The 139,574-nt window shown below is 47.0% G+C and overlaps 7 protein-coding genes across 11 annotated transcripts in view; 5 read left to right on the top strand and 2 right to left on the bottom strand.

Moving 5' to 3' along the window:
* TAL1 (TAL bHLH transcription factor 1, erythroid differentiation factor) overlaps positions 1-1,953 on the top strand; it is an 11,903-nt gene extending 9,950 nt beyond the window's left edge. For all 3 annotated transcript variants that reach the window (XM_054384602.1, XM_054384600.1, XM_054384601.1), the window contains one exon: positions 1-1,953. This exon is cut by the window's left edge and continues 1,165 nt beyond it. The gene's annotated coding sequence lies outside the window, so the exon portion shown is untranslated.
* A 16,282-nt stretch (positions 1,954-18,235) lies between these two features.
* PDZK1IP1 (PDZK1 interacting protein 1) lies at positions 18,236-24,504 on the top strand. The gene is made up of 4 exons (XM_054384586.1): positions 18,236-18,308; positions 21,877-21,985; positions 23,801-23,899; positions 24,432-24,504. The coding sequence occupies exons 1-4, from the start codon at positions 18,236-18,238 to the stop codon at positions 24,502-24,504; spliced, it is 354 nt and encodes a 117-aa protein (XP_054240561.1).
* Positions 24,505-31,843: 7,339 nt separating this feature from the next.
* Positions 31,844-42,093, bottom strand: LOC128969554 (cytochrome P450 4B1-like). Its single transcript, XM_054384426.1, has 12 exons — positions 41,908-42,093; positions 40,875-41,016; positions 40,142-40,186; positions 39,339-39,466; positions 38,800-38,924; positions 38,551-38,702; positions 38,266-38,372; positions 37,260-37,450; positions 36,478-36,611; positions 35,509-35,573; positions 34,246-34,328; positions 31,844-33,526 (listed from the first exon to the last, which is right to left on the bottom strand). The coding sequence occupies exons 1-12, from the start codon at positions 42,091-42,093 to the stop codon at positions 33,358-33,360; spliced, it is 1,527 nt and encodes a 508-aa protein (XP_054240401.1). The 3' UTR covers positions 31,844-33,357.
* An 11,467-nt stretch (positions 42,094-53,560) lies between these two features.
* On the bottom strand, positions 53,561-66,848 carry LOC128969586 (cytochrome P450 4B1-like). The gene is made up of 12 exons (XM_054384460.1): positions 66,669-66,848; positions 61,266-61,410; positions 60,606-60,650; positions 59,939-60,066; positions 58,283-58,407; positions 58,014-58,165; positions 57,295-57,401; positions 56,346-56,536; positions 55,661-55,794; positions 54,976-55,040; positions 54,401-54,483; positions 53,561-53,729 (listed from the first exon to the last, which is right to left on the bottom strand). Exons 1-12 carry the CDS (start codon positions 66,846-66,848, stop codon positions 53,561-53,563), a joined length of 1,524 nt encoding a protein of 507 aa, XP_054240435.1.
* A 1,440-nt stretch (positions 66,849-68,288) lies between these two features.
* Positions 68,289-86,659, top strand: EFCAB14 (EF-hand calcium binding domain 14). Of its 2 annotated transcripts, none has more exons than XM_054384459.1 (11): positions 68,289-68,464; positions 69,336-69,484; positions 72,734-72,879; positions 74,756-74,854; positions 77,368-77,478; positions 78,347-78,427; positions 79,268-79,459; positions 80,158-80,238; positions 81,413-81,524; positions 82,670-82,798; positions 83,764-86,659. In XM_054384459.1, exons 1-11 carry the CDS (start codon positions 68,289-68,291, stop codon positions 83,937-83,939), a joined length of 1,452 nt encoding a protein of 483 aa, XP_054240434.1. In that variant the 3' UTR covers positions 83,940-86,659. The 2 variants fall into 2 exon arrangements, with proteins under 2 accessions (XP_054240434.1, XP_054240433.1); XM_054384458.1 differs by having other exon boundaries at positions 82,667-82,798.
* A 107-nt stretch (positions 86,660-86,766) lies between these two features.
* Positions 86,767-96,972, top strand: ATPAF1 (ATP synthase mitochondrial F1 complex assembly factor 1). Its single transcript, XM_054384226.1, has 9 exons — positions 86,767-86,969; positions 87,322-87,430; positions 87,982-88,032; positions 88,787-88,849; positions 90,245-90,295; positions 92,156-92,203; positions 94,453-94,548; positions 95,100-95,207; positions 96,168-96,972. Exons 1-9 carry the CDS (start codon positions 86,767-86,769, stop codon positions 96,360-96,362), a joined length of 924 nt encoding a protein of 307 aa, XP_054240201.1. The 3' UTR covers positions 96,363-96,972.
* A 15,590-nt stretch (positions 96,973-112,562) lies between these two features.
* Positions 112,563-127,732, top strand: MOB3C (MOB kinase activator 3C). 2 transcript variants are annotated; one of them, XM_054384234.1, is made up of 4 exons: positions 112,563-112,980; positions 123,579-123,781; positions 125,836-125,965; positions 127,686-127,732. In XM_054384234.1, exons 1-4 carry the CDS (start codon positions 112,563-112,565, stop codon positions 127,730-127,732), a joined length of 798 nt encoding a protein of 265 aa, XP_054240209.1. The 2 variants fall into 2 exon arrangements, with proteins under 2 accessions (XP_054240209.1, XP_054240210.1); XM_054384235.1 differs by lacking the exon at positions 125,836-125,965.
* Positions 127,733-139,574: the final 11,842 nt, after the last annotated feature.

The raw sequence follows: 139,574 nt of genomic DNA, 5'->3' as shown, positions 1-139,574 counted from the left end.
GATTCTTCTGCAGGTAACACTCCCTGGGTGAGCTCCAAACCTGTTGTGGTCTCCTAGAGTTTTTCCAGCAGTGTCTGTAGGGCTGGAGCTTCTCTCAAGGAAGATGAATTTCAGAATTGGTAAGGGAAAAAAAAATTTACTAGTGAAGCATCCCTTTGGACTGGATGATTTTTCAATTCCAAAAGCAACAAAAAAGCAAAAGGAGTTGATGATGCATCAACAGTGTGTGTGTGTACATAGGGTTATAAAAAAGGTTTTAATGGTATGCTTTGAATTTTTTGGTTTTATTGTGTGAAAATGGTGGTGGTTCAGATGTGCCAGTGCCAGAAGGCTGGACTACAGGGCTGGATGTAATCCAGGGTTAGGAGAGTCCTTGTCTGCTTGGGGCTGGTAGGAGCCCACAACCTCTCCAAATCTTCTGGGGAGGCGCTAAAAGCAGTGGTGAGATTAGCCTCTGTTCCTGAGTGCTCAGATTGGTGCAAAATTCGATAATCTACCACTAAGATGATCCTCTGATCCCTGCTGCCCCCAAAGGAGGGCATTTGGAAAACAGGACTGGGTAGCAGGAGGCTGCTGCTGCAATAGCTGGGAGCTGATGACCACGTCATGCCGTCATTGCTGCACCAGGCCCATCTCTCACCCCAACACCTGAGGCCTGATGGAGCAGTTTCCCCAAGCTCATCGTCTCCCTCTGCAGAGATGTCAAGGCTCAGAAATCTTTGCCATTCTACAATAAAAAAACCCCAATACCCACAAACATCCTTTGGAAGGGAAAAAGTCCTTTGAGCAGGGACATTTCCACTGCTCTTGTTCTCTTTCAGGGGTGCCGAGGTACAAGGAATCCAAGAGGATTTTGGCAGGTGGTCTGCAAGCCCCTCCTGGCTTAATTCAGAGCCCTGCCATTTCCATTCCCACTTGTTTTAATGCCTCTTTGTAAATAATAAGTGGAAGGCTGGCACATGGGTTGGCACATTAGGTGGAATTAGTTGCCTGGGAGGGGGTCCTGGCCCAAGTGAGGGTTTCTAGCATAGATCCCAAATACTTCTAAAGCATCAGCTGTCCCTATCTTAAATTGGGGAAGAGGACAAAAAGTCCTTCCTGGGTCTGGATCACCTCTTCTTGGGAGTTTTTACAAAGAGGGATTCCCCCCAGGGCTGACCAGGGGAGAGGTGCCAGCAGGTGATGGTGCAATGCTGAGGAAGAGGTTTGGGCTGCTCCAAGTGCCAGGGGTAGGAGAGGTAGGTGGTGGGGGCTGACAGGTAGGAGCCCTCTGGGAAATGAGGGTGATGCTGTCACACAGGTAAAGCCATTCTTGGTTTTCAGCACTTGAAATAAGCCCGGGCTGCGGTGGGTAAGGGTTCTACACCCTTTGTATTAAACTATTGCAAGAAAAAAAGTAAATCACTGGCACTCAGAAATTCTTTATTCCCCACAATGTCATTCTAAAAAATCTTTTTGGTATCTGAACAGTTGGCAAAATGGTACAACCTCGGTGGCACCCCCTAAAGCCCCCCATGTACAGACGTGCCTGCTCGTAGCACTCAGCTGAGTGTGCTGTAGGTATCTGGGGGTATGTACAGTTGTACTTCAATTGTGATTTGAATGGTACATGTCCTCTGCCCACCTCTCCTCTTGCCTGCTTCATCTCTCGCTGTGTGACCCATTGCCTTCTGTTTTCTGTTGGAAACAGTGCTTTGGGGCAACGTCATACCGCGTGAGTGAATTCCTGCCTTACCATTTTGGGGGTTTTCAGCCCCACCCTTTTCTCTGCCACCCGTCTCTTGGATTTCTGCATTTTTTCTGCAGAAATGAAGTAACCCAGACCTGGTACCCTCAGTCTTGACCCACTGTGGATGTGCTATTTAGAAAACACATTTGTTGTAATGTGTGTGTATATATAAATATATATATATAATGAATATATCAAGAATATTTCTAAATAAAGTTTTACAAAGCAGCCTCCACTTTGCTGTCTCCCACCTCGTTGCTCAGATCCAGCACTACTTCAGTATTTCATTCATAGGCACTATGGGGTGAAGATGCCAGCATGTCCCATCCCCAGCCATCAAGAGTCATAAACAGGCAGCAAAAACCTTGCATGAGGATCTGCTGGTTTTTGTCTTCTTGCTTTGCTCACCACCGTCCAGCCTGGGCAGGGCTTTTGCAGTGAGAGCAAGCGGGAGGAAGAACGTGTGGGGCTGGCAGGAAGGAAGATGGGCGGTGAAGCAATCCCCCTGCCACAGGCGAGCGTTACCAGCCACCACGGCCTTACCCCCAGCACACTAATTGCAGGCCCCCTAAAGGCTCCGACTGCCTTTTCCTCTCTTTCAGGGAGGGGGGATGGTGCAGGGGGCAGCGCTGCTTCCGCTTTACACCCTGGCAGCGTTTGGTCCCAATTTAATAGGCAATGGCAGTAATTCCTCTTTTCATTAAAAAAAAAAAAAAAAGGAAAAAGAAAGAAGTTGTTGAGTTGTAGGCACAGCCATGTGCAGAAACACTTTGAAAACCAAGTAAGCTGGGTAACATTAGCTAGGGAGTGTTTACAGGCTAAATGGTCCCTTGGATATCTCTGTGTGTGTGTGTGTGTGTGTGTGTGTGTTTTTATGTGTATTTTAATATATATATATATGGATACACATATATATGTATATATACATATATATAGAATCATAGAATCATAGAATCAGTCAGGGTTGGAAGGGACCACAAGGATCATCCAGTTCCAACCCCCCTGCCATGGGCAGGGACACCTCACACTACAGCAGGCTGGCCAGAGCCTCATCCAGCCTGGCTGCAAACACCTCCAGGGATGGGGCCTCAACCACCTCCCTGCACAACCCATTCCAGGCTCTCACCACTCTCATGGGGAAGAACTTCCTCCTCACGTCCAGCCTGAATCTCCCCACTTCCAGCTTCATTCCATTCCCCCTAGTCCTGTCACTACCTGATATCCTAAAAAGTCCCTCCCCAGCTTTCTTGTAGGCCCCCTTCAGATACTGGAAGGCCACAAGAAGGTCACCTCAGAGCCTTCTCTTCTCTATATATCTATGTATAGATATATAGATATATACATAAATCTATATATACGTAAAACTACAGCATTGTGCTGCTGATGGTGGCCATCACCATACCCATAGCATGGAGGCGGTGAACAGGAGTGGCACTGCAGGTATTTTCTTTAATTCCTGTTTCAGAGTCATTACCTACTCAAACAGGGTCTTATAGAGCAACCCCCACTTTTTTAGATCAGCCCCAAAAAGCGTACCTGCTAAAATCCCACACACTCAGCAGCCCATGAGCTTTTAAAGTTTGTGGGTGATATTTCCCTATGGGTGAAAGAGGGGTCCCCCTCCTAGGTTCCAACTCACATGGTGGAGGGAGCTGCCTGGGACACAGGGAGAACCCCCAAAGCCAGGCAGAGCAAAAGCCCTGGAGCTGGGGATGGGCTGACTTGCATCCTGGATGCTGGGCCAAGGCATGGGATGGGGTGTGTGACTGCTGGGTGTTTATCTGGGTTTGAGCAACCAGGGCTGCACCTCTGCTTTAACCCTCATCCCTTGTCCTGCTGCCAGCCTGGTGAGAGCTGATAGCTCATCCACCGTTTATCTCTCCCTCCCACCTCCCATCCATCTCCCTCCTTCCATCACCAGTACAGTTCTTCTTCCACCTCTCTTCAGCTTTTTTACTTTCTTCAGTTAGAACATCCTTCATGGCCACACAGGTTTTGCCATGCAAAGGGAAGAACATCTTCAGGTGAAGTTTTCAAACCACTCCCTGCACCTATATATATATATATATTTAATACTGAACCATAGAATCATCAAATGTTTGGAAGAGTAATACTGAACCATAGAATAATAAAATGTTTGGAAAAGACCTTTAAAACTCAACTAGTCCAACCTTTCTGTAGTGAGTAAGGGCATTTTCAACTAGGTCAGGTTACTGAGAGCCTCATCCAACCCAAACTTGAATGTTTCCAGGGATGGGACATCTACCACCTCTCCAGGGCAAACTGTTCCACTGTTTCACCACTCTCGTTGCAAAAAATGTATTCCTTATATCTCCTCTTATAGCTTTAAACCATCACCCTTTGTCCTGTTGGAACAGACCTTGCTAAAAAGATCATCCCCATCTTTCCTGTAGGTCTCCTTTAAGTACTGAAAGGTCACTATAAGGTCTGCTTAGAGTCTGCTTAGAGCCTTCTCTTCTCCAGGATGAACAACTTTAACTCTTTCAGCCTTTCTTCATAGGAGAGTTGTTCCAGTCATCTGTTCATTTTTGTGACCCTCCTCTCAACATGCTCCAACCGATTCGTGGTGTGCTACAGATTCCAGAGCTGGAGACAGTACTCCAGATGGAGTCTCATATACAGGATTGGAAGGGTGCTGATGCCACCCACTCCATGGTGGAATGGTCAATGTACATCACTCCTGGTGGACCCTCATGATGGGGAGACACTGGGAGCTGCCATGCTGGAATAGGCTCCAGAGATATGTCCCCAGCTGGGTGCCCTGATGTTGACTGTGCTGAAAGGAGCATCCTCCAAGCAGGACTTTCCTCTCCAGAGTATCTGGACCTCACTGCTGCAAACGTCACAGAAAGTAGCATATATTGTCTGCCTTTTTTTTTTTCCAAATAATTTTTGAAAGCCATTCCTATTCTTGCCATCCAATGGAAAATGTCATTAATTTCCCATTAAATGGTAATTTTTTGTTGCAATAGTTTTGTGTCACAAGTGGTGATGAGCACTGCTCTGGGGATTCAGATATACAGGAAAACACCAACCCAATCCAATCTGTTTTATTCTCTGTTATGCGTAACAGAAGGGAAAGTTGGGAAAAGTCCCTTAGTGTCCTGGCTTTCACTGCACAGAAGTAGGAGGGTGATAGTGTGGGTGATGTTGTCCTTAGCTGGGCCAGGGCTGGGGTTCTGGTCTCACTGATGGACATCACAAGGTGGTGGAAGTTCTGGTCTGTCTCCTACTGCAGAAATTTTTTTGGCAAAGAGTGGTTTCTTCACAAACTTGAAGCAAGTGCATTTAAAGGTATTTTGCTCACCAGGAAACTGGTGACATTCAGGCTCCTGACAACAGAAAATACCCCTTACCATTGCAAAGATGACACTGAGGAGTGAGAACAGAGGGGAAGCGGCAATGAGGTAAAATTGAATTAAAAAAAAAAAAAAAAGAGAGAGAAGGTGGGAGGGACATGTGTGTGTCCAAGACAACAAAACAAGGAACAGCAGAAAACAAAATCGTCCCAAATTTAAGCAGCTTTTATTTCAAGTCTCATTATCTGGTTTTATTTACAGCCTTTGTGGCAAAGCCACATTGAGGGCAGCCTGCACCAGCACCCCTGCCTGGGAACACCGTCAGAGCCAAGAGCAAGGACCTGCTTCATTAAGGGCATTCCCACATTATTGAATTAAATATGCTCACAGAAACGACAGGACCCAAACATTCCCACCCTGGCAGATGATGAGAAAGCTTTGCCTCTTCACTCTTACAGGCTAGTGACAACAGGAGGGAATAATTTATGGCTCCCTGGCACTGCTCGATACGCTGCTCATCCCGGGGCTCATCCTCAATGTTCCCACCGCCACACAAAGGCTGCAGCCGGCCAGTGGTGCCCAGGGGACACCACGCTGTCACACACTACGAGGAGATGAGCAGTGAGCAGGATCCTCTTTCTCCTCCCAGCCCTTTTCTTATCCTCTGGTCCTCCTGCCTTTCCTTTCACTTTTCTTCTTGCTCCCTGTTTTTTTTTTCTTTCTTTCTTTGTTTTCCTCCAGTTTCCACCTGAAAATGGGTACTGGTGTGCTGAGGGAGCTGGGAGAGCTCTGTGGCTCAGTGGGGCTGTGGATGGATGGGAGAAGATGAGGATGCTTGGAGAGCTCCCCCAGAGCTCAGGGGTGGAGATCTGCACTGCTGATGAGGATGCAGGAAACCTCCCATGAGGGTTCCAGCAGACACTTGCAATCCTGCTCCCCGGTAGACATTCCTTTTCCCGTGCTCTTGGAACTATTCTCATCCGCCCTGGTGACCTTTCCGGGGAACAATTTACTATTGTGTTTTGGTGAAGCCCAGCCTCTATTTTTACACTCTGTTTTGCTGATGTGGGCGCAGGGAGCGAGACGGGAATCCAGCAGGAAATGGGAGGGAGTGTCTGGAGTATGGTTCAAACTGCCCCGGCACTTTGATGTGCTGGGCTGAGCCTGACCAGCAGCACGTGGTGGATCCAGGGGCTTCACTCCCTGCCCATCCCTCCGGCACGCATGTCACTAGCTTAGTCCCGCATGGCACTAGCTTAACCCACCCGTGCCAAAGTGGGAACGGGTCCTGTAGAAAAGGGCTTTCTGCAAAGAGGCCAACAAAGCTGCAGAGGCACTGTGCTCCTCAGGGCGTGTACAGTGCAAGCTTTCTGCTGGCATTGTGTTGCTTAAGGGATGCTGGCAATGAGGGGAGGAGGTGACTTGCTGACTGGGCTGGGAAAGGTTTGGGGACTTGCCCAAGGGTGTCCAGGAAAGCCATGGCAGAGTATCCTGGGTTGCATCATGTGAAATGGGCAGTTTGACAGCACACAGAGGCATCAGGTCTTCATGCAAGGTGCTGTTAAGCCACGATCCTTCCTGATGTGGGACCTTGAGCTGGGCTTGCAGGGAGTAAAGTAACTCCAGAAACGTAAAGCATCACAGCCTAGAGTGGCTAGGAGAGTGTGACTCCCTGCATGTCTTGGTCACCCTGTGTTTGTGGCAGATAGCTAACCCCAGAGCTACAGATGGGGAAATGGCCAGTCCCTAGGAAAGGTAATGGGGCCAGCCCTTTCTGGCATCTGTCCAGCTTCCACAACTGTCACCACCCACAGCACAGCCTCTGGGGCAGGAATAGCACCATGCTGCTGCAGGGCTTGCCTAGAGACCACCAAAACCAGAAAAAAGGTCCTCCTGCATGTTTGGAGGCTACAGCCATGGCCTCACCTGCTGCCCATACAATGTTGCCTAGGAAGGCACATGAGCAAGGGGAAACTTTACAGCAGTTGACCCATCTCCAGAGCACTTCACTTGCATCCAACCAGTGATACATCTCTTCATGTGCCACAATAAAAGGTATCACCACTGTCCCAGTCCTGTGTCTTGCAACCATTCAGGAACACAGCATAGATCCTCTGAGCACCCAGTTTGTCCCATCCCTGGGAATGGTGTTGAAATGGAAGGGGGAGGCTGGTGGGGATGGTCTGAGGTGGCTGGAGGTGGTTATCAATGTGCTGCTGCAGGTGCTGCGGGTGGGAAGCTGCTGCTTGGGCTCAGGAGTGCTCTCTTTTTTTGCAGCTGATGAACTGGTGCCCTGCAGATGCCTGGCCTAAAGCAAGAGAGGAAAAAGCCTGACTGTGGCTCCAATGTGGGGCATCACAGGAGGTGTGTTAGTGGTCATCAGCATGGACTCCTGTGTGCACAAGGCATCACCAACATACACCCCACAAACACCTCTTGTGCAGGAGCTCACACACACAGCAGGGAAGCATTCATGCTGCAAATGCAAGGCCCATGTGCTGTCATGGTGCACTATCATGGTCACAAACACACAGGCTCATCTTTGCATGTCCCACATCTTATGACACGGTCCTAAGTACACATAGTGGCTGGATGTGAACACAGACCCCTGCATGTGTCTTCAGGTCATCCAAACCCATGACATGCACACACATGTGTGCCCCTGCCCCTCACATGCTACCCTGCTGGTTGTCACCATCCTTTATAAGAGACACCAGGGTGGTTTTGCCCTTGGTTGCATCAGCAGGAATCACTCCCCAAATGCTCCCTGCCTCATCCTAGAAAGCTCTGAGCTGCCTTTCCCCTTTTTCTAAGGTCAGGCAGCATCAAATCGTTACAAACAGGTACCAGATGCTTTCCCCCGGGTGTTCTTTGGGGTGGCAGGAACGGCTGGGCTCGCCCAGTGTGCCAGAGGTGACAGCCGTTGCCCCTATCTCGGCTGGCACTGGGTGGGAGGGCTGTCTGCCTGGTCTCCGAGGGCCACCATGCAGCCGTCTCTCTCCCTGTTCTGAGCTGCTGCCCCTCTGTCTTGCTGCGTGCAGACATTGGGGTGCAGGGGAGTAGCCAAACATCCCGCAGCCCTCTGGGCAGACAGCGCGAGGGGCATGTGAGCAGAGGCATGTTTTGTTCCCTCCATGGGGTCAAAGCACGGTCCCAAGCACGGTGACATCGACCCAAGGATGGTGACATCCATCGCCACCACCCTGTACGCTTAGGTCTGCTCTCCAGCAGGAGCTCGCCGTCGATGTCCTCGCAGTGCTACCGCCCGGCGGGCGTCTCGTTCTCACCCCATCTCTGAGCCAAGGCGGCCGCTGGCACTCCCCTCAGGCAGCCGCCGCCTTTGAACAGCTCTCGGGGAACCCTTTGTCGCAGATAAACGGCAGATCAAAGGCGACCGCAGCATCAGCGCTTCCTGTCAGCGCTGAGCAGCCAGAGCCAGAGCCGGAGCTGCAGCCGGAGCCGGTGGGGTCGCTCCTCCCTGCCCGCCGCCACCGCCGCCACCGCCGCCACTGCCGCGGACCTGGCCACCGCCCCTGCCGGCCGCTGGCCCGCAAACTGCCGCGTCGCCCTTGTCCGCCAGGCGGCGCCGTCCCGCTGCCCCACCACGCCCGACTCCACCCCGTGCGGCCTCACTCCGCGGCTGAGCAGAGGCGGGTGAGGGAGAGCGCCGGGCTGAGGCGCTGGGAAAGCTGGGTCTGTCAAGAGGACTTTCCAAATAAAGTGTGTTAAAGGCTATCCTTTCCCTTCGTCCTCTTCGTCCTCCCCTTTTCCTTTTCCTTTTCCTTTTCCTTTTCCTTTTCCTTTTCCTTTTCCTTTTCCTTTTCCTTTTCCTTTTCCTTTTCCTTTTCCTTTTCCTTTTCCTTTTCCTTTTCCTTTTCCTTTTCCTTTTCCTTTTCCTTTTCCTTTTCCTTTTCCTTTTCCCTCTCCTTTTCCCTCTCCTTTTCCTTTTCCTTTTCCCTCTCCTTTTCCTTTTCCCTCTCCTCTGCTCTCTTTTCCCTTACCAGGTTTCCATGAGATTACCATAGACCAACAATTACAGAATCATTTAGGTTGGAAAAAATCTTTAAGATGATCTAGAAGGGCATGTAGTGATAGGACAAGTGGCAATGGTTTCAAACTAGAGCAGGGTAAATCTAGGTTAGACATAAGGAGGAAATTCTTTACCATAAAGTAAGGGGAAATAGTGGAACAGGTTGCCCAGAGGTGTAGTGGAGGCACCACCCCTGGAGACATTCAAAGTAAAACTTGATGGGCTCCTGAGCAACCTATTTAGTTAAAGATGTCTCTGCTCACTGCAGAAAAGTTGGACAAGATGACCATTGGGGGTCTCTTCCAACCCAATGCATTATATGATTCTATGATCATCAAGTCCAACAATTACCACAACACTGCCAATCCACCAGTAAAAGCTGGCCCGTTCCATTATACTAAAACTACTCTATATGAACACTGAAGCTACTTTCCTGAAGAGTTTGGTACTTTGGAGCAGGAAGGCATAGATGAAGCTTAGGATAGCTGTTCCCTCCAGCTCATCCAGGTCCTGGAGGTCTCAGTGTTGCCCTGCAGGTTCTTGCTCCCTGGGATGTGGGGATGATGGGCTCTGTGCCTATGATCACTGGCTCTCCATTGGCTCTATAAAGGGGGCACAGGCTGGCGAGTCCCCTGGGATCTTGGCAGGGACAAGGTGATGCTGTGAAGGCTTGCACTTCCTGCTGGGAATACTGTTGGTTGTGCCAATGCCCTCCTATTTTTTTTTTTTTTCAATTAATAGCCTGCCCAGTCCTGGAAACAGCCTTTCTGCCTCAGTCCCAGGCAAAAGCATCTCTCCAGGGTCTTCACATTTTGTCCTCAAAACCTATTCAGGGCTGAATTTGAGGGCAGCTTTTTATCAGCCACCATGACACAACAGCATGGCTCAGCATTGTTCAGCCTTTTCTTATGCATCCTGTCCTTCCCGTGGGAGTTCTGCCTTCTTGTCCCCATCTCATGGTACTCAGTTCAGCAGTGAGAGGATCCCACCATGGCTGGCAGCCTCCAAGGATCCAGGAATGGGTCAAGGCTCCAGGAATGGGTCAAGGCTCCAGGGATGGGTCAAGGCTCCTAAAAAGGCTCTCCAACTGCCATGCACCCTGAGAAATGCCTCTTTTGCCTCTTGGACTCACATGAAACCTGTCTGGCCTTTGTATGTCCCTCCCACTCCCTTACCCAGCAACAGAAGCTGTTGATCAGAGCAGAAAATGAAACAATTTTCCCCATCTTCTCTGCTACCTGCATCTGTTTGTTTGGGTGGCAGCCAGAAAAGTGACTTCATACCTTCTTTTTTTTTGTTTGTTTGTTTGTTTGCTTGTTCTTTTCTCCCCTTTATTTTTTATTTTATTTTCCAACCAGCCTAACACTCTTGCCTGTTGCAGAACTGAGGGTGAAGCATCCAGACCAAAACCCTGCCCCTGTGTTATGGTAATCACGGTTGCCACCCAGCAGATGCAGCTGGCTGAAATAATAAGACTGTTTAACAGGCACGGAGGAGGAGAGGGGAGCTTTTGTTTGGCACTTGCTGGGGTTGGAGTACACTTGTAAAGCAACAACTGGAGCTTGTTGAAAAGAAGTGGAGGTTATTCGATGCTTCTTGCTCGCTGCCGATGGCCCCATTATTTTTTTTTTTCCCTTTGGATGCCACATAAAAGCTCCAGCACTAAGAAGGAAGAGGAGAGAGATGACACCTGAAAACATGATGGTTTTGCTGATGAGTGTGGAAATAAATAGGGTTGCTAGCAAGGCTCTGGCAGGTTGAACCCCTTGTTTCAAGGATGCTCAGGATAATGTCCTGTTTTGGAAATGCTTCTCACTCTGCCCTGGGCCTGTCCTTTGCCCCAGTAAGGCTGTGGGGGCTGTAGCACCTTCCTCAGATAGTGCTGAGCAAGGGTATGCTATGGAAATCAGGCTTTTCTCTACCCTGTGGGGTCCCAGAGGGTCATGCAGGGGTGTCCTCATGGGATGTGCTTTTCTGCTTTCCAGGAGGCAAGGTCCTGCCTGCTGTGAGACAGAAAAGCCAAGGACTCAAAGGTGCACTTAATCATGCTTGGAGCTGTTGAAACACAGGGCTTGTCACCAGCAAAGGTGGCCCAGACTTTGACAGGAATTGAAGGGCAGTGAGCTGCTGCTGAAGGTGAGAGAAATTCAAGTGATTGAAGGAGCAGGGGTGACCAGACAACTTTATCCTTGGGAGTTACAATCCCATTTTGAAATGTTGCAGTTTTAGATGGGAGGATGGCAGATGGTAGATCTGTGTGCCATGGGTTTTTTATCTTTGCTCAAATAAGTGGAGACAAGAAAATAATTAGATGAGTTGGGTTTCTATCCATCCATCCCACTACTTACCCATCTACCCCTCTGTTTTCATGCATCTCTCTTCAGCCTTATCTTTGCTCTTTAAAAAAACAGACCAAAACACACACATGCACACAAAAATCCCCTTCACAAGTCAGGAATGAAATCAATATATTCTCCCTCCAATTCAGGTAGCTCCCCATAAATCTTCCTAGCTTCAGTTTGGTCTCCTAGGACTCCTGGATCTGTTGGGAACCTATTTAATCAGCTGAAATGATCAGCAGTGTTTGTTGCCTAAAGGCCCTTTGAACTCTTTGTCTCTCTGTTGAATGATGTCCTCATCCCCTGAGGATTTAGCCAGATTGGCCCCTTCTGTGTGACAGCTCACAGGTTAATGACACCAGGCACTGGCAGCACCCACTGAAGTCTGGCTGGCAAGCCCAGAGTGCTGGGATGCCCTCTGCCAAGCCCTTATCACTCCATCTCCCTTGTCTGGCTGCAGGCTCCATAAGCCCACACCAAATTGCAAGCCCAACATGAAGAATATCTAGACTGGTGCCAGGGTACGAGAATTATAGCTCTTTTTGGGGAGGCTCAGCCAGGGCTGGAGGAGAGGTGTGAAATCACAGTCTTCCCCCATCCTGGGTTGTGCAGGCTGGGTTGTAGCATATTTTAGTGCATTTAAAGTTTTAGTTGGTTGAGAATGGTCCTACACTGGTACCTTTGCTGAGGGATGATTGCTTCTGGAAGAGTTTGCTCATGTCTAGTGTGAGGTGTCTCTGCCCATGGCAGGGGGGTTGGAACTAGATGATCCTTGTGGTCCCTTCCAACCCTGACTGATTCTATGATTCTATTGGTTTAGCCCTTGGGAGTAGGGGGCTCAGGATTGCTCAAGTTCTATCCTCCAGGGAGTAAATTCAGAGCTGTCCAAATCAGCAGCAATTCTTCCACTGTCTTGGACAAGTTCTCCAGGGAAATGCTGAAGTGTTACCCTGGATAGCCAGGTTTCTCTTCCAGGTTGTGTTGAAGTGGTACTGGGAGGTGACAGCTACCTACCTCCCTAACAGCCTCTGAGCAACCCAACCTTTTGAGAAGCAGCTGGATCCTCACCTTGCCTCCATCCAGCTCTGGCCCAAGGGGCTGATGTTCCTCTTTCCAAAAGCTGCTGCTCACCATAAACCACAACTTAGCACAGACCACCACCAAGATAGGCAAAGCAACCTAATCTAGGAACGCATTAGGGTGTTGGAAAACAATAATCCGAGAAGGAAACACATTATCTGGCCTTGTTACTTTACAAAGTAATTTAAATTAATTTTTCCCTAGAGTGGTTAGGGAGCACTGCAACTTGCCCTTGTCTATTCTCTCCAGCTAATGAAGCTTTACCAGCGACTGCTCGTGAATTCCTATTAAGACCTCATCTTAGAGGTTACAGGGCAAAGCAATTTCTGCTCCTGGGAAAGATGCCTATGAATTTGTAATTGTAAGTCCATGTTTGATAGGGATTAGCATCTGAAAGGGGTAGAGTGGTGGGTAGCAGAGAAAACATTATTTCAATTAGCAGAAGAAAAGCAACTTAACATCTGATTATAGTTTACACTTTTAATTTTCTCCTATTTTGGCATCTGGGATAATAATTTCCTACTACTATCCACCCTTACGACTCTTTCCTTCTCTTCCTCCTGGCCATCTTGGTTGATATTCAGATGGAAATGTTTGATGAGTTGGGTTTTTTCCTTCCCTTTCTTCTCCCAGGCAATAATCAGACTCACTGAATTTGGGGCCAGAGAGGAGGATGCTGTACCAAGCCAGACTGAAATGAGACATACTGCTTCTCTTCACATTGAATAGCTGCAGGATGAGGAGGATGGAGCTTTGCTCCACAGCCAGAGTCATGGTCAGACCGTGCTGGTTCCTGACTCCCCCAGGCAGAGCCCTGATTCCTAAAGCTTCACTCTGTGTTCAAAAATTACTTCCAATCCCCCTCATGTCCTCCCACCCCATAAAGGCAGGTGCCATTCACTCTGCAGGGCCTTAGCCCTTATGCTAACCTGTGCTCCAACTATTTTTTCTGGCTTCTTGGCCTTCAGTTTCCTAATGATGATGCAATCAGTTTTCAGGTGGGAGATTCCTCAGGAGAAGGCTTGTTATTTAAGGAAGATCATGAAATCCATCCTTAATGAAAGGACAGGAGAAAACCCTTCCACCAAGTTACACTGAAGCCTGAGATTATCATTTTAATGGGCTTCCAATCTTTCTTGCCTCATGTCTTATCAGTGAATGCAGCTGGAGGCTTCAAAAACCCTCCCAGCTTGCTGCTTGATTTTATGAGACGAAGATTAGAGATGATCGGATAGTAAATTATTCATTCCATTCGATATTGCTGGGCAGGAGAGAATATCCAGAGCAAAGTCAGCTCCCTTCTCCCTTTCTGAGCATCAGGTATTGGGATCCCAGCTATCTGCCACTCAGTGGCATATTCCCCTGCCTCAGCAATGGTTAGGGGTGCAATGTGTTGTCTGAGCAGGTGGGAAAGCCAAGGAGCAATCACGGAGGCAGGCTCATCCCCCCAGCAATAAGGCAGGCCTGAGGCAGGTGGATTTTCTTTTTATTTCAGGGATTTTTAGTTTGATTCCTCCCAGTCCATGAGAAGGTGGAACAGATGAAGTGTTTTCTCAGCCTAGTTTTCCAAGGCTGCAGGGCCTGAGGCTGATGTGAACACACTGTCAGACCCCTGGCAGCTATTGATTCCAGGGACAGAGGAGCAGGGAGCTGAAAGAGGACAAATCCTGGCAGCTGTGTGCAAACAGGCAGGTGGGTAGAGGAGAGAGCCCATTGCTGGCCTTATGTATGTGAAGCATCAGCACAGCCGCTGGTTGGTGTGAATGCTGCAAAGAGGAGCATGCCAAAAATCAACTGAGGTAAAAAATGTCATCCAGAGGGCCTCATGAAATACACACGGGCCGTGGTGATGATGCTACAACGAAGATCTCAAGGAGGGGCATATCTGGTGCCAGACACTGGTGCCATGTCTGGGCAAATGACTGCTGGGTTCTAGCTCCAAGTGAGTGTCTGGCCAGGAGTGGTCCGGGCTGTCTGAGGCTATCTGGAAGGAGAAGGGGGAAACCCATATCCTCTCCAAACAAAGGTCCAGGAGGGATCATGGTCACCACCATGCCACCACCTTCTCCCTGATGATTATTCAATGCTTACAATTAGCATCAGCCCTAGGGGACTCAGGAATAATCTAAATAAAAATGTCTAATAAAATGCCCAGAGTTGTTTGGGTTATTTTCTTGGCTCTGTGTGTGTGCAGGAGGGGAGCAAATGGCCCAGCTGAACCCCAGGCTGGAGCAGGGAGGATGGGGCCAGTGTGGGACAGTGCCTCGTTGCCACACCATTGACACTGAGGTTTTCAGCAGCACCTAAATGAGAAAATATCTTAAAGGCATATTTAAAGATTGAAAGTGGGGGCACAGAACTATGATGGACAAAAAGCTTTTTCTGCTGCCATTTATCCATGTTGGCACACTGGGCCAAGAAAATGCTCTTTTCATAGAGGTTGTAGCTCCTGGCTCTCCCTTGGAAGCATCCATCCCAGGAAGGATTTGAAAGCCAGTATCCATGGGAAATGAGAGAATTCTGGGACAAGTAAGGAATATTTGGTTTTAATGGCAAATGTCAAAAGAAACAAGCAATTAAAAATTTAGGGGTTGGGTTTCATAGTTTTTTTATTATTTTCTTTTTGGAGCAGCTATTTAAATGTAGCAAATTAATAATTACTTCCCCCCGCCCCCCCTTACGGAAAAATACAATCTCTTCTTTAGGGAATGATCAGCCTTGCTCTCATATGTTGTCTTTATTTTTATGGCTCTTTCTGAGACAGCAGAAGTAGATAGAGAGGGTGAAGGATGGAGGAAAGGAGGAAGGAAGGAAGGAAGGAAGGAAATGAAAGAGAAAGAAAAATAACCTCCATCAAAACACAGTTCCACAACGTTTTTCAAAGAGGAACTGGCAGCTGTGCTTTGAGCCATATCACCCAGGAACACATTTTAGGCTCAGGAATGTTGCTTTGAGCAAGTGATGATGTTGGTTACAACCTACATATTTCTTGGAGGGGAAAAAAATGCTGATTTTTGGAGGATATCAGCATAAATCTTGAAATCCCAAGACCTGCTTCGTGTGACCTGTTTGTAGGGGCAACTGCTCACATGAGTTACTGCAAGAGAACTGAGCTGGGTCTTGGTTTAACTAAATGCTGCCAAGGTGATTTGCCCCTTCTGTGCCTCAATTTCCCTCCTGGCTGGGTGATGCAGAAGGCTAAGATGAGAGAGAAACCAAGATTTCCATTGTGCTGCAGCAGGAACGCCCAGCTTCTCATCTCTGCAGCACCCAAGCCATGTCCAGAATGGCAAAAGGAGAAGCTGGATGGCAAATTATTTGCTGAAATTTCAGTCTTTGTCCTTGCAACAAGACTGCTGCCATTTACAGTCAGATGGTATTTCCCATCCCCCTAGGCTGGACCCAGTGACATGCAACCAAGCAGGTGCCACAGAGGCTTTAGGCTGCAAGAGCACATACCTTCCTAATAGCTGTGGTGGGCTAAAGAAGATGCACAGGGAAGGCTTGAGATAAGCAAATGAACAATTCTCTGGCCTCATAAGCAAGGCCAGAACAGTTAAACAACTAAATTTCCTCACATTTTCTATAAATCTGGGAATGTGTAATGGTAAAGTGTTATTTGCTCCTCAGGAGGGAGCTGACTGCCAAGATCTCTGTCTGGAAGGTATAGTAACCCTACCTTCATCTTAGGGTCTGGTTTGTCATGTTCTGTTCCCCCAACACACCCTAGAATTCAGGTGGATCCTTGAGATGTCACTGTTCTTCTAAAATCAGCCCCAGGGTACCTGGATCTGGGCTGGGCAGAGGGCCCTGGGGTAAGACGACAAGCTGGAGTATGCATGGAGAAGGACCAGAAGGAATCCTGTGAGCAACCTGCTGCAGCCCAAGGCGTGACTTGGGGATGGATAGCAATAGCAGAGAGTTATCTCAAACCTTGAATTTCCAAGGGACCTTGAATTTCCAAGGGTAACAGCAGGACCAGCTTCTCTAGGTCTTCTGATCTGCTGATAAAGTCTTTTGCTCTAAACAGTTAGGGTTTTGGGGATTTTTTCTTTTTTTTTTTTGCCAGGCTTTTGCAAAGATCTCAAGTTCTGCATGCCTTCCCAGATAGATAATGTGGAAGCAAGCCACCAGGAACCCAAAGTTCACTCTCATTTTTATTTCTTCACAAGTTATTAATTTTACTCCATAACATAATTAGATTGCTTTTAGAGGACCTTATTATGGGCAGGTCCCTGCTGTGGCACTTCCTTGCTTGGTGCAGCAGGAGAGTCTCTGCCCCATGGAGTTTATAAACAAAAACTCTCAGGGTTGGAATTGGGATTGTGATTATCCCACATTGCAGGTAGAGATTTTGACCATTCCTTTGGAAAGGAGTTAGGGAGAGAGATGGAAACTGGTCTTTGGTTTTATACAGCTCAAGTAATCTCTTACTTGCTTTTAGGGTAAATGACACAATGCTAGACACAGGGGAAAGAGGAAGGATGGAGAAGGGCAATCCTTCACTGATGGGAATGCATTCCTGAGGATGCTACATGTTCCTGAGCATGGCTACCTTGTGGCTGCCCATATTGGGACCTGGCACTGAGGTGGGATCCCTGGGAAGGGAACGCCAGACCCAGAGGCCAGGAGCTCAGATGCTGCCGAGAGGAATGATCAGAGGAATGGTGCTTGGGCTTTACAGAGATGTTATGACACACCATGAGAAAAAGTGACAATGAAACCACTGGCTCACAACTTTAAGGAGTAACTTCATGCATCTGTGAAGCTTTTATTTTTCCTGCAGGGTGGGTTTGTCATCCATCCAAACCTGGCGTGGGCTGGGAAGCTGCTCAAGTGGGGACCTGCAACCTTCCCTGACCCATAGCATATGCACAGTTGACGTGAAGGGCCAGCTTTGCTATCTGCTGCAGGTATTTGGGTGATTCTCCTTCTTCTAGTGTCAAAGAAATTTTAGAAACAGCCCTGAAGGCTCAATAAAATGAATGCTGTGTTTGCTCTGGCAGGAGGGTTGGACCTGATGATCTCTTGAGGTTCCTTCCAACCTCTGATATACTGTGATACTGTAACATTCTCTCTATTGAACAGTGTGGGAGGTGGGAGGCAGTAGTAGGCTTCGAGTCTGGTTTATGAAACAGATGGGTTTAAGCCACAGATGTATTTTGCTGGATTGTTAATAGCACTTACTGAAAAGCAAAAAGCAAGGAAAGGAGTTGGGGCTGTGCTGGGCAGCTCCCGGTATCCCCAGGACCCAGCAGCAAGGGAAGGGATGTCAGAGCTGAGGCATCGTCGGACTCCCTGGCTCCTCTGCTGCGGAGGGGGAATCTGAGGGACACCCAGGTCCTGTTCAGCCACATTCCCTAACCGCGGAAAGAGAGATTTACCCAGCTGGGCGTCGTTTCTTCATCCTGGGCCTATGCAAATGCTTTGCGGCTGTCACACCCTAAGGGGACTGTCACGTTCAAGTCACCGTGCCCCATATTCCCAGCCAGCCTCTGCAGGAGGGGAAAAAAAAAAAAAAAAAAAAAAAAAAAGAGGCGCCTTCTTCCACCCCTTCCCGCAGCAGGATTTGAATAACCAGGTGTGAGCATCAGCCTCCCTCGTTAATGCGTTTGATAATTGACCAAGCGCTCATTCCTGCGGGAGGGCGGCGTGCCCAGGCGCAGCGTCCTGCGAGGAGGGGCCCCGCTCGGCTGCTCCTCCGCACCCCGAGAGCCTGCGGGCCCTGCCTGCCGCCATGCCTGCCCACTGCCTCCTCTTCCTCCTCCTGGGACTGCTCCTGGCGCCGGAGCCTGCCTGCTGCCAGGAAGGTAAGTGACTTCCCGGGGAAACTGAGGCGGGGAGGGGGGGGGGGGGCGGGCAGGAAGGTGCGCTGAGACCCAGGCAGGCAGGATCTGCTCAGCGGGGTGGCTTGGGGAACAACGGACAACTGTGAAAGAGCCTTTTGGGAAGAGAAAAAAATCCCAGCTTCTGCCTAAGCTCCAGTCCCAGCTTCACATCAGTGGGAGATGGGGATGGGTGGGTACCCAGTGAGCTGGGAGGTCTTGCTGGAGCCAGAGCATGGAGACCTTCTACCTGTTTTGCTGTAGACTGAAACTGCTGTCCGAGGATATCTTCCCTACTTACATGGGGATAAAGTAGTTGTCATTCTCCTCTGGCAGGACTGTGCACTGAGATGAGTAATCTTTTCTTAAAGGCTTGTTTTGTTGTTTTGGTTTGGTTTGGTTTTTTTTTAATCTTTCCTTCTTCTCTCTCATCCCTCCATGAGTGTTATGTTGGGTTGTTCCCTGAACTCCCAGGTTTTCCTGTTAATCTGTAATTTTGATCATTGCTGGGGTGAGAGAGCAAATATTTTTTTCCTGCAGATTGCCCTCCCGTCCCCTTCCTGAAGACTTAACAGAGAAACTTCCTATGGCTAGCACATTATTTTTAGGAAATTCGTGGAAGGACTTGTCTAATGCTAGAAATAATGAGGAGTAATTAAAACTCATCTGATGCTGCCAAAGTCCTGGAAAATTCCCTCCCCTTTTCTCCTTCTGATGCCCTAGCCCTGACCGCTCTTCCTGTATTTGTTTACCAACTTGTTGAGGATTTAACAGTCTGGGGTCTCTACTGTCAGCAGGATTGAAAGTTTTGCTGTTGCCTGAGGGAAAAAAAAAAAAAAAAAAAAAAGAAAAAAGGCAGCCTTTAATGGGAATTCAGAGCCTGGCACAGCCTCCTCAGAGAGGAGAAAAGACAGGGGCCAGCCAGTGCTTTCCAAGCATTCAGGGAAGATATATCAAAAGGTAGGTCTGTGTCTTCAAACCAGGCATTGAATATGGGAGGTAAAAACTCATCACTGCCATGGGGTGAAATGGAAAGGACATGGTAGAACCCGAAGGCCATGCTGTTCCAGGAGGGACATCCGTCGTAGAGCATTTTTCCAGAAATACAGTCCCACTTCCTCAGGTGAGACTCATATTTTTTGGCCATCCATCCTGGCAGGGCAGCAAGGCGTGCTCCAGTGGGGCGTCAGCCAGGTAGTGACCCCATGGCTGCCATCTACATACTCATTCCATGAGAAGATGCTATCAAGGTCCTGCCTTCACCTGGTTCCCATTCCTCCTTTCTTATGCCCATGTGCCCACATGGGCTTTTCAGCCCAATGTGGAGGCAGTTGTCATTCTCCCTGCCATCCTCATCTCCCCTTGCAGTCAGGTTTTACATGGTCTTTCAAAGCCTGATCTGCTTGATTTTAGTCTGATTTTTTTGGTTTTGTCTTTGGATGCTTTGAAAGCTGGTGAAAACTTCTGTCTGAGTGAAGTTTCTCTTCTGAAAATATGCAGTACCTCCTGAGCATGGCTGCTTGGAGGAGGTTTCCTACCACTTATCTTCTCACCTCCTTTACTTGAAGGTCACAAGATGCAAATTTGGCAATTTCAGTCATTGCTGACTTCATTCCCTGGTTGACCTTGAACTCCCTTAACCCCAGCAGAAACTTCACTGAAGGCTGGATCTGACTAGGCTTAGGCTGGAAACCCTGGCCTCTGCAGGAAAAATAAACCACAGCTATTAAATAATTGTGGCTGAGATAATAGCCAAGGGCAGAGTGAGGAAGCAAAGCAGCCAAAGCTCAGCCTGGAGGCAGTAAGTGTGTTCAGGGCTGCACCCATAGGAGTGGTGGGCATCATGGGCAAGAGGTGATCAAGCTCTGCTCTTCTTTGCTGCCAACACACCCCCAGTAGCCACTCCCCCCCAAGAAATCTGCTGATAGGATGGGATCTCAGCTGAAACACACTGATACAAGAGGGAATTTCCGCCTGAATTCCTCCTTCTTGAGTTTTGGCCACAGAACTTGCAGTAAACACGGAAAGTGTCTCTGGAGGGGTGGGGTGGGGGGAAGGCATTGTTCAGGGCTGGTCTCCCAGCTGCTCACCCAGGAGTGCCACTGCCTTCCAGAACGGCACAGGCAGTCAATCAGTTGGCCAGGTTGACTTCATTTGCAGGAGGGAAAAGGAGTAGCTTTGTTTTGTTTTAAAATAAAAGCCTCTTGCAGTAAGGCTTCAAGGAGCTTGTAGGTCTTACCAAAGGACAGTTCCCTATCCCAAAATCAGAATGAGGAGGGGAGGGCTGTCAGCAGTGGAGCCAGCGTGGCTCTGGATGAGGTGTTTGCATATGCAGAGCACAAATCCCATCTTCATTGCTGCTAGTGAAGATTGTTTCCTGTTGATAGCAGAGATTTGTCTCATGAGAGAGATGAAGTGCATAAAGATCCCAAGTCAGACCAAAGTACCATCCTGGGCAGCTTGGACTCATGGGGTATCGGTGCCAGGGGCTGAGTCTGAGTGATCCAAGGCTGGTGCTGAGGCTGGTAGTGAGCATCCTCCACCTAGCCCATCTCCCCACACACAGAGGCCTCATCTATGTGCAAGGGTTGGTGTTTCCATCACCAGAAGGAGAAAAAGCTGTGCTTGAATGAACAGTAATTTAATCCCAAATGGATATGTCTGTGTGGATAAGGTCTCCTTTTGTGCTGGTGTTACAACACTTAAGGATGGGTTTGACTACTTCTGAAGCTCCGTTGCCCACAAGCTGATGGGAGATGAGGAGCAGCTGTCCTAGAAAGGGCTGAAATGAGGTTTCCTCTTCTCATCCCCCTCCTTGAGTTCCTTTTGAATCCAGGATGCATCCCACAGCCTTCCCACCTGTGTCTGGATCACTGCTTAGGGCTGTCCCACCCTGGGAGTGGGAGGGCTGGGGATGCTGTGGCCAGCTCCAAGCCACCCACCACTGTTCCCCTCACTGCCTGGCCCCCTGCCAGCCCTGCCTGGCCTTTGCGCTGAGGGCTGTTGCTCTGAAAGCTTTAGACTTCAATTTCCCGTCATAAATCAGTTTGCTGCTCTGGAGACTTCTTGAATGGTGCATTTTACTGAAATCCACACCAGCAACTGTTTGCTGTGAGAGGCACAAATGAATTTTACACTCTCCTTGTCACGGGATCCTTGTTTTACTGAGCAATGTTTGGAAAATCACCTGAGAACAATGTCTGTGGCATCTGGGGATGGAAAATAAACAGTTTGTTGAAACACCTCTGCCTTCTTTCCCTGTCAAACATCCTCCCTCCCTGTATGACCCCCAGCCCTTTGCCCCCCATCCCAGAGTCACCTGCACACATGTATGCACACACAGGACCCCCAAAGCTGAAAAGCACCGTGCTCCTTATGGAAATGCAAGCAAAACTTCTGTTATTTGCACTTCATTTCATTGCTGTCACCCACACTGTGCCTGGATTTGCAGCACCAAGCTCTTGGCTGGATCTTGCTGAAGCTGGATGGGAGAAGCTTGGCAGATAAAGCCTGAGGATGTATTTCTAACATCTGTTCTCTTTTCTTTCTGCAGCCCGGGGCAGGCTCCAGCCATGGTCACAGGGTGTCATTGCAGTGGTTGTGTTTCTAGTCCTGGTGGCTATTGTTTTTGTGGTCAACAGGTTTTGGTGTAAGAAGAAAGTGTAAGTGTGGGAGCCCTGGGGGTTGCTTCATGTTGGGTTTAGCTGCCTCTGTGCAGGTCACTTCCATCTGCCTCTGTCCCCATGCCAGGGCTTGGAACACTGTGATCCCTGTGCTGGGAGATGGGTAGGGAGAGCAAAGATTCCCTGTTCTGATCTTCCTGTCCTCTTCTCCCTGTCTTAGTCTTTGCTCCCTGTTACTTATTTGCCAGGTGTAAGCTTGCACCATCCATGCTGTCATGAGAAAGCTCTGCACTGGGGATTGGAGAGCTGCAGCATTGCTGCTGGTTTACATGGGCACATGCCTCGGGGGGCTGGCCTGAGCCTGGTATCCTATGGATTTGGGGGTGCAGTTCCCAGGTGCTTTACATTTGTGGTTCAACAAACCCCAAACAGCTTCATTTGCAAAGCAGACTCAGATCATCAGGAGGTACTGGAAAGAGCAGGGGGAAGAGAGAGGTAGCCAAGATGTGGCAGTACTCTCCACCTGAAGCCCATGGCACAGGCAAAAAAAGTTGCCTTATTTGTCAGGAAAAGGCTCTGTGGGACCAGTTACCTCTTGCCCACTGCCACCAAGCAAAGCCACAGGCTGCTACTCCTGCTCAGCTGACCCAGGCTCACTGACTAAGCCTCAGTAACTTGTTCTTGAACCTGGGCCCAAAGTCAGCCGGGGATGACGATCTAAAGTGCACTGTAGCCTGGCTCCTGGTTCCTTTGCCCCGGCAAGGGCGTTTTCGGCTTTGCACCCAAAGGTGCTTAAGTCCCCTTGTCTCTGCACATCCCTGAGGCCTCTCCAGGCTGAGGAGGCAGGGACTTGGGGTGTAGTCTCATGCTCAGCAGATTGGCATTGAATTTGTAACTGCTGTCTTTGTCTCCCAAAGGGAAACCTTTGCCCTCAAACTGCGGGAGGCAGCAATGGTGTTTCCCACCTGTGCCTGTGTCTGGCTGCCTCTTCCCAGTCCAGAGGTAGAGGATGCTAAGAAGGGCTTGAGAAGGAATGGAGGCTTGTTTTAATTAATCTGGCCTCTGTTCAGAAGAGTAGCAGTGAGGTTCAGCAGCCTGGCATACTGCCAGCCTTGCACTGTCACTGTGACAGCAGTTATCAGCTCAAGATATTGGCTCCTTGGAAAAACCTCTGAAATTGCCCTTGGGTGAGCACTGGAGGAGGCAGGGTGGACTTACACCCACCCTCCACAGCTTAAATCCCCCTAGCACCATTTGATCTGCAGGCTTGCTCCAGAGATGATCTTTTAGACTTCAGTTGAGGTGGAACACCTGGTCCCTGCCTCATGGTCGCTTTTGTGAGCGATCCAGTGTCCCATCTGAGAGAAAGCAGCTCAGCTTTGCAGGTGTGGACGTGCAGGTGCACTCCCCTCCTGAGCCAGGGCTGCAGCACCAGCAGTGCCTCAGTGCTTTTTCTTGGTGTCTGTTGGGACCCATAAGGGACTATTTTGCAACAGATTACACAGAAGAAGACTGGAAAAACCAGTTAGTGGGACAAAACAATGCTATGTGTTGAAAAATGAGTCTTGCTGGCTGCCAGCCTAGCACTGGCAGTACCAGCTGCAGACAGGGGTTGGCACTTGGCATCCAAGCATAGCCACTGCGAACTCCCCATGAGGGTGCCTTTCTGTGTCCTGGGTTGGGAAGGGGGCTGGGATGGGTGTCCAAAGCTAGGATCACATAGGCAGGTCCCTTGTTGTCTCTCTGCAGTGTTGTAACAGTCCCTTCTTCTCTACCATCACCAGTGCAAGCTGCTCCCAGTGCAACACAGCCCCTCTGCTGGTCTGTCTCAACTCTTCTCCTCTTCTCCTCCAGGGAAAATGCTGAGACAGTGGTGAGTGTTGAGGACAAGCCTGAGACTGTCATGTCCAATGGCCACGAAGGGAGATACTTAAGTTCTGCAGCTGATTTCAGGTGAGGGACTTGCTCACATCTCCTCCCTGTGGCTCCCAAGCTCTATTCCATCCCCATGGGGACAGCTCAAACACAAAGTTCTCCCACTCAGGGGTTTCACATGTTCCATGCACCTGCCTTTGGGGCTTTTATCCTCTCCAGGGGCTAAGATGATGGTGAGGGAACATCCCCTTCTCCCTGGTGTCTCCCCATTACAGCAGCTGAGCCCCATGGTCCACCCACCACCTTTCAGCCTGCTACACCACATTTTTCCTACACTACATCACATCTTTTAAACAGAGGATACCACCAAAAGTGGCTGTAGGTCACCACACAGATGCTGAATGTCAAAACAGTCCTTACTAGAAATTAGAGCAATTCCTACCCCACACTTGGCTCTCCTCCTGGCAAGGGGAACCCTTCCCTCCCCACCTCACACTTTGCTCAATGCATGGCAAGCACCAGCAGGGTCAGGCCCCCAGTGGTGAATGTGGGGAGGCTCATCTTGCTGGAGGTGAGCTCACTGCTGTGCTTCTCTCTCTTTTTTTTGCAGGTCCAAAGAGAACCAGCATGCCTATGAGAACACCCTGGAGCCCGAGGAGAAGGTGATCACCACGGCCATGTAGCAGAGGCCCTGGCTGGCTGCCCTCCTTCCTCCTCTCACTTCCCTCTGTGGCAATGGGCATTTTCACATGGCCCTTCTGCACTGGCACCCCCTGTGTGCAGCAGCTCCCCAGTTTCTCCACAGCACCATCATCTCCTGATCTTTTCCCTTCCCACCTGTGGAATGTGCTCTTCTGCCTCGGGAGCTGGAATCTATATGTGGGTATTGGCCCCCAGGAGAGGTCCAGGGGTGCCACCTCTCCTATCCTATCCAACAGTCACCCCATCTGGCTGGTGAGATTGATGTCCCTGTTTCCAGGGGGGTGCTGACCTGCTCCAGAAATGGAAGAGTCCTCACTGAGTGCCTGGGACTTCCCTGCACCCTCTGAGGAGCTGCTAATGGAAACCCCACTCTCTTCTCCCCATTTCACCCTCCTTTTTATGACCTGCACCATGCATTTTAATGTCAGAACAAACCTTCTCCCCTGTATATATCTCCCCTGTGAGCAATAAAGAGAATTGTTGCCCACATGACAGCAAAGAGAATCGTTCTGCTAATAACCCAAAGGACTTTCCTGGCATCTCCCAGCCTTCAGGCAGTGGAAGGTGGTGTAAGAGTGAGGAGGGTGCTTAGACTGAGATATGAACCTGTTGGAGCAGGTTGAGAGGAGGGCCACAGAAATGATCAGATGATTGGAACACCTGTGAAGAAAGGTTGAGAGAGTTTGGCTTACTCAGCCTGGAGAAGAGAAGGCTCTGGGAAGACCTTATGTAGTGGCCTTTCAATACTTAAAGAATACTTACAAGAAAGATGGGGGTGATCTTTTTAACCAGACCTGTTCCAACAGGACAAGGGGTGATGGTTTAAAGCTATGAGAGGGGAGATTTAGACTAGAAGAAATTTTTTACAGTGAGAGGGGTGAAACACTGGAACATGTTGCCCAGAGGGGTGGTAGAAGCCCCACCACAGAATCACAGAATGTTAGGGGTTAGAAGGGACTTCAAAAGATCATCCAGTCCAACCCCAGTGCCAGAGCAGGATCACCTAGAATAGGTCACACAGGAATGCATCCAGGCAGGTTCTGAATGTCTCCAGAGACAGAGATTCCACAACCTGTCTGGGCAGCCTGTTCCAGGGCTCTGTCACCTTCACAGGGGAAAGGTTTTTCTTTATGTTCACGTGGCACCTTGTGTGCTCTAGCTTGCACCTGTTGCCCCTCATCCTATCATTGGCCATCAGTGAGAAGAGCCTGGCTCTGGAAACATTCAAGGTCAGGTTAGATGGGACTCTGTGCAACCTGATCTAATCGAAGATGTCTCTGCTCCCTGCAGTAGGGTTGAACTAGGTAATCTCTAAAGGACACTTCCAACCCAAACCCTTCTATTATTCTGTGATCTCCCCAGTGATCCCTTCTGGGTAGGACCCATCTCGGCCAAGAGTACTTTTGTGTGTGTTTTCGTGGCAGCAGGGAAGAGAAAACATTGAGCTGTTTTTTTCCTCAGCATTTGGACCACCCCAGAGCCACACAGGGCTGTATGTGGAAGCGAGCATCGTTCCCCTGCGTTTGCCAGGAGGGGAGCCTGAGGCAAGGCACCAACCCAACACCTCCCAGCACAGCTTAACCAGTAAAAGGCAGTGCTCTACTGGCCACAGCCAGCGGGAGAGCATTCCCAAGGCTGGAGACTGTGAATGCCAATTACTTCCCAGAGTTGCCAGGATGTGAGTGGACAGTGCTGGGTCTTCTCAGGGCAGCTGGCCAGGGTGCAACCTGCTCCTGCCAGGCTGTTCATTAACCACTCCATTTTCTGCTGTGGTGTGGATAGCGCTGGGTACACCACAGGAGCAGCCATGGGTGCTGCCAAACCACAGCATTTACAGATAAAAAAAAAGAGAGACCTGTAAAACCTTGGCCTTCCCTGGGATGGCTGTTGTATAAGTGGTGTGCAGAGTCCTCCCCTTGACCAGTGAGGAAAGAGTTAAGAGTCAAGAGCAGCCCAGGGGCTGCAAGTGGAGCAGGACTGTGAGGGATGGGATGAAGGGTTTATAAGAAGGGGCATATTTGGCAGCCACTGGGTTTGGAAGGACTGAGGGGATTTTGGGGCTCTGTTTTGCTTAGGTCTGTGTAAATGCAAAGAGAAGGAGGTGTTGGGATGACAAGTAAGGTGCCTGAGCCATCTCTTGCTTCCTGTTGAGCATCAAAGCAAGGGAAAATAGACCTGCTATGAAGGACTTGGATCTGGGAGGAGCCCTGGTCTCTGCTCAGGAGGTCCTTTGGAGGCCCATTTGCAGGCAGCAATGCCAGAAACAGGCAAGGAGGTGTTTGGGCTGAAGCTACCTCTTTGCCTTTCACTAGCAGAGCTCCTGCTCTGTTTTTCAACCTTGACCAAGCTTTCCCACTGCATGAGCTGTCCCCTTCTCCTCTGTGCTTGCCAGTGACCTTAAAAGCTCTTAGCTTTTCCTGGAGAAGGTGCTGCCCAGGCTTTTTCCCCAGGCAGGGGCTTGCAAAACACTCTGTTTTCAAAAACCACCAAAACCTGCTGGATAGCCCCTAAAGCAAAGCTGTAACAGTCCTGCTGGGGAGCTCAGCTGAAAACAGGCTACTTCCCACTGCTGGCAACCCTCCTGGGTAGAGCTGAAGTCTGGAGCTGTGTCCTGGTGCTGCTGCAAGCTGCTGTCATGCTTCTTCCAGGTGAAACTCAGCGGCCTTAGTGGGTGATGACCCAAAAATTCAGGTTTGGAAGTAAAACAGGAGCCTCCCAGTAACAGACCTACCCTGAAAGGCGTGGAGACAAAGGTTTTGAAAATACCCTCAAGACATCTTTGAGAGATCACAGCTCTGGCTGAGAGACTGAATGGGGGTGGAAGAAAGCAGGCAGAAGGGTTGGAGGGGTCAAGCCTCTGGGTGCAGAGGCATGACAGCTGCCATCCCCAGCATCAAGGCAGAGCTGTTTCCATCTACCACCTTTCCTTGGGCAGCCAGAGGTCGAGCAAGCGCCAAGTCTGTGTCCTGGCCCTCTGCACTCATGCCCCTGATGGGTGCTGCTCCCCTGGCTTTTCTCTCACAGGTGCCAGACCTCAGGCTGGTTTGGAAAAAAACAGGCTCCCTGGAGCTGAGCAGTAATGCTTCGCTCAGCAGGGTTTAAGGAGGATTAGTCATTGCCAGCTTCTGCCTTGTCAGCACTCGGGCTGGGGGCTGGAGGTGTGGTGAGAGTAGGTGAGGGGACCCATGGACCCATTAATTTTTACCTCCCTGTTGCAAAAGGAGTTAGAAATGACATCCTTATAATGAGTAACAGCAGGAGTTTATTCCCTGCCCTGTGCACACCCTGATAAACACCTGAGTCATTCCCCCAGCACTGCCTGGGTTTGGACTGCCTGGGTCTCTTCCCCATGGATCCCTCCTGCAGTGGTAGCTCCAAGCAAGCAGAGGGATGGGGCTTTGCTGCTGCACATTTTTAGCTAACCTAGGAACCTTGATGCTTGGTCTTATGCCAGCAAGTTCCCCTTCAGAGTTCACTATCCTGAGGAAAACATCTTTTGCAAGAGCCACAGTGTCAGCTCCCCAGTGGGAGCTCACCTCTGCACAGCTCGGTGATGTCATCCTGCCTCAGTTTCCCTTGTCCATCAAGCATAACTCAAGGCTGGCTGAGCACAGCGAGCTGCCTTCCTGTGAGCTGTGCAGCCAGCTCGTGGCTGCTTCTTGGTGTGATCCTAAAAAAGAACAAAAGGGAGCGAGCATAACTGAAATTTATTGTTGGAAAATCTTAATTAGATTTTAAGCCCCAAAGGGAGAGAAGTGAGGTATTATCTGGCACAGCTAATGAGTGTTAAGGGTCCATTGTTATATTTCTTGTTTACCTTTCTGTGCTGGCTGATACGGCCTGGATCCTCGCCTGTGCTGCCATAATTAGGATATCTCATCTCTTGCTGATAGGGTCGGGGATGCTCTTTAAAGCACAATGATGTCTCATCCCTCCCTAGCAGGATGAGTGTGATCAGGAGGACAACTTCTGTCATACCAGTACTCACAGCCACCATGCTGCTCCTGTGAACTGGGGGATACCCTCCAGAGCCAGGGCTGTATATCTCCAACAGCCTTGGTGGCCTTTCTGAAATGCTCAGAGCCAACCTGATTCAGGGCCAAAAGCTCTCCAGCACCTCTCTCCACAAAGTTTCAGGAGTGATCATGTGCTCCACAAGTCACCCCATGCCCACCTGTAAAGGGGAAGGAGACTCATGGGTTCCCTATCCTAACCCTCACTCATTAATGCCAGTGTCTCTGAAAAGCGGGCTTCAGGAAGACGTTCAGGATTGGGACCTGCTGTGGACTGGATAGTCTCCTTTGGGGCAGAAGACAGAGCAGTATTTTTACATTACCACCTTATTACAAGATGTGGCAGAGCTTTTCTTTGTGGATTGGGAGGGTACAACTCATCTCCTGGTCCCCCAGGTAGCAGGGCATCTTGTAAACCACCTTTACCCTGAGGCTTGAGGTTAGCCAGGCTCTTTATCCACAGAGGCTTATGGTCAAACTTGACGGGATCCTGAGCAACCTGATCTAGTTAAAGATGTCCCTGCTCACTGCAGGGGTGTTGGACAAGATGACCCTTGAGGGTCCCTTCCAACCTGATGCATTCTATGATTCTGTGACGTTTCTACTGTAGCTGTGACCACAGCCCTGGAGCAGCTTGGGCAGATGGACACCTACCTCATTCCTTGGATGTCCATGCACAGACCAATAGGCATAGCTGCACTAAACCACTGGCAAAGGCTGGTTAGCACTGCCTGGCCCTGAGGATACAGGAATTGTTCCAAGGTGGTTTAATTCAAAACTTGCTGTGTGCAAGTAAACTGCTGCTGGAAGGACCACCAGCTCTGGCTCTGTCCCTGAACAACATAGCCTTGGGTTTATGTCCTGACATCAGGTGCATTTACACCAAAACAGTGTAATTTGGACCTCCAGAAGCAAAAAAGAGCCCTTCCCACCACTGCAGTCCTTTAGGCCAGGGAAGGAGTCCAGCCACCCAGGTGGGAGCAGGGAGAAGGGTGTGTAGGGGTGGCTGCGTGTGGGCAAGGGGGCTGCAAAGTTTTTGGTGTGGATTCAAGGCACTGAAAGGCAGAAGTAAAATACCATCCATTGTTGGTTTATACACCCCTAGTAGCCAAACAAACATCCCTGGAGCCCGTCCTTATCGCTTTATTACACCTGCTAGAGCGAATAGATTAAAGAGGGTGGAGGGGGGGGGGGGGAGAAAGCAGAAGAATCCAGCAGAAAAACTGGGTTTGGGGATTGTTAATTATTCTCTGGGGTCTCTAATCTTTAACTGGCAAACAGCATCAGTAACTGTCTTAAAGCCCCTCCTGGAACATCCTGATAATAAGCCATCTGCATGAAGGCACCCCGTTATCTGCCCTCCTCCAGCCGCCTGTGACATGGCTGGAGTGGGAGATAATGAACGTGTGGTGTGTAATAACGACACGTCATTCATGATTATCGGCCTGATACCCAACCTTTTAGCTCCATTGTTTGTGCTTCAGAAAAGGAGGGGGGGTTAAAAAAAAATAAAAAGGAGGAGGGGAAGAAGGGGGGGGGGAAAAAAAGGGGATTTTCGGTGCTACGGGCTGTCCTCGGGTCCCTGAAGTGTCTTCCTGCCAAAGGGGCTGGGTCTTGTAGCATCTCCCAGAGGGTTTGGTGGTACCCTGGAAGGACTTGTGTGTGGATTGGTGGCTGCTGTAGCCATGGTGATGGAGGGAGAGAGCCACGGCAGCACAGAAATGTCACTGCCTGGGAGGGAGACATTTGGGGCAAATGCTCGGGTGATTAGATCTGTGTCACTGGGTGCTGCCTGGATCTTCACGCTGCCTTTTGCTGTTCTTGAAGCTGTTCAGTGGTGGCTTGGCAGAGGAGGTTATCTGGAACATGCTGCTGTCCAGAAACTGCCAGTATTTGAAGGTGGGAGTGTGTGTGAGGGAATGTTTGGGTTACCTGGTTTGACCTGGATAAGGTGAAAAGCAGCAGAATATTTCTTCTGCTTGCCACTACGTTATGGCTCCATCATGTATTGGTGCTGCAAGATCTTCACCCAAAAGCTTTGGTCCTTCAAACTGCAAGCCTGGGTTAAATGTGATTCTTAATGGGGAGAGACTTTATAAAGTGTGTGGCTCAAGTTACATCAATTATTGTCAGAACTGGCTGGAATAATGATCCTGGATTTTTTTTTTTTTTTTGCATTAAAAGTGGCAGTAATTTTTCTTTGCTTTCCTGAGGATATTTCCCAGAGTGGTTTTTCCAGGGGAGGTCTCCACTGGAAGTGGTTGGGGTTTGGCCATTTTTAACAGTCAGGGGGACTCCTGGAAACCCAAGAAGCAGCCTTGGTCATGGCAGTGAATGGGGTGATAGCCTCAAAACACAGGGCTGGGAGAACAAGCAGGGCATTGTATGGAGAGAGGGATAGGCATCAGATCTAACTTCTGCTCTGTGTTCCTTCATGCCCAAACCAGAAGATGCTGTAGGGGCATCTTCAGGTGCCACCTAGTTTCCTTTGCAACCCACCACCAAGGGCAATGGTGGTGGTTCTTTGTGGCCAAATGCTCCCCAGACTTGTTGCTTGGATCACAAGCCAGAGAGTGGATGATCAGAGCTGCAGGGTGCCTTGCTTGTTCCTGGATGGGTGGCTGAAATGTCTGACAAATAGGGGTTGGTAATGAAAAGCTGTATCGAACTGCTGCCCTCCAACGGCCTCACTGTGCTGGAGCAGAGGAAGAGGAGAGCTGTAGTCTGACTTTTGAGACCAGCTTGAGCTCAGCAGTAGTGTAAGGTTGGTGGCATCAGCACCTATGCAACCTGCACGCAGTTTCTTTGTGGAAGGGAGAAAAGGAGGGTCAGGAGAAGAGTAACTCCAGTCTCCAGCTGCCTTGCAAACTAAACTCAAGCTACACCTTGCTGGATATTCACAGCATCCCTGTCCTGTTAGGTACTGAGACAGCCAAAACAAAGGTCTGGATCCAGCCTTAGAGGGACATTGTTTCTCAAACTGAGATGCAGCAGGTGGTGGAGATGAGGAATGGAGGTTTATTCAGATGTGGAGATGCTCGGATTTGGTTGTCCTGGTCTAGCCATCAGCAAAGATGAGCTGCCCAGACAGATTGGACACACCTTTATTGTGTGAGTGCCTGCAGTGATGCTGGTGATGCTATAGCATGGGTGAATACTGGACAAACAGCCTCGTGTCTCACCACGGCATGGTGAGCATGCAGCCCTCCGTGCCTCAGTTTCCCCCCAATACCTGCTGAGCGCTCAGGCACTTGCAGTGCCAAGCTCTGTGCTGTGGGTAACACTACCATTGTGCTGGGCACTGTGATGGAGCAGTGCCAGCTCTGCTGCCCTGCACGGCTGTGGGTGCTTTGTGATGTCAAGGGTGATGGCAATGGGGGTGCCTCTAGGGGTAGAGCCCATCAGCTGTCCCACTGGGGCTTGCCATGCTCCCTGCCAAGCCTAAGGGATTCTGCCAGGGACCAGGGAGAACTCCGGGTTTTTCTGGGCCTCTCACTGCCACCTAGTGATGTATTTCCCACCTCGGACCTGGCAGCTCACCGAGATGGTCCCTCTTAGCCTGTGGTGGGGTGAGGGACTGCAGTGGTCCCTGTGCACCCAAACCAAGTCTGGCCACAGAGCCAGTGCCCACTCACACCCCTTGAGCATCCCAGTCGTGTATTGAGTGGTCAGTTCTCAGCATCAGCAAAAAAAGGACTTGAATTGGACTCATGATCCCTCTTCAGACTTTTTTTTTCCTTTTTTTTTCCCCCAATCTGGTTTTGCTCTTGCCACCAGCACATGCTTTGTTTGACCCCAGACGATTTCAGTTGTTTCTTTACCACAGAAACTCCTGGAGGCAGAGGTGAGTGAATGGTGACCTATGGTGTGGGAAGGGTGGAAACAGGCTCATCAGGCTCATTGGGGGCTGGAGGGAGGTAAAGCTGCTGGACCAGCCCTTGAGGCTTCAGAAAACACTCGAAGGGCTGCACCATCTGCCTTGCCTCTGGGTTGTCAGGACTTATCCTGTATCCCTATGGTCCCCAAATGCAAAGGAAGGTCCAGACATGCCTGGGGAGCATCTCCACAGGGCTTTATTCTCATTTCAGAGAGAAGAGGAGGACAAGGCTGATTACAGACTGTTTTGAGGGCAGTGAATGCTTTCTCCAGGTTAGCTGGTGACATGTCTCTGCGCCTATGCACCCTTAGCTCAAGGAAGTTCATTTCTGGGGCAGAAAAAACCACTGGAATTTGTCTCCATAATGGTGGGCACAGTGCCAGCCCCAGGATGGATTAGGGTAAATAATTTGAGGGTGGTGTGTGAGGATGTCATGTGGCTGCAGGGAGGAGCAAGTCCTCCTGCCCTAGTACACCCAGGCTGGAGGCAAGGGAGGGACATCCTGCTCTGACAGTGTCCAGGCTTTAGACACCCGTGCAAACCACACTGGCATTGTTCATACCTGTGCCTGAGCAGGAAGCTGGCAACACTGAAAATATACAGGCAGGGGACAAAAGTCTTGCCCAGCAGTATTCAAGGGTAGGTTGGAGGCGAGGAGATGAGTAGGACACACAGGATGCCCGTGGAGATGGAGGCTGAGACACAGATGTGTTGCAAAACCCCCTTGGCAGTGTTGTTCCCTGTGCAAAGATGGGACCTAGACCTGCTGAGTTTGGTGTGTGTCTGAGGGAGCTCAGCACACCCCTCTGGCTGGCAGCATGGAGAGAGATTAATGTGAGAGAGGTCCAAGGTGGCCAGGGTGAGTCTGGTGTTACACTCTTAAAATCCTGGGTGAAGCATAGTCCTTGAAAAGTGCTTGCCTCTCACCATGGTACCCCACAGGGTCAGTGAATCTTCTTCAAATGCAGGTGGATCCCATTGCTGGACCTGAGGATCATCTGTGGTATGAGTGTGGGAGGCCTGGATGGGTCAGGGCAGAGCTCAAAGCGGAGCAGAGTCAGGGCCAGAGCCACCTTCATCTCGTTCATGGCAAACTGCTGCCCGATGCAGTTCCTGAGAAAAGGATGACAAAGGATGCTCCTACTGCAGCCTTCCTCCCTGATGGACCCTTAGCTGGGCTCAGCCCATCTGTGAGCTGGGGGACCTCCAGCTGCTGGGACAATGATGCTACATCTTATCTAGGAATCCCCTGATGCCACATCAAAATGCACCCAGCTTTGCAGTAGGCTTTTGCTAGTTTTTGTTAATAAGCATCCAAAAAAGATATGAGATTGAGAGAACTGGGGCTTACTTCACTAAACGTGCTGAATGGATCCAGCTAAAAACCCAGACAGCTCTGAAAGGGTATTTTTGGTTCTGTGTGGAGTATCTCCTCTTGCAAGCTACTGAGACCTGACTATCACACATCTGTCTGTTGATACAGAAGGGAAACTACAAAAACTTGGACTCAGCTGACTTTGAGTTGACCTGGGTATTCATCCCTAAATCAGGGAGCCTGTGTCCCCAGACAGGCAGGCAACAGACAATGTAAACCTCTCCACAAATCTGCAAGAAAGGTGTGTGAAACCTTTCAGTGACCACAAAACTTGGAGTGCAGGAAACACTTCAGAACCGAGAGTGGTGGAGATTGTGCTAGGGAGAGCCTGCTTGGGTTGGACAGGCTGGCTTGGCTCATTGGCACTGAGGAAGGGTTAGCTTCAGGGGCTTGGCTCTGGGCTAGATCTCCCATGCAAGGCAGCATGGGGGAAGGAGGGAGATGAAGAATCTCTCACCTGGATCCAGCAGAGAAAGGCAGGAAAGCATGGGAGTGCCTCTGTGTTGAGTTCTCTGGAGAAAACCTCAGGGGATCATAAACCTGTGTAAGCAATAAAGTCCATTTGGTCAGTGTTTGGTCTGATATGAGCACCATCAAGAAGGACAGGGAACTACTTGAAAGAGTCCAGTGCAGAGTCACAAAGATGATTAAGGGAGTGTAATGGCTGAGGGAGCTGGGGCTCTTGAGCTTGGAGAGGAGGAGACTGAGAGGTGGCCTCATTCATGTTTATAAATATGTGAAGGGTGAATGTCAGGAGGATGGAGCCAGGCTCTGCTCAGAGATGCCCAATGATGAGACAAGGGGCACTGTGTGCAAGCTGGAGCATAGCAGGTTCCATATGAACATAAGGAAAAACTTTTTCAGTGTGAGGGTGACAAAACACTGGAACAGGCTGCCCAGAGAGGTTGTGAAGTCTCCTTCTCTGGAGACACTCAAACCTCACCTGGACACTTTCCTGTGTGACCTGCTCTGCCCTGGCAGGAGGGTTGCACTAGATGATCTTTTGAGGTCCCTTCCAACCTCTAATGCTTTGTGATGCTGTGAGTCCCCAGTCCCCAAGACAGGGCTAGATTTGACCTCTACTGTTACTGGCAGAGCTGCAGCTGACAGGCATCTCTCTACAAAGCCACTGGGTGGGTGAGAAGAAGGCATTGGTTGCTGTGTGGATCTTCACCTTGAGGATACCCAAATTGCTCACTACAGCACCCAATATGCCTTCAGGTGTTTTCTCATTCATGGCAGCAATGGTCAAGTCAGACTCCCTCCAGTTCTGAGATGCCTGATCCTGGCTCTCCAAACAGCCACGGGGGAGAGGCAGATGCACACCCTCCGTCAGGTTTCCCAGATATTTCTTTCTCTGAGGTTCTTTAAGAGAACAGCTTCAAATCACACACTGCCTGGAGGGCTTGAAACTTCTCACACCATGCTGGTCCCTGAGTCTCTCCAGGGCAGATAAAAGCAGTCTGAGTATCCCTGTGTCACCATCCATGTAGACACACTATTCAACACTCTCTCCCAGCACTTTGGAATGTTCAAAGCCTTTGGGATGTTTGGTAACTTCCTTGAACTTTGCATTTAGATATGGACTGTTGGAATAACAGAGATGAAAAACAAAACATGGCAGAGAGACATAGGCTGCCTTGTTCAAAGAGAGTGGATATCTGGGCTCAGAGATTATCTTCCTCTTCTCATTGGAAGTGAATGAATAGAAGTGAATTACCTCAGGGTTCTTCCACACATCCCGGTTCCTGTGAATGCTAAAAATGCTCACGGAAACCTGGCAGCCTGTAAAACAAAAGTGAGAAAAAGCTCATGACACCTCAGAATTAAGATCCAAGAGACATGTCTGTGGGATGCTATCCCTCCCTGGGCTCTACAGGGGCTGTTGCAGGAGATCTGGCAGGATCAATGCCCGGTGTATCCAGGCACGTCACCTCCTGAAACCCTGACATGGAAGAAGGAATGTCCTCAGAGCTGCCCCCATTTTAGTATCAGTGGATGATCTTTCAGTCTTGGCCAGGATCAACAATCATGCTGGAAGGTGTCCAGAGCAGGGTCACCAGGATGAGCAGAAGGCTGGAGCACCTCTCCTATGAGGACAGACTGAAAGAGTTGGGGCTGTTCAGTCTGGAGAAAAGAAGGCTCTGGGGTGACCTTCTTGTGGCCTTCCAGGATCTGAAGGGGGCTACAAGAAAGCTGGGGAGGGACTTTTTAGGCTATCAAGTAGTGACAGGACTAGGGGGAATGGAATGAAGCTGGAAGTGGGGAGATTCAGGCTGGAAGTGAGGAAGAAGTTCTTCCCCATGAGAGTGGTGAGAGCCTGGAATGGGTTGTGTAGGGAGGTGGTTGAGGCCCCATCCCTGGAGGTGTTTAAGGCCAGGCTGGATGAGGCTCTGGCCAGCCTGATCTAGTGTGAGGTGTCCCTGCCCATGGCAGGGGGGTTGGAACTGGATGATCCTTGTGGTCCCTTCCAACCCTGACTGATTCTATGATTCTAACACTCTGCAAGTCCCCTTTGAGGACTGTGAATGCTCTGATGTATGTTCCTGAACTCTTTCCAGCCACCTTCCTGGAAGAGCTGTGAGAGGCCAGAGAAGTTGGAATCCCCAGCAGCCACTCTGCACAGCTCTAGCAAGGATGGCCAGTTTGTCATAGGTAGCAGTGTGAAGGATGAATGAACTCAACAGACCCGCTGGCAAGCTGCGTCCGTCGAAGAACGTGATAGGTTTAGAGAGGTATCGGGACACGGCAGGAACCGGTGGGAACAGGCGCAAGCTCTCTTTGATGCACATTGTGGAGTAAGTCATCTTCCCAAGGTCCTCCCTGGAAGAAAACCATGGCTGTGTTTAGTGGCAGCAATCAGAACACTAGCAATGGGTGGGCTAGACCACAATGTCTTCCGTCTCCTTTTGGGGTTTTTCTTTCTGCTGGTTCCCCCTTTGCTACATGAAAAGCAGAATGCCCCAGTGCAGGTGTGCTGTAAGGTGGATGAATGCAAAGCCTCAAACACAAGCCCTGTGAGGAGAGGCTGAAGGAGCTGGGATTGTTTAGCCTGGAGAAGAGAAGGCTCATTGCTGTCTACAACTACCTGAGGGGAGGTTGTAGCCAGGAGGGGGTTGGTCTCTTCTCCCAGGCAACCAGCAGCAGAACAAGAGGACACAGTCTCAAGTTGTGCCAGGGGAAGTTTAGGCTGGAGGTGAGGAGAAAGTTCTTCACAGAAAGAGTGATCTGCCATTGGAATGTGCTGCCCAGGGAGGTGGTGGAGTCACCATCCCTAGAGGTGTTCAAGAGGGGATTGGACGTGGCACTTGGTGACATGGTTTAGTAGTCATGAGGTCTTGGGTGACAGGTTGGACTTTGATGATCCTTGAGGTCTTTTCCAGCCTTGTTGATTCTGTGATTCTGTGAAGTTTCCTTCCCAGGATGAGTGAGAAGAGTTCAAAGAAAAAAGAATAAGAAGTCTTAGCTTACCACTCAATGGTATCTCGGTTTCCCAAAATCTCCTGGATCTCCTGCCTGCACAGTTGCTGGTGCTCTGGATGTATTGACAGACAATAGAAGAGCCAGGAGATACCACTGGCCGTGGTATCATGACCAGCAAACATGAATGTGTCCACCTCAGCCCGCAGATCCTCATCGGATAGCCCAACTCCATTGGCATCCTACCAAAGAAAAGAGGATTTCATTTTCGAGAGCACATTAATTGGACTTGCTCCATTGGGCATAAAAATAACCCCAGATGCTGGTGAAGAAGGATCCAGTTTGGGATCTCTTGTATCTCCCTGTACGTCAGGAAGCAAGCCAGGGGAAAGCACATCCCATACATGTGAGACCAGTCAAACCCACTGATTGTTGACTTAGGAGTCAGCAGCCCCAGAGTTGGGCTTCTGCGGATGTGGATCCCAGACCTTCAGAGGGACACCCTCTTTGATCCTGTGTTGAGGTTCCTTGTCATGTTTTTCAGTAGTCTGGTTCGAACAACTTTTGGTTTAGATAGAGACACAAAAGAAAGCAGTGGCTCCAGAAAGTGAGAGTGAGCACAGAGTGTGTCTCCTTGCTGGACACCAAATGGCAGCTTCTGGCCAGAGCATCTGAAGGTGTCTGTAAAGGTAAAACTACAGAAGAAACAAAATCTCTCGAGAGGACTACAGCCAAGACACCCCTCTTGTAATATTTCCAAAGATGTTATTCTTCTGTTTTCTGACACTTCACTTATTTTTTACCAGTAATGTGCTCAATTAAAATGAACCTGGAAGACGAAAGTCTGTCCAAGATATTTATATTCAGCCACCACAGCTTACACATTTTTGTATTTCTTTCTCTCTCAATGCACTTTTCCATGATCTGGGAAATCTGGATTGGGGAAGCTATTGCCAGCAACCCTAACCAAGGGTGGTGATCTTCCTGCTGATGCAGGTAGCTTGGAGCCATGCAGGTATGTTCTTTGGCATGTGATAGAGTTATTTCAAACATTCACCTTGGCACAAAGAAGAATGTCCAGAAAATCCAGGTGTCTCTTCTTCTGGATCTTGTCAAGTTCCTTCTCATTGGCGAGCAACATCTTTCTTTCTTTTATTACCTTATCTGCATAGAATAGTGGTCAGTTAGATGCACCCTGCCACACCAGAGACCTCATGTACTTGCAGCTTGGACTTTGTTTAATGTGTAACTCTGTCCAGGGTATGCTGCAGCCCTACTCTGAGCTGCTCCAGATACAAGTGAGGGAGAAGTTCAGCTGGGAGACAGGGCTGGGGAGAAATACCTGTGTGGCTATGGGCCACCTTGCAGGCATCCTGAAACTCATGGCCCTTGCGAGTCAAGTTGTAGAAGACATCCTTGTAAGATAAATTCCGGATTCTCTCACTCACAAGGTAGCTCAGGTCAAAAACAGCTCTGATATAATAGTCTGAGTTGCTGTAAGGAGACCAAGCTGGTATTAGCAATGTAAGTGGGGAAACAGGAGCACTTGCTCCTGAATCTGAAACTAGAATTTGAAAGCTCAGACACTGACCTCTGAGTCTGACAGTTGCTATTATAACTGAAGGCACATTTCATGATGCTGTCCAGTGTCATCAAGCTAATATCTTGAAAGAGCTCTACTGACTTACCCTCTGTGCTCTTCTTTTCCCACTTATCCTAGTGTTGGAAAACAGAGGTAAGGAAAGAGAGTATGAGGTCATATAACCAGGTCATATTTTCCTGTCCCTCTTCCCAGATCTGCACTGCTGATTACTTTCTTTTCACTGTAGGTTCCATGAATGTAATCAAACTCTTCTATGCATTTCTTTTTCTGGATTTGCCATTACTGGCCTAGGAAAGGACATTCTAGCAGTGGTTGATTTTACTGGCAAGCAGATAAAAGAAAGAATAAGTGGAATTGCCAGAGGATGGTGAGGGGAGCAATTTCAGAACTTCAGAACTACCCAAAACATTCAGTGAAACTCTATGAACCATCTAAGTCCAGCATCTTTCCATCAATCATGCCCAGATATGTTTATTTTCACTGGTGCATGGCTGAAAGGTAAAAGTAGCAGGAGAGGTGATCCTTACCAGCATGACTTTGACTGAATCTGACACCATAGGTGCATAAGATTTCAGCACATCATAATGAAAGGCTGGGGTAAGCATCTTCCGGTGCTGGAACCATTTGGCTCCACTCGAGATCAACAGCCCCTTCCCTGGAGACACAAACAGCAAAAGTGCTCTCAGCTCCTCCAGACTCTGATCACAGCTCTGACAGCCTTACTACTGCTTTTGGCCAAGAATGAACAAACATACAGGGTCTAAGAGAAGGAAGAGCTGTTGGTGGAGCCTTTTCTCCAGCCTCTCAGAGGCCTTTCACTTCAGTGTTCTTTGGATGGAGGACAAGCATGGCCACTTCACTGCAACTGACTGTGCTCACCTAATCTACCCTCAAACCAAACCTATTATGGCAAAGACACAGGACTTGCTCTCTCAGATGGGATTTTCTGCCCTAAATTAAATACTTGGGTGCCTTTTGCAGCAATGACAGTTGTTAGCAGGACCCTGGAGGGCCACCTCAAAGCTGTGTGCAAGCCATGAACTTCCCTGTCCTTAGTGTATCTCACTCCAGTTATCCATGATAGTATTCAGTAACTCAGCAAACTGAGAGTTGCTTTGTGAAGGCCAGGGGGTGTGACCCAAGGCAAAGCCACCTGATGTGCTCCACAACTAAGTACTGGTAGCACCACTGGTACTAATGCTGACACTCAAGCTCTCATTTGCAAGCTCTGGTTTTAGACTAGAAGAAAGCAAGCCAAAGGAAGGCAAGAGAGAAGCTGCTGTGAAATGTGCAACACAGCTGAAAGGGATAACAGAAGAGATTGACTTACCAATCCAGGGAACTATGAATTTGTAGGGGACACTGGGCTTGCTATCTGTGGAAGAAAATAGGTACCAGAACAGTATGAATGAAAAATAACGAAAAAGAAAATCTAGGATAAATTGACCTTACAGTTCACCCTCTAAACCCCAACGTAGAATTAGTCACATTTCAAGAGTAACAGCTCTAAAGTAAGTGTTTAAAAGTCACCTTCTACAAATCTGACCTTAGCGAACCTGAGAAAGGTGTAACAAAAGTTGGGTGGAGAGGAGAAGTGGCCACAGAAGATCTTAAAGTTAAGAACAATGGATGGGAATTACTGGAGATGCCTGTGCATTTGCCACTCACAGGCATCATGCTCCACAGAAAGCAGCAGAAGCAAAGACCTGAGATGTCTTCTGAGACCCATTTCCACACCAGCTCACCTACATTATTGCCTTTACTGGGAAACAAAGGTATTGTGGTGGTAGATGCCATAGGAGGCACTAAGACAAGTTGTAATGGAGACTTTAGTGGGAGGAACAGACACATGGTCACTGTTTTGCATGAGAATACAAACAGCTCCATGAAGCCTGAGATGGGCTTGGAGTTTGCAGAGGGGAGTAAAGGAGGAGCTGCACCAGCTGTGAAGGAAGCTGGTAATGGGGATGACTCCAGCAAGTTTCCCCCTTTTTTTTTTTTTGTTTTTTTGGCTAGGGAATTGTCAAGAACATGACTTCCCAAAATGAGCTGTAGACACTTACCTGTTTGTCCAAGTATGGTTTTGGCATATTCAGGATGGTGGACTATTAGAGTGGGCACGACTGGTCCTAACCATCTGGTAAAGGCATAGGGGTATTCTTCTGCCCATGACACAAGCTGATATAATATTTTATCAACAACTATCTGCAATGACAGTAAAGAAGGGACTGAATTCAGACAGAAAAGGAGGGACATGCTGGGGAAGAGCAGAGGTTAAACTTCCCCATGTAAAGCATCCTCCCCTGAGAAACAGGGAGAGAGTGGGTGGACTTGCCCCAGGAGGAATCTCTGTGCTCCAGGTGGAGGAGATGTTGGGCATGCCAAAGGGAGCTTGCACAGGGGGCAAAGCTGCCCAAGCCACCACATCACTGCAGCACAAGGCAGCTCCATGGAGAGTCCCTATCTGGGGCCAGCTGCAGTCAAGCTGCTTTAGGACAACGTGGGCTCAGAGTGGCTTGGTGCTGCTCTCAGGAGCTATGGCTGGCATGGTCAATGCCAAGATGCCTGGTGAATATGCTAGGGGGACCAAGGCTGTTACATGCCTTTCTCCAAATTCTGCAGTGCAAGCTCAGTATGCAACATGGAAGTGAAAACTTCTGCACTATAAAAGGATAGAAATACCTGCAATCAAATGCCCTGCTTTTGTGGCCATGTGGAGGTAGGGGGAGAGACACTTGTTGGTAGAAGGCTTATTTCAGAAAAGAGATATTTTATGGTTGCTCACATTTAAATAACCTTGTGGAAGACCCAGAAACCACCTAACTCCATGTTTAAGCACATGACCCCAAGCAACACGTCTCTTTTTTAAAAATTTTGGGTTTTTTTACCAGAATGATCCCCAGCTCATACCCAAGCACCCTTTCTGCCTGCCTTGCAAAAACCTTGGCACTCCCTATGCAAAGAGGTTATCTCCTATGAAAGGCAACATGAGCAGGAGACATGCACACCCCATCCAATGCCCCCTCAGATCCTGACTGATATCTTGAACATTTGTTGTGACAAACCCACCCTGACTGAGCCCAGCTCCCTTCTTACCAGGTGATTGTGTCCATAGAACCAGTGTTTTGGGGGACCAGGGAACGCCTCCATAGCTTTGGTGAGTTTCTTCCTCTCCTGGTAGAACTGTGCCACCTTCAGGAGCACAAAAATGACACCGAGCACCACAGACAGCTGCAAAGTGACAGCAGAAGGTCTGACTACATTGTCTAGCAGAGAAGACATGCTGGCTGTGTGTCCAGGATGCCTGACACTGCCTTCTCCTGCCTGCTCCTCTTCTGCTGCTCCTGTGCTTGTGCTTAAAGGGGAGCAGGTACAGATAAAAATCCTCTCCCTCCTGCTCTCACTAGAGGTGATCCTGGTGAAGCTCTACTGGCAGCAATTTATAGGAGCAGGAACATCATCTTATGCAACATGTTAGCTTGGGTGGCAACCTGAATGACTCACTGTTTGACCTTGACCAGCAGCTTGTGAACAGAGGTTGCTAGTTAACAAACAACCAGTGTGTATCTGCTGCTTTCTTTCTGGGCCCATAGACCCAGAAAAGAGTGAAAGCATTCACAGTTATCCATGCCCACATGGATGAAGTGATAGAAGGAGCAAGGTGAGAGCTGCCAGGCTTAGGCTCTAGATGAACTCCATGCTGTCCTCTGACAAATTCAGGTCTGGAAGCCATTCATCTGCCTGCATGAAGTGTGGAACAAATAACCCATCTCTGCCCAACACATGGTCTGGACGGATCCACCTGCAAAAGAAATGCTCTGAGTCACTGCAACACACACAGAGCCACTGGACTGCAATCAAGACAAGGCACATAACCCTATCAGCACACAGTGGAGCATGATGCTGTTCTCCAAGAGATCCTACTACAGACAAGTGTGTTGTACCTTTAAATTGTAGTAATGTGGGGCTTAAGTTGCACACTATGGGAATTACTATAGCAAGAACCCTTTGTGCCTGGTCAGGCTAGAATCAAGAGATGTTCAGTGTAATGTTAAACTTTATAATCTGGCCTAAAGGCACCAGGGCTGGAGATTGTAATGGAAATAACCCATGATTTGAGTTGCATGTTATAGAAATTACTATAGTAGCAAGAACTGCCCAAAAGAGTGGAAGACACATCTTACAAGAAGCAGCCATCCAACCTGAACTGGCTTTGGTGCCAGACAAGGAGAGGAAGGGCAGCAGAGAGAGAAAATGAGCAGCAGCAAGATTGAGAGTATCATAGAATCATAGAATCATAGAATCAGTCAGGGTTGCAAGGGACCACAAGGATCATCCAGTTCCAAGCCCCCTGCCATGTATGTTCAACCTGATTGTGAATCATTATGGTAAGGTCATGTTCCCTCTACAGTTCTGATTAGTTTTCCTTCCCCTGTCTATGAGGCATCTCACTATCCTCCAGAGAAGGACCCCACATTTGCATCTTCAGTACAGTACTCAGCTGAACCTCAGGTAGAACCCCTTCTAGCAATCCCTGAACAGATCCTGCTGGTGACCCGGGCTCACATTCTGTGCGTAGAGTCCTGTCATGGTTTGGAGGGAATTGTGGGGTTGGTGGAGGACTTGGACTGGAACTTTGCATATGGATGACTTCCAGGCATAATGTGAGGAACGTGCTAAAATAATTTCCCTTTTGGGTGTTGGGATATTATGAGAATCAGCTGCTGAACATGGTAATCTGAAGGGCCACTACACAGGGGATGTTGAATTATGTGGGCATTTCTCTTCAATTTAACACATCTCTGAGACAAAGGTCTTCTGATGGTTGGGCACTTTCCTTTAGTTTCTAGTCTGCATTATGTTATGGCCAGTTGAAACTCATGTTTTCTGTTAGTAGAACCATTTTACTGACTAAACCTTACTGTTCATTTGATGTTGATTGTCCAGATCTACCCTTTTTATAGCAGCAGAGATATGGAGATTGTTGGCTGAAGTGAATCTGCACAGCTCCAGTGAAAAAAAGTAAGCTTTTTAGACAGAAAAAAAAGAATATATGGAAAAGTCTTAAGAGATGCGCTGTTTGGATATGATGTGATTCCAGGTCTGGAAGTTAGTGAAATCAGTTAACTTTTCCCTCATCTAGCTTGTGACCTATTAGTTAATTAATAATCACAAAGGCAAAGCTGTAGGTACAGAAAGTACCAGTTCTGTTCCAGACTCAAGGAGGCTTCAAGTGTCTGGCTGCTGTGAATTCATGTGAGGGATTATTGCTATTGTCCAGCCACTGTGATATGTTGCCCTGTGTGAACGAGCTGAAGGTCATGACATGTGAGTGTAGCATGGGAAGGTGCTCAGCTGGGACACCTGGACTCACCCTTCACCCAGTGAGAGAAAAATGAACAGATGACAGAGAAGTTTAGGTGTGGCACAGGGCACTCCTCAGGAAGAAGTGTTGATGAAGCAACTCCCCTTTCACCTGAAATCTTTGCACGTGACTCCTCTGAGCTCTTAATCCTTCTTGGAAACTCACAGTGTAATGCCACACACCCAAGGGGCAGTTTTACTTACTGTGTGCAGATTCTCTTACTGGATTTCAGCACAGATTTCAGTCTCTTCATGGATAGGTAAACCAGTGCACAGAGCAGGAAGCCTCAGCCCAACACTCTGTGCAGTACAGACACTGTAATATTACCTGTGGGCTCTTGAAAGGGAGGTGATTTGTCCTCCCTACCACACAGCTAGAGGATTATGAGTGCTGCACAAAGATTGCAATTTGTAGCTGAATGGTTCACAGAGGGAATATGGGTTGTCATGAAGATCAAGTGAGAAGTCAAATTAATACTCAATAGGAAGGGAACATAGGGAATGGCTAACCCCATACTTGTGGGGATTTGGAGCAAGAATCTGAGCTTGGGTGATAGCAAAACTAGATACCTAACCCAGGATCCAGCCTCTGCATTTTCTGTTTCACTGGTAGAGGGGAGAAAAGCACCTTTCTCACATACTTCAGAGATTTCATGGCAAAAGGGGACAGGGACATTTGGTCTGACACTCTTTAGCACAGCCTGGGGAAGGTAATTTACAGGGGTTTGCAAGGGAAGAAACCATGGAAGTTCAAAAGGGAAAGTGAAGTGGCCACAGTGCTGCAAGTGGAGAAGAATGAAAGAGGACAGCACTCATCTGGTCATTACAAGGGACTGGGATCAGCCTCCTTAGCACAAGGAGACCTTACATCCCTGTTGCTCCCAGGCATCCTGTTTGGATGGAGCCTTTGAAAAAAAAGATCTCAGCACAGAAAAAAAAAAGCTACAAGAATCTTTTGATAGACAGAGAGGTCTGGGGAGGTTGGCAAGGTGAACAGAAGCTTGACTTGACTTTCTGGACATCTGAAGCTGGCAAAATGACAGTTATGTGTTAAAGGACACTTGGAAGGTCACCAAGTGTTTGCAAAGAGCCTCTGCATGGTTGGCTGAAAGCTGTGAATGTCCACATGTTGGCAGTGTATGCCATGGTAGGTCAGGCCACAAATGAGAAAACCTGTTACACTGAGTTCCCATCTGTATCACAACCATGGACACAACAGGCTGTGGAAGTTGCTTCAAGGGTCTTGGGAATTTCTCCACTTCATTTAGGCACCTCAACAGAAGAAGGAGAGGATCTTCCTCACTGATTTAACTCTAACTGTTGGCATCCACCACAGAGGAACTACTTTACTGAGCAGGTGAAATTTAGGTGGCAACTTGGTGCTTTGCCCCAGAGAGTGACCCTGCAGCAGCTGCTTTCTCCAGTTGTGCTTATGTTTATTCAGATAGGAAGAAGAGTCCAGGCCCATCTGTCCCTGTGAGTTCCTGCAGTGCTTAGTGCTGACAGATGAAATGTAGCTGTAATGCCAAAAAAACAAAGCAAAACAAACCAAAAGTGTTTCAAGCTTCCAAACACATGATATATGAGGAAATCATGGCAAGAGCCCAGCAAGTGCTGCAGAGTGATGTGAGCTGCCTGGATCTCATCTGACCACACATGTCTTGAGGATGAATTTATATCTGGAAGCATTTAATACAACTGTCTTGCAAATATCTTGCAATACTGATTGAATTTACAGGCAGTTTCCATTGAGAAATCCCTGTGGGTTCTAGATGAAAGTTGCTGGTACCATCTGATAAAGGGTTTGCCTGCAGTGTGATGTGGATCTGCCTGGGGACCACATCTCCCAGTGGAGGGAGCAAGCTTCTCTCACCACTGGTTCTTGTTGCTCCTGTCATGCTTGGCAGTTTGTGGGGCAGTACCACCACCAGGCTGCTGTGGACAGGTGCCCTTCGTGTGACTGGGATGGTGTTGTGCAGCTATTACGTCTGTCTCTGTGGAGGAAGGAAGAACTGCAATAGAGGAGGAAGGAACAACTGTATTAGAGGAGAAAGGAACAACTGCAATAGAGGAGAAAGGAACAACTGCATTAGAGGAGAAAGGAACAACTGCAATAGAGGAGAAAGGAACAACTGCATTAGAGGAGAAAGGAACAACTGCAATAGAGGAGAAAGGAACAACTGCAATAGAGGAGAAAGGAACAACTGCATTAGAGGAGAAAGGAACAACTGCATTAGAGGAGAAAGGAACAACTGCATTAGAGGAGGAAGGAACAACTGCAATAGAGGAGAAAGGAACAACTGCATTAGAGGAGAAAGGAAAAACTGCAATAGAGGAGAAAGGAACAACTGCAATAGAGGAGAAAGGAACAACTGCATTAGAGGAGGAAGGAACAACTGCATTAGAGGAGAAAGGAACAACTGCAACAGAGGAGAAGGAACAACTGCATTAGAGGAGAAAGGAACAACTGCATTAGAGGAGAAGGAACAACTGCATTAGATGGTGTCTTTGCTCTGCCATTCTGAAAAGACTAAGCTGTGGCAATCAGAAAGATCCAAGCCTTACCCTGGTGTGCCCCACATAACTCCTCTCAGGAGTTCATGTTAATTCAGTTATCTGAAAGTCTGAATCAAGCAGTCCAAGGACAGTTCATCATCTCTGCAGTTGCCCTTTCTGCGCACAGTAGGGAAGGATTAAAGACTGAGGCAACCTCTCTGCATCTAGCCATTGACTGTTTTTATTGCTCTGAGTTACACATCCCACGTGACCAGGTGTCTAATATCTAAGGGAAAGATAACTGTGGGAAGGTGCTCTCAGAAATTAGATTTTGTAAAGACCTGGCTTGCTCTGGCACTGGAACACAGTCACCCCAGAAACCCTGTTGTAGCCTCAGCCCAGCTTTCCAGTTCAAAAGCAGAGCAGCCATTGAAGATGAGGGATGAGGAATGTGGGATGATGCAGTATGTTGGAGGCAGGATACAGGATATGACGTATGGGATGCAGGATACAAGATGCGGGATATGGGATAATGCAGGATGTGAGACGCATGATGCAAGACATGGGATATGGGATGCAGGACTTAGGCTGTCTGGCCTGGCATGCAGTGCTGGCCCATGTGGCTCAGGGAGACTGGGAGCTGGGCTACCATGGGTAGTGCTGTTTAGAAGAGTGTGATTTTAGTTCCTGGCCTCAGAGGGTGTTAGCACCAAGGAAAACCTTGTGCGTGGATCTGGTGTTGGCTTTGGGTATGAGACTGAGGGGGAAGCAGGCTCTGCTCCCTTCCTGTGCCAATAAAACCCCAGAGGTACAACACATAGAGAAGGATGGGAATGCTGCAGGACACTTTTCCTCTTTAGGTATGTAGAGGCAGACTTTTAGTGAAACCTAAAAGTCAAGAAGTGGCCAGTGGGTGAGCAGGGTGAAGGCAGAAGCAGACTGGCTGGTCCCAGGACCATTTGTGTATTAGATGATCCAGTTGGGACAGCAGCAGTGCAGCCTTTCTTCTACCCCTGATTCAGTCTGCTCCCAGAAACCAAACCAGAGGCATCCTGCCTTATTTAGGCTTTTGGATTACGCAGGAAAAGTGGTGAACTGCTCTTTAAAGTTCAAATGCAGATACCCCAGGCAACCTATGGTAGGGCTTAAGAAACCTTAGGAAGTGCTTAGTGCTCTGTAATCTGTATCTACCTAAATACAGTTTAGCTGCTGCCATTTGTTTACATGAAGACTGTTATTCCAAGTTCCCCTGGCTCAAGTCCTTTTTACCTACTCCCTTTCAGTGGGCAGACCATGATTTCAGCTTTGAGCTCCTGCTCATCAGTTCATGGCTTTAATCTTTCACATTTGTATGCCAAAGTTCATCCACTCCTTTTTAGGTGGCATTTTTTCCCCCAAGTCTTCTCTTAAAAGAAAATAGAATCTAATATAGAAATGCATGCCATTTGCTTCTAGTGACTTCAGTTATTTGGAGGAAAAATTTTCTCATTTCACACTTTAGAATCTGTAGGCAAGGTACATTTTGGAGTAAATAGTAGTTGCCTTTGTACTCAAATCTCCAAACAGAGTTGAAGGACACTGTCTCATTTCATCTAGTGAAAGGAGATGCAAGTAAAAAGTTCCTGAGAAGTATTGATGTGTATGTATCTGAGTATGATGTTAGCTTTGATGACAACAGCAGGATATTATTAATCTGTATTACCTTTGTCAGTCTCTATATCTACAAAATCCCTTTTGGAGAGACTGCTGCTCTTGGTTTTGTACAGTGGCTGGGCCTACTCTTGTGCATTGTGCTTGTGCTTCTGGACTCTTACCCTGTTCACTTTGGGGTTTTTTCAATTTATCAAGGTAATTTTGGATCCTGGTACCACCCTCCAAAGTGCTTACTGCATCTCAATCTTTCACAACGTTTTACATTTTAACAGGCATGCTCTGTCTGTCTCCGAGGCAGGGACATCTCTGATTTCAACTCAAGAGCTGCACCTTGTGTTCAAAAAGGGGACAAACAGCTGGAGCATGTGGGCATCTGCCTGAGCAGCTGCAGCCCCAGCAAGCATTCCCTGCAAGCCGGTGCTGCCTCATCGTGTCGATGTTCCCAGTTCTTGGAGAGGAGCTGACTCAGCCCAAAATAAATTGGATTAACTCACAAGCAAAAAATAAGTTGAACTGGGATTCAGTTTTTCTGGCATAGGCAGAAAGCCTCTTGCTGAAGGGCAGAAATAGAGAAAAAAAAAAAGCACATAGAAAACTACTTTGCTAAGAAATCTTAATTTCATTTTACTTTCTAGAGTCCTGATTCTTATGTCTATAAATCAGGGCAACCACTAAGACTGTGTGCTGACTGAGCTGCCATTTGACAAGGACTGCTTTTATGCATGAGCTTAAATGTATCTTCAAAATATCCCTTCCTCAAATCCTCAGATTTGTTCTTTTGATGGATTTCATTACAAAGAAGGAGAGTAGCATCATCATTCAGATTATAATATGGGGTTCAGGATGTTCCTGATTTTTTTTCTTCAGAAAACATTTTTCTTCCTGGGAAACTTTACCTCCAAACGGTCCTGGCTTTCAAAGGAAAAAGAAGTTTGGAAAGAGAAATGGTATTTTGAATTGCTTCTGCTTTTGAGCCCAGAAAATAATAATTTGGTAAGACTGAAGTCTGGCCTGATCACTTGCTTTTTACATGTGGTTTTTTTGCTAGAGAGGATGAAGTATAAAAGAATCTGCCATATTCTGAAATCCCTGTTTACCCACCCAGACCAGCTAAAGGAATGGGATAACGTCCAAAGCTCAGCCTAGCTCCCCACTTTCCCAAGCACTATTCCATGAGAACTTGCTGTAAGCTTTATTAAAAAAAAAATTTAAATCTTTGCTATTATTAATTATTTATTTTTACATTGTTATTTTTAAAAATTATCAATTCAATATCACAGATTTCCAAGCTTTTTGCCTGAAGATCCTTTCTGGGTGGCCTTCCAGACTCTTTCCAGCAGCATTTAAATAATGAGTATGGACTTGTGAAGGGGAGACTCATGAAGAAAGGATGAGGCTGGGCCCTCCAGCACTGATGGTGGTTCCTGACACTGAGGGTGCATGAACTGCCTGATCTGGCAGCTGCTGCCTGGCTGCTCTCTCAAACTGATGATATCAGCAAAAGGTTGTCCTCTTGCCTAGATGCCTTCTACTCTGCACAGCCCTGCATAGCAAACTTTGACACCAAATCCAGGTGTCGTGTGCCATTCCTCTCTTCAGCTCTTAAGTCCCCTGCTCTTTGCAAAATCTAAGTGTGACTTTCAAACTGTACTTTAATTTGCCTCTCTTCCCACTGGTGGGATGTCTCTGTGTTTTCACAGCCATGAAAAATAGTTCCTGTAGGTACATTTTCCATGGGCATAAGGAGCAAAGCAGTTTCTAGTGGGCTACAGCCCAGGGTTGGCTTTGTTTGCAGACATTTTGGTTCATTCTCTGGCATGATGGTCTGATCACAAACTGCCTCAGGTCTCAGTACAGGAGGAGAGAGGAAAAGGGTTTGACTGGCATCTCACCTTTCCTGGAGGTTCTGTACTGTCTGAGCTAACTGGGTGGCAATCTATAGCTCAGGTCTCACTTGAAATGCTAAGTTAAGGGGTTACAGTCCATTAAAGGCAGGGAGAGAAAAGGCAGGTGAGATAACCTTGATCCATCATCTTACAATCAGAGCACAGGTCTCTTGCTGGTGAGCCATCTGCGGTATGGCCTTCTCGGCATGGGGCCACGTGCCTTGAGATAAACAACACTTCTCAGTTTTACTGCTGCCACTTCTCAGTTTTACTGCTGCCACTTGTGTCCTTGGTCATTGATACAGGCTGTTTTTTCAGTCTTTGTTTTGTGTTATTCCTTCTAGTGCTTTCCTACAGAGCTGTTTCCAGCTGTGCTTCATGTGGAGCACTCCTGCTCTGGCTGTGACAGCTCTCTGCAGGGCTCTGCTACGCTGAGCTCCATGGCACTGGGTCTCTTCAGCATAGAGGTGTGGGTGGGGATCTGCATGGGAACATTGGCATCACCCCTGATATGTTTCATAACCGAGGTGAGAGGAGTTTGCATCTTTTCCCCAATGACTTTTTACCCAGTGACCCTGAAATACGATTGAAAATAACTGAAGAGATTAGCTTTTATCCAGCTTATTACTTACCACAGCACTAGAGACTGGGACTGAGCAACTTAGAGCCAGGTGCATCTGCTGCTTTATTCCTGGAGATAAATCATTGTTTTCCTTTAACTTATTCTGGGATACAGTGTGACCCAAGCTTTTCTCATCACAAGCTATGGATACAAATCCATGGCAGGACAGAAAAAAAAATTGGTGTTTTTTATGTACTCATGCTTGTCAAAGTTGTAACTCATTTCAGAGTGCAGCTGGATGATGCAGTTGTGCCCCATGCATGCAGGTTATTGCTTTCTTTTGCCATTCTAAAATTGGATGTTCCTGAATCATAAGTTTCTTCAGGGCAGCCTGGAGGTTTTGCTTGTGTGAGGAACTGATTTGTGGCTTGGGTGCCTGGAGCACCATGAGGTATGGAGATTGGAGGTGAAGCTGGCTCATAGATGTGTCTTCTCAAGGCTGCTTGGCTAAATGAGCACCCCGTGGCAGGCAGGTTTTATTGATGGCAGCTGGATGTGCTGGCACAGTGGAGAGGACACAGGAGAGGGTTGTAAGGGGCTTGGTGGTAGCTGTGGGTACAGCTGTAGTTAGAGGAGGTGTGAGTGATCGTGGGAATTGAAGAGAAAGAGTTAATTGCTTTTACCTCAGAACCTGTAACACAGTTTGCTGATGACAAAGCACATACCCTAATTACCAAAAGGCCTTGGGAGGAACTGGGGTAGAAGACAGAGCTATAATGGGCAGCTGGTATTTTCATGTTCTCTTCAGCTTGCATTAGTAGATTAGAAGCTTTGAATTGCTTAGTTAATCACTGTTCAGATAAGTTTGGTTTTGCTGACATGGAAATGTACTGCTAGACTCATGCTTGCACTGTGCTGCAGTAGAAATACATATAAACCCTGTGTTCTCACAATAAAGTTGAATCCTGCTCTTTCTCTGAGCTATCCTTGGTGTCAAGCCTCTCCCCCTAAGACACTGCAGGGATCTGTGCCTCAGTATGCTACCTGAAAGGATGTTGTAGAGAGGCTGGTGCTGCTCTCTTCTCACAGGTAGTTAGTGATAGAACAAGAGGGAATGGCCTCAAGCTACAACTGGGTAGCTTTAGACTGGGCATTAGGAAAAAATTTTTCAGAGAAAGAGTGGTCAGGCATTGGGATGGGCTGCCCAGGGACGTGGTTGAGTCACCAACCCTGCATGTGTTTAAAGATGGTTTGGATGTGGTGCTTGGGAATATGGTTTAGGGGTGAACTTTGCAGAGTAGGGCTGTTGGTTGGACTTGGTGATCCTGAGAATCTTTTCCAACCTGACTGTTTCTGTGATTCTGTGAAGTGATGTGGTACAGGAGGTGCCTGGAGAACCCTATTGGCACAATGTACTGGCCTGGTTTGGGTATTTTTTGTAGCTTCTCAGTCACAGCTGTTCTGAGGACACCATTGGTGTGACATTTGCAGTGGGTTGGTAATCTGCTCAGAGTGAGAGATGACACAAGTTGTTTGTATTACCTGTATGATGAGGCTATGATTTCATTTATCATGGGCACCCTTCATGACAAAACCTTGTGTTTGATATAACCTTCTGTTAATGGGGCTCACTGGTGACTGGGCTCGTAGCACAGTGCATCCCACAAAAAAGTGCTCCTGCTCCCCCCACTGCTTTCCATCTGCAGCTGACAGCTGTAAGAAGTCAGCTGCTCTCTTACCACAGCAGCCTGCTCACAATGCCAGAACTGCAGGTGACATCACTGTGACACTAATTGCTGCAGAAGCATTTGGGATTTCACAGTTTGACACTCTCCACCCCAGTAATGATTCCTGCAGAGGCAGAGCTTGCTACTGTCCTCCCGTGCACCTCAGGCATGCAACTCATGATTTTATCAGCTCAGAAAAATTAAAAGAACAAGAACCCCCCAAATCTCCCTTTCTATCAGAACTTCTCCCTCTCAGCTTTAAATGAAGAACTGTGCTTTAAATGAAGACTGTGCATTGGATCCCTGTAAAGGGGTTGGTTAGGAGAGGAAATGCTGCATTGCTGTGGCTAGCTACTGGCAGGCAGGGGCTTGTCCAGACACCTTAAGGGTTGTCTCCTGCTGCTCATAGGTTCCTCTTCATCTCCCATTTCTAAAGTGGTTTCACAGCATATCTGCAAGGAAGCAAGCAAGCACCAGCAATAAAAACCAACGCAGCTGCTGGTACAGCAATAATTATTGGTTTATTAACAGAAAAATTACAGGCTCTTGTGCAATTTAGGCAGAATTTCAGAGCCCAAACTGGAATCAGTGCTTTCAACAAAACAGAGACACACTGAGTGTGAGAAGAGAGACAGAGGTCTGCCACAGGCTGTCCCTATTGCAGGATGGAAGGGCTGACCTCTAGGCACTGAGGAAGGTGCTGATGACAGGGCAAGGCTGGCAACAATCATGGATTCAGCCAGGACATGAGTGTGAAGGCAGGATTTGGTAAGGAGGAAGCTGGTGGGGCCTGCAGGTGTCCCCAGGCCAAGCCAGATCTTAAAACAGGGCAAGCGGACCCCCAGCAAAGAGGCATGGCCATGACCAATGCTTGCTGAGCAGATGGCAATGAGTCCGTGCAATGCCATCCAGGCTACCCGGGCTTTCAGTCGGTGGAAGAAGCACAAGAAATTAGGAATCCTCATCCCCAAACCCTGCCCTGTACCTTTTGCCCCAGAGAAGCATTGTCCTGTCATCTGCTTTGTCCCCCCTCTGGCAAAGGCAGGATGTTTTTTCCAGCATCAGTGGATTTTCTTCAGGTGCAAGTGAATCCCATTTTTGGAGCGAAGGATGATCTGAGGTATTTTGCAGGGAGACTTGCTGGGGTCAGGTGAGAGCTCAAAGCGCAGCAGGGTCAGGGCCAGTGCCACCTTCATCTCGTTCATGGCGAACTGCTGCCCGATGCAGTTCCTGGGGGTAAAACAGAGCAGCTCAGCCACCTGATCTCAGAGCTGGGCACAGGAAATCTCCACAGCTGGCTCCCAGCCAGCTCGCATCAGCACACAACCCGCCCCCTCTGCAGCTCTCGGGCCTCCAGGCAAAAGCAGGGGCATGGGCTGAGCAGGTGGAATCTGGGGTATGAGCACAGAGAAGGAGGGAAGATGAGGAAGCCAAAGAGTCAGCAGAATCAAGGCTGCAGGTTTCCAAGCAGGAGGATGTCCCTTGGCAGGGTGAGCAGAGGGTGAAGGAAAGGACTGGGAGCAGGGGAGAAGGGGGAATCGAAGGGCAGGGAATGACCGGGGAGGAAAGCAGGTGAGCCCAGGATGCTGCAGCCTCCCCATATGATGCCAGTAGGATGCTCTGCAGATTTGAGACCCAGTTCCCTGTCCCCAGGAAGGTGATGTTTCCTTCCCATTTTGCTTGCTGGTATCAGAACCCCTCTGGGGCACAGTAGTGTGTTATGTGCTCATAAACTTTTCAAGGCCGCAGGGCCAGGGCTTAAGGGAGTGGTTTCTAAAAGAACTCTGTGAGTGCTTCCCTGACAACAGTTATGAAAGCAGCACACACTTCTTGGGCTGAGCAGTTTCCAGGGACATGTATTTTCTCTCCTCCCTGCTCCTTCAGCATTCAACACACTTTACCTCAATCCAGCAGAAAAAGGCAGGAAGGCATGAGAGTGTCTGCTAGAGCTGTTCTCTGGGGAAAACCGAGAAGGGTCAAAAACCTGGAAATGAGGAATATGTGATTATTTAAGGAACACAGTACCTCCAGGAACATGACACTCCACACTTTCTGAAAAACCAGACTGGAGAGAGTACTAATTTTGAGATGGATTGAAACTCAAACACTAAACTGACTTGCTTTACAATGAACCAAGATAAACCAGACACAGATATGATGAAAACTGGGGAGGTGGGATTCAATTCTCCACCTATGTGCTGAGCAAAAAAAAACCAAAATCATCTTTTTAACCTATTCATACAAGCTCTTCAGGAATTTGTTTGGGCAGCACCCAGCCCTAATGCTACCGTCTGGCTGCCCTGTGCCACAGTTGGTTGACACTACCACAGGGCAGTCAATTCCCATGAAAACTCCCATGGGCAAAGGTATTTGGAAGCAAAAGGGGGATGTGCTCTCTTGCAAACAGGTGAATGGAACATTGGAAGAGGCATAACATAAAGCAGAAAAAATACTGGAAGGGCAAAAAAGAACTCACCAAAGGGTCTTTCCATATTTCAGGGTTTCTGTGAATGAGATAAATGCTTATTGCAATGCTGCTGCCTGTGAAGAAATCAAGCAGAAGAAAAAGGGCTCAGTGACAAAGAAACTAAAGGGAAGGCAGCAGTGTGCTCATATAAAGGTCTTCCTAAATCATCATCTACCAACTGGAAAACAGTGAGGGTTTTGCTTCAGATGAAACTGAACATTTTCCATTTGCTTAGTTCTAAACAGGCAAAAGGTGGAATTGAGGAAGGCACCAGCACCACAGGCACGTTTTGCCCCCAGCAATGCTGCCTACTTTGCCAAATCGGAGAAGGAATGGAGCAGTGCAGGCCAACTGCCATGCTGCAAGTCAGAATGGGACTGGTTCCCATCTCCCTTCGCCTGCAGTCTGCCAAAATGAGTGAACCATGAGCTTGTGCTTGGCCAGGATGACAAGAGGCTTTTGGCACAGGCACAGCTGCCCTGTAGTAGTGGTGGCAGGAAGGATGTCACAGGGATGCCACCATCCAGCCCAGACCTCAGTTTATCAGTGGGATGTCAATACGTGCAAGATCCTCTCTGACAGTCTCTGCTGGCAAGAAGCAAGTCACAGAAGCAGGGCTGTTGCCTTTGCTCTGCAGCAGGCAGCAAGATGACTAAGAGTACAACCTTGTAAAGTGGGAATGGGGCTTACAGACCTTCTGGCAGGGTGCGTCCATCAGGGAAGGTGATTGGTTTGCTGAGCTGCCGGGACACGCCAGGCACTGGTGGGTAAAGGCGAAGGCTCTCCTTGATGCACATGGTGCTGTAAGTCATCTTGCCCAGGTCCTCCCTGCCAGGACAGAGGCTGGCTGAGTTCCAAGCTCCCCACACTGTCCTGTGCTAGGGAAGCCCCTTGTCCCATGACCATCAGCCCCCTGGGCAGACTCCCTTGCACAGATGGGATATACACAGGGACCCACGACATCAAGCACAGGCAGCTGCAAGCTGGGGACCCCGGGGCATCTCTGAACAAACTTAACAATATTTGAACAAGATCAAATGCAAAGTGACAGCAAAAGGGGAAAAACTGTGACTGCAATGTCCTGTGATGAGAAAACAGGAGAGACCAAAAAGGCAACATTTGGCCCAGATCTTGGCATAGTATCCAGCATGCCCTTCTGGTCTGAGGTGGTTTTCTCTTGTGTTTGTCCTGGCAACAGGAACCCTGAAGCCCTGAAGGGCAGGGAGGCAGATTTAGCAGAAAGATGAAATACGAAGTCCCCCATGCATGCAGCAATCAGTCCTTCAGCAGCTCAGCTTTTGAGCCTTGAGGATGTTGCTCACTTAGAAATTCCAGCAACGAGAAAAAAAGTTACCAGTTGAGGAAATGTGCAACTTTACCACTGAAGTGTCTTCCGGTCCCCCAGGATCCCCTGGATCTCCTCCCGGCACCGTGCCTGGTGCTCTGGGTATGACGCCAGGCAGTAGAAGAGCCAGGAGATCCCACTGGCTGTTGTGTCATGGCCCTCAAACATGAATGTGTCCACCTCAGCACGCAGGTCCTCATCAGACAGTCCAGCTCCGTTCTCATCCTAACAGTCCAGAAACATTTTCAGTGGCCCACATATATACAAATAAACCACACTTTATACAGAAAAATATAGATAATATACCTCATGCAGGTAATATCAATTACCTATATATTATAATTAGATTATATATACTATATATTAGTTTATATTATAAATATTATAATATGTATTTTATATATATTGTATTTTATGTATCTCTTGTAGATAGTATATTATATATATTATAATGGTCCATAGATAGATAGATGATAGACAGATAGATAAAAATATATAATATCCCATAGATATGATAGATAGATAGATAGATAGATAGATAGATAGATAGATAGATAGATAGATAGATAGATAGACAGGTAGATAGATAGATAGATAAAAAATATATAATATTCTTTCAGCTGTTGCAGAGTAGGGTGGTGATGCCCCTAGAATATCAATAAACAAAATCAGTCTCTGTTCAGACTGAATTCAAGGCCACTTTTCCTTCACTTATAAAGCCCTTTATGCACCCCACTCCCCCATATTAAACCACCAGGACTATGAAATCCCTCAGCACATTGTATTCCCCAACAGATGCTACCAACATTTTGTTGATGGAAAAGTGGATCACCTTGGCCCCTCCTCAACTGGGCAGGACTGGGCTAACTTTGTCAATGCCTTCTGCAGTCCTGAGGGTCTCTGGTGGTTTGAGGCAGCCCTGAAAACACTGACTGTTTTTTGCACTCAGCTGTCCTGCCACACACTTGCTCCTCAGCACTCACTTTGGCACACAGTAGAATGTCCAGGAAGTCCAAATGTCTCTTCTTCTGGATCTTTTCAAACTCCTGTTCATCTTTAAGGGACTTCTTTCGCTCTTGGATCACCTTGTCTGGGGAAGAAAGAGTTAGGGGTTCAGTAGGAACAGGAGATGATGAGCTGCAGAATGGTCCTGGCAAAGCAAAGCTCATTAAAGCAGAGGGACCACTTCTCAGTTTACCATGCACTGACACCTAATTCTGCATCCCAGACAGTTTGGCTTTTTCAGCACCACAGCAACAAATGCCATGCACATTGCCATCCTCTTCTGCAAACTTCTTTGTCCAGGACAAAGACTTCTCAGCCTATTCTGCCCAATCCTCCAGCATAAAAGTCATACCAACACTGAAAAGAAAAGTCATACCAACACTGAAAAGAAAAGTCATCCATCATGTTGGTGTTGCATGCAGCACACATCTCTTTTCTCATCAGTCCCTGGTCATTTAACAGCAGGGTACCCAGAAGGGAACTTCTCTGTTAGTCCAGTTTAATAATCCAGGAGCTGTGAGACCCCCTTGCTTCATGCCTAGATTGGACCATTGCTGCAAGCTGACACTCTGCTTGGAGCCTGGCTCCAAGCCTCCAGGCAGCATCACTGCACTGACAAGAGGTAACTCAATTGCCTCTGGTCAGCCAGCACCCAACCTACTCAAAAGCTTTGGGAGAGGATTAAGGCAGGCAATACCTGTGTGGTCATGAGCGAGCTGGCAGACCTTCCTGAACCGATATCCCTGGGGGCTGAGCCAGTAGATGATGTCATTGTGGTACGGGAAGATGCGGAGGCGCTGGTGCACCATGAGGCAGAGGTCATAGACAGCCTGGATGTAGGTGTTTTGCCTGGGGAGTAGGGAATGGTGAAAGTTTGTAACTTTGGGAGTACCCTGACAAACCATTTGCCTGCTTCCCTTCGGAGCAGCAAACTTTCTGCCAGGGTTTGGAGCAGCCAGCACTGACCTGTTGGTCTGGCAGTTGCTGTGACAACTAAAGGCACATTTCATGATGCTATCAAGAGTCATCAAGCTAACATGCTCAAAGAGCTCCACTGGTTTCCCCTCTGTAACCAGCTGCTCCCACTTGTCCTAGGGTGCAAAGGAAACAGAAATGAGAAGGCAAGGAACAGTTTTCCGTGATCTGTGTTCACCTTCTAGTTAGTGAGTGCTCAGCTCAGAGAAATGTAAAAAAGGAAAGGACCTCTTAGTTGCTGTTAAAATCTGGAGGAGGGATACCAAGAGAGGTATACAAGATTTGCCTCAGCAACTGCTGCTCTCAAATCCTGGCAGTGGTGATCCCTGGTACAACCTATCCTGGGACAAATGCATGCCAGAAAAGCCCAGGATTGGTGTGTTGCTGGGGAAGGAGGCATGCTACCAAAGCATTTCTTAGGGTGCAGTGTGTTTCCTGCAAAAGAGCAGCTTCACTAACTCTGTTTGCTGTCTGTCTCTCACAAGCAAGTATAGCACACTGTGATACTCTGATAATTCTGTGCCTTTGGTGTCTAAGATGCAAGCTTCCACCATGTTTTTCCAGAATACAATACCAGAGCTCTTGCTCAGCATTTTCCATAAGGGATCCCTAGAGAAGCTATAGTGTCTTTCTTGCCTAGAAGACATATTGAATCCTCTGTCCCTTTATAGCTGTAAGGAACCAGAGGGCTCAAAAGCTGAGAAAGGGAGGAGATGGAGGAACACAGTCACATCTGAGCTCTCACAACAAGAAAACAAGCTGGACAACGGGGCTTATATGGACAGACTTATGCCCTTAGTGTGTACAATGGTCGCCACTTGGTGGCATGGGTTACTGCAATAGGCACTCTGCATTGCCTGCAAGGAACTGTGAGCTGCCAGGCACTAGTATGCATTGCAAAAGCTCTCCTGGCTCTCCAGCCCCCAGCTCCTGGCTGCTTTCTGGGATGGTGGGAGGGAAGACAGCCAGGATCCATGCCATGTCAAGCTGCTGGGGAAATTCGATGGAAGGAGGCAAAGGAGAAGGAATAGATCTGACACCCAGGCTCCTGCTGGTCCATGTGCACAAAGGCCAGTGCCTCTCACCTGTAACTTGCACTGGTTTCCATCAATCCCAGCACTGATGGATGGGAGAACAGTGTAGTTTCACTGGGTATTAGGCAAGGAAGGTATTGCAATCCACTCAGGGGTATGCTGACAGCAAATGATACCCTTTAATCTTAGGCCAGAGCATAGCTCTGCTCAAATCTATGTATTTCCAGTATTTATCATGAACCGTTATTTCCTTCAGTTCTTCACTACCAAAAACACTCTAGAAGATGCTGCAGCTGGGACTGCCGTTATGCACAGTCTGGGGACAGCATAATCCTCAAGTCTTAGCCACAGAGCCCAAAGCATTATCAGGGACACAGTCCCTGTGGGGAGACTCAACCTGCTCATTCCTTCCAGCCTGTGTGCAGGGATTTGTGGTGGCTCAAAAACCTTGACCACCAAGACACAGCCTGTTCTTAAAATTACCAGGTTGTGAGTAAGGGCACTGCAAAAAAAAAAAAAAAAAAAAAAAAAAATCCCTGGTCTAGGGTTTAATTACTAACCAGTCAGGATCAGGGAAAAGAAGACAGGACAGAGAAAGGAGCATCAGTCCTACCAGCATCACGTTAGTTGACTCTGCCATCAGGTCCACGTATGGTTTCAAGACGTCGTAGTGAAACCCTGGAGTCAGGAGTTTGCGATGTTGGTGCCATTTTGGCCCATGTAAGATCAGCAACCCTCTCCCTGGGGAAACACAGGCAAGGCAAGTTATCCTGGGCACAAGCAGCCTCCTGCTTTCCCCTGCCTGCAGATGTAGTCTCTGCCTGCAAGGAGCATGATTGAATCTGCTGTCTGAGCTTCTGTGAGAGACTGTTTCCAGGTGCTGCTATCAGCTTCAGGGTTCCCAGGGCTGAGCAGAGCCCTGCTCATCAAAGTGACACAGCACTGCCTTCAGAAACAGCAGCAATGCTGGAGCCAAGGAGTTCAGCTCAGCAGACACAGTTTTCACCACTCCTCCACTGAATTTGAGCTTCTCCATCATCACTCTTTGCTATATATGGACATGTAAGTGGCTCTCATTTGTATGTATGACTATGTCTGAATTTTCTTTCCTTGAATCACAAAACTAGCATTACTGGGTACATTTTTCAATAAACATAATCCTTTCAGGAAGCTTTTAGCTCTAACTGCATCAAGGAACAAGCACAATGATGTTTATTTATAGCACGTTCTTGGCTAACTTTAGAATCATTCTTGGTAGGCAAAGCCCTGCAAATACATACCAATCCATGGGACAAGGTGGTTATAGCTCACACTATCCTTGGGATCTGTAAAAAATCATAAATAAAGAGAAAATAAAATGGTAAATGGTTCATTAGCATCAAATCCCTAGTTCGTACCTGAAAGCTCCCTCTGGGCTCTCACTTTTGGTGGGAAATGAAGCAGAACTGGTGGCATCCCTAAAAGATTCATCAGTATTTCACAAGACAGCAACATTGCTTGGCCCAGGTGCAAGAAACACATATAAAAGCAGGTGCCCAGACTGGAATGAACTGATAGTCCAAAGTCTGTGCTGTGTGATCAATGATTAACCCTTCCAGAGAGCACCATTTACCACCTTTCTGTCTGGGTGCACTGAAGATGCAGCTCAGCAGTAAGAATCAGGGATCTGAGCTGAGAAAATAAAACCTTCCAGCTGTCTTCTCCTTGCTGGGCTCAGGCACTGAGAAGATCACTTTTCAAGTGTGATTTGACGGATTTGGAGGGTCCCCAGTCAGCCCCATAGCCCTGTGCCTGAAGCATGGCATGAAGGAGAGGTATTTCTCCATGCCTTTAGATGATTTCTGCAAGACAGTCCCTCTGTGAAACCCTGCCTTGCTGTGAAATTTTAGGCTGGTGTGGCAAATCTGCAGGCTTCACAGCTGAAAGTATCATCTCCTCACCTCCTCTGGCCAACACAGCCTTGGCATAGTCAGGATGGGTGACAACCAGGAACGCTGAGAAACTCCCAAACCAGAGAGGGTGAGCCTTTTGGTACTTTTGTGCCCAGATCTCCACCTTGTCCAGCATCTCTTCCTCCTTGAGAAACTGTAGTTGGAGGGTGAAGCAAACAGAGAAAGAATACTTAGATTCAAAAGAAAAAATAAATCTTCTCCCAAACTCTCAAAAGCTCAGAGGTCCCTCTGCATCACAAAACCAGGCGACTGCAAACAAGGTGTTGTCCCTCTGTGTTTGCAGAGCATGAGAAGTAGAGGTGCTTGTTACTTTTAAACCTCATATAAAATAGTTCTTCCTTATCAATTGATCTTAGCCATGGAGAACATCCATAGAAACAGTGGTCAAGCCTATCAGTGCATGTATGTTGTCTACGCCTTTTTATGTGGCCACCCCAAAGACATCTTAGATTTGCCCCAGATAGAACCTGCATTTTTTCTGGTATGCAAATTTGTTCTCACTTGCACATGGCTGAGCAACTAGCACCCTGCAGTCATGAGAAAATACAGCAGCACTTTCACTGCAGCCAATGGCATTGCTGCTCTCTCTGCTCCAGTGCAAGGATGCCTCCTGACCAGAAAACCTGGGCCACATGAAGTGTACAGAGGAAGGGACACTGGTTAATATCAATAGACTAAGACTTTGTTGGTTTCCAGGAATTGAATTCAATAGGCAAGGAAGAGCTGGTGCACCCAGCAAGGTTCCTCTCCAGTCCCTGGAAGCTGCATGCTGAGGAGTAATGTGAGCACCATTTCATAGCAGCATCACTGGAAGGTTGACTCTTCAAAAGTGATCACCGTTTTACTGCTTTTATAGCCAGCACTGCTGTATATTAAACAGCCAATAACTCTTAAAGAACAAGTGGAAAGGTCAGTGGAAAGATTCAAAGTCAGAGAGTCACAGGCAGAGTAAAAAAAAAAAAATCATGGAAGCAGAACTGTATAAGAATTCCCTTTTCTTTGAACAGAAACTACTCTGACAGAATATGCAGGAGGAAGGATTTTGGTGAGCTGGGGCTGGCATGGCTGTGGCTGCTTTGACATGAAGCTTGAAGTTCAATGTCATCTGCAGAGATCAGCCACAAAGTCAAAGTCACTCTACTGAATGAATCAACTGAACATCTGCTCAATCACTTTGGTGCTCAGCTCAACCCTTTGGTTGGCTGCTGTTTCTCAACCCAGGAGATGGCTTGTACTCAAATTGTCACCCATGTCAGGTCTGTCTTGGAGAGGATGCTCAGGATCCATGGGGTGTCTGCCAGGGTCTTTGCAGGCTGTGTATGGGCACAGGTGGGCTCTGTGCCACAGGGCTGACCCCCCTTTCCTTGTGAGCCAGAGGGGTATCTGCAGCATGCCCTGTGTGGCACTGAACCACATTCAGTTACCATTTACAACAGAAAGTGATCGTTGAACTTCCCTTGCTCAAGTTCAAGACCTGGACTTATCACAGAGAACCATCGATTCCTCTGGCTGTAGGGATCATGTTTTGGAGTAAAAGCAGGCAGCCCTCTCCAGCAGTCACCTCTTTGGCAATGCCAGCAGAAGTGTGGCTTAGCATAGTGCCTTTAGTGACACTTGAACATGTAGAAGACAGATCTGCTTCTGCTCCCTTCCATCATGAAACCACAGAAAACATAAACGGAAGTAATTGGGAGATGCTGAGCAAGGCTTGCTGGCAGAAGTCCTAACACTAGAAGCCTTTGCATCCAACCTTGTTTTTGGAGTGCCTGGTCTTGTGCTAACAAGAACCAGCCCTGCACTGGGATGGGTTTATCTGAGAAGAGCATCTGTTGTGCTGAGCACTCCTGGGGCACAGGGTGTAAAGTTCTGTGGGCTGTGGAGGAACACAAATAGAAAACTTCTTAACCAAGGCTCTAGCTATCAGCCTCTGCCTGAAAGTCATAGAATCATAGAATGGAAGGGACCTCAAGGATCATCTAGTTCCATCATTTCTACTTCCTCCCTTGGGAGCTTGAAAGAAAAAATATAAGCCCAGCTTGGATATAAGGAAGAAAGGAAATAGTGTGATCTCACCATGAAATGCAAGTTTTGAAACGGATCCAACACTAAAAGCATCTGGGTAGAGGAGCTTAAAGGTGCTTTTGAAGACTACACAATAACAGCAAATGAAACAGAAGACAGAGGGGCTGAAATCTGAGTACAAAGCTGTGCCATGCAGGCTAGCTTCCCTGCACCAGCAGCTACAGGATAGGTGCAGGCAAAGCAGGGGACTGATACCCCCCTGTGTCTGCAGAGCAGGGACCCTGCTGTCCTCAGCTTCCCACTGACCATGGCCATGGGAAGTCAGTTTGGCCAGCTCATGGTCTTAACTAAGCCATGGTACTGCAATGAGACTGAACAGCTTTACACAACTCCTGATATCCTAACGTAATTCTACAAAGTGATTTGAATAAGGAAAGATTAATACCTGAGAATGCTGCAATATAAAGTGACATGTTCCCAAAGCATGACAAATACATTTGAGATATTAAACTGACCTGAATCAAAACTGACAATCTCTCAAAATCAGCAGAACAGGAAATGTCAGTGATCTCCCTGAATACAGCTCTCCTGTCCTCTTTGGAGGTTCAATGAACTTTGTGTTCAGTATGTGCTCAGAGCACTGCCAGTTTGCTCACCAGCTCAACAAACTGCTGGGCTCCCAAGAATTCAGTAAATGATTCAATTGGCAAAACAGGAGTTCTTCAAAAAAATTACTGTCTGAGGTAAAAGGCAAGTTGTGTACAACCTAGCCATGATGGGAGCTAGAGATTGGCACAAATGGTTAAAATACTGTTCCAGGCTAAATTGTCAAAACTGACAAACAGGAAAACATATTTCATTTAATTACAGTTTTAAAGTCTAACTGGCAGCATAACAAAGCCCTGAACTGGCCCATATTCATGCTTGTACTGCCAAAAGACTGCCTGTCCCTTCCACTGCAGCAGAACTGGGGCTGCCATGGTACAGAGACAAGACCTAAGAGGTCCCCTCCAGATTTCCCAGCTACTTTTCAGAGTACTAGCAATTTAATGTGCCACAGATTTGGCCAGAGTAGGGTATCAGCAGAGGCCAGGACAGATCAGGGTGACTTGAAGTAAACTTCCACAGGCACAAAAAAGCCTTTCACATCAGGTAGCTCAGTTATTCCTCATGAAGCTGCTGCTGCAAATCCATTTGCCAAGGCAGCCACGCCTTGGGCGTGGGCATAAGTGTATCTTGGCAAATAATCATCCATGCCACGAGTGCCTAGAACAAGGCTTGCTTATGTACATAGGGCATTGAGTGCACCCTCAGCAAATTTGCTGATGATACAAAACTGGTGGGGGTGGCTGACACCCCTCAGGCTGTGCAGCCACCCAACGTGACCTGGCTGAGAGCTGGGTGCAGACAAACTTCATGGAGTTCAATAAGGACAAGTGCAGGGTCCTACATCTGGGGAGAAATAACAACAGGCACCAGGAGAGGTTAGGGGCTGCCCTGATGGAAAACAGCTCCACAAAGACCTTGGAGTGCTGATGGACAGCAAGTTCTCCATGGAAAAACAATGTGCTCTTGTGGCCAAGAGAGCCAATGGGATCCTGGGATGGATCAAGAAAGCTGTGTCCAGCAGGGCTAGGGAAGTTCTTCTGCCTCTCTACTCTGCCCTGCTGAGACCACACCTGCAATCCTGTGTCCAGTTTTGGGCTCCCCAGTTCAAGAGAGACAGAGACCTGCTGGAAAGAATCCAAGGGAGAGCCACGAGGATGAGTAGGGAACTTGAGCATCTCCCCTATGAAGAGAGACTGAGAGCCCTGGGTCTGTTTAGTCTGGAGAAGAGAAGACTGAGAGGGGATCTCATCAGTGTCTATAAATATGTGAGGGGTGGGTGTCAGGAGGAGGGGGCCAGGCTCTTTTCAGTGGTATACAGTGATAGGACAAGGACCAATGGGTTCAAACTAGAACATAGAAGATTTCAGCTCAGCATGAGGAGAAACTTCTTTACAGTGAGGGTGACAGGGCACTGGAACAGACTCCCAAGGGGGGTTGTGGAGTCTCCTTCTCTGGAGACTTTCAAAACCCACTTGGATGCATTCCTGTGTGGACTACCCTAAGTGATCCTGCTCTGGCAGGGGGGTTGGACCTGATGATCTCTTGAGGTCCCTTCCAACCTCTGATATACTGTGATAGATTCAGGTAGTTGTGGCTTTAATGCAACCTTGAAAAGATCCATGCTGCCTGTGCCAGATGGTATATCTGGGATGCGTTTTGTGGCTTAAACGTGACTCAAAATGATCAGTGTCCTGTCTTGCTCACCTGGCCATGAACTGGTGCAAACTGGTAAGGGAAAGAATCACAGAATGGTTTGGGTTGGAAGAGACCTTAAAGATGATTCAGTTCCAAATACCCTGCCATGGGCAGAGACACCATCCACTAGACCATACTGCTCAAAGACCTGTCCAACCTAGCCTTGAGGGAAGGTGCCTCTAGACGCTGGAAGCAGCATCCATCTACTCAATGTCACAAGGACAGCTGTGGCAGCTGTGCCCTGACTTTCATGGGAGTAGAGAGGTGATGGCAGAGCCTGCGCCAAGACAGAGTAGTGCAGCTCTGTTGCCTTAAACATCAATGCTCAGTTACACCCTAGGACAATCTTGTCCACTCAAAGTTACAGTATTGCTTTCTTGTGAGTAATTTATCACCTCCTTCCACCCTGCATTCTGCAGCAGCCTCTATGTGCTGTTCTCTAGGCATCACAAGAATCAACGAATGTTTTGGGTTGGAAGGGACCTTTAAAGGTCATCTAGTACAATTGCCTTGCAGGGAGTAGAGCTATCTTCAACTAGATCAGGTTGCTCAGAGCTCTATCCAACCTGATCTTTAATGTTTTCAGGGATGAAAACCACCTCTCTGGGCATTCTGTTCTAACGTTTCACAATCTTCATTGTAAAAAATGTCTTCCTTATATCAAGTCTAAATTTCCTCTCCCTTAGTTCAAAACCATTACCCCTTGTTCTGTTGCAATAGGCCCACTTTAAGTACCGAAAAGCTGCAATAAGGTTTCCTTAGAGCCTTCTCCAGGCTAATCAGCCCAAACACTCACTTTCTTCAGAACAGAGGTATTCCAACCCTCTGATCACTCTCGTGGCCCTCCTCTGGATCCACTCCAGCAGGTGCATGTCCTTCTTGTGCAGAAGTCTGCACGGCTGAAGAAAATGATGGCCACCTTTCCCTTTTCTTGGGGATGGGGAGAAGCCATTCTTGTGGACCACATGGACAACTCCCATCAGCATCACTCCCTCAACGCAGGGAAATTGCTTCTCTCAGTCCCTTCTTGCCCCCCAGGCCGGACAGATCCAGCTCTTGCCCTACCTCGTGGACGTGGCCGAAGAGCCAGTGTGTCGGGTGGCCGGGGAAATCGGCCAGCGCCCGGAGCAGCTCCCGCCGCCGGTGGAACAGCTGGATGGCCTTCAGCAGCACGCAGGTCAGGCAGAAGACGGCAGCCAAGTGCAACACTCGGGAAACATCCACGCCCAGCCACGAGAGCTTCATCCCTACCAGTGAAGCAGCGACTGACGGCTGCTGGCGAGCTCAGGCGAGGTCCGTGTGCCTGCCCGGGCGGGCACCGGCGGCGCTCAGCCAATGCAGGGCGGAGAAGCAGGTTCAGAGTCCGAGCGGCTGCCAAATCACGGCAGCGCTTGTTGGGAGTGGAGCATCCCTCGGGGCCTCGGGAAATGTACCGCAAAACGGGCTCGAAGCTGGTGCTTGCCCGTCTTGCCCGCACCGGGTTCCATCGCACCAGAGGCCTCAGGCGCCGCCGGGGATGTGGCTGAGGAGGGGAGAGAAGAGCCATCAGCCCACGGAGAGAGAGCAGCACGGCCCCACCGCCGGTGGAGCGGCACTCGCCAGTTGCCAGCCCCGCGATCCCCTGCCTGCCCCGAACGGCCATGGCACAGATTGGGGCGGGGGGGGGGGGGGGGAAGAGGGTGTGTGTGCGCACATATCCCCCGGCCCGCTGCCACAGTGATCCGGCTTTTAGGGAAAGAAAAATAAGAGTTTGAGTGAGGGTATGTAACGACCGTCCCAGCATCCGTGGGAAGCTGGCATTTGGGAATATCGCTCCTTTACACGCAGCGCTTTAGGCTTCTCGGGCACACAAGCCTGAAGGAGAGAACAGGCATACCCTGGGCTTTTTCACCCTGAGGTCTTTCATCACATATTCCTGCCTCCCAAGGCTTCGCCGCCTTCTCCATCCATTGTCATACCGGCTCACAGCTCCTTTCGTCCTTCCCGTCCCGCTGCCGGCTGTCATTTTAAGCTGCATCTTAAAAACGGCCGGCACAACATCTTCTCAGCAGCGAGGGCGATGACTCCATCGGGCTGGCCGTGTGGTGCCCTGCAACCCCTGAGGCTGGGTAACGCGGCAACTCTGCGGCAGGCAGAGGGAGGGCAACTGCCGTGCGAATTCTTTTCCTTGCTACCGTTATCTCTGGGAGCATCGGCTCTCACTGAGCCTGGTTCTCAAGAGGGGACAGAGGGTAACTGTAGAGGGAGGCACCACTAACAGGCCAGGACCCTCGGCTTGGTAGCCGCTTCTGGCTGTCTTCTTCACCACTCGCCTCACCCGGCCCCAGCAGCACTCGAACCCGATCCCACCGGGTCTTCACAGACCTTCGTGGAGGGCACACCTGGGCCTTTAAGCCCCAAGCGGGGCGGCCCGGCACTGCCCAATGGGAGCGTGTCTTGCTGGCAGGTGGGGGGGGGCGTGCCGCCGCGGGGCCGGCTGCAGCCATGGCGCGGGCGGGGCGGGTGGAGGGAGCGGGGCCGGCCGTGCTGCCGCGGGGCCGGCCGGAGAGCAGCGGCCGCGGCCCCGCGGAGCGCCTGTAGCCGCGGCCGGGCCGCAGGCTGGGAAGCCGGGGCGCGCTGGCGGCGGCAGAGGAAGAGGAGGGAGGCGGGAGCCAGCCGCCGGCCGTGCCGCCGGCCCACAAGAGGATGAAGAAGCGGAAGGAGCTGAACGCGCTCATTGGCTTGGCCGCCGACGGCCGCAGGAAGAAGCCCGCCAAGAAGGGCTCCGGCCACCGGCTGCTGCGGACCGAGCCGCCCGCCTCCGACTCTGAGTCCAGCTCTGAGGAAGACGAGTTCGCTGGGGCGCGGACCCGCTGCGGCAAGTGAGTCCCCGGGACTGCTGCTGAGTCCCCTGCCTAGTCCTACCTGCTTTGGGCTCTGGCCTTGAGTCGCAGCGGGAGCTCGTCGCCTCAGCCCCAGTCTCAGCAACGCAGCTGGAGGCGGCTCCGTTGCCTAGAGCGGGTCAGCTTCGTGGTGGTGGTGGGCTGGTGGGAACTGCCGGGAAAAAGCTGGAGCTGCGCTATGTCTGGTCCAACAGGTCTCCTGGCTAGCGGCAGAAGTAGATCTGAGCCATCCTCTGGCGTTGTTCTTGGTTTGTCTGCTACACCTGCCGAAACTGAAGTGCTTGGAGCAGCTCGAGGGCAGCTGCCTCTGTCTGTGTGTTCAGCACGGCACAGTCCTTTGTCAGTGAGCTGACACGGTACTGGTTTTCTTGTGGACATGATGTGCTGTTGGTAGTAAATAAACTTTAACAGAATTATTAATGTGTCTCTGAGAATTACTAAAAGTAGGCATGCGGCAGAAAAAATAAGACTTGTGCAGTTTAGGATAATCTAAGGTGTTTGTCCTAATGTTATGGTAATGACCTTTCTTGAAGCCTACTTTCTGAGCTACCAAGCAGGTGTTCCTAAGAAGTTATGTGAGCAGAGCAGGAAATTTTAGTAAGCGAAACCTGCCAGCTGCCCTTAAGTATGCTAGATGTGCCTCAGGATGAACTGATCAGAGAGAAATAGCTCTGATATTAATGTATTGCTGTATTTATTCTTTGCAAAGCTTTTTGCTAGCTCTTGTCAGCCAAAGCGTGTGCTGTTCCATCACTGTCCCTCACTTTGATAGAACAGCATTTAAAATAAAACTTTTCTAGGTACTGTTAAATGTTCACAATCTGTTTTTTTGTTTGTTTGTTTTATCCAGGGGAGATTATCTACGATGCTGCAAATTCTGTTACCCCTTATGTGCATTTGTCATTCTGGCTGCCTGTGTGGTGGCATGTGTTGGCTTAGTCTGGATGCAGGTGGCTCTCAAGGAGGATCTCGATGCAATAAAGGAAAAGTTTCGAACTAGTAAGTATAAATATAACTACACTGTTTCATATTTGCTTTGGGTTGTGTGAAGAGCTTCAACTGCCTGTTTATTCAAGGTCTGAAAGTACTGAGCAGACAAACTGCCCCTGAAATGAGGAGTCCCCTGAGCCAAAAACTCTTGGAGGCTGGGTGTGAATCTAAGGCAAATGTTATATATTCTTGCCTGCTCTATGTTTTCTGAGGTGCAAGGACACTGGACTAGGTGTGCCTGTGGTTGCTTGTACATACATTTAGAAAATTGCTGGCTTGGGAGTGCTCTATTCTGAAGGAGGCCCCTGTTTAGAATGAAAAAGATATGATCAGCCCTGTGAAGGCAGTCTAGGGGATTTTGATGCATCCTTTAAAAAAAAAAAAGAATTAAAAACAATATTCTTGTCTTGAGGACTTTCAAAAACATCTAACACTTTCCATAGTGTTACTGCAATTTGTTCCTTCGGTATTATGTCTTCATATCCTCTGAATGTTTATCTTACTTGCAGTGACTTGTTCAACTTCTATGCTGTGTTGCATATGGTGTGGAATTACATCATATTTAATACTTTGAAGTAGGGAGTATGTGAAGCATTTTACTTGTAGGTCTCGGGTTTTTCCTGTCCATGTAACATTTCAGTATTAAAACTTCTGTAGTGCTGAGGTGTAACAAAGGGTGAGGTTATGCTCTTAGTTCTCTGTAGCTCATCTCTGGACAGAAGGTATGTTTTGGTCTCTTTATTTTAGTAGTGTTTAAAATCTTATAAAGTGAAAAAGGCAAGAATAAGCTGAGGAGCTGTGTAAGTGAAGCTTAAGCATTCAGATAGTCTTTAGTTGCTTCAGGAAAGCTAGACAGTTGTGTCTTGCCTGAAAAACACTGCTGTTGACTGCTGGGTTTGTCCCATAGCTTTGATCCTCATCTTAGAATTTCTGTGCCCAAGACATGACAATGACCTTAAAAATAAGGCTAGTGAAACTAGTTCAAAAATTAGGAGGATTTTAGGGATGGAGGTAAGCAGAGGGTTTCATATGCTTGTGGCAAAAGAGATACTGAGGAAATGTGTGCAGATATTCTTTGCTGTTGGTATTCAGGGCTTCCTATTCAGGTGTGTAACTCTTCTGTGAGGTGGTGAATTGTCTGCCAAGATAGAATCTTCTGGCTGTCTGGGAGTCAGTTGCTGTTAGATGTTCTTTTATTTTAACTGATACTGACCTCTGAAAGTTAGCTGTTAACTGATGTCCACTGGTTACAGAGGATAGCCTCAGTTACAGGTGCAGCTCTGAGCATACAGAACAGCTCTGCAGTCGCTGTTCCTGTGTTATGGTCAACTGACTGCTGCTCTTCATGGACTGGTCTGCTTTAAGTATGTACTGACTGTAAAAGCTTTGCATGATGACAACAGTTGCTGGCTTTGGTGCAGTTAAGTTTCATCATTCCTGTTCAACACAGACCTCTTTGTTAAAGCAGTTCTCTTTCAACTTACCGTCTGGGTGTTAAGAGAGTCTCAGATTTCCTTGACACTGTAATAGCATGCCTAGAAGCTGCATGGGAGCCTCATAATGAGGCAGAGCATGAAAAACAAGTCAAAAGCAGACAGCAAGAATAACCTGGTTCCACAAAGTTAACATTGTGCTTCAGTTAGATATGTGGATGAATGGAAGAAAAAAGGCATGGGATCAGTCTGTCCTTGAGCAAGTTTGGAAGAAAAACCTTCCTCCTGATTCTTCATCCAGATTTTTTTTCCTGTAGTGATATTTGTTAATGTTCTGCCATGCTTTGAACAAATGGAGTATGGTATGAGTGCTTTTTGTAAATAAAGACATCTTTTAATCTGAATGTTTGGATAAGGGGAAGTCATTGTGGTGTTTTCCTTCAATTGTTAGCAACTATAAGAATGCATACAGTACATAACTTTTCTAGCACTGTTAAAAACTGACTGGAGTTTCACTGTATGCAGTGGGAGTGGCAGAACGGAAGATAATTTTTCAAAGAGTTTCTGGAACATCAGATTCAGTGTAACGTATCATGTCAAGCACACAACTAACTGTTTTGGCTAAAGTACACCTTTCAGGCTCTTTCTTAACCAAAAGCCATGTTTGGGTCTTTGATGATCAATGCAGATTACTCTGTACCAAGCAATGAGTTCTAGGACTTCAAGAAAAGTGAAGTGGGTTTTGAAGATGCAGGGGCAAGTTCTGTTCATTTGGGCATCCACTCCATAAGCATGAAGCACTCCTGAAGGCTTCCCCATCTGACCAGATGGGTCACACATGGAAATTTTTTCTGGGAGCAGCCAGCTGCGTACCACATAGGTCCTACTGCTCTTGGCAGTCTAGGCTGAATTGTGGCAGTTTGTTATGGAGCATTCCAGTTACAAGGTGGAGGTGCAGGTTTTGGAGAGCTCTCATCTCCATCTCAAAAAAACCTCTGCTTGTTTCTTAGGCCTAGGGATTTTAGGATTGCCTAATGGTGCTTGCAGCTAAACAGCTTAGTCACTGCAGACCTGGTAGAGCTGCATTTCTGAGGCTGACTGGTGTTAGTTTGAGCTGCACATTTCCTCTCCCTGTAGTATTAATGGCAGTAATAACTGACTTGATTTAAAAGGACCTTGTCTACTGATTTGTTTACCAACAGATGTTAGTGTGTAACCTTACACATATTTTTCGGTTGTCTTTCTGTCACATGGAACAACTGTTATCATGTTAATCTCATGGGAATTTATTTTGTTGTCAGCAGCCCCTTTGCAGGCTTGAGAAGGGCACTGAGGTTCATTTCAGGTGCTTCCTTTGCCCTGGTGCTGTTGGCAGCTCTTATTCCCAGTCTCATTACTCTTTAATGTTCCTCTGTGAAAGTAATGCAAAATAACTGCACTAAATAAAGATCTACTGAGCCTTCCCAGAATAACAGTAGTATTGCAAAGTGTTAAATTTAGTATGGTCCCTCTGGGTTCTCTCTGCAGATGTTAATACTCTTAAAACCAAAAAAAGAGCTGTCATTTTAAGCAAACATTTAATTCTGAACTGGCAATAAACCTGCATGTTGCAACTGTTACTGCCTTCTTTCACTACTGTAGGAGATGCTGCTTGCAATTTGTTTTCTGCTTTTCAGTGTTGTTTACCTGGAATTTTGTTGTTTGGTTTTGTGGGGTGGGGTTTTTTTGTTTGTTTTATTTGTGATTTTTTTTGTGATTTGCTTGTTTGTTTTATGGTTTGGTTTTGTTTTTAAAAACAAATTTAATTATCATTCCATTTCTTTAGTGGAATCTAATCAAAAGACATCATTCCAAGAAATTCCTAAACTGAATGAAGATTTGGTGCAGAAGCAAAAGCAACTAGAACAAATTGAGACTGGAGAACTGGGGCTAAGTAAAATTTGGATAAATATCACAGAGATCAATAAACAGGTGAGAAAGATCAGTGCTTGGTTTTGAAAAACAGAAAATGATTCCATTCAGATTTATTTTTGCAAAAATTAATTTCATGTGCAGCGCTGAGCTTTCATCTAAGGACTTCTGTGACCATAAGCTAAACTTTAAAAATGAAAGTTAAAACAGAGTGTAAGCAAAGAAAGATTTGAGCATCTCCAGTTGGACTGGAGGCTGATTGCAAAGAGGAGAAATTATGCAACTGGTGGAAAGACTTCAGGCAGAGCTTTAAAGAACCTGAGAACTGTGCAGTTCTTAATATTCCTGTCAAATAACCCTGATGTTTGTGATGAGAGGCTTGACATTTCAGACTCCTGAGGGCATTTGAAAATATTTCATAAGTGTGGCAAAGAGTCACCTGAATCAGTACAAGTTGATGTAGCTACAACTGAAGTGCTGGTATCTTGTGAATATAAAAATCTGCTAATACACACTTGGAATCTGAGCTGGTGTAAATCTTAGCTCTGTTTACGTGGCTAGAGCTAAGCCACTTAACAGAAAGCTCTTTCCTCAGTTGCTGCATTAACTCATGCTTACAAACAAAGCTTCCAGCAAGGCTCTTACTGAAATTCTTGTCTTGGAGGGCAAAAATGTTCAGAGCTGCTCACAGGCAGTGATACCAAGCTGTGTGTGTGGGGAATCTTCCCTGACACTGGTACTTTGGGTTCCATTTTTAAGAGTACTGAAGTGCCTGCTCATATTGTTTTTTCTTCAGTCCCACACAGTGGTTAAGTGCTTAATATGTCACATAAATATGGTTGGAAATTTGACTTGTCTTTGGCATCTGGCAGTATGCATTATCCACAGGTACTTAGGTGCTTCTTTTAAAATGCTATCATCTGCATCTTGATGTTAAAGCTACTTGCACATGGGTATTGCAAACCCTGGAGTTACTGCAGGGTATAGTTAGAGTCTGAGACAGCTCTTCTGGTGATCAAAGTTTAGTTACTGGTTTGTTTCCATGTATTGTTGGGATATGCTTTTGGGAACTATTTCAGCCAATATTCACAGCTGTGGAACTGAAGATTGCACACCAGCTGATCGGTGGTGTCCTAATGTAAGATCAGTACCTTGCCTATTTCCTCAGCTTGCAAAACAATTTATTTTCTTAGCCAGATGAAAGTGAGTTTTATCCTCTCTATTTTTATATATTCAAATATGAGAATAAATTTATTTTCTTCATTTTGACTATTGATGACTACAAACTGTGCTTAAAGTCATAGTGTTAGCAGTTAATGACTAGCATGTAGTTTAAATTTTTTTTGTTGTTGACAATGTCTTAGCTGGAATGAATAATCTTGAAGACCCTCTGAGTTACTTGCTGTGTGGGTCAAATAGTTGACAGAACTTGAGCTAACCTGCTCTTTTTAGATTGTCACTGTTTCACCTCAGTAGCAGAAGGTTTGGGTGATAGGTGCAACTTCCTGGCCCATCACTCATCTGGAGAAGTTGCATGGCTTTACTAGGTTTTGCCATTCAAGTTTGATTGCTAAATACAGAAGGGGATGACTGTTTTCCTCCATGTAAGTGCTTCTTACACAATTTTTAAAAGTCTTTCTTGGGTAACAGCCTCTCTCTCAAGCATATGAATGTCAGATGGGCAGAGGCTACCTTATTGAAAAGTAGGGGCTTCTATTGCTTTCATTCAGTTAAAAAATAATAATTAAGCCATTGCTTCTCTTGCAAGAGGCAAAATATTTTTAATGCAGCCTAGGCAGGACTTCTAACCTAGAGAGAGGTGTGTTTTCTCTTTGTGTACATGTATAATTTTTGTCTTGCCTTAAGTCGTTGGTGTTAGAGAAGGCCAGAATTAGGATTATGTTGACTAATTGTAAATATTCCTCTTTGGTTTTAGATATCGCTATTGACCTCAACAGTAAATCATCTCAAAAACAACATAAAGTCTGCTTCTGATCTGATTTCTCTTCCTCTTACAGTAGAGAAGCTTCAGAAGGCAAGTACTGTAAATGTGGCTATTGCTAAATGTGTTCTGTGCTGCAGCTGGGCTCTTGGAGACAGCAGTGACAACAGGAGTTGCCTGAATTTTACATGTGAGGAGTAGTTGCTTCTCTTGTTCTTAAATTGGACTTCATATACTTGATATTGTATGGTCCTATGACAGTGTATGGGAGACGAAAGATTGGAAGGTCTTGTTTTGAAGGTCTTGTTTTTCTGGAGATGCCTTTGTATTATGTTGTCACTTCCTTACCTTGGATCTGATCTTTATGGTTAGTTTCCTTCAGATTGCTAATCTTCATATCATTTAAGACACTTGCAAGAAGTCCCATCTATAGTTCTACAAGTTGTGCTTGCAAATAGGTGGTTTGTTTAGCTTTTGTAATGGGAAAAGCAGTTGGATTGCTTTCTGGATAACTTCCTCACCTTGAAAAGGGTATCATTCTACATCTCTACTTACAGTCTTGAGAGTGGTAGGAGTCTTACCTGGGACCAGTGGGCCCAGAAACATTACCATGGGAGCTTTCTTGGTGATCAGTACATGCATGGAAAAATCTGAATTGTACTGGGATGGTTTTCTGACAATCCCTTGAAAGATGAGCTCTACTGGATGGCAGAAACTTCTGAAGTGACTTCTGTTAATACATTGTCTTATTGTGTGCTTTGGCTGAGCAGTCTTTCCTAGACAACTGTCTTGTTTATTTTGCTTAGAGGAATAGCTTGTTGAAACTTCCCTGCCTCTTCCCCAGCAGTTCTGTTTATTTAGCAATGAACACTTACATCAGGCTGACACCTAATGTCAGTCCAGTTTTGTGGCTTTTATGGGTTTCCACTTCTCATTTGCTACCCTACAAAATTAAGGTATAATCACCAAGCTAGTCATATGCAAAGCAATTAGTGTGATTTGGTTGCTCAGATTTCTTTTTCTGGGAGGAGTACAAAGCTATTTGTAATTTACTGTTATTAGCATGCTGGATTTTTACTGTGTCATAGCAGAAGTAAGTCTTAGGGCAATACCTGGTCTGGAACCTGCACCTGCTTTCTTCATGTGTATATATAAAATACAGGAAAATCTTGTCACCTTGCTGCCTTTAGTCTGTCAAGACAAAGTGTTAGGGCCAACAAATTTCAGCTTGCAGCAGCCTGCTGAACACCAAGGCTCCATACTTGATCACAAAAATCAAAGATCTTGGGAACTTTTGACTTCTTTCCAGTCTCTGCTGTTGAATCCAAGTAAGTTAAGCTAGATGTGACGTCTGTTTCCACTACTTTCTCGATGTGATCTTGCTTGGATTTATGTTTTGGAAGGTTGATACACTAAAGCCAGGGAATCATAGAATAGTTTAGGTTAGAAGGGGCCTTACAGATACTTATCCAACCTCCCCACCATTGGCAAGAATGCCTCTCAACTAGACTTGGCTGTTCAAGGCCTCTTTCAACCTGGCCTTGAACACCCCCATGGAGGTGGTGTCCACAACCTCCCTGGATAACCTAAAGGTGTTGTGAGGTCCTCAAGGACAGAGGGATCTTTTACTGAACCTGTGTTCAGACATGGAAAATGAAGAGCTGGAGCAGCATTTGTGTTTGTTTGAATGTAGTCTGGGTAGCAAGAGGGTCATGTCAGTGCCTTCAGAGCTTTTGAGCATAACAGGGTCATGGGAAAAAAGGGGGTTTTTAGGTGGCTTCTGTTTTAGTGATTGAAGAAACTATTAAAAATGGAATGAGAAGCATAGAGCTATTTTCTGTCCTGTTACTGTAATTTCCATGAGTGTTTGAGGACATCCTAGCTGTCAGTCTGACTGATAGGTGCTGTGCTACCAGCTGCTAAAGCACCATTGCAGAAGAGTTCCTTTCTAAAGTTAAGAGTCGCGGACATGGGAAGTTCACACAGGTGAAGGCAAGGAAAGGTTGAGACGAGTAGTCAGGAGCAAAGGTTGCTGTCAGATCACAGTGAGTGCACTTAACAGAATTCCTGGGGGCTTTCTTGATGCTTCAGAGCTGTTCTTTCATTTTAAAAAAGGCAATACTTGCTTGACAATCTAATCTGCAGCCTTTGGGAGGCTAGTTACACAATGTATGTTGTCTGATGGGTAGCCCTGAAAAAGCAGCGAAAGTCAGTGATGTCAGCATCCTTGTATTCAATACAAATGCTCCATGGGGAGAGAAGGTAAGATGTCTTCATATCAGGATTTATTTTTAAATTTAAATTAATGCCAGAACATTTGTATTGTTTAGGGAATGGATATAGCAGACCCATAATTTGGGTTATCTAGCTAGAAGTCTCATCGTGCAGAGTCTGTCTTGGTTTATCAGCCTGGAGATTGCAATGGGTATAATGTGCAGTTTTGTCTGCAAAGGAGGTTCTGAATACTTGAAATTCATGTGCAGATTTTTGTGGCAGTCTGCCTGTAGTTCCACTAACAAAAGGTTATTTAGCAGATTGAGTCTTTGGGAGGGTGCAGTTTGAGGACGACTGAGATTTTTTTTTTTTTGCCATCTTCTTTATTCCAGACTGTAGCAAACATAGGTAGCACGCTTACCAGTGTTTCTCATGATGTTGAAAATATACAGACAGCTATTGAAGAATACAAGAAATCCATACAAATACTCCAGAATGATGTGGTAAGAAAATGTACTGATTTAATGTTGCATTTTAAGAGTGACCTGCATAATACGGAGCAAGTTTAAGAACTGCTTGGAGTTCTGCCTTACGCCTTTAAAACAGTTTTGAAATGTCAGGAATAATCTCATCTTCTAATTCCTGTGGCATCTCCTATATGGTACCAAGTATGTGTTTCTCTGCAGCCAGAACTTTGGGTCCTACTAGACTTCTTATTCTACAGATTTTTGCTTCCTACTACACAGACTTGGAGCTTTGGGAATCTCTGCTTCTGTGTGGTGCAGGTTACTGCTTATGGCTACTGACTGCACTGTCTTAGGACTGCAAATGTGGAAGTGTTGAGATTAGTTTGTTGATTGAATTGAGGATACACATGAGGGTGAAATTACTGACCATCTTTACCAGAAAGCACTCACTGTACTTATACTGACCTCCCACGTGGGGTTAACAAACTGAGACAATAATTAAAGATTTTCAGCTATATAGCAATGCAGCACTACATTAATATGAGTGCTTGCAGATAAAAATCTGTTAGATACATGATAGAACTTGGTTCAGTTAGTGGGTGCTACAAGAACGTTGCAGCTGTGGCAGTGTGTATGGTAGCAGTGAAATGTGTGTCATAATACTTCATTACAGGGAAAAGAGCTAATTAGGAGGGTTTCATTAAAGCAAATTTGGACCTTATGTGTTTGAGAGAGAAAACACTATATTAGCTTAGTTAAAATTCTGCATGCAAAACAGACATGAGTGACTATAATTGTAGCAAAACATCTTCAGCTTTAGCTTGCCAGTTATTAAAAGCTTAGTTTTTTTTTTTTTTTCTTTTTGCAAGCATTTGGTAACATAATTTTCTACTTTTTCCCTTAGAAGGAATTAAAACAGATACCTTCACTTCCCTCCACTGTTGTGCCAAGAACTGAGACAAACCAGACAGAAAATTGCAAAAAGGTATTTCTCTCTCTTGCATAAGAAATATTGGTACAGATATCACTGATAGGTAGCTTTTTTCTGTGTTTTGCAGTACTGTAGTGTACAAAAGAGTATGGCTTTTATAAAGGCAATGTAGATAGCATCCTTCAAAACAAAACAGAAGATAATTTTGCTGTTCCTATGTATGTACAAACAGGAAAACATTGAGGGTGTTTTGTCTTCTGAGTGAAGAGTGAAAAGACTGAAATGAATATCTAGCAAATTCTAGGTGTACTTTGTTTGTGTAAATGGAAATGAGTTAAAGATTATTTATGGAGTGGATTTTACAACAGGTACTTGCCAATCTAAGCAAATCTGGGAGTGGCATGTATTGAGTCACCCTCAGTGTATTGAGGTGTGGAAAGCAGGGATTCAACAACAAAAAAGAGATGGAGTGTATGTGTTCACCTGAGTGGTTGGAATGGAATGACTGCACTTATTTGCATTTGAGATAGTCAGTATCTTTCTACAAAATGAATCTTGTGTATAAATACGACTAGTACACGTTTTCTTGGGAAAAATAATTGCTGTGGTTACTAAGCTTGCCCTGGAAAATGAGATGAATAGGCTTTCTGTGTTTGCTGGCACAGCCAAAGTGACTGCATTAGCAGCAAAAAGGTTAGCCCTGAGGAATAATCTGTTTCAAACTTTGAAAGCTAAAGTAACTTTCTGGAAGCTTCCAGTTGAATGTTTTCAGTGATTTCAGTGGAGAGCCAGACCTGACGTCTGCCCAGTCAAACTGGGTCAGCCACTGTGTTGCTAATAGCAAGAGTGCTGCAAAAGTTAAGTGAACTGACCTGTGTTGGTTTTATATTTCAGGACAACCAGTCATTGCATGCAACTTTGGAAGAGCTAAATAATACTGTAGTGGGGTACCAAAAGTTGAATGACATCAAGCTTCTAAATGTGGATTCAGCCATTGGTAACCTTAGCCGGCGGGTTACACAGTTAGAAAATTCTCCCCTTGCTGGGAATTATCTGGATAAAAGAGAAAATTTGTCTACCAGTGTGGTAAGTATTTTTTTTTTTTTTACCAAGGATGCCTACTCAGGCTAGTAGTTTCAATACTTTATATACAGCACAGGTAGAGCTTTTCAACCATAACTTCAGAAAATGTCAGGATGAAACACGAGACAGTTAAATTTTAGAAGGCTGGAATTTGTTCCATATTTCTGAGCAGATGAGCAGTGTTAAGAGTATCCTGAAGTACTCCTTTATTCCCTGAAGAATCTACAGAAAATAGCCAAATCACTGATAGTTAAGACTTGAGTGACTGCTTAATGAGATGGGATGGGATTCAGAAAACTCTTTAACTTTAGTAAGGCCCTCTGGCATGGGTGTGTTAAGAGCACTGAGGAACCAGGTGGGCCTCTGGATTGTTCAGCAGTACTTATGTGTTAAAAAGAACAAAGAAAAAGGTAAAGGGGAAAAAAAAAAAAGCTAAATATGTTTGTAAAATTTTCCAGTACTTTCTGTATGTCATACTGGGGTGAGTCTGTGAGAACAGGGTCTGTATGTTTAGCAATAAGGACCCTGTTGATGCTGCTGTCATAAATTATGTGAATCCCTGCCTCTACGTTTATTCTAGTTTGTATTTCTTCCATTTATTTTTTTCCTGCTTCATGCCTGCCAAATGTGAAGGAAAGAAGCTATTGTAGAAAATAATAAGCATATGAATAAACTTGGTTCTCCCCCACTTTCTTCTGTAGGGGAATGATGTAACTACCTCTGTAAAAGCAGGAAATGAAGATCAACTGGATAATGAAACTAATCCAAATGAAGAACTGACGGTAAAGGAAACACAAACAAATACTGGTCTACTAGAGCATGTAATTGTCTGTATAAACATGTTGTAAATGAGACTTAATTGAGGAAAGATCTGCAAGCAGGCTTATCTGATTGATTTCTTTCAAAAGTCCAGAGCAGAGCAACAGCTTATCCACCCCATTTTTGGGACAGGAAGTCAAATCAGGATGGAAGGAAAGTTTAGTCTTGCCGTTCTGACTACGTATGGGATAACATAACAGAGTTGCAGTAACATTCTTCCATGCAGCTGAAAGAATCTTAAGAAATTCAGAACATGGTCTGGTGGGACCAAAGGTCATTTGAGTACCCATTGCCATGCTTTAGCAAAGCTAGCCCAACTGGTGTGGATTCACACCACAAATGTGTTATGGTTTTTATCCCGATGGAAGACTTGGGCTGATTTACAGAAACTTTGTGCTGGTGGAGTTAAGGGATTGATGAAAGCTGCCTCTTGGTAATGAGCTGATGAGCAACTGTGAGTGCTTTTAACACTAAATGGCAAATTGTGGGCTGAGGATAGGAGGCAGTGCTGCTGAGGTTAGTTTTCATCTTGTGGAAAGAAAGCAGGTGAATGATGTAGCTACACTGGCACTTCTAGGGTTGGATTGATGTGAATTCAAGCTAGCATCTGGAACCTACTCATAAAAAGAGCAAAGGATCTCATTTAAATATGTGGTGAATTGACTTTGACAGAGATACAGTGACTCCACTAAGGTAGTTGACTGTACTGCAGACAAACATTTGAGACAATGATGCAATTCAATTAATGCATTAATGTTTGCTCCAGGTACGTTTGGTTTATATTATGATTTTTCTGAGTCTTGCTTGTTTGTATAAGAAATAAGGAAATCAGTGTCTGCAAAACAGTTCCTTATTTTTCAGGTTGAGGGACTGATGTTCTTGTTTTCTTACAGACCATGTGAATTTATTCCTTACATCTTTCCATAGATTGATTTGTTGTTTTGTTTTTTTTTTATTTTAATTTATTTTGGTTTTGTGTTTAAAGTTTTTGAACCTTAAAATTTTAAACTTGATCAGCCTGGAGATCTCCCAAGTCACTCAAAAATACTTACATATTTTAAATTACTACTTTTCCTGATTCTTCCATTTATTGAAGGAGTGCTTTTTAAGAATTTGGTTTTTTTTCTACATATGCAGGAAATAGAAACTAGAGATTCTCAGGTATCAAAACTAAGAGAAAAGCTTCAGATGATCAGTGCTCTCTCAGGCAAGCCAGTGAATGACAGACCCACTGAGACATCAAAGAATGGTAAGAATATTGTGTAATAGCAGTCCATGAACCTGAAAGTTCCCTATGTAACTTGAAGAATAACTCATGAAGGTGGAAAATTTAGACTGTTCCTCAAGATTTTGGTGAAAATTATTTGAAGTGGTAGGAAACTGATGGCTCTGAACCAGACCACAAGAGTTTGAAGGCAGCTTTCCATGTGTGTGGCAGGATTCACATGTATCAACAGCTTATGTTTCATAGATTCATAGAATGGTTTGGGTTGGAAGGGACCACAAGGATCATCTAGCTCCAAACCCACTGCCATGGGCAGGGACACCTTGCACTAGACCAGGCTGCTTATGGCCTCATCCAGCCTGGCCTTGAACACCTCCAGGGAGGGGGCCTCCATGAGCTCCCTGGGCAACCTGTTCCAGTGTCTCACCAGTGTCTGTAAAGAATTTCCTCATACTACCCAGTCTAAATCTACCCTCCTCAAGCTTTAATCCATTCCCTATTATATACCTATGAGGCATACATTGAGAAACCTGTAATAATTTATACCCCGTAACATCTATTTTAATTTTTTCTTTCAAAACCAAAGTGTACCATAGAAGAAGGGTCTACATTTCTGGTGACTTGGCTCAGTTCTGCACTTGTGCTCTATATATTCAATTAGTGCTGATGAGAAGATTTGAAATACTTAATTTCAGTAGAACTGAGCTTTTTAATGTGCTAAGCAGCAACTTGGAAGTTTAGACACTGCTGTTGAGGAAGGTAAACTTGACAGAGAAAAAGCAGCTCAGGTGGGCAGATGTAATTAGCTTATTAAAAGCTTGCTCAGCACTCTCCAACCAGGAGGTAGAAAGCAGTTCCAAGGCAGTCTTTATATGGGGTTTACAAATACACCTAGTACAAATACACCCTAGTACAGCATGGAAGAGTAAAGCTGCATGACTGTTTAAAAAAAGAAACAAAAGTTTCCTTCCTTCTGTTCTTGCAGTTATTGGTAAAAGGGGGCAACACTGAAATGATTTTGCAGCATTCTTATCTCATGGCATCTGTGGTGAAAAAAAAACCAAACCCAAAAACCAACACAAAATTTTTTTGGACATTTTTTGGTTGTTTTTGCTAATTGTAATTCTGTTGAACTAGTAAGAGTAATAGAAATTGTTTTGTAACAGTAGAAAGTAGTCTGAGCACTACAGCAAAGCCCACAGACCTTTTAAGATTGACATCAAGGTCAGCTGATGACAACATAGAGAGTAACAGACAGCAGAGACATCTGTCCTTACCAGGAATTTCCAGCATCGAAGGTATGTCCTTTCTAAGCTGACCTTTTCTTTTTCTGAGTAGTTCATGTAAATGCTAAGAAGTATAATCAATTATTATGCTGTTGTTTCTGGGTATTCTGGGAGAAGTGAGGTGAATTTCAAAGGCTTGAGCAGTACAGACTTTAAAAAAAGTAATTAAAAGAAAACAAACGAAAACCCCAAACAGAAACAAACAATAAAAAAGGCAACACAAACAAACAAAACAACCCCCCCCCAAAAAAACCCCAACAAAACAAAACTAAAAGGAGAGAATACCTACCGTGTTATAGGAAAGAAACTGGTATTTAAACAGAAGTGTGCATTATAAATAAACTATACATTTTTTGAATGCTGAAATATTATACTGAGTTCTCCCAGAGATTGTGAGGGAAGTCAAGGGCAGAATTAAGGTGCTGAAGGACTATGAAGTAGGTGTGTGTATGTTTGGGTTTATCTCTTTTTATCCCTTTTCTCCTGTGTTTTATTATCTTGTCTGGGGGTTGGTTTATTTGTTGTTTTTGTTTTTTTTTAAGAGAACACAGCCTGGTCAAGTGAATGTTTCTGGATCCTGCTGTTCAATCTCTTCAGCAACACTTTGCAGCAGGAAGTGAATAGCCACTTTTCCCTTTATAGCATCTGTGCAGTTGGTATAGCAACAGTCATTCAGGGTTTGCTTTTCTGGAGGATAACTACATCTGTATGCAGTTAGTGGTTGTTAGGCTATTAGTCATGGCCAGAAACAGAGAGATTACTCTTTTTCAGATTTAATGTCATTTAATCCAGAAATGTTTGTGCTTTTTTATTCCTAAATGATTACTGATGGCTTGTGACAGCCCAGAAGACAGACTCCACACCTGGGGATGCTTTGCTAGGTAGTGAGACATAGTGCAGTAGAACTGGAAGAGCAGTTTATAGGATATTCCATTGTGCTTAAAGGAGCTATTTTTCAATCCTTGTTCTCTTTGCAGATCTTCAGAATTTGTTTGAAAAAGCAGCTGAAGATGCTGATGGAAAACTATCATATGAGGATCTTCAAAAGCTGCTTGGCTCTACAGCCCCAGAATCACAGAGCTTTAAGAAATTTGACACAGATGGAGATGAGAAATACTCACTGCAAGAACTGAGATTAGCTTTAGGTGTCTAAGATACCTATCTAGGAATGTGATATTGATGGATGTTACTATAGCTAAAGGAAACTATGGGACATGAAAAACTAAGTCTGCACTTTCCCAATGTTTTACTGATCTTTGGAGCTAAATTGCTGTGCACAGGGCCACCTCTGTTTTTTCATTTGCATTTAGTGAAGAGAAATTTACAAATTTATGTCACTAGGACATAATATTGGGACTGTGAAAATCCAGAAAATTCCCAAACTTGGAAACGTTCTCCTCTCATTCTTTCCTTTTCAGAGGAGTTCTTGTTTTTAATTTAAAATGTGTACATACTAAAATAAAACTATGATTTTTATATTTCACTGAAATTTGCCTTAAATTAGAGAGCTGCACTTTACGTACAGCAGAAGGAAATCTGTCTTGTAAAGACAGGCTGCTTCTGCTTGTAAATATTTGAGATACAGTAAATTATGCATATTTAAGGGGAAGATTGTGTCAGGAGCTGTGTTGGTACTAAGCTGTTGCCAATGAGAGGCTGAGCCTAAAGTGGGTGGTTAAGAGGTTCAGCTAAATTTCTGATTTTCACTAAGTATACCCAGAAATTAATTCAGAATCAGTCAGAGGAAAGCAAGAGTGGTAAATCATGGCCATCTATAGCAGGATTTATTTTTAGAGGGAAGAGCTGAAAAGTGTTTTTATGTCATGAGCCTTCAGGAGCAATTATCTACCAGGTGCTTGGGTTTTCACTTCAGCATTCTTTTAGCTTTGCTATATTGCATCCAGATTGCATTTTGTGAGATGAGCCTCTGTTTTTAAAAGAAAAAAATATAAAATTAAGTATTGAATAACTTTAACAGGTGCTTTAAATGTAAAAGTCTGCAATGCAGCCTGCTGAGCAGCACCTGATTGTTTTTTTGCCTTGGATACACTCAGTGGTGTACTGATGGCGTCACTGACTAGTCACTGGAGATCTTTTGAACAGAGCAGCTGATGCTGCCAGTTTCTTTCATCCATGGTTGTTTGGGTCACTCTGAAGTGTTCTGAGTAAAGCTCCTGGTCTGTAGGAGTGTGAGTGGACAGGGAAGGCCCAGAGTAGACCTGTGGGCTATTTTCTGACTAATGGAGTATCACCCCTTGGTACTTGTAGCTTTATTCTCACCCACAGAGGGGTATGAAAAGCAGGATAGGAGTGTGCAGTCACATTTGTCATTTTCTATTGACACATGTGCTCTGTAAGTGAGACTTCCTTACCAGAGAGGCTTTCATTATTCTGGTGGATCTAAACATTGAGTGTGTTTGTAACTTTCTGGAACACAGACAGTGAGTTTATCAAAAGGAAATTCACTTGCAGGCTAGATCAGAGCCAAGTTGGATGATTTTTCTCACAAATACCACTGTTGTTGTTGGGAGTTTTTTGTATGATCAGTGAAAAGTTGCCCACCTTGATGAAACATCAGTTTATGTGGAACTTGGTTCAGAATTGTTGACTTCTGTATCACTTTAGACTGGATGTGAGTATTCTTGAAGTATGAATCAGTGAAGAAATGTACAAAATAGAACCCATTGCCTAGGCTTCTTTCACTGTTGCTCTTCTGTCCTGTTTGGGTAATGCAGCCATAACCCAACATGAAATTGCTTTTGATGTGACGTTTGAAAACGTAGAACTTAAAAACAAAACCAAACCAACCAACCTTGGCTTTCGAGAGGACAAGAAGCCAACATCTGCTTCTTGCCACTTCCCACACCCTTTTATACACTACTGTATAATTCCTTAACCAAATAAAAAAAAAAAAAGAAAAAAAGAGAGCAATAAAATGTAACCATTCTGGTATTTTATTTGTACATACTGTATCATAGCTATATGCCAGAGTTTCCAAAATATTTTTGGAAGTTTAATTTGTATGGAATTTATCTGACCTTAAAATTCAAGGGATGATTGTATTGCCAGGTCACTCGGTTAGTGTTTTGTTTTGTTTTAGTCTGCTTTATTTTCAGAGCGCTCTTCCACAGCAGTAGCAAAACTGTCAGCTAGAAACAGCGTGTACTGCTCCAGCCACCTCTGCCTGTAGCCAGGGAGCCAAGCTGGTCAGGAATTGGCACTGGGGCATGGCTGGCCATTGGTGCTGCTTAATTTGCATGTCCAGAGCATAGTTGACTGGTAATTGCTGTAGCAACTGCTGTCGTAGGATGGGCTTGTGCTGTCAAGTTAACAAAACTAAATCATCCCTGAGCCCAGCAGTTGCTGTTTGGCCAAGGGTAGCTGATAGTGGTGTGTGCCTGCTCTGCTCCTGGTCTCCATCCACATGCTTTCGAAAGCCCTCAGGCTGGTTTTAGGTTTTAATGTAGCAAAGACACCTGCCTGGGCCAGCTCTCTGCTGCAGCTCACACCTGCAGAGTGTGGGTTGCCAGAAGGGTGGTTGGAGGCCGACCTGAGGAGGCTGTGTTACATCGTCTTGTGCCTCTTGGGGTGGTGAGTCTTCGGAGAAACATGTCTGAATTCAGCACACCGTGAAACAGAGTGCCCAGTCTGTTGTGCTGTGATTCTGGGTTTGCTTTCAGCCTGTGTTTGTGGGTTTTTGGGTGATCTCTGGGGGGGACCAGTGTGTGTCTCTCTTCGGTTACTGACCCTTCCAGAGAGCAGAGCCGCACCGTGCTGGTCGTGCATTGTGCTTCGCTGCTCCGCCGGGTTTCAGCTACGGCACTCCACGCTTTTCACCGTGTAACGCGACACCGATCTCAATAAAAGTTCACTCTCCCCACTGCGTCTGCGGCCGTTTCATTGCGGGGGCGGAACGGAGCGGCGGGGCCGGGGCGGCGGGCGGAGCGTTGTGGCGGACGGACCGCGGTGGAGCGGGAGCCATGGCGGGGCCGCTGCTACAGGCCTGGGGGCTGGGGGCAGCTCTGCGGAGCCGTGCTGCCCTCCGCCCGCTGGGGCTGCTGGCTCCGCCGTGCCGGGAGCTGGCCGGGCCGGGGCCGGGGCAGGGGCAGGGCTCGGGGGAGGCGGCGCTGGAGGAGAACCCTTTCTACGGGAAGTACCGGCACAAGATCCAGGAGCTGCGGAGGTGCGGGGAGGGGAGCGCCGCGGCCTGACGGGGTGGAAAGGGACAGGAGGGTGGCCAGTAGTAGGGGGCTGCCTTTTGGGAAGAAGGGGAGCTGGATGCTTTTGGGTATAGGCAGGTAATTTTTAGTTTTGTGCCCTTCGTTTAGACCAAATACTTTCTCGAAATTCGCATGTAGTTGGCACCAAAAAAATGAGAAAGTCCTTTCCCGACTTCATCAGCTTGGTAAAGAGTTTTGCTAATAAAAAAATAGATTTTTTTTTTTTTTTTTTTTTTAAGGAAGCACCGCACCAAACAGTTAAAAGGCAAGGCTGTATTAATCACCCGGTATTGCAAACTCCCTTTTCCAATTCAGATCCAGTCCAGAGGTGTTTGAGTCCCGTATGGAAAAAAGAAGTGAAGTAAAAAAGCAGCCTGTGGGACGTTCCAAACAAGGAGAATTTATCAGATGCATGGAGGAAAAGGCAAGGCAAATTTTGTTTGTTATTCACATATATTAAAGCTGTAATGTCAGTTATGTAGGGTCAGCATAATGCTACAAACATGCAGTGTTCCCATCGATGAAGAGCCCCAGAATTTGGGGCTAAAAGTCTTGTTTGGTATTCTAGTGTAGTATTTTGCCTTTTTTTTCTTTTATATATATATATATATATATATATATACTGCAAACTCTGTACTTGAGGTCTTAAGGCTTTTATTAGTTGCAGATTAGTTTGGCCAGATGGAATGACATATATTGCATTTATAATTTTTTTAGTGCAAGAAATGTGCTTGATAATACAAGATCCAAAATGCATAATAGTTTGCTTTTAACTATAAATTTCAAGGCCAGAAAGCATTAATTTGCATGGTGACTCATCTTGTTTTCATTTCTCAGATAATAATTTATTAAAAATTCACTGCAGCAATCAAGTATCTTGAGGTTTTTGTCAGCAGGCATGTTATATATGGCAAGAAAGGCAAATAAATGGTATGGAAGCATCAGCTATAAAAACTAAAGAATATTTTCCTCTAGGCAGAAGGCTTGGGCACAAGGACATCAAAGGGAGGATTCACAAAGGATAAGGTAAGGGTTATGAATTTAAGTGTTAGGAGAGGATATGCTGGTAAATCAAGGATATAAACCAACTTATATTGCAACTTCAAGTGCTTCAGCCAAGAGCTTCCTGACATAAAATTAATGTTCCTTATGCTACACTTGAGTGTAATGGTTTTATTTACTATCTATTTACTATTACTACTACTACTATTTACTATCATGCTCAGTCTTAAACCTTCTGGCACTCTGGTTTTATTATCCTGCCCTTTCTCTCTTAGACCCTGGAAGTTCCTGCTAGTTAGATCTGTACCAAATGCTCACAGTAATGAATGGAAAGAGTTAAGCAGCCTTTACAGCATGTAAATACATTTCTAAAGATCAGCCAGCAGAGGGACAAGAGAATGTTTCTATTCTCTTTCACAGTCTTGTATTTTGGCAGGCATTCTGTGTAAATCTGCCAACAGAGCATGTGTCAGATGGCTGAAGGTGAAAGGCTACAGCGACTCATGCAGCTTCAGCAGAGTCTGCACAACTGGAGCAAAGGGTGTTCTGTGTCCTGACAGAATCTCCTCTGTTCTGCCTCAGTGTGTTCTCTCTCAGTGTGTTACTGCTTATGATTTACTGGCTTCTTTGGCAATTAAGAGGACTAAGTCACACTGTAAATTGAATTAAGTTCCTCTAGCTTGACTTTGTTCTCCATAATTGCATCCATTCACTCTGGATTCCCACATGAATCACAGAACTGTCATCATGCCAGATTCCTTTTTGCTTTCTCTTGCAGACGCTTGATTCAATTCTTAATGTTGAGATGGTGAAAGAAAAATCAGCAGAGGAGATAAAACAGGTGATGGATTTAAATAGAATGAAGTTTGCTTCACATCCCTGCTTAGTAGTAATCTGCATGTGAGGATGGAGATCTTACTTAGACTGAAAAATCCATGGCTATGGGTGTGTATTTATAGAAAACATATTCCCATGCATATCAGTGGTAGAAGTTAAAGTTTACTCCATACAGTGAAAACCCAGGTTGTACCCACTCAATAAACAATACATCTAGACTCAATTGCTTAGAAACTGTCTCTACTGTAATTCTTATTGTTGACATTTAATGTGTGGCAGTTGAATTTGCATTAGCAAGCTCCTGTCAGGTTTGGAGCCAGGTAAAAGGAAATCCTAGCAGTAGCTCATATGGATTATGCTACATCTGTTTTGCGGGAATAAACCCAAAGCTTTTGCCACCTTGTACCTATGTTTGTGTTACTTGTCATTCAGGTGACTCTGTACTTGTACCAAAGTTGGTTGGGGGAAGAAGGAGGTGGGTGGAACTGTTTGAAGAACAGTGTGAATCAAGCTCCTCACTCTTAATACCTGCTTGGCTTTGCATGGTGTTCCCTTTTATTTAGTTATAAGTCACATCTGTTGCACATTTCTGATGCAGCTGGAGTCAGATCTGGCTGTTTTTTTCTTTATCAGACTGGATGCCGAGAAACAGATTGTTTAATGGGAGTAGCATATCTGAAGGAGCCTTCTGGCACAAATCTAGCTACTTTCCTGATACCTCAAGAATTACAGAAGTGTTTATGTGCTTTGCAGAGGATGATGTGTGACCTGTTGTAGCAGGGTGTTTATTTGGTAACTCAGGAGTTGCCTTTGAGTTCCTCTGTTTCTGCTTCATACTGATAATTCTTATTATTTATGAAGGACTGGGGAAAAACATCCGAAAAAGTCCTGAACTCTGGGCTTTTACCTTTATTTGTCCATTTATTAAGGACTTGGAGTTTTTATGTAGATATTACCCTCCTGCTGTGGTGAATAAAAAGGTTGTGAACACAGAGGAGCATTGCAGAACGTTGCACTGTTGATGTTGCACTGAAGATGTTATGTATGTTCTCTTTAAAAAACCCAAACAAAACAACAGCAAAACCCAACTCAAACCCTCTAGAAATCATTAGCATGATTGTTGGGGAAAAAGTAAGCAGTGCTTCTGATGCCTAGTAAATTTTGAGCCACCTCTGAGCCTGCTGCTTATTTCTGTTACCTAGTTAAAATCTGTCGTTTGGTACAAGTACTTTGGAACCTTAGAAGTGTGATTCATTAGCAGTGAAGCCAATCAGGCTTTACTAAATAATGACTTCTCAAAGTGCTTGTAATTGCTAGTTGACTAATTGTTTTTAAAGCATTTAATATTATTGCTAGGTGCTTGATTTTAACTGTATGTCGTCTCCTTTGTTTCCTACAGATTTGGAATCAATATTTTTCTGCAAAAGATACAGTTTATGCTGTTATTCCTGTAAGTAGCTGTCCTGTAGTTCATGTGCTTGAAAGGCCAGTGTGCAAAGTTTTCCTTTCTAACTGTGGTTCTGTTACTTTTGAAAGCAGTCATTGAAGGAAAATCTGGTTTCAAGAACGAACTTTCCTTCTGGACTGAATGATTTTATTGTCCCAAATAAAAGCTTTTGTTTCCAAAAATACTTATCCCATTTTTCTCACTTACATCAGTCTCAGTAAAGCTAGTACTACTTGTTTTCTGCACACCTGGCTTGAATTCCCAGGCATTCTTTATTAGGAATACTTAGTACTCCTTGCAGGGCCCTAGGATCTATTAAGGAAGCATTTTGTATTTCCACATCACTTTTTTTCTCAGAATTTCTCATTTCTTTCCCCTGTGCCCTGCAGCACAGACTGCTAACTCAAATTTAATGTGGCAGTAGTAGAGCACTTGGCTCATAACTTGCATGTGGCTAATCACTTCTGACTCTCATTCATCTGAAATCATTGGCAGTGCTGTCTTTGATTGAGAGGGGTTGGGGTTGGACCCGATGATCTCTTGAGGTCCCTTCCAACCTCTGATGTGATACTGTGAGAGAGTGCATGGTGCTTCCTGTGATAAATTCATACTTCTCATTCCTGATGGCTTTACCAGATGTTAATTGTTGTTCATCTGTATTAGGCTGAAGTAGTTGCTCTTGCTTTTGGAATTTCTTTCTCTTCTTTGTCTCAGAGTCTCTGTGTGATTGTGATCTCTTAAATCTCTCTTTTCACAGCCGGGCACAAACTGTGTGTTCCTTGAGTTCTTGAAACTTCATTTAGATCCAGGGTCTGATTTGCAATTGTACTTGACCCTTTGGGCTGCAACTGGAGTCAGTGGGAGGCAGTATTGGAAATGTATGAGGTGCTGTATGCTCTGAAAGTGACGACACAGGATTTGAAGTCAAGCAGCTTCACGTTTCAGTTTTCCCAACGTGTGGATGTTGTGAAAATAGTTTGAATTGCACATTTACTGTAGCAGAGGGACCCCCAAGCTGGGGCTTCCAGTTAAAATGATGGAGGTCTTGCATTAGTGGGGCTGGCACTGTTCTTCGGTGCACAGTTTTAAAAGAGCTTTGGAAGATTTTAAGGCTTAAATGTAAACCAGATGCTAAGCACATTAGGAAGTAGTTCATGGTGTCATCAGGGAGAAAAAAAAAACATTATGTCTTTTGCCAGAAGATTTCTTTAACTGGAAGAAGGGCCTCATATAATTCTTGAGTGCTCAGAAGGACACATAGGGGAATTTCATGTTGATGAAGGGCATATGTCTTCTTTCCTGAACAGCTTAGAGTAGGGACTAATAATACGGTGCTGGGAAGAGAAGAGAAGGCAAAAGACTTGGGGGAACATAAGAGAACACATGAAAGAGATTGCCAGGTTTCAGCAGCAATGACCAAATCAGTTTATGGATTTAATATCTAAGTAATCAGTATGTTGTTACAGTAAATATCTAGGCTGCATTTTAATACTGAAGAACGGATGACTGTGATGTAAAATCCAAAGTTTGGGGCCAGAGATACATCATCTTGCTCAACTATTGGCACTACATGATCCAGTGGAGCTATTACTGACAGAGGATTTAATGTAAGCCTGAAATGTTGGGCCTCCAACCTCCAGAGAATAAAGCTTTCAGTCCAGGCAGTTTGCTGCTGCATCTTGGAAACAGCAGTTTTAAAAATAGGACTGGGAAGGAAATACAGCTTTCCATGCACTTGTTAGCTGTCCTCACAGTGAGACCTTCTGTAGATGGAAGTTGTAGCCAGTACTGGTTAATGATTGTGAATAACTGCATCCACAGTTGTGTTATGAAAATTGATTTTCTTTTTCTCCTTCCCCAAAGGCAGAGAAGTTTGATTTAATGTGGAAGAGAGCCCAGAACTGTCCATCGGTATGTATGGCAGAGACTTGCAATGTGTAATGCAGAGCTGTGCTGTATTTCTCCTCTTTAAAGTCTAATTCATGAACTTTTGACCCTCCTGTATTCAGACTTGTTATCAGATAAAAGCAATAACTTTTCATATGGATTAGACAGTCTGACCTAGCTAATTGGATACCTACATACAGGAGATGTAGGGTTCAGAAGTGAGAGCACAGAATCTCCAGGGAATAGGTTTGCTACATGCCTTTGTTTTTCCATTAAGTGATGTCTTGTGGTTAAGTCTGTTCTCTGCAGTGCTGGGATGAGAAGTCTTTTAGGCCAGCTTCAGTGATGTTCCCACAGATCTCTCCTTGTTACTTAAAGCATCCTTGCCTTAATGGTTGCTTGAGTTGCTCCCCTTTCTTTCTGTGTCTTTACTGTCAGTGAAGACAGGCAGCAGTATTTGAAAAGGAAGAAAGCAATCAGGATGTTTGGGATCTGCCCACAGAGAGAGCTGAACCTTGTCATCTCTTAGCCTGCTTTTCCTCATCATAAATGTGCATGGCTGTGCTTTCTTCACCACACTGGTGTGTGGTCTGTGATAGGGGAACACTGGTAAGCTAACATGAGCTATTGGCATGGGAGCCATACTGGGCAGGTACTGTCTGTAAAGGAGTGTGAGCTGTCCAAAAAAGACTCTAGAGCATGCACTGCAAAACTGAGTAGTGTAAGTTCTGTTGCAGAGCATTGTGATTCCACAGCTGTGATAGGATGGAAGGGGCAGTGGGGTGTAGTTAAACCCTTTATTAGAGTTACAGAGTAAATACTTTCTGGGTTGTGTGCACCAGCATGGCAAAGCATAAAATGCTGAGAATGGGTAACATGGTTACTTCAGAAATGAGTGGATTCCCAAGATCAGGGTTTGCTGTTTCTCACATAAGTTGGTGGATATATTGTAAGCCTCAGTTAGAAGGTTACTGTGTGAGTGAGCATGTTGCTTTGAAGAATCACAGATTTCCTGGTTGGAAAAGACCTTAAGATCATCAAGTCCAACCATAACCTAACACCTCCCTATACACCACTGTTAGATCATGTCTTTAAGCACCTCATCCAGACACCTACAGGGATGGTGAATCCACCACTTCGTAGGGCAGCCTGTTCCAGTGCTCAATGACCATCTTTTGGTGAAGATTTTTTTTCCTAATATCCAATCTAAACCTCCCCTGGTGCAACTTGAGACCTTTTGCTATCATCCTGTCACTTGTTTCCTGGGAGAAGAGGCTGGCAGCTCCTTTCAGGTAGCTGTGGGGAGCAATGAGATCTTCCTCAGCCTCCTCTCCTCTATGCTGAACAATCCCAGTTCCCTCAGCCATTCCTCACAGGACTTGTGTTCAAGATCCCTTACCAGCCTTGTTGCCCTACAAAGTCAAACTACAAAAAAGAAGAGCTGACAAGCTGAAGGATATCTTTCTGTAGTGTTGTACCTTGTACTGCTGGACTAGTCTTGTTTTCTGCTGAAAGTAACTTTACAGTAATCTGTCTGCTGAAGCATGGATTTTGTGCAGATTTCACTGTGCTGAGACAGAAGTGAAATGTTTTCAGTTCTTTGTAGAAACAAAGCAGATAGACTTCCCTACAGTTGAGAGGGAGACTTTTTTAGATCTGAATGGGGAGCTTTAAGGAATTGATGGATTGGTCCTGTGTGTTTCTTTTGCTATTGAGGCTACTTGGAGCTTGGATTTATAGCTTTAAGTGGATTTCTGTACAGTCCATTGGCATTTAGTCAGGTGTGCTGCATGCTCTTCTACTCCCATTTTGTCTTTTCCCTCCATGTGGGAAAACAAACAAGTCCCTAGCTTACAGAGCCAAGAGACTGCCAATCTCTAGAGAAAAATTGATGCCTGTTATGGAACAGTTGGTGAAATGAACAGCATTAAACACTCTGAATGCCTCTTACCTTATATTTGACCATTTCTGCTGTTAATTTTCTAGAAGTGAATAAATGTCAGAGTCTGAATGTTCTCTACTGTGCCATCCTTTCCCATTTCTGTCTCATACAATACTGATGTGCCAACATATTTGTTAATGAAATAATACTGATGAAGCAATGCTAGTTTATGATCTGCTTTGAAGTGTGGTTTCTGCTATCCTTGTGGGGCAAAAAAAACTTTTTTTTTTTTTTTTCCTCTCTTGTGGTTTATGCTGCAGGCCACTATGCCATAAGCATCATTGTATTCTGTAAAAGGGAGAATTGCTGTTTTTTTATCATTTTTCTGCAGTTCTTATATGCTTTGCCAAGAAAAGAAGGCTATGAGTTCTTTGTGGGACAATGGTCAGGAACAGAATTGCACTTTACTTCCCTAATAAACATTCAGGTGAGTGGTTAAAATAAGTAAAAAAAAAAAAAAAAAGGCTTAGGATCTAGAAATATAGAATGTCAGCACCTTTCAATATATATTGTTTGCTAGAGAGTTTAACAGCCAGGTTGTCTATCTTAACATGAATTAGCAGGTAGGAACTCTCATTAATTATGGGTAAATGAGTATGTGTAAGTATTGTGTCTCTCCAATGTAAAGGAGAATGAGGTAGAAGTCATCTAGTCATAAAATAAAAGCAAGAGCCAAGCTTTTTAGAACTTTTTCTGGAAAATCCCAGTGCGTACTCTAAGATGAAATGTCTTTCTGAAAATTGTGGGATCTTTCAAATGCAAAGTGGTGTAAAGGAAAAGCCCAGCCTAACCCTCCAAATCCCTTGTTTTCTGTAAATACAAGGAATAATGAACTTTTAATTAGAACTGACCCTTAAGCCCTGAAAAATTACTGCTTCCATAGCAGTTAATACTCAAAGTTTTGTAATCAAGCTTCCAAATCTGCAATAGAGCTGAAATTCTTTATGGGATACTGACAGGTTTCTTTATCTCATTCAGACTCAAGGTGAAACTGCTCCTAGCCAGCTGGTCTTGTACCATTATCCTGAGCTGCAGAAGGAAAAAGGGATAGTACTAATGACAGCAGAAATGGACTCCAAGTTCCTGGTAAGAGAAATCTGCTCATTGCCTTTTTTCATTTTATGCTGCAACTTCTCCTTCAGTTTTGAATTAAAACCAAATTGAAATCTTTAAAAGGCTGTTGCCCAAAGAAGGAGGACTCTTACTAGATTTCTTGAACCTAATCTACTTAGTATTAAGGAAAGCTAGAAGGAAATAATCAGTGTTTGTCTAGCTGGTGATTCCAGCTTGTGCATTCTTGAATTCTTAGTTTTTATTAATTAATTCTTACCTTGGCTACTGTGGTTACCAAATGTAAGAATTAAAGAATATTGTAGTTTGTTGTTGTAAAAGAAAAGGGGAAAAAAAAGGCTTTTTTTTTCTCTTATGAATGGAATCAAATTTAAATGAAAGCTGTTGACACCTGCCAACAAGTTTTGAAGCTTGTTACTACTTGTCAAGTCAGGAGCCCTCCAGAACTGTGTGCTAGGTTTCTGCATGCCTTTGCTCGTTTCTCTGTGTGGGTGTGCTGCTATTTGCATGTCTGTAATAGCACAGTGCTAGAATTAAGAGCACCAGGGATGGTGGAACAAGATAACTAAGCATCCCACCTCTAGCTGACCTACTTAACACCAGTTCTGAAACAGTAATGCATTTGCCCTCTTGTGTCTCAGAGTAAACAATCAATTTTTGCAAATAGGTCAGCCATCAGAAGGGAAAGATGAGACTTTGATGCATCTCCAGTGCCATAGAGTGGGCAGGGATTATGAAAGACCTATTTTACCTATGAGGTGTATGCTCAGCAGGAGGGTAGTCTAACGACATGCTGCTGAAGTGTCTTAAGTGGGTCAGGAAGGAGAGGGAGGTGGGCTAAACTAAGGTGACTTGGAATTGAGTCATTCAGAGAGCAGGACTTGCAGCCTTTCAGCTGCTGAAGAGTCTTTTTTCAGTGGGAAACTCAAATCCAGCCAGAGCTCCCAGCAAGACTGTCTTTGTTTGAACTCACAGGTGGCCCATGAAGCGCAGTGCTTGGCGAATCAGGTGCCCCTCTTCTACGCGACGGATCGCTCCGAGACCTATGAATTAGTGGAGACCTTCAACCACAGATCTAGTGAATTTAAATATATGTCAGTGATAGCAGAGCTTGAGCAAAGTGGGCTTGGAAGAGAGCTGAGACCCAGTCAGGCTTCTGACAAGTCCTAGAGCCTGGCCTGCAGGTGAAGAGAGCCAGCAGAAGGCAGGTGTTTTCCTCGATGGATGGTCCTGTCTCTTGTTTCATGGATGTAGTTTGGCTACAGGAAGGATCTGGAGACATCCTTGCAGTGTGATAGCCAAGCCTGTCTGGCACTGATATAAGATGAGGACTTGGGCCATTTAAACAGTTGTCTAAATGGAGCCCTGTACTTCAGTCTAACTTTATCAGAATGAGCAGTTTTCCCATCCTGTAACTTACTGCTGCATGCTGTATTTATGTATTCTGAAAGAAATTGACAGAAAGAGAGCTATGTAATGGACTGTATTGGCACCAGGAGATGGAGAACAATCAATATTTCTTCTCAGTAAATACTTTTTAAATGCCCTCCACCATTATAATTGCATGGGCCAGTGCTTCTTTTATCTGTGTGGAATTTGTACAGGCTTGTCCATCAAAAAGAAGAATAGGACTGATGGTCATAAACAGACTCCTCTTTGTTATTTTGTGTGAGCTTCCTCATGCAGATGTAGGAACCTGTGGTCTGTGTTTTATTCAGGATTAAAACCCAGAGTGACTTATATTCTGGGAATTTTGTGCATCTTAATGGATTTACTAATTTTGTCTGTTGCTGTGTTTCTGTCTTGGATTACAAACACTGTTTTATTTTTCTATGTTTTTGCTTTATAAAACTGATTCTTTTTTTTTTTTTTCCCCAGACTGGTATCTAGTCAGCCAACTCTACACGTGGTATAGGAAGGGATAGAAAATAGTTCTTGTTCCCATTTCAGGAAAGGCACTATCCATAAGTGCAATAGTAACAGAGGGAGGCACCCACTGGTTTCTCAATTGCTAAGTGACAACTCATGCAAAAAAGGGTTGGTATGATATCCACTGCTGCTTTCACTCAGCAGTGCTGGGAATGTTCTGGCTTTATGAACTGCAGCAGGTGTTGTTTTGTAAACCTGCCTTCAACAGGAGAATCCCAAGGCCTTCATGCCTCAAGCTTCTCTGGTTTTCATTCCCAGCAGAGGCAGCCAGTGTGTCTGTGGACAGGGCAGACTGCAGCAGTGCATGTGGATTACCAGCACAGCACCACTGCACAGGCAGACAAGTAAACAGAGGACAGCAAGGAGCTGCTCAGGAGCAATGCTGAAATGTTTCCCAGATCCACATCAAATCTCTGGCACTAACTAGCCCTTAGTACTTACTATCTGTTAACTTACCATCATCCTGCTGCAGCTGGCAAGCGTTCCCTTCTTTTGCTAAAGAAATGGAGGCAAGAAGGGCACTCAACTTTTCTCTCTGTTAGAGGAAGACCAATCTTTTGGACAGTCCTACTATCAGATTTTCTGTGCTACCCCTAACCATGACCTGATGTGGAGGTTTGATGAGTTATGAAGGGCTCTTACACAGTCTGTTTGTGAGTGTAACTGTAGGGCCCTGTTGCCAGAATGCTCTCTCTCTCCACTTTCTCTGCCTATCCTTTGGACATGAACAGTGTTCAGCTAAGCCCTAATGGTAGATACTAAGGTTTTATTGTTGGGCTCTATTTTAGCAGCCACTAGTGTATGTTGGGTGTGAGCTCCTGCCCATTCAGGGAATGAGAAGATGTTTTTAGAAGAGGCACATCTTCTCCTAGAGCTTTGCTGTAAGGAGATAGCCATGTTCCCTGGTAATGTCATTTTTTTGTTGTTGTTTCCAGTTGGTGTTGGCCCTGTGAGCGTGTGCGTAGCAGTAGAATAATAGGAGATGCAGACAGAGCTGTTAGAATCTGAACAGCAAATCACCTTTATTAAAGAGCCTGTCTCCCTTTCTAGCATTTGTGCTCCATTTATCATTTTCTCTTAGCTGAAATAAGGGTAGTTTTGATGCATTATTTGCTTCCTGCTTCGAAGAAGCCAAAGTTGCCGTATTCATTTTTGATACAGCTATAATATAATGTCCCTGGATGAGTAATGGGCAACAGGAGTGAAATTTGAGGCTTCCAAATCTGCAGCTGAGCCTGTTTCTGAGTTTAAAAGGTCAGAGTTTCTAGAATTATGCTGTAGCAGTCACTACCTGTACTTTTGAGTGTGGCTTTTTCAGTCCATCATGTGATTAATCCCAAGATAAGATCTTTTCCAGGGATTTAAGACAGAAAGAAATGGCAAAGTCAAGGAAAGGGAAATATTCTTGCATGCATTGGAACAACTTCTAAACAAGACTGAGACTGAAAAGTCTACATTGATCATACAGCCTGCAGCCATTTTGGAAAAGACAGCATTTTCTGGCCCTGGCAGAGGTGGAATGGACTGATGAAGGGAGCAAGGGCTCGTTTCTGCAGGTGCAGTCATGGCCTTTGATGCCATAATATGTTAACCCCAGTGTGGGGTGGGATGAGATGACTTGGCACAGAAATGACTGACTTGTGTCAATGATCTGGTGCTGGATTGCATCACCCCAAGGAGCAAAGCACTGGCTACAACTTGTGTGTATGTGTGCAATGGCAGGGAGATAACAGAGGGTTTACAAACCTGAAAGTTCCACACCTGCCTGGGAGGTATTCCCAGATCTGCTGCTGGGATTGGGGTTTGCTGCAGCTCCAGGAGGTGTTACTGCTGTGTTTTCTCCAGGAAGACAGTCTGATGGACTGCCTCACTGAAGTGCTGTTGTGAGCCTGGAAACTTCAGACAGCTATTTCCTGCTGTACTCCTGTGTGCTCTGTATGTATGCCATGTAGGAATACAGATTGTAAGAGCAGCTGGCCTGGTAGCCTGAGATGCTGCATCATCAAACCCAAGCATTTTGGTCATGGAAAGCAGAGTTGTTTCAATATTTTGTGGGCCAGCTGTCAGGTGCAGATTTGACACTGAATAAACTCCCTAATTTGGAAATGGAAAAGTGGAATCTTTGAGCACTTTTTGGAAATATCTAATGTGTGTGCCTGTGCTACAGTTAGGACTTGAACAGCACACTCAGAGCTGCTGCTGTGGTGGTGATCAGGCTGAAACAACAACAAAGACCCTTGATAAAAACGTTCAGGAGAAACTCTAGGCCTGATCTTCCATCCCATTGAACAATTGCTGCCATGGGGAGTCACTCATCTGATTTATTGGCCCTACAAACCATCCTTGCTGCAGAAACAGGCCAGTGGTGGCCCATGGCTGTGTGGCTTCTCCAGTGTTTAGGATGTGCTTGTGCACAAACTGCACTTCTGGCTGCCTGTCATAGCCTCAGCATGGGTTGGCTATGGGGATTGGCACCTAGAAACTGCCACACAGACACAGACCCCTGGGCCTGTCTGTAGTGTTGTGCAAACTGGCAGCTGTGCCAGTTTTAAACCACACACACATTAAAAAAATCACATAGGGGTTGTAAGATTTGGTGCACTTAGGATCTGTGTGGAGCCCAAGGGTTACTGAAAATAACCCTCTTAGTCTTGGCAGGGGAAGAGAAGGTCACTGTGAGACTCTCGTGCCCTGCAGCCACTAGAGGGAAGGTTTGTCTGCTTGTTCTGAGCCAGCAGCATGCACACAGCTTGCGTGAGCCTCTCTGCTCTGCTTTGTGAGCTTGGGATGAGTTTTGTGCTAGAAAAAAACCCTTTAGATGCCCAGGCTGCTCCTACAAGGTTAATCATAGAATCATAGAATCAGTCAGGGTTGGAAGGGACTACAAGGATCACCTAGTTCCAACCCCCCTGCCATGGATAGGGACACCTCACACTACAGCAGGCTGGCCAGAGCCAGATCAGGCTGGCCAGAGCCAATAATAATGTGGCCAGAGCCCATGATAACGTGGTGGGCTGCAGTGACTTAGACCTAGTGTCCAAGATGAGCTGCCTTGGGGAGGGCAAGCATCCTGCAATAGTTTTCCAGGTCACTTTGCTGATTGCCAGTCTGTGGGCCAGGGTCTTCCTCAGCTGGATGCATCTGGCTCTAGTAGCCCTCAAGTGGCCATGTTCATGCAGAAGGCCAAATCTTCCCCGTGGTCCTCTGTAGGCTTCTGCCCCTGCAGCATTCTGCAGCAAGGACTTCATGGCTGAAGCAAGTGCTGTAGGAGCCACTTTCTTCCCTCCATTGTGTCTGTGGTCTGCCTGCAGCTGGAGGAGAGCCCAGGGCCAGGGATGCAGCAGCAGTTCCTGCTAGGAGTGGTGAAACAACTTCTGCAGGCAGAGGTTTTTTTTTTGTCAGTGTCTCAAACCCTTGACTTGCCCACCCACTCCTGTCACCCTGGGGAGATGTACCCCAACATCAGCAGAAAACCCAGAGCCCATCCTGCTCCCCAGGGAGGCAGCCTGGATTGTGAAAGGTGGCTGGCACAGCAATTAAGGAAGTGCAGATTGAAGGATGACGTTCTTACCCTCACTGCAGATGCTGACTCTGGTGCTTTTACTCATCTGTGCCTGGGGTTTTTTTTTTGTTCTGTGCCTTAGAAAATGGTAAGACTCCAGTGTCCATGGCTGAAGAAGTTCTCAGTCCCTGCCTCTGAGCTTGTGCAGGACTTGGTGGAGCAGAGATGGCTGTTCCTGGCACTGAGGCAAACTTCTCTGGGCACGTTTTTTTGCCTCTCTGGGAATAACTAGAGCAAACCCACTGCTCCTTTTGCTGTGTCTTGTGGTCTGCACAGACATGCAGAGCCTTCAGACCCTGCCTGGGCACAAGCATGCCTCTGTCACATGGGGTCTGAAGACCCATGAGGTGTACACTGCACAGGGCATCATGTGGCCAGGAAGAGCCTGGCCCAGTGCTGCAGCTGTCAGGGGGGCTTGCAGGAGGCTCACTGCACCCACCCCCCAGTACAGCTGTATCCTGCCAAGCTACTATGTGAAGCTACATTGCCATGTTTGGCCTCTTTCCATGAACCCTCGTGAGGCCTGATGGAGCCGTCCAGCACTCCGGGCTCACTTCCTTCCCTGTTTCCTTCCCCTTGATAAATTCAGCTGTGCACCTGCCCTCAGAAGTGGAGCCAACCCCCCCTCTTCCTTCCTCCAGAGCAGATAAATGCTGCCTTCACAATAACACATCCCTTCTGCCCTAAACCTGCCCCTTGGACCTCTTCCCTTCTCCCATGTGACTCCTCCCCTCCCTTCCCCCAGCTGGTACCCCAGGCAGCCCTGGCAGCGTGGCCTTTCTGCTCTGGGAGGTGTCCAAAACCTTGTGCAAGGGGTAACTCCCTGACCCTGCTCACTCCAGCAGATTCATGGGGCTACAGCTGATGCAACTTAAGCTCTTGTACTGTTTTCCTGGCCCCTCTCATTTGGCTCCAGACCACTGAGGGTGGGAGGACTCCATCTCTCCTCCAAGTATTTTGGCTCCATCTTGCCTGAATGTAAATCCTGGCTATGAGTTCCCTTTGGGATCTTTGCTATATAACCAAGCCCCTCAGTTTTGGACTTGTGCCCTTTTTTTCTGTAGAGGTTTTGGTTGAAAGTTTCCTTCTGGCTTGGCATTAGCTGTTGGGAATGATGTCTTCTTCATAATCCTCTGCCTTCTGCTCACGAGGTCAGGGTATTTTGTGGTTTCCTGCATCCCTTGGAGAGGAGTGTGGACACTGGTGCCTACATTGGTCCCCAGGATGGAGGTCAGCAGCATTGTTCAGCCTTCACCTAGACTCAGGATGGCTGTGATGTCCAAGCAGGGAGCATCCAGTGTAAGAGACATTCCCCAAGGTGCTCCAAAAAGTGCTGTGGAGGTGTTGTTGCTGCCTGAACCTGCTGGAGCAAGGCATGGGGCCTGGTTTGCCAGCAGCCAAGAAGAGTCTGTTGGGCTTTTTGAGCTGGATCCTGATTTTAGGGGTGTTACTTAGCCCTGAGACTGTCTACAATGATTGAGAGGACAAGGCTGATATGGAGAAGGCTCTCCCTCCATACATCAGCTTGCAGGTTCTGGGTGGATGTCCATAGAGAGAGCTTGCAGGGTTACAGCTGTTACACTGACTTAGCTGATGAGCGTGGTGGGACGCAGCCAGGCATGATTCTGACAGCTCGTGCTCCCCTCCTGCCCCAGGAGCTGAGTGTGCAGACTGCTTTGCCTCCAGATTTTACCTTTTCTGCAGAAAGTTGCTGCAGGTGTGAAACATCTCAGCCACCTCATGCCAAACATGGGTGAATCCTGCATGTCCTTGTTGTGTGCTTCTCCCATCGCCTGGCCCATGACCTGCCCTTCAGTAAACATCCCAAATGAGAACAGGCACTGAAGCAAGGAGCTGCTGGGATGGTGCAAGCCCCAGTTCTCTCTGGCTCTGACCAAAAGCAACCCACAAGCAGCTGCTGTCCAATGCTATGGGGCCTTTTGATGTCATCTTTGCTCCTGCTACGATGCTGCTTCAGGTGACAGTTTTTATCACATCTGCACAGAACCAGTGCTGTGCTGGGCTTTGCACCAGTACAGAGAGAGGGAGGAAAGGAGAGCAGATGTCTTGTAGGGCCCTGGGCTGATCTGGGCTTGTGGCTTCCTGCTCTGGGAGGCTGCTGGATAGTCAGCTTTGGTTGACTGTCTCCACTTCAGAATGTCTCTGAACAGTGTGCCTCAAGGGCACAGCCTAGCATCTTCTGTAGCTAAAAGGCCCCATTCAGGAGGAAGGAGCCTAGATCCTGCAGAGATGCATCCCACTGGATGCACAGTCTGAATGGGGTCAGAAAGTAAATCCATGGCAGCAGAAGCAGGGGAAGCCAGGTGGGGTTCATGAAGGCAAACATTCTAAACCTTCCTGCTTCATACAAAGGTATACCCAGCAGCTGGATCTTTCTGCCATCTCAGGCTGCTGGGTTTGTGGTTTCCTTTCTCACATTCCTGCTGACTCTTACCCCCACCCTGCCCTGAGCCCTGGTCCCCACCCCATCACCTGCAAATGCTTGGCTGAACCCGAGTTTAACACAGATTTAAGAAATGCCTAGAAACCTTTCCCTCAACGGAACTGTCCCGGTGCCAAGCGATCAGCAGACGTTTCCAGCACCGTCTGCATCTCATCTCACCGTGAGTAAGCCAGGTTGCTCCCCTGGGAAAGGCACACTGCTGTGCCAAGAAGGGGATCCTGAGTGCCAGGGCTTCACTGCTGCCTCTCCCCACCCCTCTGGCATCCATGAGTACCGTACTTGGGGTCAACCACCAGTTTTACATCTCCACCTGGGAGTCTGACCCCAAGGCAGAGTCTAGACCTCCACCAAGCCATCCCACGCTGGCGGGCTGCTCCTCTCGGTGCTGAGCGTGCTGGTGCAGGCTTGCTTTCGCTGAGCAGTGTCTGAACGCTGCAGTGTGCTTCAGAACTCACCCCACCTCTGACTGACAGAAAGTGAGTTTGCTCTCTGCAGCCAAAATCTTTCTGTCCTTTTCTTTGCCCTCTCCCCGGCTTTTATGTTTGGGATGGCAGCCAGCTTGACCTGGCACCAAAACCTCCAGCTAAGTTTTCTCTGTGTGTGGAGGGGAGAAGGATGAAAGGAGAGGGACTGTGCAAAAGATGGAGGGGGAGAACACTGCAGGATTTTGTCTCATTTCCTCAGCGTGATGCCGTCCTGTGAAATCTGGGAGGACACCAAAAAAAAGACCTCAGCACCCAGGAATGGTGTGGGGAGGCCAGCAGGCCAGCTTCCCAGTGGGTTTTCCAGGGACAACTGGAGCTGCTGGCAGGGTCAGGATGTGACATCACCGGCCGGAGAAAAACGCTGGGCCCCGCGTTTCTGTAATGAAATCGCAGCGAGCAGCGGAGCGCAGCGACGCTCCCTGCCTCTGCGAGCCCTTAGACGCCGACATCCCCGGCGGGGAGCTTGGCTTGGGATTTCTCTTCTTAATTTTTTTTTTCCTGTTCCCTCAGTAAGAGCAGAAAGTGCTTCAGAGGGACTTGGGGCTGGAAGCAGACAGTCCTGGGAGATGAGGTGAGTCCTGGGGGTGAAAAAATGGCCAATGCTGCACGCTGAGGATGTTCCTGGGTGGTTTTAAGCACAGGTTGGGCAAGACCGGGTTGGAGTTAGCCTGGGAAGGAGCGATCTTTCACCCAGCTGCCGCATGGACGCCTCTAGAAGGCTCTTCCCCTTCCTCCAGCATGTCTGGGCTCAGCTGCTAGAGTGTAAATACCAAGGGAGCCTGTTTCAGGATGCGAGAGGGTCCGGGAGCAGCAACGCTGGGGCAGGGATTAGTGCAGATGGTTGGTGGTGTGCAGAGGAACCTGGGGGTCCTGCCGGGGACCTGCCTGCCCAGATAGCGTGGGCAGAAACCACGCTTCACTGGTGGGACAGTCCCGGCAGCAGCTCTGCCAGTGTCGGAGGGAGGGCGGAAAGCTGTGGGCGGGGGCAACTGGGAGAGAGCAAGCGGTGGAGATGGGTTTTCAGCAGCTGGTTTATCTCCTTTCGTCTCTTTCCTTGAGCTCGCAGGCCTGGAGCTCCCAGTGTCTGGGATTACGGCTCTGATGGCAGGGTAATCACCCTCGGGACTGAACCAGAGCAGTCGGACACCGTGAAGGCCATCGGACACGTCTTTGAAAGGCTCCCAGCAAGTCACTGGTGGCAGCGGTGAGATCCCAGCCCCCAGGAATGAGGTATTCCAAAACTCCCCTGATCCTCCTGTGTACCACTGAATGGTGAATGAATTGGGCACGCTGCCTCTAGCCTGGGGAGATGAGGCTTTGCTTGGAGGCATCCCGGGTGACTCAGGCAAAACTGTTTTGGTGCCTTTGGCTGTGGTCCCCAGGGAGCTGTTGCTTTGCTAATGGTGGGACAGGGAAGCAGAGCAAGGAGCAGGACCAAGGAGGGGCCAGCTGGGGAGCAAGCCAAGGTGTGTGGTCCCATTCTTGGAAGTCGTGCCGGGTCTGTTTTGCACAGGCTGGGGATTTCCGAGGGCCAGGCGAGCTGGGGGAAGCACCAGCACAACTTCCTGCCGGTAGCTGCCCCGGCTGGGGACGGGGGGATGAGTCCTGCTGGTGCTCCCGGCATGGCTGCTCTGGGAATGGGTGCCTGGTGGCTGGCTTGGAGGATGCCCACACCTCTTGGGAGTCTCAGCGGCACCAGTAGGGTTTGCACAAGGGAGGTTTGGCAGCAAGAGGATGCTGTTGAGAGCTCAGAGTTTCTCTGCAGCTCCCCCAAGCCACATTCTGGGCCTTGACCCCCTCTCAGCATCTTGGCTTGGCTTGTTTCCTGGAATTTTCCATCGTTTGGGTTATATTTGGGATCAGCAGCCAATAGCCCCGTTTCTCACAGACGGCCCAGCTGGGGCTTGGCTCTGTCAAGAAGCACAGAGGAAGCAGGACCAGCACCCCAAGAAATTGCTCCACAGCATCCTCCTCCCTCTGCAGCCCCTATTTCTTGGATGATTAAAACCAGACATAGCTATCACAAATTCTGGAAAAGAGAGGATACATTTCCTTCCCTGAGAAAGCCCCTGCCTCAGTTGGGGTGGCTGAAGTTCAAGAGTTGCTTAGGAGAAGCAGCCTTGATCTTTGGGCTGCAAGTCCACCAAGAAGCAGCCCTGGTTCCAAAGATGTTCTAAAACAGGTTGAAGACCAAATTTTGCAACAAGACTTCTCTTGAGGTCTTGAAGGAAAACTCAGAGACAGGCTGTTCAGTCAGCAGCCAGACAGCAACACTTCCTAGAGCAGCAAAAAGCCAGCCGAGCCCCAGGGCCAGTTGGTTTCTGGTCAGACTGTCCATCTGGAGGCTGGTTGGCTGTTTTGGGGCTCTGGCAGATGGTGATTGAGCTGATGCCTGCCCTGCCCCTCTGCTAGGAGTGGGGAAGGGTGGGACTTTTGCACTGCTTGTGGTGGGGATAAGGGAATCCCCTAAAGCATGGAAGCAGCTGACATCTGGGCAGCTGAAAGCAAGATGCCCTGGAGAAGCCCATGGGGCATGTGCAGGGCTGGTAGTATTTAGCCTGTGCTTTGCCCTGTGGTACCTGAAACCATGTGGATCTGCACTCTTCCCCTGAAGCCTTTGGTTTTGCATCCCTTGATATAAAGACAGCCTGAGGAGGGAGATGAATTTTGAAACTAGACAAACTGAGGCAGGGAACACCAGACCGTGGTGGAGACTGGTGGTGTGTCTGACAGATTTTTCCTGCTGGTTTCTGACAAAAGCTTATTTGGGGTCAAAACCAGAAGTTTTCTTTGGTAAACTTGCTTCAAGCCTGCAGGACTTGGTGGGGAGGAAGCTACCCTCCTGCTACTCTGCCTGCTTTCCCCTTTTGTTTCACCAGTTTCTAACAGACCTCTCAAAGTTGTTTTTAATTTGCAACAAAGCCTTCGTCTTGCCTTCCCCTGTGGTTTTTGAATGACAAAAAAAGAAAAAAGAAAAAGCTGTAGTAAACCCCAACCCTCAAATCTGAAATTAGTGGCTTAGTTTGACCCTGAGCTTACATAGAACCACAGAATGCATCAGGCTGGAAGGGACCTTCAAAGGTCATCTTGTCCAACACCCCTGCAGTGAGCAGGAACATCTTTAACTAGATCAGGTTGCTCAGGGCCCCATTAAGTTTGATCTTGAATGTCTCCAGGGACAGGATCTCCACCTCCACACCCAGTGCTGAAGAACAATAAAGTGGAGGTTTGAAGGTTTGTATGTCTTTAGTTCTTAAACATTCCAAAAAAATTCAAAAGAAACAGTAATTGGCAACTTCCAGCTACTCAATCTGAAACTTTGCCATCACCATTGCTCTTCCCTCCTACTTGAGCAAGGACCCAAGAGCATTCACTCTTGGTTTCATCTCTCCATTGCTTTCACTTTCTCTTCTACCTCCTGGCAGCCTCCTACAACGCACAAGGCCCCACCATCCAGTTAATTTCCTTTCATCTCTAGACCTGCCAGCAATCCAGGAAATCAGTTTTTCACGTCTCTGTCTGCTCCATCCCCAGCAGTGGTTCTGCAAAGCTTAACCTTGCTAAACCCAACCGAGTTTTGCTTCTGCTGCCACTGGTGAAAACAGGGACAGGCCTTCACAGATGTGAATGGGGTTTTGTGGCCAGCCCTCTGCAAAGCCCAGGCTATTTTGGGAGAGGAGATGGGGCTGAGCACCAAGTGTGCCATTGTGTGGATGTCCCATGAGAAGTGGTGGTGTCTTTCCAGCCAGCAGCTCCTCTCCTCCTCTTTCTGACTGTCCTTGGCAGGGACACAGGGTGACAGCAGGGAAAGTCTCCAGCTCCACGGCTGCCTGCTTCATTCCCTGTCTAATTGGATGAGCTTTGATTTGGGGGTTTGCAGATGCTTCAGAAAGGGATGTGTGAGCCTCTGGGGTGCTGGCACCACCCTGTGATGGGAACTGCAGTGTGGTGAACTGTGGTTGCAGGCTTTGCCAAGGCTCCTCTCAGGGAAGCTTTGATGTTGCACGTGGGAACCAAAGGCAGAGAGCTGCAGGCTGCCTCCACGGCACTGGTCCAGGCCTCACCAGCATGAACTGGCAGTGGGATGTGTGTGGTCATGTTGTAGGAAGCTGCTGTCTAAGCTTGTTGAATGGCAGGTCTCCCCTTGGATTTCCCAACACAAGCAGTGTGAGCTGCAATTTGGACTTGTGTGGGTCTTCTGTCTAACCCCAAACCTCAGCAGACCATGGCCTGATTTCCAGGAATGTGACAGCCCTGAACATTAAGCTCAGTTGAACTGCATGCTGAAGTGAAACCTTGGAAGATCTCCCATTTTCCATCTCTTTACATGGATCTGTCCCAAATACTTGGCAAGTGATGGAAGAGCACTGGTGGACACTGGAAAAATCTGGTCTTGCATTTGCTGCTGATGCCCTTTTCCACCAGTTAGACTCATGACGTGTCTGAGCCCATTCCCAAAGGACTTTGCTTTTCTTCCCAGAAGGCAGGGGTGGGTGCTGGGTTCCTGTGTGAGGAGAAACTGAGGCTTTGGTGACTTTCCAGAGCCTGTTTGCTCCAAGCTGGTATGTCCCATCTTAGCACCCCAGCTGTAAGGGCCATAGCTGCTATTTCAAGCCCTGGTCCTGGTCTCCCTCCTGGTGCAGCTCCCTCCCTGTACTGCTCATATCCTTCTATGCCCATTGATCTCTCTGGGCAGTGAAAACTTTGAAGCAAAGAGGAGAACAAATCAGTTCTTTGGCACAGTGCCTCTCTCTGCTTCTTCAGATCATAAATCCCAGGATGTGTTTTTGGCTTTGTGTTAAATTTAACGTCTGGAGAACATTTTTCTCCAGTAAAGTTTCACAAGGCCTTTTAATGACTTGGTAATTTGGTAGCAATGCTGGCAAGGATCCTGAAAACAAAACCTCTCATTACTCCAGTGTGAGCTGCTGCCCAGGGAGCAGAGAGGTTGCACTGGCATCCTGTGGGCTCAGGAAACAGGACTGGTCCCAGCACTTGAACTGTGATGGGTTTTTCTCCCTCATTCCCAGGAATCTCTAACAGATGCATGGTAGGAAAATATCTGGTAGCTGTTTAGCACGTTTGTTACTCTTTTTATTGTTCTTTTTTTTAAGCTGGTATTTTATTTGGATGGTACAGAAACATGGAACACATTCCCATCTGCTTGATACCCAGCTTGCTGCAGTTGTGGGATGCTGCAGAGATGCAGTTGTGGGATGAGTTAGGGGTCTGGCTTCAGGAGATGAGATGCAGAGTTCATTTCTCAGTTAATGACTCGGGAACTGCAGAGGCCTTGCAATTTAAGGCACAGAACAAGGGAACTCTATCATCTTCATGGAGAGCTGATTTCATCGCTGATGGCTCCTGCAAGTGACATGTTTTAGGATGTCAGGTAGTGATAGAACTAGGGGGAATGGAGCAAAACTAGGAGTGGGTAGATTCAGATTGGATGTCAGGAGGAAGTTCTTCACCATGAGGGTGGTGAAACACTGGAGCAGGTTGCCCAGGGAGGTAGTGGAGGCCCCATCCCTGGAAGTTTTTAAGGCCAGGCTGGATGTTGCTCTGAGCAACCTGATCTAGTGTAAGGGGTCCCTGCCCATGGCAGGGGGGTTGGAACTGGATGATCCTCGAGGTTCCTTCCAACCCTGACAATTCTATGATTCTGTTCTATGATGCCATGATTTGATGGAACACCATCTGCCAGGGTGGCACCTCATCACCCCCAAACAACCTGGTCTCTGCATGGAAAAGCCTACAAATACCTCCTGGAGCAGAGTGAATGGAGCTGGGGCCAGCAGAAATGGCAATACAGAGAAATGTCTGTTGGCATGACTTACCTTGCTGAAATCCCAGGGAAACCTCTGAGGTTAGATTCCAGTCCTTGTCTCCAGTGACATTAACCCAGAGGGACTGTTTGATGTGGTGGGATTGGTCCAGTCTAACATGGGGATAATTGAGTGGATCCATTTACCCAGCAAAGAGATGGAAGACACAGGCTTGGCATGGTGCCTTGTGAAGCCCATCCAGCCTTGTGAGGTGGCAGCCACTGGGTGTTATTTGGGTGCTGAGCAAAGGGGCTGCTCAGCTTTGTTGGGAATTGTGAAGTGGCTAGGGACAGGGATGCAGGATCTGCAGGACTCGTGGGGGCTGCGTCGTCTCTGTCCTGGGAAGCTGCCAAGTGTCAGATGGGGAAATCCTGACTTCTTGTTAGAGGCATGGTTGTTTATTTCTGCTTATTTTAATGGCTTTATGTTTCATCCAGAGCCTTCTGCCACTGGCTGTGGCAGGAGAGACAGAGATGGGGATAAGGCTACAAACAGCAGTGAGGAAGAGGACGATCCCATGTCTTGTTTCAGTGGTGGCAGCTCCATGTCCTGGCGTGGTGGCAGCATGAGCTAATGACAAGTGCTTTGAGGGGTGTGTGAAAGCATCAGAGGTGCTGCTGACCCCCTCCCTCCCACACTGGCTGCAGAGCTGGGCACTGCTCAGCCTCATCACAGGTAGAGCCTGCTGAAGCCTCATCCCAAAGGGTTTCACAGCACTTTATATGTTACTAGATTAGGATTCCCATTTCAGTAGTGATATATAAATATATATGTATGCATATCTTCATATTCTAGAAACTGTTATGCTAGCAAACTCCCTGGAAGGGTTTTTTTTAGAGATGCTATCAACAGGATGTGTCTTGGATGTGGCAGCCAGGTGGGAGGACCTGGATAAGGACTTTCTTTACTGCCTTGCTGTGCTTAGGTCTCCTGGCCTCTTACGGGCTCCCTCGGGGCTGACTTATCAGAGCTCCTCCCCCTCAGGATGGTTAGGAGTCAGGACATGATTCCAGGTCTCTCCATCTGTTGGCATTTTGAAAAGCTTGTGATCTTTCTTTGAAGTAGGGAACAAATTCTTTGACATGGTTGGAGGCAGCCACTTGGGGCAGAGGAGGAAAAAGCATCCAGGAAATATCCCCCAGTCATTGCCCTTAGGCAATGGATGAGTGCAACAGGGTTGGAGATGTTAAAATCCCACCCAGCCACATGAGCTGGGGAAAGTTTGGATACTCCAATATTAAAGTCATACTGCATAACATAGCATGATGTCTGTGACCCACTCTGGGGGGGAAAAAAAGCACCTAAAAATGTGCAATTTCAGGTCTGGTTGTACCTGGGTTCAGCAGGGCATGGCAGGGTTTGATACCACCATGCTGTCAGCTATGTAATGGTGGCAAAGCAACATTCCGGCCTGTGGGAAAGGCTGTGGTTAGTGCACTAGAAGCATCCATTCTGGGATCTGCACCCACACCAGGGTCTGCCCCTGCACTAGGGTTTTCCTCTCACAGCCTGTGCTGGCTGTGGTGTAGAAATCCCTGCTGGGTATGTCCTGCTGGGGTTTGGTACCATCACTAGGTCCTGCTGCCTCCCAGTGATGTCCACATGGGTGGGTTTTGAGGGGAGCACAGAATTTCTCTTGCAACATAATTAGCTGGTCTGCTGGGCAAAATAGGATCTGGACGTGGCTCAGGACTAAGTTTAGAAAGCATTTTATATAGCAAGCTTCTGGCTAAAATCTGTGGTTTTAATGATGAAAATACATCCAGGTTTTGCTTGGGCACCATTCAATCCTGCTTGTGACTTTGAGTAAATCAGGTCAGTTCCAGTGCCTGACCACTTCTGAAGGTTGGACTTGGTGATCTTAGAAGTCTTTTCCAACCCAACAACTCTATGATCTATATTGCTGCCTGATAGAATAAACTTCCCCGTGCTGTGAATCTCATGTATTTATTTATTTATTTATTAACTCTTTCTCCTCCTCCCATTAGGGGGAGGCTGTTGGAGACTTTCTCTTCCCTAAGCCTCAGCAAACCATTTGAGACAAGGGGCCCTGCATCTCATGTTACCACCACTAGCGATGAGTGCCGCTGGAGCTTCAGAGAGGAAAAGGAGAAAAAAAACAAAAAAAAAAAAAAAAAAAAAAAAAAAAAAAAAACAAAGGAAATACTGCAGCCCTCGTCTGTGCTGCTAACCTCGGGCAGGAAGGGGAGAGCTCAGCGCTCTGCTGAGCCGTGACTTCCAGACCGAGTCACCCGGAGCAGCGACCACCCCTAACAGCTCCTGGCTGCATTGTGTGCGTGCCTGGAGGGCTGGCCGCATCCTGGCACGTCACGTTGTTGCGCTGGGCTCCCGTTTCCCTTCTTCGGATGCGGGTTTTGTTCTTTTGGACAAACACACGGGGCAGAACAACAAAAATAATCCCCTCCCCTCCAACCCCCCCCACATCCCCCCGCCTCGTTTTCCCATTGATCTGGACACTGGGGCTGTGTGAACCAGCAGCCAGCTGCGGTCGCAGTGTAGTCCCTGAGGCATCGCTCGCCGGCCGCCACGGCAGGGTCGAGGGTTGTTTGTACTGAGAAATCCCTGAGAATGAGGCACTTCCCCTTTGCCAGAAGGAAAACCGGCCACCAGACTGGAATTGCCTGGGGTGGTGAACTCTGCTGGGTCTCATTTTATTGCAGGACTTCTTCATGAAAGTCCTGGAGGTAGGAGGGTGGCTGAAGCCCAGTGAGCTCCTGGCATACTCGGGAGGGAGGAAGGGCTTTGTTTGCCATCGAGCATGTGTGGCAGTGCTCACCCTCACCAGTGCAGGCAGCTGCTGTGTGAGGTGGCAGCCGCAGCAGCTCCAGGTCACCCTGGTGGCTGTGGAGGGGCCAGAGGCTCAGCCCGAATGTCCATCCTCATGTGCTGCCAGAGCAGCAGTGGGGCCAGCCAGCATCCTCGTGCAAACTCAGCCCTGCGAGCATGTCCACGTGTGCAGCTGGCTTCATACCTAACAAAACTTTGTCTTTCTCTCCTCCCAGAAACCTCCACCCCTGAAGACCCCAGCCTTGGATTTCACATCGCACCGAGCCTCTGCCCTCACCCTGGCTGGCGGTGCCCGCGATGGCCTTGTGTCTCAAGCAAGTCTTCAACAAAGACAAAACATTTCGTCCCCGAAAGAAGTTTGAGCCGGGCACCCAGCGCTTTGAGCTGTACAAGAAAGCCCAGGCCTCCCTCAAGTCTGGGCTGGACCTGAAAGCAGTGGTGCAGCTGCCTCCTGGTGAGAGCATCAACGACTGGATCGCCGTGCACGTGGTGGACTTCTTCAATCGCATCAACCTCATCTATGGCACCATGTCGGAATACTGCACGGAAAAGAGCTGCCCCATCATGTCTGGGGGACTCAAGTATGAGTACAGGTGGCAGGACGATAACAAATACAAGAAGCCAACCAAGCTGTCAGCTCCAAAGTACATGTGTATGCTGATGGACTGGATTGAGATGCTCATTAACAACGAGGACATCTTTCCCACAAGGATTGGTGAGTGTGCTCTGGTTCTTTGCAAGATGCCTGGGCTTGTAACCAGCGCAGGTTCCCAAGCCACTGGTGCACCTGAGGGTTGGTACTGCTGAACTTTGCAATCTCGAGATTTGTGGCTTTTCCTGTTCCAGGTGTTCCTCAGTGTCTGTCCTCCACAGCTTTGTGGCCAGTTGGGCTCATCCTGCTCCTAAAGGATGTGGAGAACAATGCTGTCCTTTTCTGTGCTTGAATTTTTTCCAACTATTCTGTGCTTGTGAGAATTGAGGGCTGATAGGTCATCAGCTTCATTGCCCTTCCTCAAGGAGTTGAAACACAGAAATGATCCTCACATCCCTGCAGCTTACTGTTCTCTTGACTAACCAACTCAGTTTCATGGAATCATAGAATCATTAAGGTTGGAAAAGACCTCTAAGATCATCAAGTCCGACCATCAACCCAACACTGCCATGGGAACCAAACCAGGTCCCAAAGTGCCATGTCTAGACATTTTTTGAACACCTCCAGGGATGGTGACTCCACCATTGCCCTGGGCAGCCTGTTCCAATGCCTGACCATGCTTTCAGTAAAGAAATATTTCCTCACATCCAATCTAAACCTCCCTTGGCACAACTTGAGGCTGTTTCCTCTTGTCCTACCACTAGTTAATAGGGAGAAGAGCCCAACTCCCACCTCACTACAAGCTCCATTCGGGTAGTTGTAGAGAGCAATAAGGTCTCCACTCAGCGTCTTCTCTAGGCTAAACAATCTCAGTTCCCTCAGCTACTTCTCATAAGGCTTGATTTTTATGATGAGCCTTCACCAGCTTCATTGCCCTTCTCTGGACATGCTCAGCACTTCAGTGTCTTTCTTGTGGTGAGAGGCCCAAAACTGAACACAGTATATGAGGTGCAGCCTCACCAGTGCTGAGTCCAGGGGCATGATTGCTTATGATCCCAAGGTCTAACCCTCATCCCACCTTGCTGCTTCATTTCTCATCTTTCTATCTCAGCCCTGATGTGAATATAAGCACATCTTGCTGTTTATCTGAGGCACTGCCTGAGCAGAGATCTCTCTCTCTGGGATCTGGCCTTTCCAGCTGCCAACTCCCAGGCTGTACAATGCACCCCTTCAAAAAGTTTGGCTGTAGGAGGCTGTGGCAACTGCAAAAGGCAAGCAGCTTGCAAATTAACCCCTCTGCTGCTAGCCTGAAGTGCTTGGCAGCTGCCAGGGCTAATATTAATCCTGCTACTGAGCTGCTTTCTTGTTGTTTGAGGAGATGAATTCAAGGGTTGGAGCTGATGCATTGGCTGATGGGACTGCCAGAGCCTCAGGTCATGCCTCTAAGCAGTTACTTTCCAGATGAAACTCAAGACTACTTGAAAGTAAAAGAAGATTTAAGGTGCTTCACAGGGGAAAGACATGGCTTTTTGTTTTCCCAAGCAGCACAGCTGGCAGAGATGAATGAAATCAGTGCAGTTCAGGCTCAGGATTCTCATTAATACACTGGGAAACACTGAAGAAAATGGTCTGTGTGGGATTACTGACATCCACTAACTGTTGTAGCCCCATTTGACTGTGCTGCAACATCTAGCTCTATGTCTTGTTTGGGAAAGTCTCCAACCCATGGAAGCTGCAAGGGGTTGCAAGGAAGGCAGCATCTGGAGGCTGGTTGTGCCAAATTACTAATTTTGGCCATTGGGATGGAGTGACCCACCCCCTACCCCCCTGGTCTGACCTCGTTGCACTGTCTGTTTTGGGGGTAGGGGTGATACAACTTCTTGTTTCTTTTCTATGAGGGTTTCTTTTTCTCTCCCTCCATCACCTGAAGCCAAGACTTGCAGACAGTTGCTGCCTTCTTCCCCTTGCTGGTGGTCAGGGGCAGGCTGGGTAGCTCAGTGCTAGATCCTCATCCTGCAGGACAGGCAGAAAGGTTTCTGTGCAGGCATGCAGGGCAGTCAGCCTCGGGGGTTCATCTGCTGTGCCACCTCATAATCTCAGTGGATTCCACACATCCTGATGGACAGAGGAGGCTGGAAGTGTAGCTGGCTGAAAATGTTGGTGCAGGATGCTCTGTGCTGGGAACTCCAGCTGTGCTGGGGACAACAAAGTCCCTTTTGATTCTGGCTGCAGCTGGGCACACACTCGTTGCTGCCAAGAGGCAAAACGGCAGTTAGAGGGTACAGGCTAGATCTTCCTCTTCCTGAGACACCTTGCTTCCAAGAAGAAGCCCTGCATGCTATTAGAAGCAGGGATGCAGACATGGATTTACTCCATGTGCCCTCCAGCCAGAAAGGAGATTGTCCTGATTCGATTCCATGCCGTTCAGGTGGGGTTTGGGATGTGATGCTAATTGCAAGCTGCTCAGGAAAGCCAGGGAGTCTTAACACTGCAGAAAGCTGGCAGCCAGGGAGGGATGGTGGCATTGCAGCACCCTCCACTCTCCCACATTTCCTTCTGAGGTGCAAAGGCCAAGTTGTTCTGATTTTCACCCCATTTCTAGCACTTCTTCTTGCAAGATGTAATGTATATTAAGATGGATAGGGTTGGCTGATGCCTCTGGTTTCCTCTTCTTTCATTTTGGCCTGGGGGCAGTTCTGGGTGAGGCCCAGGCTGGCTGTGGGTGTTCACGAGGCAACCCCTTTTTTTTTTTTTTTTTTTTTTTTTAATCTTTTTTCTTCTAAAGCCATTCCCCTTCCAAGTCCCTTTCCTGCAGGGACTCTTGTATCTTCAGGCTTCTCACTGGCATGTCTTGAGGGTTCTAACCTCACACGTGCAAAAGGGAACTTAGCCCAAGATCACACTTTCAAAAGCATGAAAGGCTGTTGTGGGAGGCAGGGGAGGGAGGGCTGGTGACACTTTGTCATCAGTGTGTCCCCAATTAACTGCCTTTCACTGGCCTGCTTTGTGTGCTGGGTAATTGCTTGGCAGCTGTGGCATTTCAGAAGATGGAGCTGTTTGGCCAAAGGGAAATGTCACATCTGCTCATTCCCAAAGGGCTTCTCCTTGTCAACACACAGGATGACGGTGGAGGTTGGGGGTCACACAGCAGGGAGGGGTGCAGGGCTCAGGTGAGCAAACAGAGATGCTCAGCCTCCCTCCTAAAGGTCTAGCCCCTTGGGAAAAGAGCCAGGACAAGGGGGAAAAGGTGCTGGAGAGACATCAGGGAGATGTGAGCTGTTTTAAAGAGAGGAAAGGAATCTGCTGAGGTGATGGGGGAAGTTACAAATTTCTTGCTTTGGAGTCATGGTGAAGCTTTTCAATATTAGCTGCAAAGAGGGGATTTAGCACAAAGATTTGTTCCACTCCTGCTTGTATCAGAGAAGTGCACTGGCAATGCTGACCACTGTTTCAGATGATGTTTCATGGGCTGTGTGCATCTCAGCCTTCCCTCCTGGCCTCTCTTTGCCATGTGCGATAAAACTGTCCCATCACAAAGATTTCCCTGGCTAAGGCCACCTGACTGCAGACAAAACTTTCTACTTTCCTCTTTCTTTTTTTCTTTTCTCCTTTTTGTTTTTCTCAGACCCAGTAAATGTTCCCCAAACTTGCTAATGTTGCCTGAGGCTAACCTCAGCATCCTTCTTCATCCAAAAGCTACAAAACCTGAAGCAGCACATGATTCAGTAGGTCTTGCTCATGACTGTCCTAACAGAGGTATCTCATGGGTCAGAGGGTGGAAATCTCACTGGAAATGAGATAGTTTACTGTCTTGAGGGCTCACCAGGTTCTCTGGCATAATGGTCAGGGACTTTAGAGGCACAACTCCAGTGACTGGAACAGAGCAGGGCTGTTTGCACCACTAAAACATCTGGTCTTTCAGCCCATGCCAGAAGTGAGAGGGGATCAGATCAACCCAGGTGACAAACAGCTTTGATTTAGCCAAGCTGTATGATGCAGGGCTTGTACTGGCTCTGTTGCAAGGCTAGAGAGGCAGCATCTTCCTCCTCCCCAGGGAAATCCACCTGCAGGGCTTCGTCCCACTTAAAGTCTTTCAATATAATCCCTCCTCTGGAGTGGAAACCTGTTTGTCTGCCAGTCAAGATGAGACAAATCCCTGCATGAGGTGAGCTGTGCCACCCTGATAGCTATAAATCCACAGCAGTAACAGCTTTCCCAGACAACCAGTATCAGTTTGCATGTGCTAGCACTCTGTTTCCACTTTTCCAACCAATGGAGCTGTCCTGAAAAATACATTTAAATGGAGAATAAGCGTTGTTCTTAGGCAGGGAGAAGAATAAATGGTTCTACAGGTGTATTTTTACCAGCTGGTAAAACTATATCAGTAGATTTCTTCACTGAGAGGCCACCTGGAAAATACTGTTTCCTCCTGGTAATCTTTCTGCCTGCTTTTAGGAAGCTGCTGCTGGACAGTAGCATGCTGGGGAGCAGGGTTGGGTGGATGGGTTTTTCAGGGCCATGGCAAGTCAGTGGCATCTGCACGGGTCAGTCCATCATCAAGGTGTTGGTTGCACAAGGCCAGGTGTCTTAAATCAGCACCTTTGTGGTTGCTGAAACCTCTCCATTATTAAGTCAGCGCAGATGCAGGGTTTGGACCAGATCCAGTACCGGAACACCCTACGGTCCCTGCCAAATGTGCCTGCAGCTCCAAAGAGCATCAGTCACAGGAGATTTTAAAGTGGTTCTTGGAAAGCTGTTCAAAACTCAAGATCCCACCATTCAAGTGTAAAACCAGAGAAAACTTAGCATGAAATTATCTGATACTTTTCTCCCCATAACAACAGAAGAAAAATGTTTAGAATTCAGTTAATTATTGCCATTCTCTCAGCTGGCTATTTTAAACAGTATTTGTCTTTTTTTTTCTCCCCTATTTTCTTCCAAAATTAACACCAAACCAGCTTGCAGCTGCCTTTAGTTTTAAATGGGGCTTTACAGACTTATTTTTAGGAAAAAATGAATCACCGAACACCACAGTGGCCAAAATGGAATTGAGATATAAAAACAACAACAATAATTCATCACATAATTCACTGAATTACTGCTTTTGCAGAGGAGAAAAATACAATTGCCAAGAAGCAAAGTAGTTTCCCAGTACTGATTCATCATGAAAAAATTAAATTGGCTGGAGCACGAGTGTTAAGGGTGGAAGGGATGGCAGGAGAGATCCAAAAGCCATTCGCAGTCCCTTACCGTAAGTGCAGGCACTTTGTTACCTCTCCTTTTCATTTCCTTTACACATGGTCCCAGATGGTTTCCTTATGTTTTGAAGCAATCAGCAGAGAGTGAGGAAAACAGATTTTTCAGAGCATTAAATCACATCTTGAGGTTTTCAAGCAAAACATCCAAGATAAACTGAAGGTGCTAATTCATTTCAGGGCTGTGAGTCATGCTGCTCGCCAGCATCCTGGCTGCCTTGCAGTGAGTGAAACTGTACCTGCTCTGCTTAAAGCTTTTGCTCTAGCTTGGAGCATGGGTAAGGTTCTTCCTTTTTCCCTATGATGCATGGCTGCTCTGCTCCAGTCCCCCTGGGACTGAGCTGAGTTCAGGCCCTGGCGCAAGCGATGCTTCCAGCGACTGGCTGGCTGCTCTGTGTGCAGCGTCTGGGTAGCACATGCCTCTGACCACAAGTGGAGGAGAAGAGCTGACCTTATGTGTAAATCACAGTCTCACAGTATATTAGAGGTTAGAAGGGACCTCAAGAGATCATCAGGTCCAACCCCCCCTGCCAGAGCAGGATCACTTAGGGTAGTCTGCACAGGAATGCATCCAGGTGGGTTTGGAAAGTCTCCAGAGAAGGAGACTCCACAACCCCCCTGGACAGCCTGTTCCAGGGCTCTGTCACCCTCACTGTAAAGAAGTTTCTCTTCATGTTGAGGTGAAATCCTCTATGTTCTAGTTTGAACCCATTGTTCCTTGTCTTATCACTGTGAACCACTGAAAAGAGCCTGGCCCCCTCCTCCTGACACCCACCCCTCAGATATTTATAGACATTGATCAGATCCCCTCTCAGTCTTCTCTTCTCCAGACTAAACAGCCCCAGGGCTCTCAGTCTCTCTTCATAGGGGAGATGCTCAAGTCCCTTACTCATCCTCGTGGCTCTCCCTTGGATTCTCTCCAGCAGGTCTCTGTCTCTCTTGAACTGGGGAGCCCCAAACTGGACACAGGATTGCAGGTGTGGTCTCAGCAGGGCAGAGTAGAGAGGTAGAAGAACTTCCCTAGCCCTGCTGGACACAGCTTTCCTGATCCATCCCAGGATCCCATTGGCTCTCTCAGCCACAAGAGCACATTGTTGTTCCATGGAGAACTTGCTGTCCACCAGCACTCCAAGGTCTTTCTCTGTGGTGCTGCTTTTCCAGCCTCTGAGAGAGCTCACATTGCATCCTCAGGTCCCCTGCTCCTCACTCATCATGCAAGAGGAATCAGAGTGACTACTGCATGCCAGCTTGTGGGGTGCTGCTGCTTTCTTCAAAGTTGCTGGATGAAAACCCAGTGAATTAAATGCAAGGGTCATTTCAATGCCTTTAAATCAACCCAGGTGGGTTTTGTGGTGTTCTGCCATCCCCTGGGGCAGCTGGGAGTGCCATCAGTGGGATGCATTGGGATGACACTTCTGTGTCCTTGTATGTGTATAGGGCTGGGGAAGGTGGAGCAAACCCAAGAAGCATCACTGTGCCAGGGCAGTTTGTCAAAACATGGGGTTCATCCTGACTTTGCCTTGTCCTGCCATTCCTCTGTCAACAGATCATCTCAGCCATGCAGAGTCAGTCTCACCAGTCTCATCCCTTCATCTCACCAAGCTGCTATTCCTGCTGGTTTGTTCCACCATTCAGCACCTCAGAGATGAAGTCCCCCAAGCAAGGGCTCCCCTGGCTCCTAAGTGCCAGTTATTGGCACACTGGCCACAAATGGAGCCTCTGTGCTGCTGGCTGCCATGCTGATGGACCTGGCCCAAGCTGTCAGGGAGGTGGGAACCAGAAGAGGAGCAGCCTGCCACCCTTCATGCTTAGGCAATGGGCTCCATGGCTCCCCACTGTCAGAGTGACTCCTCCTAGCAGCCAGGTTCTGATGTGAACATACTGAGGTGAAGACAGACATCTGCAAGGGCAGGATAGGTGCATGGCCAGTGCCCAGATCCCTGTCCCTGTTCCTGTTGCTGGGAGGTGTGGCTGCAACATGTGCCTGGCTGTAGGGAGGAGCAGGATCCCCTTGTGTGCTGGAGAGGATGTCCCACGCAGTGTCTGCTGGACATCCGCTGCCCTAGCAGCTGTGACCCAGGGCAAGATGTATTTATGCCAGATCTTTCTGCTGCTCTCCCTAGGTTGGTTGGATGCAACCTTTATTTTCCTTTCAGCTCTGGATGAGGGGATAGGGAATTTGTCTAGCTCCTTACCAGCATGGCCAGTGTCTGCTGGGGCTGCTGTGGGTTGCTTTCCAAGTCATCAGCAGCAAGGCATGACCGCTGCTGGCAGAGGCAACCTGCTTAACAGCTATCCACCCTGCTTCCCTCCTGTGAGGAAACACTTTGATCACCTGGCACAGGCTCCCATACCAAAGGCAGAGTCCAGTCAAGCATCCATAGCCTGTATTGAGGGCCAATACACAGAAGGTGGAGAACTGGCTGCAGCACAGGTAGAGGAGGCAGGACCAGATGGCCCAGGCTTGTGCACTGTGCCACTGGAGCTGGCTGTGCTTCCCAGGGCATGTGTGAGAGTGAGAGGGGTGATGAGAGAAGAAAGAACTAGTGCTGGACCCCAAAGACCATGGTGGTGGTGTTGTCATGACATGGTAGAGTGAGGTGTGATCTGTAGAAGCCCATTACTGATAGCCAGTGCCCACTACAGCCTGGCCATGCCTGGGGGGGGTGGCCAAACACTGACACCTTGTGATGGACACAAAGAAGAGCTTAGCAGATCCCATAGTTGTTGTGAGAGCCACGAGAGTTGGGCTAAATGACCTTCAAAGGTCCCTTCTGACCCAAACTGTTCTGTGATATATGCTGCATCTATTCTCTGACGTAAGAGCTAGCTGCTTTTGGACAACCTAGGATATAGCTGGAGGTGTCTCCCCTCCAAGACTTTCAGCTGTCAACATGTTCATGAAGACTTGCTGGTAACTAATTTATAGGACAAGACAGTTCCTGGCTAATCCTTTTTATAGGACAAATGTGATGGAAAGCCACTTGTCACCATCTACCAGCTCTGAAGGTGGGTCATCTAGCAGCACTGTCTGCACTGTAGGTGCTGTCAGCCCCAGGGGTCTGAGATCCTTTTGATCTCCTGTTCACTGTCTGATCTTACTTCTTTCTCAACTCAGGACTGGGTTGAGGTTTGCTGCTTTCCTTCACTATCACTCTCACAGTTTGGTGATAAACTCCTGGTGGCTGGCCAGGTCCGTTTTCTTCCTTGTTGCCTGCTCTGCCCAGAGGAGACACTAGACAAGTGGGACAGATGACAAACTGGAGGCAACCAATGCATTGCTGTCTGCCTGCAGGCACCTCGCTGAGTTCCCGGCAGCGACTGCTCGCCTCTGGTCCCAGGGAGACAGGCTGTTCAGAACACTCTGTACTCCCCAGCCAGCACCCAGCAATATGCACTCTTCAGAAATTACTTGCTGTGATGAAGTTTTCTTTATTAAAAACATGTTTCCTGATAGTTCTTCAAAGCTGGTCTGCAGGGGCCAACCTAACGGCATGTCTGAATACCCAGCTGGGTCATTAAGGCTTTTATTTGCTCAGCAAATTCTCATCCAGTGCCAAAAAAAAAAAAAAAAGGGAAAAAAAGTTAAATGAAGACCTTGATAAAGCACTGTGTCCTTCCTGGCTGCAGGGAAACCTGGAGATCTCTCCCTGAGCCCTGCCCGTATCAGACTGGTAGGCAAGGATAACTCCCTGTCAAAGGTGGAAGGCAGAAGCAGATCTCCCAGCCCATCTCTAAGCTGCTGGCATGGGGAGAGCCTGGTTGTACTTTGCCAGATGCTAACACCTTTCCCAGGAAGTCTTAATGGGATCTGTTACAGCTGGCAGCAAAATGGGTGATGCCGAGGTCCCTGCTGTGGGAGCAGCCCTGAGGCTGAGGCTTGCTGGTGGGTATGCAGAGCAGCTGCTGTGAATCAGTCTCTGAACTTCCTCTCTGTGTTCATGTGACATGAGCTGAGCTGTGTGTGCTTCTCCAGCTGGTGGCTGGGACATCCACTGTGGCAGGAGCACAAATGCTTCTGCCTGCCCACTGCACCCAGTGCTGTGCGTGGGGCAAAGTGGGACTGGGCTGAGCTGAGGGTGACTCATTTCAGACCAAAGATCCTTTTCTGTTACAAGTGCTGTAATACTGAACCCAGCATCCACTCAACCCTGGCTGGTGAAAAGAGGCTCCAGGCATAATCTTGGAAGGACAGATCCTGTGTGTTGCCACCCATGGAGGAGAGAATCTTGGTGCTGCTGCTGGGAAACACACCTGCCAGGAGCCTTTGGGAAAAAAAAGTTTGATTTCCTGGTGAGGCTGCTGAGAAAGATTCAAAGATAAAATTACTATTTTTATTTTAGCTAAGAGATTTGCTGGTGCTTTTCACAGTGCCGAGTGTGTGAGCTGGGCACAGCTGAGCAGAGATTATTTGGGAAGCTTTTTAAGAGGTTATGTGCTGCATTAATAAGAGACTAAGGGAGGAGGCTGGTACAGCCGTGGGAAGAGAGGTTTTTATTTTGTTCTTTGCAGATTTGCATTGAATTGCTCAGGGGAGAGGAAGAAACTTCAGGGAAACAAATTTCAGTTGTTTCATTTTCCTCCTTTCAATAAAACTATTCAAGGTTTCAAAGCCATTTTTCCTTTAGAGATTTACCCACAGCTTGCTGACACTGACTGTATCCCACCTCTGAGATTTTTCACTGTGATAGCAGTGCATTTGGATAAGGATGGAAATGTCTTTGTGTGGGACAAGGCTATAAGTATAGAGCAATGTGTGGTGGGTCTCATTCTTGAGCAACTTGTGATGACATCTCAGGACGAAGCATCATACAGTTGCAATGAAATTACAACTTAAGCATCATTAAAATGGGAAGTTTTCTTCCTGTTTTAATGAGGATTTTCTGAACCAAGGATGAGGTAAAAGGGTAGAAACTGGTTGTTTCTGTTGATGTATCAGAAGTGATGTTTGACGGTGTGTGGAGGGAGAAAATCAGTATGAAGCAATCTTTTGATTTAGAGGACCAGGGAAGGTATCTTTCTGCTGGGAGGAGGTTTAGTTCTGTTCATGGACTTGTATAAATGCAATTTGATTTATGCTGTGCCTGCACAGGCTTGTAGGGGAAAGACAGGGAGAGAGCAGAAGGATCTTCTGCCAGATTACTCTGGACAGAGCCAGATTTGGACAGATGTGGCCTCCTCTACCAGATGAGAAACTTTCTCACCTACTGCAGCTCCCTGAGTCCTTCACACCATGTTGGTGTGAAATTGCTGGTTGGGCAATGAGGAATTGTGTGGGGAGAGCTAGATGGCACATTGCCCTGTTGCAGTTGTCACTCTTGACATTAGCCAAGAGAGTCCTTCCTCATCATCCATGACTGCCTGTTAACAATGACAGTGACATTTAAATGTAAGCTGGTTTGTTGTTTGCTTATTTGTTTGCTTTTTAAATGGTCAAATGGCTTCAACCTTGCTTCTGCTTTGCAGGTGTTCCCTTCCCCAAGCAGTTCCAGCAAGTTTGCACTAAGATCCTCACCCGCCTCTTCCGTGTCTTTGTCCATGTCTACATCCACCACTTTGACAGCATCATCAACATGGGTGCTGAGGCTCATGTCAATACCTGCTACAAGCACTTTTACTACTTCATCAGGGAGTTCAGTCTCATTGACCATCGGGAGCTGGAGCCTTTGGTAAGGATGCCCCAGGGACAGGGAGGTGGAGGGGGTGAGAGTGGTGTTGGCTGAACACAGCACTTGTAGGAATCCAAGCAGTGCAGTCACCCTCTACGGACTCTTTCAGCCACCCTACCTTCTGTCATGTAACTATCAGCTGAGAAAGAACTTCCCAGCAGCACTGGGGAAACCCTTCTTAAACTTTGCCTCTGCTGCCATGCCTATGAATCACTCTTCAGTACCCTCAGGACTGCTGTAGCAGTGCCCCTCTGTACGGCCTTGGGAGCTCTAATACAATTTGCACATCAAAGTGCTTCCAGCCAGTCGTGTCCATGTGGCTTTCCAGGGTCAGATTTGAGCCCAAGCCTTCTTTCCACACCCTTGAGTTTTCCTACTAGAGGACTAAAGTCCCTGCTTGACATCTCAGTGTGAATTGCAATGAGGCCATGGGGAGGCATGCCCACAGCTAGAGGACAAGCTGGAGAGAGCTCTGGAGTTCCCAAGTTTCTCTGCAGCTTCCCTTGGGAAGCAATTAGCTACACAGAAGGTGAGAGTCCTTGAAAACAGCAGCAGTCCTGGGAAGCAGAGGCCAGACAGCCCAGGCATATAAACTAGAGAATGTGCATAATTAGTGCTGTAAGAGAAGCAAGTGTGGGCTGACCTAGGGAGGACATACTGCAATGGGCAGAAGGATCAATATCCCAATAGTTAGCACACTGTGACAGGGACTGGGTTGCAGAAAAGGACATATGCAGCAGCAGAGAACCAGGAAAGGCCATGAGGATCTTATCCCAGAAAGAGGAAGAGCTGAGAAAAGTCCCAGGATGAGTATCTGAGGGAGATGGGAGGGTGGCCTTGCCCTTAAATGTTGAGAGCTTTACTTCTCTGCTTTCATTTGTCTCAGTCAATTTGCTGCCCATCTGTGATTTTGGGGGATGGGAAGGTGATGATCTAATCAGGGAAGATTTGAATGACAAGAGCATCTACATTAATGACTTTGTACAGTTTGATTGTGACCCATATTATCACAATGCCCCTCAACTCCAGAAAATGGCAACTCAGTGTCATCTTGTCCCCTGTTAGTTTTCCTCACCACTGCTCCACATGACAAACTTCTTTAGTATTGATACACAGCTCCTGGTGGTGCCATCTCCTCTTACACCAGCAAACATCAGTCAATAATTAGCACCTCATAGCCAAAGCACAGGCTGACATTGCTAAATAAGCTTTCAATGCCAGTGATTCACATGCAACATGAGATGATTTATGGGTCTGGGTGAATCTAAAATGAGCAGACTTTCCTGTGTGATGTAACCGTGGTTAAACTAGAAGGAAATGAGGCACATTTACCACAGGTCTATTTGTGTCTCATTTCTTGGTTTGCTCATTGCCTGGCATCCAAAGCCCCAAGCAAACCTAACCACATGGAAGACCTCCTTCCCTCAGGCGTGTATGAGAATGTCTAGCAACCAGAGGACAGCTGTGTGACAGCTAGGATGCACTGCTGAGCTGAGGAAGGAAGGACAAGTTGCAGCAGTAGCTGCAGAAACTGGTCCTTTCTGGCCATGCTGTTACCACAGGAAGGTTGCAGCTTGACACTGCCATCAGTCCCAAAGTCTGCATGGGTTAGGACTGATTCAGTGGCTTCCAACAGCATTTCTCTGCTGCAAGCAGGGAAAGTAATAATGGGAAGCTTCCTCATGCACATGCTAGGGTCTTTCCACTGAGCTCCCAGGAGCTTTGATTACTCTCCCCAGCTCAAGACAGAGAATCAGTGAGTTGCTTTGCTCATTCCCCTTCTCTCTGAGCTGCACCATAGCTGTTGCTCTGGTCCTAAGTGATTTTAAGTCCTGAAGGATTCATCAGCTGGCTTGACACTTAAGCAAGGACAGGCAGTGAGCTGCATCTGCCTTCATTTTAGTCTAAGACTGAAGGTTTTGGTTTTTACAAGTTCTCAAGGTTTGTGGAGAGTTGATAATCTTTCAGTAGGGATGAGATGAACTGCCCTTGAGAGGGCAGTCCCTCTTGACTGCCTCATGAGCCCCACACAGCTGTCCTAACTTTGCATTTAGATGGCCAGAGATAGTTCTCTTGAATCCCATGGCAGAGGAGACTCCTGCCTGGAGAGTTGCCTGTTCCCTGCATGTGATTACAGAAGGCCAACAAGCAAGTGGAGGGAGCACAGCTGGAGCAGGACAGTAAGTTGAGTGCTGTGTTATGGTTTAAGCTTTCCAGATGTGGACTTTCCACTGCGAAGCCTCAGCTTTCAGATTTAGGAGTAAGAAACAAAGAAAAAAAAACCTGCACCTCCCCATCCAGAAAGTGTCCTGTTAGGCCCAAATATCTTAGAAAAATTACAGAGATCATGGGATTAAGGAGTTCATTGGTTTCTAAGCTTGCCTCTGCCTGAATCTGCCTCAGTCTCCCATTTCTCAATCTTCTTTGTGACATGATTTCTTATCAGCAAATCTTGGGAGCCGAGAATGAGCTAGATCCTTTGTATGGGCAGAGCCTGTGAAAGGCAGTGATTCACTCTCTTAGCAAGTGAAGAAATATGGGGGCAGAGAGAAGCTGTGCACTTGCTGCTTTGACAAGGGCAGCAGCACTGGCAGAGGTCCAGCTGGTTGTATACTGAGGCAGAGCTGTGGGGATTTCCAGAGCGTGATGAATGCCTTGGACATGTGGGGCCAGCCTGAGGAATTCACAGGCATCTTAACAGTCCAAGAGTTGTCCTGGCCCATGCTGTTTAAAGCTGCTTTTGTGTGTGGTGCTGTGCTAGTGGGGTGGGCTGGTTGCTGTTGCAAGAGGATGTTCACAGCCTTCTCACCCCCCCCCCTTTTCTTTCTCCTTCCAAAGTTCCTGTTTGCAACGTGATTTTTGTGGCAGAGCATCAGCTTTTCATATGATGGCAGGGTTCTGCACTTGAGTGACTTTGCATGTTACCCCTACAGAGAAGACCTCCCTTTGCCCTTCTTTCCTGATGGATTTTATAAACAAGCTCTCAGTGCTGAAGAGCTGAGACTGCAGCTTCTGTCCCCTAAAGGGCCTTTTATGGGGTTACTCAGGGGTCACCCTACATTCCTAGTTCTCCTTTTTTTCAAGAGCTGTATCCTTCCTTCTCAGCAGACCAGCCCTGCTTCAGATCTATTTTGGAAGTACATTTTATTGTGCAAACCTCTTCCCCTGGGGTGTGTGACGGGGTCTGTGTGCACATGCAGAGTCACAAGCCATGAAGCTGATGAGCCAGAGAGAATCACAGATTTTTCTTGCAGCAGCAATACACATGATTTGCAAGCTATTGGTTGAGCTCCTTAAGGCAGGTACCATCTTCCACCAGCTGAAAGCTGGGCACCTTCCTAATGCAGCTGGCACATTACCATCCTGGCTAAAGAAAACAGCCTGTTAGCCTAAACAGAGCTTAGTCTTGCAGGAGATTGCCAGTGGCCCTCTGTTATTAACAGTCATTTGCATTGCAGCATGACTGTGGGGTCCCTTGCCAAAACCACAGGTTCTTTGGGTGGGCTGTTGTCAGAGTGAGAGCCAAGAGCAGCTCCATGTCCCATCTCCTTAGGCAGTTGCAAACAGAGGCTGTGAGAGCAGCACTGCCTTGTCTGGCTGCTCGATGGCTGAGTCAGGAGCAGGACCTGCATCTTTCAACACCTCAGCCAACGTGTTCTCAAAGCTAGGGCGCAGCCAAAATAACCTTGTGCCACAGAGGCTGAGGGGGATGCCAGCAAGCAGCTGCTGAGGCAGAGCAGCTGCCAGGAGGGCTGGTGTGGGAAACAGAGAAACACTCCCTGAGACTCCCATGGTCATTTCCTTGGGTTGTTTTAGGACACCTCCCCAAGTGCCTGACATGTCACTACTACAACCTGCCTGTTGCACTTACTGCTTCTTTCTTTTCTTTCCCTCCTCGATGCAGAAAGAAATGACAGAACGAATTTGTCACTGAAGCATTCTGGCAGGTGAACTCAGCTGGCTCATCTGGACTCTGATGGGACAAGGCACCCTGTGGTGGCAGACCTCTGCCTAAGCACTTGCCCAGGGCATTTCAACTCAATGACTATGAACACTGCACAAGAGCCTTTTCAGGCCAGGGCTGAATCCTAAGCCTGCCAAGCACCTCTGGATAGATTTTTTTTTTTTTTTAATAGATCCTAGTCTCTGTTGTATGTCTCCTGCCTTAGAAAGCCACTGACTTACTGGAGAAAGAGGCAAGTTTGGTTGACTTTTGCACACTCTGGTTTCTAAGTCTCAGTCTCCTATCTTCAAACATTTCTTCAGCCATCTTTCACCGTGTTTTGTCCTCAGCTCCATGGATCTCTAAATGTTTTATTGGTGATTCCTGCCCTTTGAGCAGGTGTAACCTTGGCTACTAAGTAACACCTGTTGCCTTTCCCACATGTATGGGTTTGTGATAATATCTGAGATAAGCTCTGCAAAGTTGGTGACACAATGCCAGCTGCTTTCATGTGGTTAGCTGTTGATGAACCATTTTTAAACCATGAGCAATGAATGTCTCTCCCTCTGTCCTAATTCATGCTTTACCAAAAGGACCATTTTTTTCCCCACAAGGGAGTTCTCACATTTGGCAGAGGGGGCTTTGTGATGCTCTAAGATGCATCTAACACTGGTTGGACTAATGACAAGGTGTCCTCATGACTGAGGAGGTGAACTAGGCCACTTTTCAGTGTGATCAGCACAGTCCACCTGAGTCCACTCAGAAAGTGGTGGAAAGAAACTGATTCCAGAAAGCAACATTTTCAACATGTCAGCATTTCCTGACATGTTGTCTTGGCAAGATCAGCAGATGCTGGCCATGTTGCTTTTCCATTATCCGTGTCTACAGCATAGTAAATCAGGTGGAGAAGGTCTTTAAGAGACATCTATCCACCCCATTCTTCCAAAAAAGCAGAATCAGTCCTGCTTAAAATCACAGAATGCTGGGATGGGACCATGAAGATATTTAGTTCTAACGCCTTGATGTGGGCAGGGACACCTTCCACTAGAGCAGGTTGCTCAAAGCCCTATCCAATCTGGCCCTGAACACTTGCAGGGAGGGGGACATCCATGCCCTCTCTGGGCAATCTGTTCTAGTGCTTCACCATCCTCACAGTCAAGGTGGTTCATCCAGAGCCTCATCCAGGCCAGGCTGGATGAGGCTCTGGCCAGCCTCATCTAGTGTGGGGTGTCCCTGCCCATGGCAGGGGGCTTGGAGCTAGATGATCCTTGTGGTCCCTTCCAACCCTGACTGATTCTATGATTCCTTACATCTGATCCAAGTCTATCCTCTTTCAGCATAAAGCCATTACCACTCAAACCTTTCTGACCTTTTGAAAGCTTCCTGTTGCTACCTGGTCTGTGCCATTATTCCACTGAAAGGGGTCTCACATCTCAGTGCTTCCTCCCCTTCTGCTTGCAGTAGCTGATAACTTAGTGTTGTGTTCCCTGTGCCAGTTTTCTTTTGACGAGAATTGGAAGCCTTTGTGTTGGTTTGGGGTTTTTTTCCACTGTTTTGGGGGAAATAAAATCAAATTGTCTGAGCCACAGTATCATGATGTTTGTGCTTCCTGCCCTTTTTCTGGGCAAGTTTTGTATAGCAGACACAGCTGATAATTTATAACCTGGGGCTTGCCCATTTTTGGGGTAGGGAGGGGATGTGGCTGGAAAATGTAAATATGTAGTCAGCATTAAAACACACAAGTGAATTTTTTAGCTGTCAAAGCACTTATTATGTTGTGAAAGGGTTTTTTTTTGTTTGTTTGGGTTTTTTTCAATCTTGTGTACCAGATGTTTATTTTTACATGGAAATAAAACACAGCAAAATGAACATAAGACCACTTGATACATCATTCCAATATTTTCTGTGTAAAAATAATCAGTAAAAATTCTCTTAATAATTAAAGAAATATTAATACTTAATTACTTGATGTTACTATTTAATGGAATACTTCATTCTTCCCTGATTCATCTGTAGTGATACAGGCATCATGAAAAATCTTCAGGTTAACCTGAAGAATGGATTTCCTCTGAGAGTTCCAGCAGTGATGGAACTCAGTGCCATGCTGAGACATAAGCTTGCATCTCACAAAGCACAGATTAATGCTGCTGACCTGCATCTATCCCTTGCAGACTTTTCACCAGCATCCCACCTGAAGGTATTTTCCAGACATATGTAGTGGTGACTTTTACTCACTACCTTTTGCAAAGGTGTATTTTTCCTGGATCCTGGGATCCACGTTCCAGAACCACAAGCAGAGGTGCAGAGGCAAGAGCTGACAGCAGCTTTATCAGGAACCTTCTGTCTTCCTGAGGAATGAAGCCTGATTGGACTCAATGCACAGGACCTGCTGGGAGCTGGTAAGGTTGGGAATTACAGAGAAACTGTCTCAACAGTGGGGTCTAAGCATCCTACCACTTAGATACAAAAATGATAGAGTCAGTCTCTCCTCAGCAGTGGAAGACAGTGAGACAGTGACCCACAGGCACAATTTGTGGCTTGGAAGGTTCAAACAGACAACAGAAAAAAAAATTAAAATTCCAAGATGGTGGTGTGGCCAGAGAACAGATACCCAGAGAAGAAGTGTTAACATCCTCAGGTTTGATGTAAATAATGCCTGTGCACAGAAGCCTTCTATTTTTGTCCTCCACATTGTCCTGCAGCAAGGAGGTCCACCAGGTAATTCCACACTAGGCATTACACAGGGGTCTGTACTTTGGTTTGCCTGAGGATTTCAGCCCTTCTGCTTCAGAGGTGCTTCCTGTTTGTCTCCTCTACACCATGGAGCTCCTATGGATTGCCGTGGAACTGAAAGCAACCCATGGGCTCCTCTCAAGCAGCAATTAAAATCAACAAATAAATTCAAGCTCATAGTTAGTAACTCTGGAAGCAGTACAGGGAGGGGAGACAGGGAGACCATTCACTGCCACAAAGGTCTTTCTGTCTCTTTCCAGGACACTAAGCTGTTCCCTCGGTCCTCATCCACCTGAGTGCCTCTCAGCCTGGAGAGTTTAATGCCTGAACACAGCAGAGATGTTTATGAAGTAGAAAGCACTGTGATAAGTATCTAAATCAAACTTCTTCTCCCTTCAGGAGGCTGAAGTGTTAGTTATGAGGCCCAAACATCCCCAGAGCTTCAACAAACATCCCTGTGCAATTTGAAAGCAGGCAGGAACCCTGGGATGTGTTCAGTACACACATAGTTCTTGTTAGCCCCAGCTCTCCAAATCACACACCTGCTTGGTTGGCTGCCAGGTGTCTGGGACTCAGTTGTCTCTTTGTGAAATCCCTGAGTTCTCCTGATGAAGGACAGATGTGCTATTGCCAGGATTTTATTTTCCTTCTCTGCAGGCACCATGTCTTTTGGGACCAAACAAAAGGCTGTGGTGCTGGCTGCCGGGTCAGCTGGCACAGGAAACATGCTGTGCTATGCAGTGTCTACAGACACTGGAGAACTCTGGAAGAGCATTTGATGGGGGAAGAAGGGCTTCATGGAGCATAATAGCTCCTGCCACAGTGCCACAGGGATGGGACATGGAAAAGCCATGGGTTTGGCCAGTGAAGCATATTGCCTTGGGCCAGCTGTAGGGAGGGGTCACGGCTGACCTGTACTGGCAGAAGCCCCACTGGTAGCCCAACAGGCTTGGGTCATGGGGGGTGGTGGGGGTTGGCTGGTCTAAGTGGCAGCTCCTGGGTTTAAGTCTGCCCATGTGAAGGCTGGATAATCCTGGGTGACTGCTCACAATAGCTATCAGCTGATCTGGTCTGAGATATTCCTCTTCTCTTGGTGAAAGCTTGTAAATTTTAAGAGAAGATTTGCCAAGAGAGAAAAAGGAACCAAGGAGAAGCTGTCATTTCTAAGGGTTAAAAATCTGTCCATGCTGGGAGATAACCATGAATCCACTCAGGATCAGAAAGGGTGGAGATGGATTAATAGCACTACATCCATTCCTTGATCACTTTCTTGGGGGTGAGCTAAGATGCTGATTCTAGCAGAGAGTTTCACAACTGAAGTTTCTCTTGAATGTGTGCAGGTTTTACTTTCTGCCTGACCAGCCAGATTCCTTCATACAGGTCAGAGAAGGACAAATGACTCATGCATCAAGAAAACCTTGAAAGAACAGTACAGCATTCAGCTCCCTGCTGAAAAGAGATCCTGAGTCAGAGGTGAAATGCCTGCAGTGTGTGTGGGACTACTGCATGTCTGCAGAACATACCAACAGCAGATGAGGTCTCTTACACATGTCCTCTGCAGCTGTAGATGTGGAGGAATGGAACACAATCCCTCAGCTCCATTGATGTACCTTACTTTGATGCTTTGAGATGCTGGGTGATGGCATCTGCTACCGACAACCATAGGGCTGGATTAGTTAGGAGGACTGTGCAGTGAGGACCTGTGTAGTCACTCAGTGTTGGCCACAACTTGATTGCCTCAGGGTCTCTTACAGTGTCTGAGCTCACTCATTCTCCCTTCAAGCTGGCTAAGGCCAGCCAATTACTGTGGCAGCAACAAGGACAACTGGGATAGCAGTGTTCAGATGATACCCACTGGATGCTGCATGACTTCAGCAGCTCTTAAAAGTCTGCTGATTCTTAAAAGTATCTGGCACTTTTTATCCCAAATCACGTGTTTTGGTAGAATATTTGAGGTAGTTTGGGACTTTGCAGGACCCCTGGATTGTAAGGCTTCTCTTGCAGAAAGCTGGGTCCAGATTCTGGCTGCTTGGAGTGCCAAGTTGCTCCATGCACAGCAAGTGGCGGCATGCATCTAACATCCTCCTGCTGGGAATGATAATCGTGATGGGGAGGAAGAGGATCCATATTTTCAGGATTCTTCAGCCTGTGTTAGAGGAAGAAGCTTCACTGCTATTTGGGTAAGCCTCCAGCAGCTATTTTATCATTAACTTTCAGGAAGCTGTACCACCTAGGAGCTGTCATACTGCAACAGACCTCTCCTTTGTCATGTAATATTTTGTCTCCATTGGGCTAGTTACCAGTTGCTTTGGGCTATGCCCTAATGATGGAGTGAGGTAAGCATTTTGCCATCCCTTCATGTGGCTGTCAGGTGAGCATATGTAAGAGCTGGCAGTTTCAGGGAGACTTGCTCTAGGCAACCTGGGCTGGAGGCCAGGACCAGCACTGCGCTCATGGTCTCCCTCCCTTGGGTCTTACTCATCCTGCAGTTTTCCAGAGGTGCCAGGATTCTCCACACTGCAGTGGGAGCAATAAAAGCACACAAGGTCTCAGTCCCAGCTTAAATTAGCAGAGTGGATGTGTTGGTTTTGGTAGGTTCATATAGGTGGAGACCATGTTATGGAAGGCCTTGATTTCTAATGCTATGCTAAAATGTTCTGCTGTTCCGGTGACTGAGCTCATTTCTGAGGACTTAATTTTCTTTCATTCCTTGGGTTGCTTCTGTAACCCATAAATGGCTTTGTTAGAAACTCAGCTAACATCATCTCTGTGCTGGAATCAACCATCCCAGCATGTTGTCTAAGTCCTTGCTTGACTTTGCAATCTTCCTGCTCTCTGATGCAAAAATAAATACCTGAGTAGAACAGGAATGCAACTAGTGAAATGCAACTAGGGTGCTGCATTTGAAGATGTCACCACTCAGAAGTAAAAGCATCTTCCCACTTCTGTTGCTAGCAGTTGCACCCATTTCTTCTCCAAGACACTTTTTTGTGTGTGTGCTATGACTTCCAAACTGATTAAAACTCACAGAAATTCTTATACTACCTTGAAACCAGCCCATTGCAATAACATTTAAAAAAAGTCCCTTCTCCTGCACAAGCATGTCACAGAAGGCTCTGAGAGCCTCCCTCTTTGGTGCTGATCCTTTCTCCAGCAGCACCTTTCACATCTGTAGGATAAAGATTGTCATTCTCAATTGTCAAATGGGCTTTCTGAGAGTTTTGCTCATCCCTGGCCCCAAGACTTGTGTTTTATTAATGTACAAATACTCTCTAACCCTCTCAACAATGCAGAAAGGGTTAGCAGGCAGAGAGTCATAGGATGAAACATTGGTGGTATTGAGAACCTTAGCCAAAGAGGCTGTTACTCATCCAGGTAATATCTTGATGAACCCAAGGGCAAGAGACAGCGTACCCTGTTCATTTTAGGATGAATACATCATCAAAACACCACGTGTAACATCACCAGATCTCACCCCTCTTGTCCATGTTGCATTGACAAGGATGGCATAGGCACTACCTAACCAACCAGTGCAACATTTAAGTGACACTACTCAGACACAGCTCCATGTGTCTTGAGTGGCTGTCCCTGAGCCTAGCATCTGGGACAGCATGCAGTCTGCATTTGCCCTTGCTCTCCTAAGCCAGATACCACAGAAATGGACTGGAAGGAGTTGTAATGGGTGTTGGGGATGAAAAGCAATCTGGACAGGTAGAAGTCACTTTGCTGCTGCTGAAGAGCTGTTTGTGGTAGATGAGGGAGATCAGGGGTATGCAGTGTCCTGTCAGCTTGTACAGTGGACACAAGTATCTTTCTGCTTGTTTTCAGCAGGTTTGGTTTGTTGGTCTTCTGCAGAACATGTGTTTTCCATGTCCCATGATGCATGGGCTTTACATTAAATAGATGAGGATCTATGAAACAGTTCAGGATTTCTGTCCCAATGGGCAGCGGGTTGGCACTGTGTGAAGGTATGAGTACTCCTCATGGGTCTGGAAAACCTCTTCAAGAAAAAGCAAGTTTCAGCCTGGCATTCAAGCTGCATCCAGTTCTGGAGCCCCTATTACAAGAGGGATCTGGACATGCTGGAAGGTGTCCAGAGAAGGGCCACCAGGATGATCAGAGGGCTGGAGCTCCTCTCCTATGAGGACAGACTGAAAGAGTTGGGGCTGTTCAGTCTGGAGAAAAGAAGGCTCTGAGGTGACCTTCTTGGGCTACAAGAAAGCTGGGGAGGGACTTTTTAGGCTATCAGGTAGTGATAGGACTGGGGGGAATGGAATGAAGCTGGAAGTGGGGAGATTCAGGCTGGATGTGAGGAAGAAGTTCTTCACCACGAGAGTGGTGAGAGCCTGGAATGGGTTGTGCAGGGAGGTGGTTGAGGCCCCATCCCTGGAGGTGTTTGCAGCCAGGCTGGATGAGGCTGTGGCCAGCCTGCTGTAGTGTGAGGTGTCCCTGCCCATGGCAGGGGGGTTGGAACTGGATGATCCTTGTGGTCCCTTCCAACCCTGACTGATTCTATGGTTCTATGATTCACATCCATAGAGGCACTTTTAATGCCCATTTTGAGACCTTTTGCTTTTTCCCTACTATGAACAACTTTGCTACATGGGACACTGAAATATGGTCTTTAGGAGCAGAGATATCCTATGCTACCCATAACCCTAGACATGAGTCATAAGCTCTCCTGAAAGAACCAGCAGGTTCAGTTATTTTTCTCTTGGGAAGCAGTGGAGGGTGAAGAAGGGACATTTCCAACAAAAGAATGACACAGAAGCTTGATTCTGGAAAACGTGATTGCATAAGCCTGTCTCTGGGTTTAATCACCTAAATGAGAAGCAGAATTTTCACAGAAACTGAGCCTGTACAAATTCCTTGAACAGCAGAGGGAACAGTACATGCTCTGTGTCCTGGAAATCAGCCTAGAATAGATTGCAGGTGCTTAAATATAGACTTGAAGGGTTTGGCTGTGGGCAGATAAGGGAGGAATAATTCTAGTCAGGGCTTGAAAACATTTTGGTAGTAAAAGACAGGCCAAAGCACTGTGATACAGTTGTAACACTGCTAAATCAAAACTGGCTTTGGTAATTCTCATTTGCCTAACAGCCAGCATAGATGGCTTTATATCTTCTCTGCTATCTGCTGCACAGGTAAAAAGCAGATGTACTTGAGAAGCTATTAAAAAAACAAAAGGAAAAGTCACATGGAAGAACTATCTTACCAAGGTTAATAAAGTAATCATACTGTTTGAGGAGAAGCTTTCTTTTTCACTTTTCTTGGGATTTAGCCCTGAAATATTAGCATAATCATTTCTTAGAAATACTATGTCTATTCCATTAAGAACAACAATATGACAGCAATGTTTTGGTGCCTTTTTTTTCCTCCCTGCTTTGTAACAGGCTAGATTGAAATGTAAGATTTGCCCTCTGGCTGTGTTGTGCAGTTGGGTTACTTTGCAAGTAACAAGAGACAGAAAAACAAGGATTCAAGTATATACATCTTGCTTTGAGAACAGACACGACACCTACTTTCATAAGCAGAAGATGTTTTGTTGTGCAAGAGTCCTTTAACCCAGCAGAGAAAGGTATAACAAGAAGCACTGGATAGGAATTAAAACCCATAGGGAATTCTATTTGAAAACATACTACAAAAGTTTCAAATGATCTCTCCTGAAATGGTAAGAGTTCTAAGTGTTGAGAGTCTGAATATGCTTGCATGGATCTGAGTAACTCTTGCAGGCTATCCTTCACTTCTGTTCAAATTGAGCTACACATCAGAAGATTTTCAGATCTGAGTCCTCAACTCCTCAAAGATAAAAGGTTTTGATGTGTTGTGGAAGCAAATGAGTAGGTAGTTAAGAGTGAAGACAACCAATGCCTTCCCTGAGGGAAGAGCGAAACAGGATTGGCTTCAACCTGGACAAGCCACCAGAGATCCATATAGAGTCATCTTCACCTGGGCTTGCACTTTGTTAGGCATCAGAGCACTGCACACACATATGAATGCATCCCCAGGAAACTAGGCTTCAACGCTTCTGCTGTTTACAGGACAGGTTCTTCCATGCCAGCTTGGAGAGAATACCACAAATGCATCTCTGCTGTTCAGTAACCCCATTCTGTTCCAGGACCTGCAGACTTCATCTGTCTCATGCATTGCTCTGCTTCTGGGCTGTTTCCTTTGAAGCCAGGTGATGAATTGGCAGCTCTCTCAAACCGTGGTGCACCTGTCTGTTCTCTTGGCATGGAACACAGCAAGAGCAGGTAGCCTATGTCTTAACCTGCCTTAGATTTGCTGAGCTTGTGGCTTTGAGACCTGTGTGTATCAAGCTGCATGTCCAGACTGAAACCATATAGTTCTGGGATGCTCGTGTGCTAAAGCTGCAATTCACTAAGCTAAATTTGGTGTTTCTTCTGAGTCATCTGAACAACAGCCAACCCCAGCTGAATTGGAACAGCTTTGGGTGAAAAGCAGGTATCAGTAACAAGTTATTGACCCTCTGTGTGACAGCAGAGTTGAAAATCTGGGGCCTTCCTTTCAAGGCAACTTAAGAGATTCTCTGGGGGAGATATTTTCTGGTGTCCTGGTGGTGGGAAGGGAAGTACCTTTTTGCCACCCACAGTCACAGAATCACCATGGTTGGAAATGGCCTCTTAAGATCACCAAGTCCAAATGTTATCTGACTCCACAAGGGCTGCTACTAGATCATATCCTTAAGCCTGTTCCAGTCTTTCATAACCCTTTTGGTACAGAGTTTTCCCTAACATCTAACCTAACCTCCCCTGGCATAACTTGAGGACATTTCTTCTTGTCCTATCAGCTCTGACTTATGATGAGGCCAGCACCCACCTCTCTACAACCTCCTTTCTGACAGCTGTAGAGAGCCACAAGGTCTCTCCTCTGCCTCCTTTCCTTCAGGCTAAACTACCCCAGCTACTCAAGATCTATTCTCAAGAACCGTCACCGGCTTCATTGTCCTACAGGCTCTTTACCATGCAGAGGTTACCACCTCTCAGTTGATATGTGGTAGCACTATGTGCAATGTCCCAACCTAGAGACATGCCCCGCACACACAAAACTTCCCTCCACCTTCGCCTTTATGGCGACCCACAACGCCGGGGCTGCCCGACCCTCCACTGCTGCCCGCTCACTCCGCGCACGCACGACCGGCGAGCAGACACCCCCCTCGGCCAGGGGAGATTCTCGATCCGCGCATGCGCGAGGGGAGAGGGCAGCCCGCCGCCGGGCGCGCTCCTGGGGGTGGTGCCGCGCACATGCGCTCTCCCGCTCCCCACACCCACAAAGGTCGGGGCCGCGGTCCCCGCCGAGGGACATCGGTGGCTGCTGTGGAGGTGAGGGCGGGGGGCTGCGGTGGCCCCTCAGGGCTGGACGAAGGGGCGACGTTGTTCGTCGTCTTCCCTCCCTGCCTCGCTGAGCTGAGGGGAGGTGTGGGAGGGGAGTCCCGCGGGGGAGCGAGCCGTGTCTGTGAGAGCTGCCCTACTGCGCCGGCTGCGGCGCGGGTCTTCTAGACGGAGCTTCCCTGGGCTCCTCCGGGGCGTGCGGAGGAACAGGCGCTTGAACCTCGGGAGCGCTGGCAGCCCTAGTTTGAGGTGCTGGTGGCTGGGGGCAGCTGGAAAGCGGTGAAACGCTTGCAGCCCGCCGGCAGACGGTTCTGGGTGTCGGGGTCCTCTACGAAGGACGTGTCAGTTTCCCGTTGCCTTGGGGTTGGTTCTTCCCCGAAGAGTTAAATTGCTCTATTCCCTGTGTAGCGCTTTTTTACAAATAAAGAGCAGTAAGTCTGTAACTCGTAACAACGGCTGCGTTCTATTAATACTGCTGGAGTGGAAGACGAGTGAGGCTGTGCTTAGACTTGATCACAAGTAATCTTTTAGTTCTTCTTGTATTACTTATCTGCCATAAAATTGAGACCTCAGAACCTCTGGGAACAGTGAGAATCTGTCTAGATTTAGCCTATAAGTTACCTCTGTAGCATCCGTTAGCCTGACCAGGGTGACCTGAGGCAGCTCCCGGGAAACAGATGCAAACACGAGGCAGGGGTACAGTGCTGGCTTCAGCATTTCATATGATAGCCAAAAATTAGCCAGTTCCTGTGGTGCTATCAGCGCTTGTTTGTGAAGCATCAGGCTAGTTTGAAAATAAGCCACTCTTTGGTGTGTGTTTGTTTGTATTTTAAGAGCCTCCTGTGCATAAAAGCCTCTCTAGCATGCAAATGTATGCCCCACAATTAGCTAGCAAAGACTGGCATATGTTCTAATAGCTATTGATGAACAACAATTTGGCATGATATTTTTTTTTTTTTTGCCCAGAACAGAGCTCTTCATGCATTCCAGGTGCTGGATGGAAGCAAGGCAAAATACACTTGAAGAGCTGAGTTTCTTCCACTGCAGTTCTGAAGGTAATTTGGTTTGGTATTGGCAGCTCTCCAGGTAAAGTGGATTTGGCTGTCTTTGGATATTGAAAGTTTCTTGATGCTGGGTATTGTCCTTATAACATTATTTCATGGTATGCATGCTGTATCAGTATTCCCGAATGCTTAAAAAAAAGAAAAGTATTTACTGCTATGAGGAATTTCTTTTCACCTTCCAGTACCTTCCTGGTAACAAATGTTAAAGCACTGGCACACGTTTTTTGTGACATCAAATGTGGAAAAGCAATGGAGTTTAACAACCTACCAATTTTAGAGTTGAAAGTACAGAGGAGGGGAAAACGATTGAAAAGCACTCTCCGATCAAACAGTTAAATTAACCTCTCCTACCAAAGTGACTTGCTAATGTGGGAGTTAGTTGTGTAGGTATTTTCCCAGTGACAAATGTAATTATCTGATGGTTTGTGGGGTGTGGAGTAAGAGCAGGAAATGCTTATCTTTTATGTGTACAAAATCAAAAGTTGTCTCCCAAGAAGTTTTTTCTCTTTGGTTTAATGTGAAAGCCAGTAATGGAACTGAGTGGGGTTAGAGGAGCAATGCAAAGCTAGTCCTCTGAGAGCTGTTGATGCTATCAGACATGGAGGAGAGTAAGCAAGTTGCCCTCAGAACTTACTTGCCTTGTATATCTTTAACTTGAAACTACTCTAGGGGTTAGAGAACCTTGGAGTAGTTGAGTCAAA

The sequence above is a fragment of the Indicator indicator genome, chromosome 10 (genome assembly GCF_027791375.1).
Source record: "Indicator indicator isolate 239-I01 chromosome 10, UM_Iind_1.1, whole genome shotgun sequence".
Lineage (NCBI taxonomy): Eukaryota > Metazoa > Chordata > Aves > Piciformes > Indicatoridae > Indicator > Indicator indicator.
Note: the sequence above shows the minus strand (reverse complement) of the source record. Positions and strands in the feature narration are given on the sequence as shown.

Excerpts from the sequence above, each read along its gene's own strand:
- EFCAB14 (XM_054384458.1), top strand. The coding sequence starts at position 68,289 with ATGAAGAAGCGGAAGGAGCTGAACGCGCTCATTGGCTTGGCCGCCGAC. Across the intron at positions 78,428-79,267 it reads AGACAGAAAATTGCAAAAAG|GACAACCAGTCATTGCATGC; the intron begins GTATTTCTCTCT and ends TTTATATTTCAG. Across the intron at positions 82,799-83,763 it reads AGGAATTTCCAGCATCGAAG|ATCTTCAGAATTTGTTTGAA; the intron begins GTATGTCCTTTC and ends TTCTCTTTGCAG.
- MOB3C (XM_054384234.1), top strand. The coding sequence starts at position 112,563 with ATGGCCTTGTGTCTCAAGCAAGTCTTCAACAAAGACAAAACATTTCGT. Across the intron at positions 112,981-123,578 it reads CATCTTTCCCACAAGGATTG|GTGTTCCCTTCCCCAAGCAG; the intron begins GTGAGTGTGCTC and ends TCTGCTTTGCAG. Across the intron at positions 125,966-127,685 it reads CAGCTGGAGCAGGACAGTAA|AAAGAAATGACAGAACGAAT; the intron begins GTTGAGTGCTGT and ends TCCTCGATGCAG.
- ATPAF1 (XM_054384226.1), top strand. The coding sequence starts at position 86,767 with ATGGCGGGGCCGCTGCTACAGGCCTGGGGGCTGGGGGCAGCTCTGCGG. Across the intron at positions 88,033-88,786 it reads GAGGATTCACAAAGGATAAG|ACGCTTGATTCAATTCTTAA; the intron begins GTAAGGGTTATG and ends TTTCTCTTGCAG. Across the intron at positions 94,549-95,099 it reads CTTCCCTAATAAACATTCAG|ACTCAAGGTGAAACTGCTCC; the intron begins GTGAGTGGTTAA and ends TATCTCATTCAG.
- LOC128969554 (XM_054384426.1), bottom strand. The coding sequence starts at position 42,093 with ATGTCTTCTCTGCTAGACAATGTAGTCAGACCTTCTGCTGTCACTTTG. Across the intron at positions 41,017-41,907 it reads TCTATGGACACAATCACCTG|ATAGTTGTTGATAAAATATT; the intron begins GTAAGAAGGGAG and ends CTGTCATTGCAG. Across the intron at positions 38,373-38,550 it reads GGTGGCCCATAGCCACACAG|ATAAGGTAATAAAAGAAAGA; the intron begins GTATTTCTCCCC and ends TATTCTATGCAG.
- PDZK1IP1 (XM_054384586.1), top strand. The coding sequence starts at position 18,236 with ATGCCTGCCCACTGCCTCCTCTTCCTCCTCCTGGGACTGCTCCTGGCG. Across the intron at positions 18,309-21,876 it reads GCCTGCCTGCTGCCAGGAAG|CCCGGGGCAGGCTCCAGCCA; the intron begins GTAAGTGACTTC and ends TTCTTTCTGCAG. Across the intron at positions 23,900-24,431 it reads AGTTCTGCAGCTGATTTCAG|GTCCAAAGAGAACCAGCATG; the intron begins GTGAGGGACTTG and ends TTTTTTTTGCAG.
- LOC128969586 (XM_054384460.1), bottom strand. The coding sequence starts at position 66,848 with ATGAAGCTCTCGTGGCTGGGCGTGGATGTTTCCCGAGTGTTGCACTTG. Across the intron at positions 56,537-57,294 it reads ACATTCTACTGTGTGCCAAA|GATGAGAACGGAGCTGGACT; the intron begins GTGAGTGCTGAG and ends CTGGACTGTTAG. Across the intron at positions 55,795-56,345 it reads GACCGGAAGACACTTCAGTG|GGAGGACCTGGGCAAGATGA; the intron begins GTAAAGTTGCAC and ends CTGTCCTGGCAG.